This window comes from Lepidochelys kempii, chromosome 11 (genome assembly GCF_965140265.1).
Source record: "Lepidochelys kempii isolate rLepKem1 chromosome 11, rLepKem1.hap2, whole genome shotgun sequence".
Classification (NCBI taxonomy): domain Eukaryota; kingdom Metazoa; phylum Chordata; order Testudines; family Cheloniidae; genus Lepidochelys; species Lepidochelys kempii.
In genome coordinates, this window is record NC_133266.1 from 31,076,821 (window position 1) to 31,200,920 (window position 124,100).

Here is a 124,100-nt window from a genome sequence, read left to right on the forward strand (position 1 = left end):
AATAATCTAATTAGGTAAACGGGTTCAGTAACCGATTACGTTTTGCTAATTTCAACCATCTGCTTCAACATTTGCTCTTATGTGTACTAGATTTCAGAGCGCCTTTGCTCTAACAGTAATTAATGAAACTGTTAATAAGCTACATATATCATATTATGCTACAATAATTTATCAAAGGATAATGTTACAAGACAAATTATATTTAACAATTACAGAAAATGACTTACATCACTAAATGTTGCACACTGCTAACTAGTTTCTTTACTCTCTTCTTAATGAATTCCCTAATTAATTTAATGCACACTTTATGCATAATTTGAAATTTAAAAACATTGCTGGGTCAGGTTTTACCATCCTCTTTTACATGCTGTCTGCTTCTACAAGATATATATTAGCAAAACATGACCTCTATGCAAATTACAGAGACCTGCTGTTATTTTCATTCTGAGTCCTCATGAACACATTCTAAATTGCGCTCTCTCGCACGCACGCACGCTCGCTCTCTCACACACATGCACAACTTAGATAATGCTCTTTGGTATTCCTAAGTTGTTTCTGTTGCTGACAGGAAGAAGCTAGCATTACATAATATTGGTCCATGCTTACAAACACCACTTTAGAATTAGATAATTATTTATACTAAAAAACCTAGATGGCTATTTTAATCCTTTATTATACAATCATTTCCATTTTGGACAAGGATATTTTCAGTCTTATGTTGTACAGCCAGCTACCTACGAATGCAGCATTGCCAACCTCCAGAGTTCAAAAATCATGAGTCAGGCCCCAAATCATCATGAGATTAGCTTTAAAATTATGACGTTTTGAAAAAAAAATCATTTTGTATTCTGTTTCTTTGCCTTCTCTTGTATGAGCCTTTAGGATACACTCTAGGTCACATTTTAAAGCTTTTTTCTACAACCATGAGAGCTAGAATTTTTATTTTATTTTTAATGAAAGCCAATGTTCTCACCTAATCACATGGCTTCAAGAGCTGGGGCTTTAACTAGACCACCAAATATTTTGTGATTCAAGAGAAAATCAGAGGCAACCTTAATTTTGGCATTTCCTAACTTTTGAATGTTTGACTTTGCAACCTTCATGTTAACAGAATTAGAGTTGCCCATTCAACTAATCCCTTCCATAAACTATTTGACAATTGCATACTAGGTTTAGCTAGATCCATCAATATAAATAAAGCACTTCTTTCTAATAGGCATCTTATATGTATATAAAATGTAGCATACTTATGACAAGTCTTGAGTTCTATCCCATCATTTGTAAACATGCTCTAGGATTTATCTGTGTTTATATATTGATTTGTGTCTGTTCTTTATTAAACAACCTGTGTTATAGAAATTATTTAATACAAATCTGTATTTTTTTTATTTTGGAAGACAACTTTGATACATTTTCACAGTGTTTTCAAGTAGCAGCCAGATGTTTGTTCCTGTAACAAAAAATCTCAGATTCCTAAACATTTGTCAAGGAACAGAATTATCAGCTTTGCTCCTGATTTCCTGGCTAACATTTAGCAGTCTTTGCTACTTAGAAGTACAGAAGTTTCTGGAACAATATATGAATGCTGCTTACCACAGAACATGCACAGTACAGTTTTCTGCTATGCTTAAAATTACTTTGTTCCTGATAAAGACTGTGAAGGCTGAGCCACTGAAGGAAACAGTTATATAATGCTGTGCTTAAATAAAACCTTGACTTGATGTTAAATGACAAAACTATTTCATTCCACTAAAAATAAGTATTTTGTTATGTTGAAATAAGGTTTTATTTTGAAGGAAATAGTATGAACCTTGGAGTTATCATTGCATCCAGAAGCCAGAAACTGAAGAAAATTTATTGAAGTCTCTTTTCAGTTTATAAATATCCATCCTAACTCACCCAGTGACATAGTTCAAACACTTAGAATGTATTCCTGGAGCGTATACATAAAAGGTCTAAGTTGCTGAATGCTACAGCTATTTTCTGTTTCTTTTCTTACAGCGTTGACCCCAGAACTGACTACCAGGGCCCATTTTGGAACTTTGACATCTCAGATAGGTTGCCCAATTTCTGATTTCACTTTAATAAATAATAATAATTCATGCTTATCTAATGCCTTTCACCCATACATCTCAATACACTTTAGACAGGTGAGTAGAAATCCTTATTACTGATTGGGAAGCTGAGGAGCAGACTGAATTGGAAACGGTCACACATAGCACATTAGTGGCGGAGCTGGAAAGATTAAGGCCTCGCTTAAAAAACATCCCCCTGAGCGATATAAGTTTCACCAGCATAAGTGGTAGTGTGCTTTGTCAGTGGGAGAGCTTTTCCCACCAACATAGCTACTGTAGCTCGTTGGAGGTGATTTGATTATGTCAATGGGAGAGCTCTCTCCTGTCAGCATAGAGCAGCTACAGGAGAGGTCTTACAGAGGCACAGCTGCATCGGTACAGTCGTGCTGCTGTAAGGTCTGTAGTGTAGACATAGCTTTATATGCCTACACCATGATGGTTGGGGGAATGAACAGCAGAAATGAATGACTTACAGCCTACTGGGTGAGTGCTGAGTTCAGACAATGCTGCCAAATTTGTAGCCAAAGGAAACCCTAGGTCATATGGCCCCATCCCACTCAGGACTGCTTAAAATGCTAGCATGACATTGTTTCTCATGCTTCAATGCAACTTTGTGTGAATTATGAGCCGTTTTGTGCTGAATGAGAGCCGTAGAGTGATAACTTGTGTATCTAATTGGTCTGTCTTTCTCCTCTATCATGACATTACAAAGTCTCCTTTTCTTCTGTTTAACTGGAAACCACCATCTACTATTTCCCTATCTTCCTCCACAAATGCATAACAAGTCTGGACACATTCCCTGTTCTCACCTCCCACCATGGGATGGAATCCCTCCCCTCCCCCTGCCCCACCTCCACCTCATCTCCAGCCAGCTGACATGGCAGAGCAGTTTGCTGGTAGGAAAAGAGAGCTGCACACTGAATTTTGAGCTTTCTGCCAGGAACCTAAATTGAGTGGCTTTTCAATGGGCCACAGATTTGTCTGAATTGGCCCTGCATTAAGCTATCTTCAAGTCACTAGCCCAGCCTTCTAATCATATTTATGGACAAAATACTTTCCACTCTTCATAGCCATTGTCTCTCATTTACAGTACACTGATTGATTTTAATAAAGAATAAACTATGCCAGTACTTTGATCCTTCTAGTTAATATGCCTCATTACAAAGGCAGGTGATAGGAATTTTCATTCTATTAGTCACTCTTTGGAACCTTGTGCAGGTCTCCTGCCAAAATCAGCTCAGCATCTGGCAAAAAAAAACCCCATATATATAATTATTCTGGCAGATTGAATTCAGCCTTTTGATGGGCAAGTAATTCACAAGTAAAGCTCCTTTGCAACTTACTGCTCCCAACACTCACTCACATTAATATGAAAGATATGGGCATATCTCAGATATAAAACTACAAAGTTTTCTTAGGAGAAATTCTCTGAATCTACAGATGATCAGAACAAGGTGGAAAAGAACTAGGAACCTCAAACCCCTTAATGTTTTAGGTGCCTAGAGGTCCCTGAATGGATTAAGGGGGAGAATTTCTGACCTCCTGCCATATGTGCCACTACTGGAAAGAAGATACTGCTCTGGTAACACTGACCAGGATCCAATCCTGCAAGGTGCAGAGCCCCTCCTGAAAAGGTCTAAATACCCTCAACACCCATTAATGTCCACCTTGCCTTAATTTGCCTTCACAAATTAACTGTCATTGTTCTAAGTAGGGTCTCATCTTTTGAAGGTGGCGCTCCTGGCGATAACATCAGAGCACAGCTGTTCAGGTAGGCAAGGGTACCTGCAGAAAAAACTGGAATGTTTGAATCTATTCCAAATCACTCTTCATACAGTGTCTTATAGCCACACTGCTTTAAAAAAAAAATCTATCTTCTCTTTCTGTGTGTCCTCTCTTCTCTTTCTCGCTTGCCTTTCCCTCAAGACTTCCCAGTTTTAAAATCTGTTGTTTTTAATAGTTCATTAAGGATCACTTGCCAGATATTTCTGAATAGCACAACAGGCTGCGGAAAGCTTGGGTGTTCCGTGCTTCTAATGAAAACATAATAAAGTCAGTGAGAATTAAAACAGAGATTTAAGTTATTGAGATGTAATTAAAAAATATGTGTCGGTATTATGAGCAACTTGAAAAAATTTTAGGGTACAATAGTACCCCAGCTCTAGAGCAGTCCATCGAGTTTGGGATTCCTAGAATAGCCTGAGTCATTTCTGAAAGGAGAATTAGTGACACAGAAACCCAGGATTTTCCTTCTACTCTATTTGTACAGAATTCCTGTTCACCTTGAGCAAAGAGGGCAAAGGCACAGCTATGTCCCAACTCTTTAGCCCTCAATAGCTACACTCAGACCCTTTCTCAAGCACACAGTGCCAATTCCAGTTTGTCCTCTGTGTGTTATCCCACTACAAACACTAAGGGCATGATACATTTCCAACTGAAGTCATTCTGAGTCTTTCCTTCGTTCCTCAATGTGAGTTAAAGGTGCAACTCAGGGTTGCTCTTCAACCAGATGACCAGATGTCCACCCAAAACTCATACTGAGCTGGAGGCACCCTGTCTGGTATTGTCGTTGTATACAAAAGAGAATGCCCACAATCAACCAACATGTACGAAAAGAACACCATCAGGCTGCAGAGTGAAGCCAGTACTTGGATAGATGGCTGGGCAGGATGTGACTGCAGTAGCTAGCCCATTCTTGTGCTTTGTCACATTAGTATTGAAATGAAACATCAGCTTCATTTCATTATCATCTTTGTTATAACAATAGATTTAAATCATATATATGCATATAACATTTGCTTTAATAACACCATCAAGTACAGAGTGTTACCTTTCAAATATATTCCTATTCCCTTCTATAGATGAGGCCACTTTCCTTAAACGCATTTGGCTTTTCAATATAAATTGGAACAGATTAAAGACCTTGATTAACATCAACTTCCATTCCTTGGCTCATGTAGTTGTACCATGGAATATTGTAATCCTCTGTGAGAGAGAATTCAAGCCAACAGGTGATCTTGTTTACCCTGTAGAATAATGGGATTAGGCAATGTATGTCAGTCATTCCTGTAGGCCAGGATGCTGCCTCCACCAATGGTTGAGACCTGGTACTTCAGAGAAAAAGATAATTAATCAAGCCAGTTGCATTACAGTAGGGTAATTTCTTCTTGACCTATAGGCAATCACCTTGACCCTGAATTATGGGACTTGATTTTGCCTTACCTTACTGAGATGCAATACCTTAGATACCATGGGAGTTGCTGTAAGGTCACCTCCCCTCGTGAGGTCCTTCTGACAGAAAAATCACTGTGTCTTTAACTCCAAATTTCCTTGCCTGCATGGGTTTAAATCTGATCCTTAACACTATTTTAATGTACCACTAATGTACCTGGACTGAATTACTCTATTTGTCCCTAGAATGGCAGCTGACTCACATCAAGGAATGCTGTTCAAATACCTGGAACATTTGTATTCCCAAGCAGGAAAACGAGACACAAAGATGGACTACAAGCCATCAGGAAGAGTATCCCCGATAATGTCACGGCAAACCTGGTGGCTGAACTTTGTGACTTTGTCCTCACCCATAACTATTTTACATTTGGGGACAATGTATACCTTCAAATCAGCGGCACTGCTATGGGTACCCGCATGGCCCCACAGTATGCCAACATTTTTATGGCTGACTTAGAACAATGCTTCCTCAGCTCTCGTCCCCTAATGCCCCTGCTCTACATTGATGACATCTTCATCATCTGGACCCATGGAAAAGAAGCCCTTGAGGAATTCCACCATGATTTCAACAATTTCCATGCCAACATCAACCTCAGCCTGGATCAGTCCACACAAGAGATCCACTTCCTGGACACTACGGTGCTAATAAGCAATGGTCACATTAACACCACCCTATACCGGAAACCTACTGAACACTATTCCTACCTACATGCCTCCAGCTTTCACCCAGACCACACCACACGATCCATCGTCTACAGCCAAGCTCTACGATACAACCGCATTTGCTCCAACCCCTTAGACAGAGACAAACACCTACAAGATCTCTATTAAGCCTTCTTACAACTACAATACCCACCTGCTGAAGTGAAGAAACAAATTGACAGAGCCAGAAGAGTACTCAGAAGTCACCTACTACAGGACAGGCCTAACAAAGATAATAACAGAACGCCACTAGCCATCACCTTCAGCCCCCAACTAAAACCTCTCCAATGCATCATCAAGGATCTACAACCTATCTTGAAGGACGACCCATCACTCTCACAAATCTTGGGAGGCAGGCCAGTCCTTGCCTACAGACAGCCCCCCAACCTGAAGCAAATACTCACCAGTAACCACACAGCACACAACAGAACCACTAACCCAGAAACCTATCCTTGCAACAAAGCCCGTTGCCACCTGTGTCCACATATCTATTCAGGGGACACCATCACAGGGCCTAATCACATCAGCCACACTATCAGAGGCTCGTTCACCTGCACATCTACCAATGTGATATATGCCATCATGTGCCAGCAATGCCCCTCTGCCATGTACATTGGCCAAACTGGACAGTCTCTATGTAAAAGAATAAATGGACACAATCAGATGTCAAGAATTATAACATTCATAAATCAGTCGGAGAACACTTCAATCTCTCTGGTCATTCGATTTCTGACCTAAAGGTCGCAATATTACAACAAAAAGACTTCAAAAACAGACTCCAACGAGAGACTGCTGAATTGGAATTAATTTGCAAACTGGATACAATTAACTTAGGCTTGAATAGAGACTGGGAGTGGATGTGTGATTACACAAAGTAAAACTATTTCCCCATGTTTATTTCCCCCCCCCCACCCCCCACTGCTCCTCGGACGTTCCTGTTAACTGCTGGAAATGGCCCACCTTGATTATCTCTACAAAAGGTTTTCTCCCACTCCCCCTCCATCCTGTTGTAATAGCTCATCTTAAGTGATCACTCTGGTTACAGTGTGTATGATAACACCCATTTTTTCATGTTGTGTGTGTATATAAATCTCCTCACTGTATTTTCCACTGAATGCATCCGATGAAGTGAGCTGTAGCTCACAAAAGCTTATGCTCAAATAAATTGGTTAATCTCTAAGGTGCCACAAGTCCTCCTTTTCTTTTTGCGAATACAGACTAACACGGCTGCTCCTCTGAAACCAGTTTAGAGTGGGAACGTTTGACCACACCAACACCAGCAGTGCATTTGTCATGATACATAATGTGAAGGCAAAGTTTAAAAAAATGCAGAGGGTATACCACCATTCGCAGTGAATGAGTCACTCATTGCTGTACTGGAATGGGCAGGTGAAGTGCCAGATTATTGGAAAACACACTTACTGTTCTAGATTACAATGGTAAGCATTTCCTCTTAAATTATAGGTAATTAAGGGCCTAGTCTTGCCAGGTGCTGAATGCCCCAAGAGGTGCTGGGAACTGAGGGTCTCCAGCACTTCAGACAATTCTGTCGCAAAACAGTAGCAAAATCATAGCTACCATCTAAGGCCCCAACTGTGCAATCAGATCCACTAGCATCCCTCCAGCTTTGTGGAGCTTGGCAGAGATGCATGGGTCCCCTGTAGTGGAGCTGATGACAGAAGCAGGACCTAGATCTGCAGTTTGCACTGTAATTCTGAGGTAATTTGTTTTTTATATCTTTATGTTGTGTATCACTTTTCAAATGTCTCAGTTATTGTCCCAAATTTTAACTGTGGCAGAGCCACAGTACCTATGACTTTGGAATATTAATGTAAAGCTCATGCAGTGCCCAAGTCAGAAAGGTGCTGAGCACCTGCAACTCCCATTAATTTTAGTGGGATCATTTAGCACTTATCAGAGTAAGTCTCAAAAGGGAAGTGGATGGACGGTCCTGAAAGATAAGATTGTCTATATTATTTATCTGCAAAACAAGATGCAAAGAGGCCAATCTCACATTTTCCCGCCAGCGTTTCTCACACTCCCTGTGCCCAAGGGCCCTCCCTTCACTTGCTGGATTTTTCTATTTATAACAGCAACACTGAAGGGAAATGTCCTTTTTCTTTTTATTTCCATGTCCCTGAGAGAAGGCAAATAAACAGCAGTGTACAGAGCTGCAGCTGTTAATGCCAGTTTCACTGCTTAAATGTGATTTTTCTTGCCAATGTTTTCTCTTTTTACTTTACTTCCAAGGAATAACATGCCCGTGTGAGCCGTCTCCCTCTCCAAATTTCACACTTTGAGTCCGAATGCTGCTGATCATGTGGATATGACTCACCCAACAAAAATGTGACCTTGTAAACAGACTTCACCCCCTGACCTTTGCAATATCTGCACCCCACAGTGACGTCCAACTTCTGTAAGTAGGAAGACAGCTTTTTCACAGAGGAAATGGCGAATATTAGCCCTTTGAGCAAAATCATGAATTTTCACAAATTTGACTCAGAACAATTTTTTTGGAGGGGGGAAAAGAGGGGAAAAGACCAGGTTTGGAATGAAATCAAATTTGCATGTGTGCTCATGTGTGGGAAGAGTGGGATGGGGCGCATATGGAAGTTTATCCACGTGTGAAAAACCTGTTTGTTCATCTGTGTCTGTGATACATGTTTTTATATTCCAGCTGCGAGCTCTACCCAAGCATAGTGCCTTCTCCGAATTGCACAATAAATTTCTAAAAACATTCTTATGAAAAAATGTTGATGAAAGGAAAACAGAAAAGTGGCAGTATGGTCACTCAATGTATGCAGCGGATATTCCATATTTAAGATGTGCACAGCCATAATCTATGCACTTCTGAAATCTTTTTGAAGTCCTATTCCAAAAATAATACAAACTAGGTGTGAAAGAAACAAAAAATGGAAGATGAGCACCAGTGCCACTATAAGGACTGAGTTAAGCCTGTTTGGTTGATCTGAACTGTGCATTTCCATGTGGAAAATATTTGTATATTACTTCCTGTTTCTAAAGGTTGTTTTTTGCTAACTACAATGATCTTTGATGGGTTTTTTATACCTTTTAATAACTGATACATACTCTTAACCTTGCTTCCATTTTAACTATAGGGTCCAGTCCTGAAAACACTTAAGAATGTGCACAGCTTTACCCATATGAGGTAGTCCCATTGAAATCAAGCTAGGCCAGGCAAATCTGAGAAGTTTTCCCTTTAAAAGGAAAGGGTTGGAAAAATATCAGAACTGCAGCATCTTGGAAGCTCATTCTAGTCTTCGAAAGGTAAACACAGACATTTGGGATTATTAACCCTCAAAAAGAAATTGATTTGATTCCATCTTGGTTTTTCTGGTTTCTGTTACTTTCCACATGCATTTTTACTGTTTTTGGCTGGCCCCACAGTGGTGTGTTTCTTTTTCATTTCCTTCTCTGTTGCTACTGAATCTTGTTGGGTTTCCAGAAATGTATTGCTTTTAAATTATTTGTTCATACCAGTATTCGAAAAATCTACAAAGATTAGCCACTGCAAGATGTTCACTCTTTCACTTTAATAACTGTATCCTTAACTTCCTAAATGTTAAGTAGCTTTTTTGTGTTGGCTGGTAAATTTTCATGAGAATTTTGCAAGGTGGTATGATTAGCTTTTTACAGAGGAACTTTAGAGGGGACTAGAAAGCCATTCTGTTGCTCCATTGCTTGTTGTCAAGGGGCCATATTCTACATGCCCTCCCCCCCAAAGTCTGAGTAATCAGGCTTTGTTCAGGATCAAATCAAGATTGCACACAAGGATTACACCACTCCAAATCCAGAAGCTGCACCACTCCTCTGCTGCCACTAGTATAACAAGTGTACTGTAATAGGTAGCAGCTGAAGCCTCTGTAGGTCCTTATTGGGAGGACAGGGTTAAGTCTGGAAAAGCAAGTAGCAGTGAGTAGATCCATTGGTAGATCCATTTTTAAAAAAAAAAAAATCGGTACATCATGACCAAAGATAGGAGCAACTTGGTCATCCACCGCCTTTTAATATACGATGGCCGATAGCAACTATTACACAAAAATATTGGGACCAAATATTAATGATTCAATTTACTGCAACATTGACTTGCACCTTAAAGCAAATGGGAAAAAGAAAAAAAGTGTATCCCTTTCTGCTAATTCCTGGCAACCCCTTCCTTGCATTTAGCTCCTGCATGTTAATGAATGTAAAAACAGTATAATTTATTTTATATTGGTGACTAACCGAATCATACCAAGAAGGAAATCAGAGATGATTCCTGCAATCAATGGTTGGGCTGATAAGATTTTCAGATTGGCATTGACAGAACTAATAACAATCTGAAAATGGAAACAAGTACAAGGAATACAGTGGCACATTGTCACCACACAGTAAAGCCATAATTACAGGATTTCCTTCTCCCTCCTGTCAGATTATTGGTGCACCTGCCTGCACTTGGCAGAAGTTAGTTTGCAGTTTCTGGGAGTCAGGCCTCCTGTTAAGAGTTTTTAGCTTGACTGGTTAGAGTCATTAGTAGGGTTATCATGATTGAAATCATAGGTGCCGACTCCTTGGGTGCTCCGGAAAAAATGGTGGGTGCTGAGCACCCACCAGCAGCCTCCCTATGAGCTTCCCCAGAGCCTCCTGCCACTGGCTGGCCCCATGGATCAGTGCCTCCCACTCCCTACCCGTGCCTACCGCCCGCCACAATCAGCTGTTTCGCGGCATGCAGGAGGCTGGAAGGGAGGGGGAGGAGCAAGGAACCAGCGTGCTCGGGGAAGGGAGTGGAACTGGGTGGGAAGAGATGGGGTGGGGTGGAGCAGGTGTGGGAAGAGGCAGGGTGGGGGTGGGGCCTTGGGGGAAGGGAGGTTGTGGGGGTGGGGCCTGGGACAGAGCCAGGGGTCGAGCACCCCCCAGCACTTTGGAAAGTCGGTGCCTGTGATTGAAATACAAAAAAAAAAGGCACCCTCTGAAAGCAAGCCTGCCATAACCCCAACCACAAGGCAACTCTGTAACCCTCCTGCAACAGCCACTTATAGTATCTAGAGAGATAACACAGATAGATAAGATTGATAACATCACCCATCTCCTCACTCTCACATGACTCAACCCCTCTCACACGCGGTGTGCTTGTGTGTTGGTGGGCAGACAGCTGCTGTATTTTCAACAGTTTTGATCTGTTATCACTTAAACTGCAGAAGTGGGAACACTTCAGCATCTTTAGCTGCATACAGAAAGTTTGAACAGTAGATATCCCAGTGTATTGTGATAATAATGCAAATCTTTAGACCCACGTAAAAAAGATTAAATTATTTTCCTCGCAACTGGCAAGTCCATAAAAAAACCCAGCCAGGCCAGTCAAATACCAGCCAGGTAGTAACCCTAGTCACTAGTGAATGTCTATCATAAGTGCCAACACCTCAGAGGCCAAAGGGGACATTTCCCTCTCTCCCCAGCTGTCAGACAGAAGGAATCAACAATATATTTTGTTTGCCCCAAGTTTGAACCATTGCTGGCTGGGAGACATTGCCATTCCGGCCCCAAAAGTGTTGCTGTGCATAGCAGCAGCTAAGCAAGCTCCCTCTCTTCCTCCCCGGGCCCCCTAAAAGATGATGAACAGAGATTAGAGCTCCTCCTACCACCTGAAAGGTAACGTAGTGCCACATCCAGACAGCACAGGGAACCAGAGGTGCGGGACCAGCCTCCTTGTTTCTTGCAGCAGAAGCAGGAACCCGGAACAGGCGCATCCCCTCCTCACAGGCCTGGAGCACATGGAAGGAGGCGGAGGGCAAATATTAGCAGGTATGGCAGGGTAGGGAGAAAGTTACTAGTGGGCGAGGGTCAGACATACCCTACTGGGGAGACTGGATGCGAAGTGGAGCGGGGAAGACGTAGCAGGGTGAGACAGAGCTAGAGGACACAGAATGCTGTGGAGGAGACCGGGGTTCCAGACCATGTGAGTGGGGGAGGGGGTGACACAGCACATGGGGGAACAGGACATAGAGCACTAGGGGACACAGCACATGGAGAGTGACACAGAGCTGAGGGTGGGGGCGCAGCGCCGGGCACACACACGCGCAGGCCAAGTCCTGCTCACACACATACTTTATGGTATCAGTGGAGGATGTGAGAATTCACAAGTAGAAGTGAGTGCAACCGTGAAGCCAGCTCCCTCCCCTCCCCCAGCGTTTCGATCCATTGGTCCCTCCTGCCTTTTTTTTTTTGGCAGTTGCACCAATGGGATCTGCGTTCTAGTATGTGGATATGTTTGTGCTCAGGTGCTTTTGCTCAGCTTTTTTCCTTCACGTGCTGTATTAAAGGGCCCTACCAAATTCGCGGCCATGAAAAACACGTCACGGACTGTGGAATCTGGTCTTTTGTGTGCTTTTACCCGATACAATACAGATTTCACAGGGGAGACCAGTGTTTCTCAGACTGGGGGTTCTGACCCAAAAGGGAGTTGCAGAGGGGTCGCAAGATTATTTTAGGGGTGGGTCACAGTATTGCCACCCTTATTTCTGCACTGCTGCTGGGGGGCCACTGCCTTCAGAGCTGGGCGCCTGGGCAACAGCTGCCACTCTCTGGTTGCCCAGTTCTGAAGGCAGTGCAGAAGTAAGGGTGACAATACCAGACCAGGCCACCCTTACTTCTATGCGGCTGCTGGTGGCAGCTCTGCCTTCAGAGCTGGACTCCTGTCCAGCAGCCACCGCTCTCCAGCTGCCCAGCTCTGAAAGCAGCACCGCCACCAGCAGCAGCGCAGCAGTAAGGGTAGGAGTAAGTGCAACTCTCCCCCCACAATAACCCTGTGGAACACCACCCCCCGCAGCTCCTTTGTGGGTCAGGAGCCCTACAATTACAACACGCTGACATTTCAGATTTAAATAACTGAAATCATGGAATTTACCATTATTTAAATCATATGACCGTGAAATAGACCAAAATGGACCATGAATTTGGTAGGGCTTGTTTATTTAGGATTCCTTGTTTATGCAAAAGTTTCAAAAAGCCATTTTTAAATCATATGTTCCCATGTCTACAGTTAAAGAACTTTAAATGCTCCTCCGCTATACCGTACCAAATCAAGACCCTGTCATGGCGCAGACTCCAAGGGACAAATTCTGCTTTCAGTCCACCTCATTAAGCCCTATTGAGTTCAGTGAGGTTGCCTCACTGTAACTGATGTTGGTATTGTGAAATAGGAACAAACAGCCAAATGCACTCCTCTAATATGTACTGCAAAGAAGAGCAAATGTGTGCTAAATATGTGAAATCTAGCCAAATCTAGCAACAAAAGGTGAACAGTTGCCTCTCCCGGTGTTGTCATCTCCTCCTTTGTTCTCTTTTTAGTTTAGATTCTGATTCAGCATGTGCAGCAGTGTTTTTCCTCATCTACACGGATACTTTCCTGAATTGAGCCTTTGATCATAGGCTCTTTGGGGCAGTGAATTCATCTTCTGCACCGTAAAGTGTAATGTACATTTATGGTGCTATACGGGTGTTAATGGACAGCGCTGTGGAGTGGGGAGTTCCTGGGATATTACGGGATAGTCTCCAGGGTGAGTAGACCTACAGAGCAGCTTCTTTGCATGACTTGCTTCCTTGGGAACGTGGCAGTGAATTCACCAATATTTATGCTGTTCAGAACGGAAAGTTAATGCTGGTGTAAACCACAGCACTGCGCCTCCTACTTTACCCTCACCCCTAGTCTGGCTGAAGGGCCTGGGAGAGTACAGTCCTAGGGTGGAAGCTACTGGCAGCCTGGCTGTGGTGTGAGCTATGCTACGGTACAGTGACAGCATTGGACACAGCATGGAGAGGAAGGCACAATGCACAGATGTCCTGAGATCTATGGATCCTTGACCAGTCTGAAGTTAGTGGACACATGCCCAGCCCCCTCAGCGACCACTAGCTTTTCCCCCACAATGTGATGGGTTTTCAGTGGTATGAAAGCTGTAGAGCCTTTGTCTTTGTTTTCCCCGTTTGCATCTTTGTGCAGGGACAGGGAAAATTTGGCTCATTCTTCTGAAAGTGTATGTCCATTTTTTTTGCCCTTCACTTCCTTTGACCCTATATAGAGCAGCTTTCTTCACCCTGCAGCTTGCTACACCCCACAATTCAAGTATATGAACAGTAGTTTCCAAGTTTTAAGCTAATCCATTTACTTCAAGTATATCTGCCTTCTGTAGTGAAGCAGGAGAAATACAAATACTCACTAACACACTGCAGCTGTACTTCTAATTATTATCCTTTTGTTATCTATTCCTAATGAAGATAGACAGTGGTCAGATGCTGAATTTTTGCTACATTATCTAAATGAGACACTGAGCTATATTTATCCATTGATTTAGAGTTACACTGGAGATAAAATGTCCTTTTAATTTATTATTTACTGAAGGTCAGCCAGTGCGGTATTAACATTACCTTAGACAAGAAGAGTTAATGAAGGGTTAACTTTTAATACTCTAAGAAAGTGTTACGAAACTGGAACTAAAGTATTGCCTCTGGATAGGTTGCTGTATAAATGGTTAATATACAGAAGAACTCGGAAGGTAAGAGCTGCACAAAAAGTTTTCTGGGTAATGGACTGAAGTAGTTTCCTTATGTGAGGAGGTGTTGAGTTACAGCAGGAGGAATGAGAGCTGGGTGGAGAGAAAAAACATCTGATCTGCAACCTTTCCCTTCTCTTGGGGCAACATGTATAATAGTTAAACAAGAAAAGCAATGGGAATATAACGTGGAACTTGTATTTGTCGTTTCTTCAGTGACCTAACGCCTGTGTTTACTGTAGATTAAATGAAATGCTGCTGGATTAATCATGAAAAGCTGAGGAGACGCAGATGCTCTGCTGTAAAATGCCACGCAGGCAAAGACTGACAGGCAGCAGGATCTGAGGTTTCCCCTGGATCACTAGTCAGACGTGTTCCAGGGAGCGGGGACTGCCGGCTCGCTAAGGTAAGAGGCCCAGGGGGGCAAGCGCAATAAAGAAGACAAACAAACTTTTAAAGATGAACAAGATCCGGAAGCTTTTCCGAGGTAGTGGGAGAGCTCTCGCGTTTATATTTGTTGCTTCTGTCATTTGGTTGATCTTTGACATGGCAGCTCTCAAGCTTTCATTCAGTGAGATCAACACCAAGGTTCTGAAAGATGAGATGATCAGGAGGGAAAGGGAAAGGTTCAAAGTTTGGCGAAACCTAGAGAAGACCCCTGAAGGCTCCAGAAGGGAACCAAAACCTCCCCCGAAAGGCTTTGAAAGGGGGAGATTTAGTAAGGAGAAATATAGAAATATAGAAGAGAAAATGGTAGAGGCTGAAAATGAAATAGACAAACAGAATGAAAAGAGAACACCAAAACCAACAGAAAAAAGAAGTATGGCCTATAAGAAAATTATTGTTCCATTTGGGACATTCTCACTGAAACTGCTGAGCCCCTATCCCTCTGTTCCCATGGAAAAGAAAGAGAGAAAAAAGCATGTAAAAGCTGTAAACTCCACAGACTTGCTGAGAACAAAGCAAACTGTTCCCAAAAGGCTTCAGCAGACCCCATTAGCTACAGCAACAGGGAGATCAGTAGTCAAATTAACACACAGCACAGCTACTGTAAGAAACAAAGTTGCAGCGAAAAAGAACCAACCTGTAACTAAGGCATCAAAGGGTATTGAGGGCAATTTAAAAATTGGGATTACAGAGAAAATCCCTTTGGCTCGATTAAAACAGGAATTGCAAACGGAGGCAAATCCCAAGGCACCTCAGAACAAACCGCCAGTACCAGATTTGCCAATTCCTGGGCAAATCATTCCTATAAAGCAAAACAGGATTGGGGTGAAAGCAATAGATGGCACCGAACACAAAGCAAACAGGAGTTTGGATGTACCTGTCAGCAAACTGGCTGCTGCAAACAGTGCTGAGAAAAAGGGATTGTCCACAAAGCTAACAGGACTGGGAAAGCTGCCAAAAGAAGACAAAACAAAAGCTGCTCATGAAAAGAAACTAACTTTCTCTGAAAATCAGTTTGTCTTTATTAGTAAAGAGGGGTTAAAAATCAACATCCCAACAACCCAGAATCTTGTAGCTGATTCTAAAAGAAATTTTACAGTGAGATTGAAAACGAGAAAAGAACAGCAAGTTATTAGCAACAAAAGTGAGGATGCCCCTAACGTGAACTCTGTAACCAAGACTGCTGAGCTTAATGGTCTAACTAAGAAAGCAATTTTGACTGAAGGTCCAAAGCTAACAAAAGTTTATGTCAGGTTAGCTGATAAGGAGCAATTAAGGAAAATAAATCGAAGCAGCTATACAGTCCATTTTACAAGGGACACTGGGATGCACAAAGTCTTAACAATTGATGTAACACTTTCCCCAAGAGATCCCAAAGCTCCCGGTCAATTTGGGCATCCTGCTGCAGTCCCTGATGATAAGCAAGAAGAAGCAAAAAGTAGATGGAAGGAAGGAAACTTCAATGTCTATCTGAGTGATTTGATCCCTGTAGACCGAGCCATTGAGGATACAAGGCCTGCTGGGTAAGATCTGTTTCCCCCTGCATAAATTATCTTAGACAAGTTTGAACTATGTATTGATCAAAAGGATTTGATCATGATGTGCTTTCTGGAATGCTTTTAACTTTTATATAAACGTCCCATAACTTCAAATAGTCAAGTGCTCTTTCAAAACTGCAGTGCACTATTAGTCCCATGAAAAGTATCAATAAAATATCTCTATATTTTCAGCTAATAGACCAATCACACTGTAGATAAAATTTTCAGAGGCATCTAAGGGAGTTAGGAGCCTCTACCTATTTTTAAAAGAGACTTAGGCACATAGAAACATAAATCCTGTTGACTTTCACTGTGCTTAAGTCACTTTTAAAAATAGGACTTGAGCACATTGGAACATTTTACCCAGTTTATCTAGTGTAATATCCAGCATTTAAGGGCATCATAAGCAAAATCAAATACATCTGTCATATGGATGTTTGATTCCCAAGTGAATTCTGTCACATAATTGGTCTAAGCACAGGACTGATAACTGGTAGCTCATGAGGGCTCATCCTTGTTCTGATATTGCCTCCCTGTCTGATCTTTTTATTTTCCTCAGTTTCCCAACATATATGATGGAGGTAATATTTTATACTCAGCTGTTACAAGTGCCTTGTAAGGATTAGTTGGCTGATATGTCTACTATGCTTTGAAGATGAAAACTAATATGTAAGTGCTAAACTAGTAGGATTATTAAATAGCAGTGTGCATACTCTACTTGACATATTGTTTGAGATATCCACTAGGTAATGCACCCTTGCCTAGGATTAATCTAAATGACCACTGAGTGGCACTCTTAGTCTAGTGAAGGACCCCTTGGCGCTCACTTTCTTGGTTATAGCCAAGGGCAGTTCTGAAAGACAGAAGTTTGTGCATTTCAGGTTTAAATGCCTGCACAGGGCGAAAATGTAGATTTTTGTTTTTAAAATTGTTGGCAGTGAAACCGAACATTTCCTTGAAATTTGCAGATGCTCCTGTAAATTTCATTTTTGTGCTCCAGATGCAAAAGTCCATGGTCCAAATACAGAGGTGATGTGTAAGTTACTTTGCTGGTCAGTAGGTTTGATAGAGTCTAATTGATTCTAAGGGACTCTGACTTAGTGAATTGTAATGTACACATAGAGGACCTGGAAGAAGGTGCAAGTTAAAGTTGGGGACTGAATTTAATCTGCTGCATACTTTTTTACATCTCCCTATTAGCTGCTTTTCTCACTGCAACCTTCTCTCCTAATCTCTTGGTTATTGTACATTACATTTTATTCTCCTGGGGGAATTCTGTGCCACTGCACAAGTGGAGAATTAACATTCTTTGCAGATTTTTCCCCCCTGCGGAATAATTGATTCTGACGGTGAGGCGAAGGGAAGCTGCAATTATACCTTCTGCCCACTGGGGCTGATGGGCACCAGAAGAGAGGACTGCTGGCTCATAGGCTGGAGCAGCCCGCTGTAGAGAGGGAGGGGGCAAAGGCTGCTTTCCTCACAATTCCCTGCCCACAGGGCTGCTGGAGGGGTCACACATACTGGGGTTCAGAAGGGCTAGCAGGGGGACGGACTGGGGCAGGGGCACAGGAGCTAGTGGGGTGACAATATTGAGCCTGGGGATGAATGTGTGTGGGGATACAAGGCCACATGGGGACAGGGACAGCTATGCTTGGCTGAGTGAGGGTACAGGGATACATAGGGACAGAGGGAAGTGGGGTACACGGCCACAGGGGAAATGTGCATATATGCCTGGCTGAATGGGGGTGCAGGGATACATGGGGACAGGACAGATGTGCCTGACTGACTGGGAGAGGGTAGGGGTCAGACAGGGTCTACATGAGGGAGGCTCCCCAACTCCCTAACAATCCCTCCCGCCCCCCCAAAAAACCCCCAAAAAACCTGTGCTATACTTCTCTGCCCCACTCCCAAGATTCCCAAGACCCCAGGTTCACTCCCAGGCTCCTTCCCAGCAATTACTTCCCTCTCCCTCAGCTCCTTCATTACCCCAACTCCCCTAAACCTTTGCACTGCTTCTGAGGGGTGCAGGAAATATGTTTCTGAGTAATAATTCATTTAAACTACAATACAAAGTCCCGTATTAATATGCCTAGTAATAAATCTATTTGTCAAAAAGCATTTCCTGAATCTTTTTTGTTTTCTGTATTGTTACAGATATACTTGCTAAAAGGTATTCTGAAATAAATTACCAAAATAATTGAAACTGGCATGATTATATTGTGTTATTTTGACAAATAAAATATGAAGAATTTTGCAGAATTTTAAAATATTGTGCACAGAATTTTTAACTTTTTGGTGTAAAATTTTAGGTGCAGAATTCCCCCAGAAGTAAAACTGCATTACATTTAGACTCCCTGAGCTCTAGCCTGCTGCAACTTCATGTACTCACTGATTTCAGTAGCAGTTGCATGCATTTATAGCGGGATTCACTACTCCTCCCGAGTGCTACTTACAGCACTTTACACATCACTTCTGAAGTTGGCTCCATGATCAAAGGTAAATTGCTGCAAAGTGTAACGTACCTTTGAAGTGATGAGACATTGGAAAAAACTATGATTGTTTTTCACTCTGTATTCTATGAAGCACAGCAAGGCAGGGAAACTACAAGTGATATGAGGCAAACATAAAGAGCAAAGAGGCAACACTCATGTTTCATAGAACAAAGTTTTGTCTTGAAATAATTGTGAAGTGTCACCTGAAGGAAACAAAAGTCCCACAGAGACCAAAATCAGGATATTCTCCTTCCAATAGTATCAGTGCATGTAACAGGTATTTTATAGAACTGTAAGATACTTAGGTGATGAGTCAGAGCTCCCGGTAAGGCTAGAAAATGGGCATCTACCTTGTTATCACAGAAAACACCATGGCCAAACATGGGAGTGTTGTAGGCAACATAGCACCTAGGCAAACTGCCCATCTGATATTACAGCTTAGTATGGTATCTGAAAAGATAACAAAAACCATACTTGGCTATATGGAAAGTTGGCTGGAATATTTTGCTGGTAGCTTTTTCCATTTCTAGAGAGCAAAGATTTCCTCTTTGTTTAACTCATGGAGTATGTGGTTCCTAAGTTAAAATTTCCCATCAACATACTCTGCAATGCTTTTTAACCAGTGGTGTCTGATGTTGGGATAATAATCTGGGTGGAAAAAGAAGATGCAACCAAGCCCAAAAGTGTGTACCAACTGGGATAGGCCAGTTGCTAATTACAAATCCATAACCACTTAAATGGATGCCTTTTTTTCAATCCACATCAGCCAGAACCAATCCAAATTCTTTGCTCACTGTCCATTGACAAGGAAGCAATACTGCATGCCCAGTTTTCAACCAGCTCCCAGTGCAATGAATGTATTAGAGAACCTGTTTGATAAAATTTTTTCTCTGAGATCTCCTAATCTTTCCCATTTACACCTCAGCTTCCCTTTTAAGCCATTCCTCAGTACTAAGCTAATGAACTGAACCCCAGTAACCAGGTAGGCTTTAGGAACTTGTTCCGTCAGTGACTTTTGTTTTTCTAGCCCTTAACACAATAAAAATAAAAACTCACTGAGGACCAAATCCACCCAGGTGCAGAAGTACACTGGAGGCCCCAAGTATAGAGGGACCAGCACAGGAATGAGAAAGATCCCAAGAATCCATGGAAAGAGAGATCTGGAATACACACAGTGGGATGGCCAGTGGATTTGCAAATGAAGTACTGGACAAAACCCATTTGTGGGAGTTGGCTAGCAGACAATGGATGCTACTGTACACAGAGGTCATGGAAACACTGCATAACTGGTCTCCATCTTCTCTGAACTTGGTGGGTAGGATTCCAATCCCCTTCCCCTAACTACCATTGTAGTCCCTCTGTGCACAGCTATTTACGTGGGCTTTGTCATTAACCTGGATTTGATCCTGAGCATGCCCAACCCAAAACAACCTCGCTTGGTAGAAGAGCATCATTTCCTACATTCCACTCTGCATCTTGGCAACCAGGTATACATGTTAGCAAAGCCATGCATCTCAGCCACCATTCTAGCAGCAAAAGACGACATTTTAGGGTACCAACAGTCTTTAATCATCTGGAGGTGTCACTAGACACACTTTTTGTCAGTGTGGATTGCATGCTCTGACTCCATTGTACTCTCAAACTCATGAATCAAGAGAACTGAGGTAACATTTTCAGAAGTGCCCAAGTGACTTAGGCTGCTAGAGCCTACTGACTTTCAGGGCATCTTAGGGTATGTCTACACTACAAAATTAGGTCAATTTTATAGAAGTCGATTTTTAGAAACCGATTTTATACAGTCGATTGCGTATGTCCACGCTAAGTGCATTAAGTTGGTGGAGTGTGTCCTCACTACCGTGGCTAGCATCGACTTACAGAGCAGTGCACTGTGGGTAGCTATCCCACAGTTCCTACAGTCTCTGCTGCCCATTGGAATACTGGGTTAAGCTCCCAATGCCTGATGGGGCAAAAACATTGTCACGGGTGGTTTTGGGTACATGTTATCAGGCCCCCCCTCCCTCCCTCCCTCCCTCCCTTCCTCCATGAAAACAACGGCAGACAATCGTTTCGCGCCTTTTTTCCTGGGTTACCCGTGCAGACACCATACCATGGCAAGCATGGAACCCGCTCAGCTCACCGTCACCGTACAGCTCCTGGGCGCTGCTGGCAGACGCAGTACTGCATTGCTACACAGCAGCAGCTCCTTGCCTTCGCAGCAAATGGTGCAGTAGGACCGATAGCCATCATACGTCTCCTGGGTGCTCCTGGCAGACCTCAGTGAGGTCAATCAGGGGTGCCTTGACAGACATGGCTATTCTCCTCTTAGAGCACTGAAGGGGAGCCAGAGACTCCAGGTCATTCTCTTCTTTAAGTTTCATCTCATGGAGATTCAGTCCTGCCTGGAATATCATGCGAGCTGGAGGCTTCTGCCTCAGGCTGCTCTCCCAGCCGGCAGCACTGCACGGTCGCATCTACCCCAGCCTACCCTTGTTCCCATGGCTCATGAAGCCTGGACAGTAGTAATGAGCATTTCAACTATAGGCTGAGCAAGTGCAGAATGGTGGTAGAATGTGCCTTTGGACGTTTAAAAACTCACTGGCGCTGTTTGCTGACTAGGTCAGACCTCAGCACAACCAACATTCCCATTGTTATTGCTGCTTGCTGTGTGCTCAAAAAGATCTGTGAGAGTAAGGGGAAGACATTTATGGCGGGGTGGAAGGTTAAGGCAAATTGCCTAGCGTCCGATTTTGAGCAGCCAGACACGAGGGCGATTAGAAGAGCACAGCAAGGCACGCTGCACATCAGAGAGGCTTTGAAAAGCAGTTTCATGATTGACCAGGCTTCGGTGTGACAGTTGTGTGTGCTTCTCCTTGATGCAAACCCACCCCCTTTGTTGATTTTAATTCCCTGTAAGCCAACCACCCTGCCCCCTTCGAAATAAAGTAACTATTGTTTTGAAACCATGCATCCTTTCTTTATTAATTAAAAAAATGAGATAACAGACAAGGTAGCCCGGGTGGGGTGGGGGAGGAGGGAAGGACAAGGCTGCATTGCTTATTGTAGCCACACTAAAAATCAAACTGTTTGAACGACAGCCTTCTGTTGCTTGGGCCATCCTCTGGAGTGGAGTGGCCTCTCCCTCCGCGTTCTTGGGTGTCTGGGTGAGGAGGCTATGGAACATGAGGAGAAGGGTAGGCGGTTATACAGTGGATGCAGCGGGGGGTCTGTGCTCTTGTTGGCTTTCCTGCAGCTCCAATAGATGCTTCATCATGTCCATTTGCTCCCACAACAGACACTTCATCATGTCTGTTTGCTCCCCCATTAGCCTCAGCATCGTGTCCTGCCCCCACTCATTGCGCTCACTTAATTCGTTTCCGGCCTCTGCCATTGAATGCCTCCATGCATTAAGCTGTGCCCTATCAGTGCGGGAGGACTGCATGAGCTTGGAAAACATGTCATTGCGAGTGCTTTTTTTTCTCGCCTTCTAATCTGCGATAACCTCAGGGACAGAGATGATAGGGGGAGCGTAGAAACATTCTACGCTCTATGATTCGGGGGGACTGTATCGTCACCTGTGCTGTTGAGTGCTGCTGAGTTCGCCACACTGACCAAACAGGAAATTAAATTCAAAAGTTCCCAGGGCTTTTCCTGTGTACCTGGCTAGTGCATCGGAGTTGAAAGTGCTGTCCAGAGCAGTCACAATGGAGCACTCTGGGATAGCTCCTGGAGGCCAATACCGTCGATTTGCATCTGCACTACCCCAAATTCGATCCAGCAAGGTCAATTTTAGCGCTATATCCTCATTGGGGAGGAGTATAGCAGTTGATTTTAGGAGCCCTTTAGGTTTATGGAACGGGCTTGGTTGTGTGGATGCAGTCATTTTTAAATTGACCTAACACGGCTAAATTCGACCTAATCCCGTAGTGTAGACCAGGCCTTAGGCTTCTAACTCACTTAGACACTTTAGAAAATGTTACCCCGAGCTAGGGGGCAGATGCAGGTCACCCTCATGGAAATGCAGAGACTTATTACTAGGGTGTCAGACCTTGGAGCCATGTTGATTTACAATGTCATTTAAGGTTAGTTGTTCAAAAGTGTTCACAGTTGGCTTCTCTCTGTTGCTATCTAAGTCAATAGTGAGCTGACTTCAAGGAAAGCAGAGTCAGGCCAACGCTGAGCACTTTTGAAAGTCCCACCTTTAAGCAACATCATTTGGCTCCTTTCATTTAGTTGTCATGTATGCATACAGTAGCTGACGGAAATTTTGAAATTAAGCTTCTTTAAATGTGTATCAATAGAAGGAACAATGGACCCAGCGGTCCCTGCGCAGGGAACTTATCCCTTTTCCTTGAGGCAAGAAAAGAGACACTGGTGCCATTCCTTAATTTAAGATTGCGCCTAAGGGCTACTTTAAGTCCTTAGGAGCTGTTGCATCATCCACAGATTCATCTTTGCTAGAGGAATCCCCCACTACTTTCTAGATGCTTTGTGCTCCCTCAGAGGTTAGAAGAAGGCCCAGAGATCTGGACTAGAGATAATAAAATTGAGTAGTTTAAACATGGATTTAATATTCCTTTTTATATGTTACTCTCCTATTACCACCATCCTCAGTCCATTGAGTCTTGCTTGTGTCTTCATTGTAGGGCTACTTTTTTGCCCCTTAAATCCCTCTCTTTATAGTGAAAGCTTTCACTCTCAGCGTCTACCTTCTGCCTCCGCTGAGGTCACCAACAAAATCATACATGTCACAAAGTTTTTTAAGAGCAGGGAAGGATTGAAAATTCTCTCTTCTCGCCCTGTGATAAATGCCTCTCCTGTAGTACATTCAGTAAGTGTTTTCCAGTTTGAGAGTCCTGAACTCACTTCCAATCCAAAACCTCCTACACTGCAGCAAGCTGCGTCACTGCCATGGGCCAATGTGTTGATGGTTTCCAACTAAAACATAGCAAATATCAATATTTCCTTCTGGCTGATCCAGTGATGACTGGTGTCCTAAGATGAAGCCCCTGTAAATCTATTACAAAATCATTCTCGTGCTATAAAATGGGGAGGAAAGATATACTTAAAGGAATGCTAGAGGGGCTGATCTGGATTTTTTGTAAAGCCAGTGCTAGAAAAGAAATCAAAACTGCACTTGCAATTAGCGAGATACAGATAGGCTCTGCAAATACTTCTTTTTTATGGTCCACACTTCACTTTCTCTCTGAGATATGCAGATATGTGAGCCATATCTGAGCCAATAAAAGTATAATGTGATGGCTTATATTTCCAAATATAAGAAAAAAATATGACTTTTCAAAATTATTTTGGCATACAGTGCTCTGGTGCCTGCTTGTTTTTAAAGGGAAAGTATAAAAACAAATGGTGCTCTTTGTTTTATGTTCCCCAAGAAGAGCATTATTCCTGTAGTATTCTCAATTAGCAGGTGGGTTAGTTGCTCATCCTACATGTAAGAGGCCTACCCTGGAGGAAAACAGATCAAACCTTTGTCAGGCTACACTTTATCAATAGAGAGCAAGCAAGCCCCAATAATGCTAAGGTATTCTAGGCAAAAAATAATATAATTCTGGGAAGAGGAGTTTGTCAGTAAAATGCTCTGTACTCCTCAAGATCCACTTGAAGATACCAGAGCTTGGGGAGTGAATGTCCCCTTAAGGCACATATCAAAGCAGTAGTTGAATTGCAAATGGAAGATGAGAAAAGCTGCTCATCGACCTTTTGTTCAAGCACTGAAGACCCAGACTTGACCCAGCCATCACATTTTGACTGTAATGGAATAAGATGACAAATTCATAGAAATCGGAGAAATTTTATCACTCCCTCAAATCTGCTGATTTTCATCTTTCCCTGTTTGCTAGGCGAGTAGGCTACATTCAGACCCTCTGGATGGAGTCTGTTGATGAGCATTCAGCATTCACAGGCTGAGCTGGCGGGGGAGGAAGTTCAGGTGAAAAGGAAAGGCCTACATATTTTGACAAAAGACAGCAAATGCTTGATGGTTTTAGATTCTGAGATTGTTTGAGAAATGGAACCTCAAAGATAGTTTTGTGTGTGTTATGTGTGTACAGATTTAATTGCATTGATGTGAGGTTATGTATATTGTAATATCATCCCACCCCCTTGCGCCCTCAAGATTAATTCATTTTGGTCCACTCGAAACAGTTACGTTGGGTAAGTTTTCTTCTGCATCTGCATGTTTTGTGTATTGTTACTGTACTATGAACAGTCCTTTTTGGAAGTGATTATTTCCCTGTACCATTACATGTACCATTGGATTTTTTTTCCCTATACAGCTGATTTACATGCAGTTTGGAATATTAAGGAATTCAGAAAAAAAGAAAAGGAGTACTTGTGGCACCTTAGAGACTAACAAATTTATTTGAGCATAAGCTTTCGTGAGCTACAGCTCACTTCATCAGATGCATTCAGTGGAAAATACAGTGGGGAGATTTATATACATAGAGAACATGACACAATGGGTGTTATCATACACACTGTAACGAGAGTGATCACTTAAGGTGAGCTATTACCAGCAGGAGAGCGGGGGAGAGAGGGGAGAACCTTTTGTAGTGAACTACCCCCACCGTTCCTCAGACGTTCTTGTCAATTGCTGGAAATAGCCCACCTTGATTATCACTACTCAATGCTCAAATAAATTGGTTAGTCCCCAAGGTGCCACTAGTACTCCTTTTCTTTTTGCAAATACAGACTAATACGGCTGCTACTCTGAAACAAGGAATTCAGAGGCTCTGTGAATCCTCAGAATTTCTCTCAGTCTTTCTCTGCTTCCAGTTCAGTACAGCATTGTGCAAGTGCCAAGAAACTGACGCTCTGGAGAAACAGCAAGAACACTGCGCCCACCCTGCTTGTTCTGACCAGGCAGCAGTTCCTTAAACAGAAAAGTGGTGATACCAGTTCAGGCTGTAGACTGCATTTCTTTATGAGCAGCTGGGGACTGTGCTCTGAGGAGAGACACAGCAAGAGAGAAATGAAGGCATGCCAGCAATAAGGCAGCTTGAGCTATAAGATGAAAACATGCCAGAAACAGGGCAGCATGAGCTACACAATATCATGAGCAATAGAGAAAACATTAGGAACAAACACTGTAATAATGAGTACATTATTCTTGTTCTTAGGCCCTGATCCTGCAAAACCCGTAAGCACATATGAAACTTTGCTCACAAGAGAAGTCAATTGCAGTCAATAGGAACAGTCCCGTGAACAAAACTATGTATCTGCTTATTTGGGGGATCAGGGCCTTCGAGGATGTTTGTTAGTGAAAATGAGATAATTGAACAGTGGCTACTTTGCAGTAGATGCAGCCTCTGTGAGGTTTCAGAGTAACAGCCGTGTTAGTCTGTATTTGCAAAAAGAAAAGGAGTACTTGTGGCACCTTAGAGACTAACCAATTTATTTGAGCATGAGCTTTCGTGAGCTACAGCTCACTTCATCCGATGAAGTGAGCTGTAGCTCACGAAAGCTTATGCTCAAATAAATTGGTTAGTCTCTAAGGTGCCACAAGTCCTCCTTCCTTCTGTGAGGTGTTACTACAGGCATAACACTCTGTAGGTGGGTACGAAGTAGGGCTGTGAGTGTGTGTGCATGCATGTCAGTGAGAGAGAGGATATCCTTGGCCTCTCTGCTGAGACTGCCCCCACTACAAGTAGCTGTATATATCTTATAAAAATCATTCAATGCACCTGAACACTCATCTTTGTATCACTGGAATTTCCTTATTGGTGTTATATCTTTATTATTCAGAATACTTCAATCCACCCCACCGACCCACCTTATAAATCTCCAAGCTAAACACAAAACAAGCAGCCTTTCAAAGTTTTACCGAAACTTACAGAAGTTTAAATCCTCTGGCCTCGTGTACATTAAAAACATCACCTGCTGGATGCTGTTCATTTGTATTGTTGACATTTTAGGTGTTCAGAACAACTGGTGCACGATGACCTTCCGACTACCACGGTTATCATGTGTTTTGTGGATGAAGTGTGGTCCACTCTTCTACGCTCCGTTCACAGTGTCCTCAATCGATCTCCTCCTCACCTGATTAAAGAGATTATTCTGGTGGATGACTTCAGCACAAAAGGTAGGTGAAGCTTCCTTTAAATTCAGGAAATGAATGTGTCCCAGGGCTAAAGAGCAAAATGCTTCTCTGTATTTAAATTCTGTATAGGAGAAGAAATATAATTTTCTTCATTAATTTCAACTTGCCCCCGTGTTTTAATCACCAAGCTATGCCACCTTGTGCTGTAATCATAGTTTGAATGGATTCCCCCAGCCAGGATGAGGCCAATGTACTGCTTGGATAGAGACTTCCAAGAAGTAGAGTGGATTATATGACAAATCAGGAGATGGCATGCTTCCTTCTGAATGAATATGAAACCAGTGCCCCATAGTGTTGCAAATACTGTGTTGCTTGAGGCTCCATCTTTCACAGGAGATGTAAAATAAGCGCCCCGACCCAAGATACTAAAACACTTTCATGACAGTTGGAGTGATAATCAGAGTGTCCTGGCCAAATTCAATTACATTTGGCCTACTTCAGTGGCCCTGGAATCTCAGCTAGATACAGTACTGTTCTTCATCTCTTAAGCTATTGTGCAGTATGAAAGCATCTAAATCAGGGGTGGGCAAACTTTTTGGCCCGAGGGCCACATCGGGGTTGCAAAACTGTATGGAGGGCTGGGTAGGGAAGGCTGTGCCTCCCCAAACAGCCTGGCCCCTGCCCCCATCCGTCCCCTCCCTGCCCCCTTCAAAACCCCTGATGCATCCAATGTCCCCTGACCACCCCCCTCCTGAGGTCCCCCGCCCCTAACCACCGCCCCCCATTTCCTATCAAACCCCCCTGCTCCCTGTCCCGTGACTGCCCCGACCCCTATCCATGCTGCCACCCCTTGACAGGCCCCCCCGGGACTCCTGCACCTATCCAACCGCCCCCTGCTCCCTGTCCCCTGATCACCCCCCCCCCCAGAACCTCCACCGCCTGCTCCCTGTCCCCTGACTGTACCCCAGGACCCCCTGCCCCTTATCCAATCCCCCCCTCCCCCCCGTCCCCTTACCATGCTGCTCAAAGCAGCAGGAGCTCGCAGCCCCGCAGCCCGGCCAGAGCCAGCCACACAGCCACACTACCCGGCAGGAGCAGCGGCCAGAGCACTGGTGGCAAGGCAAGCTGAGGCTGCAGGGCAGGGGAGACAGCAGGGGAGGGGCTGGGGGCTAGCCTTCCCGGCTGGTGACCATAGTTTGCCCACCTCTGATCTAAATAGGCACTTATGTACAGTCAAGTTACATGCACAATCATAGTAATTGCAATGCCACTGAGTCTCTGCTTTTTAATACTTTGGTTCTCAGTGCTCCACAACAGAGTTCAGCCTTGAATAATTGAACAATGGGAAAGTCTTAGATTGTTAGCTCCCCATGGCAAGCCTTGTACCAAATCCAGATCAGGGCCCAATTGTGCTAGGTGCTGTACAAACAAAGACAGGATCCCCGTCCCAAAGAGTTTAAAACCTAAAAAGAGAAATGACATAAGGAGGATGAGACGGAAAGGACTTAATTCAGTAGATAAATGTTATAGACGTGCATTTTTTCGGCAAATAAATAGATTTGTACACTATTTTCTAGCAAACTTCCCTTAACTTTTGCACTTTCCTTTGTGTGGACTAACCAGTCAGTGGCATAATGAAAATACTGAGCATCTTGCAATAGAAATGTCACGGGCAGCGGTAAAGTAATGAGAACTGTTTTATGTGGTATTGTATTTCTAGGAGTGGCAGAAAAAGCAGAACTTCTAGTGTGTCCACAAAGTTTAAAAAACTCAAGCCAAGATTTTGAGTTGGCTTTTGAAATGTAAACAATTGTTTCCTTTGGAAAAGCAAAAAAGGGCATGTAAAATTCAGGAACCAAATCCTAAGGCTCTTTCTCAGGCAAACTTATATAAACAGGAATTGCCACAGTGAATTAGTTCAGTGGTCAACCTAGTGCAATACCTAGTCTGCAACAGTGGCCAGCTCTAGATGCTTCAGAGGAAGGTGTCAAACTCCACTGTAGAAACTCTCACTGAAGCTCTCTCTCAGATTTCACTCTGTCTTTACTCAGGCAAAGATCTGGCCCAATATATTTAACCCACACATGCCTGGGATTGCTACTAACTCATACATCTTTCTTTCTCACATTTTATTCTGAGCATTTTGTACAATAAAACCCACTCCCACAACAAAGTCAAACAAATATAAAGTGCCACATGAGAAATAATGACAAGCAATGCTGCATTCCTCACTCAATTTAAGACCAGATGGATTGTTAAACTGTAGCAATTAATATTAGCTGTTGGAATTTAACAGAAAATTTGCAAAGCACAGCAAAAAAACAGTCACTCTATGAAAACCAACTTGAGAGCCAGTTTTTTAATGGGAATTATGGTGTTTTAAAGGAGAAAATTCTGGTTTTATAAGTTCTAAAGGAAATGTTAAGTATAAGCTTCAATGGGAAATGCCAGAGGTTGGCAGGGGACCAATGTCACACAGGCTGGGATTTTCAAACTGAGTAGCAATAGCCTAATTCTGCTGTCATTGACATTAATGAGAGTTTTACCTGCATTCACCTGCACAGGAGCAGAGTTTGGCTAATGCTGAGAGCTTTCGAAAATCCCATCCATAGCATACATATTTTTGCCCTGTCTCTTCCAATTAGCAGTGTTCCAAACCTCCACAGAGCACAAACACATGATTCATACAGAGAGGCTTCCAAATAGTTTGGGGAGGGAGGAACCAGTGCTGCTAAAGGGCCTAATCCAATGCTCATTTAAGTCAAAGGGAATGTCTCCAAGTGGAAAAAAACTAGTGTGTTTCATAGATGGTTTAAAACTTAGTGAGAGGGAACTTTTTTCACTGCTTTGTTATGGCTTTAAAAAGACACGCCAATCATTTAAGAATTTGCTAATTTCTCTCCTGTTTAGAATACCTCAAGGACAGCTTGGACAAATACATGTCACAGTTTCCAAAGGTTCAGCTCCTTCACCTCAAAGAAAGACATGGTTTAATACGAGCCAGACTAGCAGGGGCAGAGATTGCTAAAGGTAAGAGGAGAGTTATTCTTATTTGCCATTTTGGGCTTGTCTGAATAGGAGATTTATACTACAAAAATGTTACCCTTTATTACTCTGCTGTATATCATAGCACCTTGAACTAATATTAGAGAAAGCTCAATATTATTTGGCAAGTTTTGTCATTGTTTGGCAAAGAATTTTGCCAGTATTTGAGCAGCTTGCTTTATTGTACTACTCAGCCCATCACATATTTGGAAAATAAAGGCAACATTTGCAGCATAAATTTATTTGACTTTTCTCTCCACCAGCTCTAAGTAACCAGATGATTTGAAATTAGACAGTAATAAGATAAAGGATTTGAGAAGGATTTGTGATGTAAAACAATTTTACTGAGCAGCTGAGAAGCTGGCTCCTTTCAGCTATAGTGAGTTACGGTGAGGCTCTGTATTTTAGAAATTCTAACATCCTTTTTGCAGAATATCTGTCTTTCCCTTGCCTCAGTTCTTGATGCTCATAGACCCATATTATTTTGTCATTAAAATGTTTGCATTGCCCTGCACCAATGATGTCATATATTGAATTTTCTACTAACAGCCAATTTTGTCTGGTATGTCTTAAGTTTGCTTTCATTGTTTTGTTGGCTGGGAACTTGTTTGGATGGTAAGCAGAAAGGGGTGTACATTTTTCTGAGGCTGTTTGAAGGGAAGGTGTGTTCGGGGTCATGGGTCCTACCTTTTCTTCCACTTTGCCCAGGAAGCATTTTCCCCCTTACATTGTGCATTGAGTTAGGGAAGATTGCTCCTTTCCAGACTTATATTCTAGTTTTGCCTTCTCCACTAGGAGGTGCACTTTGAGTTCAAGATTCTGTCCCAGTGCTCATACCCACTCTGGAGGAAGCATGGAGGGGACATGTTGCAGTTAGAACCCACAGGAGAAATGACACCTCACTTAGCAAGAATTCCTCCTAGAGGCTTCTGGGAAGCACTCACTAAAGAAGCAGGGGGAGTTTGCTCCACTTTCTGCACCTGACCAGTTCTGTCTGCCAGTTAAGAGATGGAGCATATTCCAGCCACCTCTTTGTCCCTTATCACTCATCTCAGATGATTGGCATCTACAAGGGTTTTAGGCGAGAGTAGGGACCAAGTCCTTCCCTTGGATTCTGGCTACCTCCCTGGCACACATTCCCCACCTGCTTATGCACCTGTACAGGGCTGGCCAGAATGTGGCATTTTGTGAGCAGGCAAACACTCTTTGCAAAACTTGTCTGGAAATCATAATTGAGGTCAAAATGTGTTCAGATTGGGGCCCCTACTTGGGCTCTTCCTAGGTGGGTTCATAGGAGTAGAGTATTATTGTTAGGGGCAGTAGTTGCTGGATGTGGACTTTACTGAATGTATTTCATTCTCAGAAATGAAATAATCCCCTCTTGGTTCTGCCTCTAGGTGATGTATTGACATTCTTAGATTCTCATGTGGAATGTAATGTAGGATGGTTGGAACCACTTCTGGAAAGAGTCCGTTTAAATAGAAAGAAAGTAGCGTGCCCAGTTATTGAAGTAATCAGTGACAAGGACATGAGGTAATTTCATTGTATGCCATATTGTATAATACAAACAGCTTTCACAAAAAACACTTACAAATCACAAGTATCAAAAATATTAATTATGGGAAGACAAGCGACTTAACCTGCTAATTACTTTTCACAAATTATTTCACTCAAAGAATAAAGAAAAATGTACATGAACAAATATTAAAATACATACAGCTACCTCAGTTACTACAGTTTGCATTTACTGTTTGGTAGGTCATGAATGTTTAGTGCTCAAAGAAAATACATGAAGAAATCTTTGAGATTTTTGCTTTAATTATATAGACAATTTCATTTTCACTTATTCCTTTTGATTATGAGTCTGCTTAAGAACTTGATATTATAGCTTTCTTTTTCTGTATTTAGTTACATGACAGTGGATAACTTTCAGCGTGGGATTTTTACCTGGCCAATGAATTTTGGCTGGAGGCAGATTCCTCCAGAGGTCATTGAGAAAGATAAAATCAAGGAAACAGATATAATAAGGTAAGAGTATAAAATTAACACTTTGTGAGCAGAAATGCTCTTTCATCAGAGCTTCAAACAACTAGTCTTTTTGGGGCCAAAAGTTCCCCTTTTACATAAATGGGCACAGAAAGGCCAACACCCAGAAAAATCTGTGCAATTAAGTTGTGTAGGAAGTTGCGCCACCTGATGTGTGCCAATCTGAGTCACAGAGAGCACATCAGGCATTGCTCAAAATCCCAGGAGTCGTAAATATTTTGCTGGACGCTGCATGGCCTCAAGAGCTTCAACATAACAGGCAAGGGATTCCAGCACTGGCATAGCCAGAGATAAAGGTCATGTACTAGAACAATCACACTGCAACAGCAAATGGTCCCTTTATGTCAGAAGCCACACAAGCTTTTGCAATTAGGTGCACTTAAGATCAAAAGAACTGGACTGACTTTGCACCTATCCACCATAAATCATGTTGCGTTTGTTGTCAGCACTTGAAGTTAGGGGGTGGGATTCCTCAGCCAGCAAAGTCCACTTTGTGCCACTCACTTTTCCTTTTGTGTAGGAAGAGGGAGGCGATGAATCAGGGTTGCAGCAGAGTGGACTAATTGGTGATGAGGGGCATGGTGGAATGGACCTCCACTCTACCCAATCCCCCACTAGCATAAGGACACAGAGGGACCTCACACCAGCAAATAGACTAGATCAGCTCCCAGCAGCTCTGACTTGTGAGCTGGACAGTGCAGGATCAGAGAGTCATAACTGGTTGCTACACCTCATCCCCCTTCACTATGTTCAGAACTAAATGGGTGATGTGGAGTATCCAGCCCAGACTGTTTTAGGAGGTACCATACGGAGTAAGTGGTCTTTGTCTCTGATTCCTTCCATCTTTCTAGTGACTGTCTCTTCTATACAATGTTGTTTACACAGGATGAGAATCTGTATGGTGGCCTTTTCGGTTTATCTCCATTCTTTTTGTATTACCTTGCTACTTATCTCATGACTCTACTTTGCACCACTGATTAAAGCAGTTGGCCTCTAGACTCTAATAGGAAAAACACCCTCTAGAAATTTAATCTATAATTTGAACCCAAGATGATATTTCAGTTCCTCTGGCACCAACCTGGACAGACAGACAGACATACAAAACTGATATCAGAAAATTACCTTAGTGGTTCATTAAAATTTTCAGCTTCTGTTCAGCCACTTTGCCAAAGCGTACTGTACTTTCTTCTAATCAAAGCTTTGCCTCATGTTTACTTTCCATCACATGCTTTTTAAACATTAGTATCCATTTTGTTAGCGTGCTTGCCCGTCTGCAGCAAGTTAACACACATGATGCTCTCACTGCCACCTGGTTAACTTCAGATTTTAAGCAGTGTACTTTAGCTTATTTTCATATCCAATGGGTCTCTCCATTTCTTCAAACTGATCTGTTTGCTCTCTATTCATTAACTATCTAGTGTCTTTTAGTTTCCATTTCTGTAAGTGAAAATTAACATAGGGTGTTACACTTAGCACCTGTCACAGGACAGCTGTGAGTCCATGATTTCCAGGCTATTCCTGTGTAGAGGTGCTGTGGCAGGTACATTTTTATTGTCCCACAGAGTACCAATGTAAGGTCTGTGGTTCATTCGTAGGTGTCCCGTAATGGCAGGTGGATTATTTTCTATTGATAAGAAGTATTTTTTTGAACTTGGAACATATGATCCTGGACTGGATGTTTGGGGAGGTGAAAATATGGAGATTTCATTCAAGGTATGCTGCTTTCCTAAGTAGTAATAATGTTACTGAATGTTTCTATCAATTTGAATCCTCGTAGCCTTTAAATGCTATTATCTCTGAATCTCATTTAGACCCCAATTCATATTCTTCAGTGCTTTGCTGAATCAGGGCCTCTACTAGTGGTTAAAGATGAACTTTGAACCCTCTTGATTTAAACAGTAACTCTTGCATTCACCTGTGTCAAAAGTAGAGTGTGTTGCAAAAGGGAACAACTTTGAAACCCGAGGCTCTCCTCCCCTTTCCAAAGATTATTGGGGAAATTACTTCCTTTTTGGCCTGGAACATAAACCACAAGCTATGCTCGTCATTTATTTATGATTTTTTGCTAATATAAGCCAGCTGTAGAATTATTGTTCAACTCAGCAATGCTTGGAGGATTGTTTATCAGTATTTTCAAGTTAGTCTGTGTGAATAATACATTTGACTTGATTTTTAACAAGACTTCTCCCTGACCTCCATTTTTGTGGCCACAGTTTTTTCCCTGAAAATAATTCCATCTATAACTCATGGTGAGCGTGTTACAGATCCCCTTATATGCTGACCCCCAAAGGAAAGAAGTTGTTACAGTCAGCCAGCTCTTCAGCTCAAGCTGTAGCAGTTCACAATTTTATCTTGGGAGGTCCCTGGTTCAATTCCTGGTTTATCAGCCCAAGAAGCGTTTATCATATACCACCAATTAATTGCTCATGCAAACACTATCATTAAGGCATGTAAGTATTTGAATTGTAGAGATACTCAGATGTTATACAGAGACAAAGCAGGCCCAAGACACCTTCATTTTCATCCCAGAACAGGGACCAGATACACCAACTACAGTCTCTGCTAGGCAAACCTCTCTAAATGGGTCAGGAAGAGGCAGGGCTTTGGCTGTGTGCCTCCTCCACACCAGCCTAGAAGTTGGTGAGATAGGCATACGCTGGTCCTCTCCCTAATGGATGGTGGAGTGGGTGTGGCCTGCCCGTGTCCTGGGGAGCTCTGAAGGGATTGTACCTGATTGAGAGGATTCCCCCTAGGGTAATACTGCTCCACAGTGCACCCAGCACAGACCATTTCCCATTGGGCTCTCTTCATTTGTACCGACACACAAGTGCAGGTTACACCCACAAAATTGTGCCTACAAAAATTGAAGCCACTTCTCAAAAATCAGATCTATTGTATACCAGAAGGTACCATTTACCAATATTTTTATCTAATCAAACTCTGACAGGTCTGGATGTGTGGAGGAGAAATTGAGATCATCCCATGCTCCAGAGTTGGACATATTTTCAGGAATGACAACCCGTACTCCTTCCCTAAAGACCGGATAAAAACAGTGGAGCGGAATTTGGCGCGTGTTGCAGAGGTCTGGTTAGATGAGTACAAAGAATTGTTCTATGGACATGGTTACCACTTAATCCAGAAAAACCTGGATGTTGGAGACTTGACTCAACAAATAGAACTGCGGAAGAAGCTTAAGTGTAAAAACTTCAAGTGGTATCTGGAGAATATCTACCCAGACCTGGAAGCTCCTCTTGTTAAAGCCAGTGGGCTGGTATGTGAACTTTACAAGGGCAAATTACACCACAAATGCATGTTTACATATCTGTGTTAACCAGCCACTCTTCATTTAAACTTACTTTCTATGATTGGGCTGTGACACACAAGCTCAGTGATTCCTAGAGGTACAGAGGGCCTCATATGGTGTCCCTCAGCCATGGTGAATTTCACCTTTACTGGAGATCATGGTTTAGGACAAAGTGATTTCGTTATGTTGTAGTAATTCTCTTTGCTCTATGACAGGCGACAAATCTAAAGATATGGCCCCTTGGTTGGTATTTCTGTGCTTCTCTTTGCATTTTCTATTGGGTGACATTTCTGATAATGAAGTTTCCATCTTTTTTGCACTTAGAATCATAGAATATCAGGGTTGGAAGGGACCCCAGAAGGTCATCTAGTCCAACCCCCTGCTCGACAGGACCAATTCCCAGTTAAATCATCCCAGCCAGGGCTTTGTCAAGCCTGACCTTAAAAATCTCTAAGGAAGGAGATTCTACCACCTCCCTAGGTAACGCATTCCAGTGTTTCACCACCCTCTTAGTGAAAAAGTTTTTCCTAATATCCAATCTAAACCTCCCCCACTGCAACTTGAGACCATTACTCCTCGTTCTGTCATCTGCTACCATTGAGAACAGTCTAGAGCCATCCTCTTTGGAACCCCCTTTCAGGTAGTTGAAAGCAGCTATCAAATCCCCCCTCATTCTTCTCTTCTGCAGGCTAAACAATCCCAGCTCCCTCAGCCTCTCCTCATAACTCATGTGTTCCAGTCCCCTAATCATTTTTGTTGCCCTTCGCTGGACTCTCTCCAATTTATCCACATCCTTCTTGAAGTGTGAGGCCCAAAACTGGACACAGTACTCCAGATGAGGCCTCACCAATGTCGAATAGAGAGGAACGATCACGTCCCTCGATCTGCTCGCTATGCCCCTACTTATACATCCCAAAATGCCATTGGCCTTCTTGGCAACAAGGGCACACTGCTGACTCATATCCAGCTTCTCGTCCACTGTCATCCCTAGGTCCTTTTCCGCAGAACTGCTGCCTAGCCATTCGGTCCCTAGTCTGTAGCTGTGCATTGGGTTCTTCCGTCCTAAGTGCAGGACCCTGCACTTATCCTTATTGAACCTCATCAGATTTCTTTTGGCCCAATCCTCCAATTTGTCTAGGTCCTTCTGTATCCTAGCCCTCCCCTCCAGTGTATCTACCACTCCTCCCAGTTTAGTATCATCCGCAAATTTGCTGAGAGTGCAATCCACACCATCCTCCAGATCATTTATGAAGATATTGAACAAAACCGGCCCCAGGACCGACCCTTGGGGCACTCCACTTGATACCGGCTGCCAACTAGACATGGAGCCATTGATCACTACCCGTTGAGCCCGACAATCTAGCCAGCTTTCTACCCACCTTATAGTGCATTCATCCAGCCCATACTTCCTTAACTTGCTGACAAGAATACTGTGGGAACAAGAATACTTCTCTTTTTCCCCCGCCAAAGACAAAATTTTACATTAACAAGCTTCTTCAGTGATAACTGACATGATAAATTACCCCATAGCAGTCAAGATAATAGTGAAACATCTGAGCAATTTACCTCATTTTTGGAGTTTATATTTCAGAAATCTTGTGGCTACAGACAGATATGGTAGACGCAGAGATATATTATCTATAATCTCCAGGATTTTTAGGGCTTCAATAATTTATTCATGGAATCGATATAGTACATGAACAATTATTGTTTTGTACTGAGAGCCTGACACCACTAGAGTGCACTAGAAATCTATTTTTTCCTCTTCTACAATAAAAAACAGACTCATTTCTATTTTCAAACAAAAAGAACAGAAGTATCCTCCCAAGCAGTCATATCATATATTAAAGTGCAGCTAAAACCCAGTCTCCAGTACTTCTACAAATGCAACAAAGGTATAGTGGACAGAATACTTTCAGAAATATTTTGGGTTCAGTCCTGCGTTCCCTACCTACCCCAAATTCCCATTGATTTTAGTGGAAGTTGTGGTTGTGTAAGGAATGTAGCTGGATCAGGTTGCGTGTATTCTCTGAATTTACTTCCCTTTAACTTCCACTGGTGTTATATTCACACCATTCTGTGAACAATGCCATATGAGTCTCATTTTTACAATGTGCTAATTCACATATTCAGCATCTCTTTATGTTTACGTGTGTGTGTGTGTGTATAACAAAATGTAGATTTTGATCTTGGTCCATATTTCCTCACCAAAGTTCAGGGCTGTTGGAAACATTTCTAAAAATACAGGCGCATAAAATAGTCCCTCCTGAGGCATCATGGACATGCTACTTCATTAAAAAAATCTGAATGTTAAGAACAAGTGACAGTGATCCCAGGTCACAAAAGTAAGGCACTTTGTTACCATATGTAGTTCTGTCAGCTTCTGAAAGTCTTTCTAGTTTTAACAAGAGCAGTACTCCTGAAAGTAATGGGTCAGATCCTCAGCTGTGCTTGTACGGTGCCTGCTAAGGGCAGGAGCATAAGTAGTGTTACGCCTGTTGGCACTAATGCTGGCTGTGGGGCAGTTCAGCCCCTCCCCCAGTACAGCTTTGATTTACCTTCTAGGCTATTCCAGCAGCCAGGAGCAGACATGGCCATACTCTGCACACCTCAGACATGCCTCCCAGACCACGGGCAGTGCCGGGGTGGTAAAGAGCTGCTCTGCTGGCTATAAACTCCCAGATATTTTTCTACCCCAGGGAGTCAGTGAAGCTGGGCTGAGATTGCTTTACTTTAGCTGCGATGTGAACCATATTTTCCAATACAGTGATCAAATAGTAAAAATATTGGGGAATAGTTTTGTGAATTAAAAGGGCCAAATTTGTATTACTGTGATTTGTGAAGTCATGTGATTTATGAATGATCACTGAGCATTGTGTTCATAAATTCCAAAAGTTTCATATATTTTAAGACAAATAACTATTCACCTGAAAACTACAAAAGTTGGTTATTTGTTATTTTCCTGTTTAAAAACATCCAGTCATCGGACAGAAACAATACCTTGTTGCTTAGATGAGCAGCTGCACAACACAAACAACAAGTACTGATTTCTGAAATAATCATTCAGAAGCTACCAATATGATGAAGAATATTCATCAAAGCTACTTGGAAAATATTTTATGAAGAGCAGATTTACTTACAGAAATCAGGATTAGTTCATAAAAGGTTCAGTAATCTAAAAAGGGAGGAAAGCGGCTACATTTTTAGCTCAACCAGCTATAATTTTCAAATATTGCCATGATTATCTTAATGTACAATAAATATATCTCAATTAGGCCAACTCCTCATCTGTTATAAATCAGTATTGTTCCATTGACTTCCTGATATGTGAACTGAGGGCATTTGGTACCTGGCAGAATTCAGTCCAGTGTAAGCAGTGTTCTAATATAAACTTCAGAACGCATAAATGCCCTTAGAATGCACTCGTCTGGTCATTCAAACAACAGTACAAAAAAGCTTAGTGCAAGCCATAACTTCTCCAGAAGGTCATGCTAACAAGGTATCATGATGATGACTCCCTGGTGTAATGACAATTGTAGAGAAAACAGAGCAAAAAAGAGGCAGAATGAAGAGATACAAGACACCTGAGAGACGTGAGGCCACCTGTACCACAACAAAAACAAAGGAACATCTGGAAAGAGAAAATATTTAGACACTTAAAAAAAATTCTCATTTGCATCTGCACTTTCTAACTAGCTATTCTCTGATAGACAATGTTTTGTCACTCATTCTTTTTCCCCCCCAATCTGATGCAAAAGTTTAAAAAGATAATCGTAAACCTTTTGGCTAAGTTACAATTGAAATTCCTTCTTTCCAAAGTGTCGATATGTACACAACTGCTGCTGACTCCTGTATTACCATAAGTACCAATATACCCTTTCACTGATTGGATCAAGGGCAGCCAACCCTATCTGCGAGGGTTGAAGAGTTATCTTAGTGACATGACACAGATCACATTATATATAATAAAATTAAATATATATAAAAATCTACAAACAGTTTTCCCCTTGGGGAAAGAGAACAAAAGAAGAGAATTCATGACAGATATTAGTCATGTAATTTAATCCCCTGCGGGGAGATGCTCAGATGCAGCAGTGAAGGGTGCAGTATAATAGCCTGAATAGAATAGAAATGTATCCCGCCACTTGTGTCCTAAATCCATCACCAGTCAGAGGTCTGATGACAGCAGGTAGGCTTTTGCCAGCTATTATGTTTTTAGGGGGGGGTAGGGAGGAGCGTTTTGGACCTTCTAGTTAAAGTGTAGCTGCATGACTAGCTCAGAGCAGCTTTTAACTCTGAGTTATCTTTGGGTGGCCAAGATATCTCCAGTTATCTGATCTCCGATTTGATTGGCCAGGCAATCAAATTGTATGCATAAAGTCCATTTAAGAGGATTTTTCTCCTAACCTGCTGCTCATTTGGGTTGGTTAGACTGTGCTGCAGGAATGTGAGGGGATTTATAAATCGCTTTTCAATAACAGTTACAGCATATGAATCAGCAATAGGAAAGTTAGCTGTGCCTAACAAAAACCTTACTCTTGCTGCCTCCCGTGTTCCAGAAAAAGGCTAATGTAAAGCATCTCTTGGCAGACAAAAGAGTTTGAGCAGATATTATGGGCACCACTGACACCAGCAGAGAATATGGCCCATTATCTTTAGTTTGCCTAGATTACTCTATGTTTCTCTTATAGGGAGCATCCAGTAAAAGAGATAATGCTAACCACTTATTTCTGGAATAACTCCCTGTGTAGATAAGCCCTAAAAGATTCCTGAATAGCTATTCCTGGCTAAATCCATGTGTGGATGCTCTTGTCCACACATTGAGTTAATCAGTAACAGTTAATCTGCTTTAAATTCACACCCTATCTTATTCCAGATTAACTTTCATGTAGAGACAGACTCTTATGCTAATCACAACTCCTTGTTATTTTTATGCAATTCAGAATGTAATACTCTTAAATATTAATATATTGGGTGACCTTGGGCAAGTCATTTCCCCGCTCTGTGCCTCAGTTACCCCAACTGTAAAATGGGAAGAATGATACTGACCTCTTTTGCAAAGGTCTTTGAGATCTGCTAATGAAAAGCACTACATAAGAGCTAGGTATTATTATAATTGTTCTGTTTTTGGTGTTCTGTCTCTTGCATTTTTGTGCCTCACTTGATGTTATTCCCTTTTCTGAATTTCCATTTTTAATTTTGTTCCCAGATTGTTAACATAGCCATGGCTAGATGCATTACTGTGGAAAACTCCACTCTGGCCTTTGAGACTTGTAACATTAGCAACAAGGTAAGATGCATTTGGGTTTGTATACTGGATGTCAAATAGTGTCAGTTTTATTGCTTATGCTAAAGAATCTCCCTACCTGCCACCTCAATGACGTGAACTCCATCTTGGAGGTTCATGTAATCCTTACTGCCAGGACACATTGCCAAAAGATGCCATCTGGTAAAACAAGAAATGAGTACTGGGCTATATTTGTAGAGGCAATAGCTAAGCAATGGAGCTTGCACCATTTCATGAAAGCTCCGAGACGCCCAAAACCAAAAAGTCTGCAATTGGCTGAAATGCAACTCAAATGCAAAATTCCATACATGCCCATAGTGGAGAGAAAACTTTAAATACAATAGGCCACTAGTGTACTCTACCACAACAACAAAGCCAGCATGGGAGGGAGGGTGCATGGCAGTTGCTGCAGGAACGGGGGGCTACTTTCCTCTGCTGTCTTTTATAGGAAATGCCTCCTGATGGGTAATACCCCACTGTTTACTAGCCAATATAGACACCAAGGCATCTGCTAGGACTGATCAAGAGTAACTGTCCTAAGGGGGGCAGGGTTGGCCTTTTGTCACTGAGCGCTGTTATGCCATCGAAGAAGTCCAGTCCTGAATCCCCACCATTGCAAGCTGGTGTCGGCTGTAGCAGACAAATCCCCTTTTCAGAATTTGTTTTGGTGTTGTCCCCAATTCTTCATTTCTACAGTCCAGTTTATAAAAGAGATCCTCTCCTCTCCCACCCTCACAACTACCCTGTACTCAGTTTTCCTCTCTGTGGGCCACCAGGAAATGCTTTGCTGAACATAGTTTGAGAATCCCTGTACTAGTACATTGTTAATGCAAACGTTAGAAAGCTTTGAGTTATTGGGCTATGTTCTGATTTCAGCTGATTTGAGACAGACTGTTCTCTAATCAAAGTCAGAAGTAGTCTGGTTACTGAGGTCACTGAGAGCACGATCAGGCCTTAGACCGGAACTTTATTCTGTGAATTTGCTCCGGATTCATACTAATAAAACAGAGTCTGGCATATCTGGAACAATTATACAAAGCCTAGATTTATGTGGTTGGATTAGATGCATAAGATTCAGAAATAAAGGGAAATAGCTCACAAAACCCAAACCGAAATCAGTCTGCTATTGTTTGTCCTCCACAGAACCAGAAGTTCAACTACACTTGGCTGAGACTAATAAAACATGGGGACTTCTGTGTAGCACCAGTAGATGCAAAGAGAACACTGGGCCTGTACCCTTGCGATAACAGAAACAATAGCCTGAAATGGTTGCATAAATCATTGGTGGCCTTTCAACCAGAACTGGTAAGTAGAGCATTTGTAATGATTTCCCCTCCACCACCACCATAGTTACACCTGAAATAAAACTAAACAAAAGGAAAACAATACTTATTGCCAGTGTTGTATGATTTTCATGTGTTTGGCACTGAGAGACTATACCAAATTCATAAAGATAAAAGAGAAACACAAAGACACACATTTAGTTTGTCTCTTTGTGAATTTCTCAATACATATGAGGAAAAAAGAGGTTGACAAAAATCACCTTTTTCCTAAGGCATGCATTACTTCAAATTATTTCAGGCACTCTGATCATTACTCTGCTCATGCCGTTTTCAATCCTCAGGATTATTTTCCTCCAGGTTACACTGAAAGCTAACCAGCTGCCAGTGTGATTTCACTCCCATGGCCCCATTTACCTTTCAGGGTGGTGTATAGCAATGTGCTGCCTTAGCATTGCACCAAGCAAAATGTAACATAGTGAAACTAGCCTGGCACAAACACACAAAATCATTCAAATGACATTTTGTTCTCTTTTTTCCTACCCCTGTGTCCAGCAAAGTCAAAGATTCAGGCTTGTAGATAACTCTAAGCATTAAAGAATTCCATGAATTATTAGAAATGATTTTTCCCCCTCTGAAATGACATGCTTTTAGAGGAGCCTTCCATTTAGGAAACAAAAGTGTAGCTGTTGTGTTACCCGATCGATACTCAATAAGATATTCCATTATTGACTCTCCTTCCATTCATTTCTTTTTAGCCAAACAACAAAAAACCCTCCTCAAACCAAAAAAAAAAAAAAAATCACTCCTTACAAAAGCAAGGATATATTGTAAAAATAAAAGAAAATTGTCAGCCATTTATGAGACCGGATTGCACAGTAGGTACAGTGACAATTTTTGATGGTCAGAAACTGTTCCAGGCTGAACTTCAAGCCTTAAGCTAGATACATTTGGTGCTAGGATACAGAAATCATGTTTCATTTTACAAAGCCACAATACCCAATTCAACACAATTGGGCACAGATGATTGTACCGGCATAGGACTGAACTAGTGACAAGCCTGAAATATACCCTTTAGTTCACTGAAGTAGATCAGATTAGTTTTTAGGAAAGCCCTGGACACTGGAAACATATAGTACCAGCCCTGTGAGGAGAAAGACAGTTGAAAGTTATCACTGTCAGTCCCCCTCCTTCGAAAACAGCCATAGAAACTCACAAGCCAAAAAGACTTGAATGCCTTTTTCCCCCCTCTTCTCAACTCCCCCCAGTGAAATATTATCCTTTCTGGGCCCACTGAAGAACACAAGAACGCCCATACTGGGTCAGACCAAAGGTCCATCTAGCCTAGTATCCTGTCTTCCGACAGTGGCCAATGCCAGGTGCCCCAGAGGGAATGAACAGAACAGGTAAATCACCAAATGATCCATCCCCTGTTGTCCATTCCCAGCTTCTGACAAACAGAGGCTAGGGACTTGTAACTGTATGAAGAAAAACAAAACATCACCCAACATGTTACAATTAATATCTCCCGAATGTGGATGTTTTATTTTATTTTATTTATTTTGTTTTGAATATTAGTGAGGGTGACTATTATTCATTATTTGTACTACTGTGGAATGTAGGGCTCCCAGACATGATGAAGGCTATTTACATTAGGCACTATACATACACAAGAGCCAGCCTATGTCCTGAAGAGCTTTTAATTTAAATAGACAAGAGAGGGTGGAAGAGAAGAAGTATTATTAGTATCTCTATTTACAGGTGGGAAATTGAGGCACAGTGAGATGAAGTTACTTGCTCAATTTTAAGGTTTATTGTATCTATTATTTTTAAAAGTCTTGGAGGAAAAAAAGTTTATATATTGACTACAGTAATTGGATTTGTAACACAGGTTTAAAACGGATATATTTTTGTGTTAGCATAAAATATAAACCCAGAAATTGAGAAGGAGACAGGCTGAGTGATTCTTATTTTGCTGAGCAGTGTGGAAATTGCTTTATTGTTAAGGTTGCAATTGAGTTTCCATTTTAATCCAAATTTGGCCACCACCTAAAATCCACAAAATGTTAATCTCAGAATTAGAAAGGTTAGTTCTGAGGCAAGGTAGAAATTTTCCACAAAAACTGAAATTAATTGAACAAGGAACTCCTGATTTATGACATCCTAACAACAGATAGTCAAAGTTCAAAATGTCTAACTCTTCAACCACTTTGCAGCAAAAGCCAGACACAAAACACACACACACAAAAACAGAAAGATGGAGAGAAATAAGACTTAGTTTTTGACACCAAAACTTTCTAGATTAGATTAAAGTTCAATTTCAAAAGTTGTTACTTTTTACATCTGAAACATCACTGGGGACCTTCTGCACCATTGAGCTTAAAAAGCAAGTGAAAGGACTCTAGAGACATTTAAATAAAAAATAAGTCAGTAGCACATTTCCTTGCAGAAACAGAATTTATACAGTAAATTATACACTGGGGATGTGGGGTAATGGAGGGAAACATCTTCCACCAAAAGCCTTGTAAATGAAGCTAATGAGCACCCTTAGTTCTCCCCTCCTGCAGGTCTGAAGAAGTCCACACAAAAGGGGATTTAATCTTAATCTTCTCCTCTCAAGCCCAGTGTTCAAATCTGGGGCTGTGGTTAGGGTCCATCTCTAAGTAAAAACAAACATGGCTTTTTTTGGTTTACTTCTGTGTGTGTGCGCAATGGAGTCAGCACTGCTCTGGGAATGGGGGACTGTCATAGTGTTTACTCACTGTTGGTGGCACTCCTCCAGGCCCATCCTGGGGATTAGCTCCAGCCAGGTGTTGCACCCTCTTCTGGAAGTGTCTCTCCTATTGTCCTCTCATTCTACAGACCCCTTTCACTCTACGAATCACAGATTCCTCTTTGTGACTTAGCCCTCCAGCCAGATAACTCCATGGTTCCCCCTTCCAAGGTAAATGTAACCAGGTTTTTCCAGGATGCCCAGGCAGTCTGCTGTCCTCTGCTTGGCCTGTGCCATGTCCCCAGTGGTTGGTAGGAGAACCCAGGCCTACCCATTATTCTGGGTTTAGGGTGACCAGACAGCAAGTGTGAAAAATCGGGATGGGGTGGGAGGTAATAGGAGCCTATATAAGAAAAAGCCCCAAATACTGGGACTGTTCCTATGAAATCAGAACATCTGGTCACCCTATCTGGGTTCCATACCAGGGACCCTATACCTGTCACTATGGCCTGCTTTCCCACAGCATTTGTTCCCACTCATCAGGTGTCATAATCCGCATCAGAACAATGGCACGTTCAATGAATTTGTCATACACATACAAAGCCCCATTATTTGTTCAAATAAAATAGTCTGTTGGTGATTTCGCTAATATTTCACCAAGATATATGACTTAAATTATACTATCAAATGTTATACAGAGAAAAGCAATAATGTAAAAATGTCCCTACCGCTGAGGATACTTGTAGTATTGCCATATTGGCAATATGTATAAGTAGATTAAAAAAATGCACACATAAGTGCAGAAGGATCAGAATAAGGCCCCTAATCATTCAAACTCCTCACGATTTCATAATCCAATTTAGCATTCCAGCTCTTGGACTTAATTAACAAATTACCTAACACACTTTTCATCATAGTAAGTGTGCTTTTACTTCATCAGTTGCGAAATACCACAGTATGAAAACCAAAGTCTCCTGCCATATGTTATCCTATATTGCAAATGCCATCTGGAGTTATTTCCTTTGCATGATAATTACTATTCAGACAGCAAGCGAACTAATCCGTTAATTTCCAAAGAATTAAAATCCCATGAAGCACAGAAGATATAATATAGTTGTAGTTCAACAACAGGTGTAAACTTTGGATCCCACCCAAAATTCCCTTGAAGCCTATGAATGAATCATTACATAATGCAGAAATGCAAAAATGGGTGCATCCTAGGGGATCAGAAATCTCCACTGGGGAAAACTGAGTATAATTTCTGAAGCTTTTTTTTTCCAGTTTTTTTCCCTAACTCTAATAACAATTGCTGTACGAGTCATGTTACCTATTGTCATGTGCTGTTTCTCTTTAGATTGATCACATGGTTTTAGAACACCTTCAGCAGCCAACATGTTTGGAAGTGGATCAGTCTCACAAAACCCTGAGGGTTAATGCCTGTGACGCCTCAAATCCTTATCAGAAATGGCAGTTTGGAAATTATTATGCTGACTGAAGAGAACACGATCAAAACAGAAACAGAAAATTCAAATCGTGTGAATTCAAGAATGACGTCTGTGAGATTTGTGACAGCACTTACAAAATTGGACGTTCATTTCTGAATGGTAATTTAAATCCATCATTTTAAATCACCATATTGAGAGATCAAAATATCAAGCAACAGCACATCTGGTTTGATATGGTTTAAAACACACAGGCATGTTTTCCACACGCTGTGGGGCACTAGGGAAAGGTTGAGTGAAAGTTTTTTCAGTAAATGGAAATACTTTCTAAAGTTCCTCATTCCCACCTTAAGCTTCAGAGAGATTAATGCAAGTTACCAGAAATAGTTCCAGGGTTCAACCCCTGTGACTGCAGGAAGCATGTTGTGCTGCTCTTTGGAAGATCCACATTTACTCATTTATTCCTCCACACGCCAACAAAATGAAAGTACCCTAGACCCAGTACCTAAAAATCCAGCCAGGATCACAGGAACCTGCTCCTACCAAATTGGATTCACTGATTCTGAAAGGTAGGTGCCTGGAGCCACTTTTGAAGCTTGGTTTCCCATGACAAAAGCCCGTCTTTAATCACAAAAAGTATAACTCTTTAAGCACTTCTAACCTGGCAGCAGGCAAGGCCCTATAAGTGCTGTATTTGACACAGGCACCTTGAATTTGCTACCTTGGTTTGACCTCCTGCTTCCTGGATGGGCAAGGAGTGGTTAGGCTGCAAAGCAGTGTTCAGTGGGTAGGTGGGATGTGCCTTATCTATCTCTACAGCTAACTCTCTGGGCCAATGCAAGAACAGTATGAATGCAGTAGACTCTAAAGAGACTCTCCATTCAGCCCTTCTCTGCCAGAAAGAAGTGCCTGAGCACAGCACAGAGCCATGAAAAGGGAAAATAAACCAGAGGGTGTGGGAACAGGTGTGGTGATGGGGTGAAGATCCTCAGAAAGGGCCTGCTTAACCTGAAAAAAACAGACCTTGCTTCTCACTACTAGTGAATCCAAGATGGCAGCCACACACTGTTGGGCATGATTTCATGGCTCCTGCATTACAGGTTCCTGGGTTGGCCACATGTTATGCAATAGTACTGTATATGCATTCCACGCAAAGCAAACCAGAAAAGCTTAAATAATGTTAAACTTTTAACACAAGGGGGGCAAAAGCTGAGGAACTCTGATTCTACGTTAATTGCCTGTTCCTTTTTCATGCCACTGTGGAAAAAATGGAATCTTTATTTTTCTTAGAATAGAAAATAATCTGTCATGGAAGCGTTGAATGTTTTTGTACCTAAGACATCTCATTCTGCTCTTCCAGATGAATGAAAATGTGGGCAGTTGTTAAAAGTATGTAATAGCAGATGAGGCTTTTGCTGAATACATTCCTGTTTGTTGAGTATAGACACCGATATATTTTTTGAAATCCATTTTATTGGCTGAACTGTAGCTGATCTGTGATGCTAAGATAGGGCAATTTAGCATCCCATTAGATAGGGTACGCCCTGCGCTTCACTGGAGGAGCCATGCATTGGTGGGAGCAGAGTGGTGGTGACAGCTGTGTACCAGGTGGAAGCACAGGAAAAGGATGTCTCAGGATGGGCAGAATGCAGCATGTGCACTCGCTGACTGCAGGAGGAAGACGTCTCCTAACTGACTTTGCCCACTTGAAGGCCCAGCATTTCAGATGGCATAATAGCTGGTGCTATCTCCTTCTGCTCCCCTCAGCACTAAATAGTTTCTACCTTGCTGCTAGTAGGGAGAGGGGATGGAAGTGACTCCTTGTGTCTGCTCATGCCCTAGTGCAACCATATAGTGGAGGGCAGGAGCTAGCCTTGGTATTATATCGATTAATGATAAAGAGCATGTGATGTTACACTTTGACGGGCAAAGCAGTTGTATAAGAATTGGCTAAAAGTTTGCTTTCTACAAACCAAGCTTGAACCTTTTGGAAAGCGTGGGATTGGTTTACTAATAGAGCACCCCCAGCAGGGCTCTGGAGTTCCTCTCATAGCCTTCCCATCCAACTCCTTCCTGCTGGATCTCTTTGCCTGGCCTACACTAGTACCTATCCGCAGTCCTTCAACTCCCCTTATCGTCTTATAACTACATATTACCTCCTTCAGACAACCACCGGCTATGCTAACCAGTTCAATAGGCATGGCAGGGTTATGAGCCTTTGGACTGGCTAATATCACTAGCAGCAGTAGCTCCTTGCAGACCCTGTGCCCAGCTGAACACGTGGACTCGTGCCCTCCTGAATCCCTTGGACACTTCCCCAAAGCCAGAGCACAGTTGAGCCTTATATTTTGTTATTTTGCTTTGCATTCTCTTCACTGGAAAGCAACCAACGGAACACTCTGATAAAAGTTTCTGTCAGAGAAAGGGTATAATGGTGGCTCTTTGCGTTGATCTGCCCTTTTTGTGTGTATAGAACTCTCCAGATTTGATTTAGAATATTCATAGGAAGGGGAGACAGCGTGTAGGAGCTCCACACGTCCAGGGATAGGAGTTCTGTGCATGAAGAGAGGGTAGAAGATCTGAGTGAAGATCCACCCCTCAGAATTGAAGGCAGAATTGTCCCCTAAGACTACATATCCCATAGTTCCATTTCAGAATTTCCAGATAAGTTTTAAGCCTATGAACCTAGAAGCTGAGACACGTAAGTGCTGACTCTTCTCTCATGAAGAGTTGATTTGGAAGATGGGTTTGCATGTTTACTCTCTTAGATCAAAGTGCTACAGTTGTTGAGTCAGTGGGACATATAGGGCTAGATTCTCCCTTGCGTCTGAACTCCTCCCAACACAGAGGAATTGGGGGAGCTGTTAGGGAGCAAGTTAGAGCCCCTGAATCTGGCCTGATCCTGGCCAGTCTGCAATGATTCAGCTTACATCTCTGACCTAGGATCCCTAAGGGAACCTACACCAGTGGAGGATTTGTTTAGTGCAGCAGAGCTCTGCTCGCCTCCTTATCCACCTCAATACTCCCTCTGTGCTATGGGTGGGAGCCTGACAAAGGAGCCAGCTCTGCCAGCTTTATTGCAGCAGAGAGTTTCCTTAAACCAGGGGAATTCTTCACTGGCTGTTTGCAGCCAGAATCTAGCCCATAATATTAAAAAAAGAGTTTTGACTGAAAAGGGACTGCAGAATTTAGTGCTTCCTGTTCTTGACTTATTCATGTACCTCACATGGAAGATAGGATTAGATGGAGTGCAGTAAAAATGAGAACTCACCTTCACTCTTACAGCTATTTGGAATCAATACACGCAGTTGACAAAACTCAACATACTGAATATCCTTATGAATTAATCCTCATACATTTTTCATACTGTGAAACTTTTTTAAAGATCTTTTATGTCTGTTGTATGGGAAGGGGGGAATCGTACTGGAATAACTGTCATCAGTTAGTGAAAGAACATTTAGTTACTTTTTTGATAGGGTCAAATTCAGCTGCAACATGATATCTACATCCAGGGTATTGTAATGTTTTGCACATGGGACTTTCTTCTCGAGCTTTTTATTATGCCTTTTTCATGTTTTTGTTATGTTTTGTGACAAACTGAAGACTCGTGTAAGTGTGAATGGTCCGTAATAGAAATGTAGTTCTTACACTCTTTGGCCATTGCTTTGTATGTTGAAAAATTGGCTTATCCAAATATGAGCACATTTCTCTACATATATAGGACTGAACTGTCAACTCAGTTCGTATCTTGTTGTTCATGACAGCCAAGCCTTCGCCATCTCCAATATTTACAGGCGGTTACAAAATAACTCGTCTTTTCTCTTTGATTTTTCAAAAGGGCCTCTGTATAATTTTACTTTTCACATCAAGGTGCAACACTGACAGTATCTGACAGGCTAAGCCTGCCAAAATATTGATTTACCTAACAGACTATCACAGTTGGCTTCTATCCTAACTGTCTTCCTGATTTTTTTCCCCTTTCGTAATACAACTAGCCTGCAGTCACTATCAGAAAAATTACACAGATGTTGTTTGTGCCGTCATGTTTTATCAGGAGCATGAATTTCATTAAACTCTGCTTGCTGACATTCAATCATTTGTCACTTAACATGCACCAAATGGTCATATGTCATGGTCACTTCACATTTCCAGTCTTGTCACTGGTACTGTTATTCCTGATTTGTGTAAATGTTCACTTCAGTGTTGGTATCTCTTACTTAACGTCTCTAGCATGTCCCTAGGGACTACTGGTAATAGTACTGTTGCTGTTCTGTTACACAATATTAAGAACCACTCAGATTATACCAATCAGCCTTGTCTGAGAACATTTTTCTGGCATACTCAGTAAATATTCAAAGAAGCCTGCATATGTTTTTCTTGGTTTCATGGAACCACTCACAATTATATTTGTCCAAGAGGGCCTTCTAGAGCCCACGAGACAATGAAGAACACCTTTATCCCTGCTAATCCATTGACATTCCCATGTAAGAGACCAGATTACCATTACCACTTCCAGCATCCTTAGTTCACAGATGCAAATAAAAATCACTTCTAATTAGAAAAATGTGAGACCATTTACTAGAATGAGCCTTACTCCCTTTGGCAAGTCTTCTACAAGCGTCCATATGTTACCAGCTCTTCTGTAGCCATGAGTGGCTCTGACTTGCTTGGCTGGGATATGGACAGATGATTATCATGCTCATCTTTTCAAAAATAAAATAAACAATTTTAACACTTTCCAGTGATGTCATTCACAACCTCACAATACTCTTAAATCAACTTTAGGCCGGCTTTGGGCATGTGAGCTCTGCAAATCAGCCATCCACCAGTGGCCAGAATCTGACCCTTGGTCATTGTCCACTTGCAGCTGAACTGTTTAATTTGTATTACAAATGATGCTCAGTACTTTTTATGTTTTAAGCGATGAATTGTCCTATGTAGGTATCATTCCACATATAACAGCTCTTCCTGAACATAACCCTTTTGTTTTAGTTTCCATTTGTACCTATTCAAAACATTGAGACTATTTCTGACTAAAAGCATTTTTTGTGAATTTTAAATATGTACCCAAGGACACTATGCAGTGTAAATATCTCAATTTTAAAAGAAATTTTAAGAATGGTAGCTTCGTTCATTACTATGTTGATGAGAAAGGGGTAAATGTTTTTAAAATGTGAACAAATGTCTTTTATAAAATGTGATTTATGGGGAGTTTTAACAGTCCATATATGCTGTAAGATAACAGGCCTTTACCACGTCAATTTATCTAAGTAGTCTGGATCCAAAAGGCTGAAGTTGAAAACCTGGTTTGATTTGTATACAAAAAAAGTTAGAAAACATGGAAATAAAGGACTGTACATGAATATCCTGTTCTGGAGTTTCTCTATAATTACTGTGTCACTAGCTCTCCTAAATTCCATGAAATGTTTCCTTCCCGGGGTTACTGTTGGGTAACACTATAGATCAGTGGTGGTCAACCTGCTGGGACCATCAGGGTAATCCGCTGGCAGGCCACAAGACAGTTTGTTTACATTGACCGTCCGCAGGCATGGCTGCCCGCAGCTCCCAGTGGCTGCAGTTCCCTACAGCCCGTGCCACTTCCCACAGCTCCCATTGGCTGGGAATGGCGAACCACAACCACTGGAAGCTGCGGGCAGCTGTGCCTGCGGACGGTCAATGTAAATACTGTCTCGCAGCCAGCCAGCAGATTACCCTGATGGGCCACATGTGGCCCGTGGGCCGCAGGTTGCCCATCACTGCTGTAGATTATTAAAATGTAAAGCACTTTTAAGTCTCCAATTCACTTTGTACCAATTATGCTGTTTATTTGCATTTTGCATTTCACTGAGTTTAGCGTATGCAAATAGACCTTCCTCTATTGAATCTAGTAGTTGTTCCTGGTAATTGTTGCTGACACAGCAGGGAGATGTTGAAATCCAAATTAAAATGTTGCCATTGAAATAGTTAAATTTTAAAAAACATATCCCTCAGTATCAGCTTTTCTAAAACCCTTGAAAAAATCCTCAAGTGTGCTCCAGCATCACATGACAGGGTTCCTCCACTGTGGAAAGGAACCAAGTCTTTGAGATATGTCTGAGCTATGCCAATTAGTTATCTATCATGGGGCCTGATCCTGCACCATTTAAGTGAATGGGAGTTTTGTCATTGGCTTCAATGGGAATAGGATCAGGTCCATAGATCCTTCCATCCTAATAAGTATTCCCTTCCCTTTGTTCTACTCCTGAGATGGTGGATTTCACACACCATCACCTGCTGAAGACTGCCTAAAGTCACAGCTTAGCCTCTAGATGTGCTCACTCCTCCCAAAACTAAGCTTATTTGACCTACAAGTAATAAAAACTAACCCCACCCCATTCCACTCCATTCCACCCAGAAACATGTGTGCCTGTGTATTTACATACACACACTTGCAGAAAATTGCCTGCTTCTCTGAGGTGAATTTGTCCATTTTTTTCTGTGCAGAATATTTTTAGCCATATTGGCCTTTGACAGAAAGAGAATAAATTCCATGACTTTTATTCAAAGGCAAGTGTCAAGGAGATTGAATGGCAAGGTGGGGAATTGTTAAGCTCAAGGGGCTGGATTTCAAAGGCACTTAGGCCTCTAAAGATGTAGGTAGTTGTCTAGTGGGATTTTCAAAACCATCTCAGCAGGTAAGGCACCTAAATCCCATTGACTTCAGTAGGTAGGTACCTAACCTCATTGGATGCTTTTGAAAATCCTATTGTGTGCCTATCTGCATCTTTAGCCTCCTAAATGCCTTTGAAAAGCTGGCCCTTAAGTGATTGGTTTCAAATAAGGCTCAAGCAATTAGAGTACTGATCATCAAAATCACAATGCAGCCAGTGTTTTCCACCCTCCACGCTCATCCTCATCCCAAAATGACTATTTTGATGGTTGTTTGGTGGTCACATTAAATGAATTGGTGATCTTGTTCCAGCTTCTGGTCCAGAAGTATCTAGGTCATAAAATCACCAGCACAATTGGCTCTAATTGTCACCTTTACGATTGTTTCAACAGCAATTTCTAGTTTGAATGGACCTGAAGATGGCATTACCTTCCTAGCAGTAGAGACAGTCCCTCCAGGACAGGACTGAGACACATTGGTGGGGCAATGTGGGGAAACTCACGTTGCTTATGTCCATGCTGTACCTGTTCAGTGGATAATCAGCTTCATTCTCCAGGGGTGCTTATCTAGCATCTTTCATAAGCCAGTTAATTGCAGATGGTGAACTTGATGGGATCTGATTCTTCAGAAATGCTTTTCAACCACAACTTCAGAAGTCAATTAAAGTTACAGGTGCTCAGCACCACTGAAAGTCAGGCCCAGCAATGAAATACTTTAAAAAAAAATAAGTAATTCTCACTTGAATGTCCAGGAATGTAGTCTGGTTCATTTTATTTTTTTAATAAAACAGCAATACAACTTAATAAGAGCTAACCACTGGGTTTTCACAAAACAAAGAGCAAATAAACAAGGCTGAATAGTACAATGAGGACTATGTTTTGTTTGTACAATGAAGAATTGTCTTTTTTTGTTGTTGTTGTTACATATAGCCAATACATAATTGTCTTTTATGTAGGAGAAAAATTCAAAACAATATTTGGTGCTGCTGAAAATGTAAAACTAGTTATTAAAAGAGCCTATTATTCTAGGAGGTATGGTAGATTCCCCTGTCTTTAACACTGAGTTCCAGCTTCCTTTCTAACCTCCTCCCTCACTCTTGTTCCGTTGCTGACCACTTTCCCAAACAAATTCCTTCTAAGATGAAATTTGCCAAGCTTGTCTCAGCCCAAGGTGAATTTTTCTTTAAAACATTAGAACAATGTCAGCTCATGCATACTGTAGTTATTCAAGAGTTTACACATATAGTGAAATGTGCTCAGGAGACTTAAAACAGCTGATGCTTCAAATGTGCCTGGTTTTGAAAATCTCACTACGATCTGAGATTTAAGCTGCGTTTTAAGAATATTGAGTATTTTTAAAACGGATAAGAAATGTTGTGAGAAAAACTTGGATCAAAATGGCAGCATTTGAAGAGTACTGATTTTCAGTGTTGTGGGTTTTTATCAGGTAGACAGAGAGACACAAACACGTGATATATGCCATATATATATATATATGTGTGTGTGTGTGTGTGTGTATAAAATGCTGACCTCCAATTTGTATGGTACAGTATCTATGCAATTACCTAATTTACCAGTAACTGATGGAAGATTCACAAAAGATACATATGGGCTGTATGGATATTAGTTGGCACAGCTGCTATTGGATAAATTAACCATTCACATCATGTTTAGCCAGCATGCTTTCTTTTTTCTCTTTTTTTTTTTTTTTTGAAAGAGAGAGAGAGAGATAATATTCATGTAAACTCTGAATTGAAAACAATTAAATCTCCTCCCACAGTAGCTGGTGACACTCTGACTACAGCTGACACAGGCTACTGAGGAAGGAATTTTATTACAAAGTGATGCTTTGGGAAAGGGGAAAAGATACTTACCAAAAAGGGGCTGCTTTTAGTTACTAGAGATATTCTCATATAGCTTAACATTATGTTAACTTTTTTTGTATTCATTTTACATTTAACTTAATCATATTAACTAAAATATATGGACTGAAACAAAAATATCTATTACGGTAATGAAACCATTTAGTGCAGATCTGAAGTAATATAGTATTCTCTATTTCCTAAAGATTCAGAATATATCAACCCAAGAATGAGTTTAATTGAAACATGAACATTTTAATAGCAAATGCCAACATTTACAAAATGAATTATATATGGTGCCAGCCATTCAGACCCAAAAATTAAGAGGTGCCCTCAGATGATACTAATGGTATTAGATGCTGAATGTAACTGTTTGTAATTACACCAGTGCATTCCAGATTAAAGATCTATATTAAGGAGCACTACAAGGGTGTGGGTCAGAAGAGGAAACTTTGTGGATTTATTGCTTTGTTAAATGAAACGTTATGTGCTTATCTTCTGTTAATCTATATTTACATGCTTATGCAATTAGCCCTCTATTCCATCAGCACAAAGTGGAAACAGACTGGTGATAGCGCAAGGCGGCTTTAGTGCACCATAAGACATCAACATAAACAGATTTCAAAACAGAGAGCATTGCTGTTGCAAACAGTTCTCTCTTTTATTATCGTTACTGCACTCTCTAGTTTTACTGGAAGTGTTCTGCTGCCAACTAATTACCAGAATGGCAAATGGCGTGGATCATTTTCTGCTGCATGCAGCTACAGAATTTCCAATTAGCTCAAAAATTTCTAGTGCCTGAATCTTGTTACAAAAAAAGGATAGGGGAGACGGGGATGGATAAACTTTAAATCAGGTTGTATTATATTTAGCAAACTGTTGATTTTATTTCTCTCCTATGGATGCTTCTGTATGATTTCAAAATGAAATACGGAGGTTAAATTTGCACCGTGTATTATGAAATTACATACAAAAAGGAAAAATGATGACTTGATATGACATGAAGCGATACGTCTTGGAAAACAAAATGAACTCTCTGAGGCAAATTCCCCACCTCAGTTTATAAATGCATCATGGACTCAAATTCATCAATTCTTTGTTTAGTGTTTCCTTTTCTGATCTTGCGGTAGGAGATTGTATTGTATCTAGAATAACTATGTCTGGAGATATCATTTTTTTTCCCTGAGCCTGGCTGCTCCTCAGGTTTCTCAGGCTGGAAGTTAAAACTGGGGCTGGTAGGAGGGCATTCCTCCCTGTTACTTTCTTGGTTCTTTAAAGGAGACTCCCCACCATTTTCTTTCTTGCTTTCTATCAACTGCACTTCCTCCTCCTCCTCCTCTTCCACATTCTCTCTTTCTTCTAATTGTGTATCAGCTTTATTTTGCTCCTTGGATTCAAGCATCCTCGCTTCTTCCTGGGCTCCTGCTGTCTGGAACTCCTCGGCCTCATTAGCATGAGTAGCTGTTTCTTCCTGAGGTTGCTCTGTGTTCCTTTCTTCCTGTCTAGTTATTTCACATTCTTTGGTGCTTACAGGAATAATCTCCTCACAGGGCCCTGTAGCAAAAACCAATTAGTTTCGGATAAAGTATGGGACAGGGATTTCTTATCCTGCAATATGTTAAAGTTGCATTTGAATTTTAGTCTGGATTTCCATAGCTTACATATGCAGATCCCCACCACCATGAAAGTGCAGGATAAACTGAGCAACCATTTTCCAGAACAGGACTATGCGTCAGGAGCTAACTACATCTTGAGGCTGGATTTTCTATCACCATGAACACTCAGATATGCCACCACACCTTCTTTGTTTATAACAACCTGCCCATTGGTGGGTTTTGTACCTAGAATAACTATTTGTACCAATTTGTGGTTTTTACCAGTGTCCTCCTCTATACCATAGAATCATAGAATATCAGGGTTGGAAGGGACCTCAGGAGGTCATCTAGTCCAACCCCCTGCTCAAAGCAGGACCGATCCCCAATTAAATCATCCCAGCCAGGGCTTTGTCAAGCCTGACCTTAAAAACTTCTAAGGAAGGAGATTCTACCACCTCCCTAGGTAACGCATTCCAGTGTTTCACCAACCTCCTAGTGAAAAAGTTTTTCCTAATATCCAACCTAAATCTCCCCCACTGCAACTTGAGACCATTACTCCTTGTTCTGTCATCTGCTACCACTGAGAACAGTCTAGAGCCATCCTCTTTGGAACCCCCTTTCAGGTAGTTGAAAGCAGCTATCAAATCCCCCCTCATTCTTCTCTTCCATAGACTAAACATCCCCAGTTCCCTCAGCTTCTCCTCATAAGTCATGTGTTCCAGTCCCCTAATCATTTTTGTTGCCCTCCGCTGGACTCTTTCCAATTTTTCCACATCCTTCTTGTATTGTACTGTGATGCAAATCATAACAACTTCCTTCTTCAAGGAGTGGTGTTTGTATGTACACACCTGCATACGACTATCTAGTTAAAATAAATGAACCACATGGTTCAAACCCCCCAACTGCATGCAGTACTCTCCCAAGTAACCTTGTGTTCATATTGTCTTCAATCACTTCAAACCCCAGCCCCTCCCTGTCCTATTGTCTCCTTCTAGTCTCAGTTTAGAGCGAGATTCTGCAAATTCTTATTACTAGGTATTAGTGCTCGCAGGCATCACTAATTGACATGAATGGGACCACAGCCAGAATTGGGCCCTTCAATTGTAAATTCTTTAGGGCACAGATCACGAACTTACTTGTTTTGCAAAGGGCTATGCACATCTATACCATTATAGATGTGATAAATAATATCAATTTGTGCGCCTTCATGATGTTGGAAAGTAATGGCTTGTGACATGATGTGACAGCATATCTAAATATAGTGAATGATTTGCCAAGGTTTGTTATGGCTAATGTAAATAATCAGTCTTAATGCAATATAAAGGTCCTGAAATCAAGATCTCAAAAGTCAGGAAATGTCAAAAAGTTAGAAAATTGAAAAGGGTGTCATGGGCCATAGTTTCTCTTTTAATGTCAACACGGTCACAATGTTAGGGTCAAATGGTGGGTCGGCTCCTGCATGGGAGTGCTGGGTGAGAAAGGGCACAGGGAGCCTTTCTACCCTCTCTCTAGGATGGGCATGCTGGCCTGCCATATTCTTCCAACAGTGCAAGGAACTAATGCAGCCCATGCTCTTATGAGGCAATCTTGTGCCATTAATATTGCATTAACATAACATGTATGGGGCAGAGGGAAGATTGCTGGATTTGTTTAGACTGGAGGTATGGGGTGGGGAGTTGTTTTGCTTTTTTGCATGTTTATTGTTACAGAAAAGATAATTCCAGAGCTATTTGGTTTGTGGCTTGAGCTGCCAAGCTCTACAGGCTTCATCAGCTAAGCTAGCACCAAAGTCAACCTCAATTATCTTGAGCATAGTTAACCAAAACTCTTGGGGCTAGATTCACAAAAAGACTTGGGTGCCTAACTGTCAGTTCAGACTCCTAAATCCCAGATTTCGGGGCTACTGATATTCACAAAAACCCAGCTCAGCTGCTACCTAACCCTGTAAGCACCTATACTCACTCAGCACCTACATTTCAACTGTACAAATTCCCTACGTGCCTAAATTTCTGTCTCTGGGCATGTGCACTGCTGTCTAGGTCTAGACATCTGAACGCCTAAGCTCCAGTGTGATTCACAAACTGAGGGAAGATACGTGCTCTACCGCCTAGCTCATCTGTAGGTCCCGATCCAGTAGGCATGCTCAGACGCTGCCTAACTCCACACAAAATGGCTGAAGTAGGACCACCTCTCTCATAACTTTTAGCCCAGAGGTAAGGTTACTCACCTGGCTTGTGGGAGAACTCTGATTCAAGTCCCCCCTCTGCCTGATGAGGAGAACAGGATTTGAACAGGAATTTGTCACCTCTCACATGAGCTCCTCAGTCACTGGGCTATGGGATATTCTGATGGGGGCAGCTTCAGTCTCCCCAGTTGAGGCTAGCTCACTTTGGCTAAATACTTTATGAGTAGGTGGCCAAAGAACGCAGGTGAGAATGACTTGATGGCCTGGTGTGTAGAGCACTCACCTAGGAGGTGGGAAACTTAGTATCTAGTCCCCTCACTCCAAATTATTTAGCCAAAGAGGAACAGCTTCACTACACAGCTAACGCCTGCTTGCTGTGTTCCCATCCTCCATTGTTCAGATAACAACCCCCTTAGTCTGTTCCACTGGACATTATATGCAGCAATCCGGACAGGGTTTCCAAGATAGTTGAACATGGAACCAGTGTGACATCACTTCCTTGCACAGTTGTTTGCCTCCACTGAGAGAAGGTTCTACCATCTTCTCCTGCAAAGTGTGTCACTCCACTCCTGGATCAAGAGTTACAAATGTGCTACAAATTCCCTCACCCACAACAAAGTGGCTGGCGGTACTTACAAGCTCAACAACATCGTGCTCAAACATTATTAAGCCTATTGCATTTGCAATCTCTTCCTGCTTCAACAAATGAGCTTGTAACCAAACAACTTTGCTGTGAGTGTTTTTTTAAAACCACAATATTTTTATAAGTGCACAGCTAACAGCTCGCCAGACTTTTCTGCTGCACATGCTCAGTCCTGTATATTCAAACCTATAGGATTTTGTTTTAAAACCATTTCTCCCTCAATACAGGCCATATTGTGATATCCTTACTTGTGTTGAGTACACTATATAGCGAGTATCCCCAAAAATGAGACTCACTGAAGAGAAAGATTTTAGGCAATGTGAGTAAGAGAGAACAATCCAGCCCTAAGGGCCAGATTCTCCTCTGCATTCCTGTTCTGCTCAGTTTAGGGAAGTGGGGGAGGAGAAAGTTTTAGGAAAAGAGTTATGACTCTAATCCTGTGGGTTGGTCTACAATGACACAGTCATGAGTTAGAGTCACCTCATGGTTTATACCTTTTAAATCTTTGGTATGGGACCTTCAGCCAATAAAGAATCAGAAAGTAATGTTCTTGATCATTCTCACCATTCTCAAGGAGGCACAGCAAAGATTTTATTCCATGAGTCATAACAAACCATTGTTCAGTAGATGCACGATATGTTATCTCTTCAGTTATGGACGTGTTACTGACAGACCAGACAGCATTGCATTCTAATCCTTGATTCTGTCAGACAATGCAGCTTAAAAGGAGCGAACACCGTTTCCCTTGTGGCCAGCTGTGGTGATTTAAGGCTGGATGTGGATCCCCAATTTGAAAGGGGGCTTTGCCATCTGGAGGAGACAACATCCTACATCTTCAGGCGTCGGCTCACACTGCAGATCCCTAGGCTGCATCGACTGGTTTTTATTTCATTCCCTCATCTAAGGCAAGCACAGCAAGCTGCACACTAATCAGCACAAAGACTTAGCAGCATTTTGCAGCAAGTAGGCTTTCTCTTACCCTATGAGAGGCTATAGGAAAGCACAGTGAGACCCCAGAAGTATGGAATCAAGCAGGAGTCCATCCTAGGGTTCTAGGAAATTTTGGTAGCTCTGGCCCCATTAACACATACTCTACTACTGGTTATCAGCACTTTAGCCTTCATCCATTCATAAGAGTAAGACCCTTCCAGGATAATGTTCTAAAAACAACTTAGACAATGTTTTCTTCATGGTATCAATGAGAGCAGACAGGCATTTTTCCAAATGTAATTTGCTTAAAAAAAGAAATTTAAAAAACAGAAGAAAAAAAAGACTAAAAAGACAAGAAAAGTGGGAGTTCCGGGAATAGCTTTTGGAATTAATATGAATTTTAAATGAATTGGATTAATATAAGTGAATATACAATTTGCTAATTTCTCCTTAGGAAATGGTGAGTTGTCATATGTTCACTGGTTTAGTGCAGACAATTGGTTCATCTACTCTGGTTTCTAACAGCAATTGTAACGTTGCCTACACTTGTTTCAAGGGAATAAAATCTTCAAGAAACACTATTTTTATACTTTGCCATTTGGGGAACCCCCACGTTGATCCCCACTCTAAATCAGTGTATGCCCTGAAATATGAGGCATTTTCTCTCAAAGAATCAGCAGAAATCAGAAGGTGGAGACATATTAGGTCATCTAGACCATATAATTCTGCCAGAGAAGGAGTAGTCCCTAGAACTAAGATAATGGAACTGTCTGTAGAAAAATATTCCTCAGTCTAATAGATTTCATCTTTGGGACATTTGCCTGATATTTAAAGTCATCTTATTTAGCTCCAAATATATGGTATTTTTATGTTTTTGTTATTTTTCCCATGCAAAACAGATATTACTAAAATCTGTGATCCTTACACCTATAAGGGAGAAATAAAAGATTTTCAAGAGAAAGGAAAATGAGTCCCAAGTTTCAGTGGGCTGTTCACTTAAGATTCAGCCTACCCTTCATTCATTCATTAAATGTGAGACATAAAGCTAAAACGAAATCTCAGTTAAGCACTGGTTTCTGTGTGCTGAAAGCCTCAATAACCTGGCTTTGAGGAGCATTCAGCAAAGAAATAAGTTTTAATTAACATTGCCTTTTTCCCCCCCCTGTGAAATCTTCTTGCTCCAATGGCCACAGTTAAAAAGTGGGCACTTGCTACTAATTACCACAGGGTGGTATCTGAGACACAGTTTCACACTTTCCCTTTATAATTAGAATAAGAAGCTACGTGGTAACTGTGTGGTGTCTATTACCCAATGCTGATATTTGAATAGTATCCACTGTTCTTCCTCTTTATGGTTCGGAAAGGATGTAACAGTATCTGGCATCATAAATACCAGGAATCTCATTAAAATTTGTGCAAGCCGTAGTATAGTGAGGTCACAGAATGATACATTCTGAGATATCATCAGTGAACCAGGAATTTCTGAAAGAATTTCAGAGGAGGGAAGGTAGAATAAAACAGAGGCTAGTTTAAAGTTATTTCTGTGTTGAATACCCCTCCCCCCCCCCCCAGCATGGTGAAGGGGGACAATCAGCTCAGAAAGGAGTTATGGGGACTGATGATTTGCCCATCGTCATTGCCCTTTAAAGGTGAATTGTGTTGACAAAGAGTTGGGAGCTACTGGAAAATGTATCATTCATGCACTGTCTTTGCCATTAGGTCTTTCAGTGGGATGGTAGTAGATGTACCCACTGAGAATCTGAAATAAAGGGGAACTGCAAAGTGAATATCATCATTGTGTTTGTGCCATTTAGTGTTGAAAGATGGCCTCACCTCATGATCTCATACTATTAAAGCCCCTCCTCCCCCACTTCCCTTGTTTTGCCAGAGACTTTGGCAAGATTTTTGGAGGACCTAGATTGGTGATATCAAAGGAAGCTAACACCTCAGCAGATGGTCTCACAGCTAATTAGGAATGGCTTGTTGAAGCTTGCACGTTCCCTTCTACCTCAATGTCCCTGCCCCCTCACTTGAGATGAGAGAACTGCAACTCAGTTTCAGCCTCATGGAAGGTAACCCTCATTGGAGGCAGTGTAACTGGACTGGAAGTTAGGAGATCTACTTTCGATTCTACTTTTGATTTCCAGCTCCATTGCTGACCTGATGTGTGAATTTGTGCAAGTCACTTCATATTTCTGTACCTCTTTTTCTCTTCCCACCCTTTGTCTGTCTTGTCTACCTAGACTGCAGACTCTTCAGGGCAGGCTGTCACTCACCATGCATTTATACAGTATCTAGCTTAAGGGAAGCCTTATCACAGATGGGACCTTTAGGTACTACTGTAATACAAAAAATAATTAATACCACCACCACCCAGGTCCTCCAGAGATCTTACTCAAAATTGTCCCTCTAGCCAAAAAAGGAGGAAGTCAAGATCTGATATTTCTAAAGTAATAAAACAAACAGGAAAATAAACTTTCCATTATAAAAATAATCAGAGTTGGATTTTCTGCTTTGCAGAGATCATGGAAGTAGAGAATACTGACCCACCAGAAGAATGAAGAAAGACCTAAAGGAGGTCTCCATGACTGACAGGAAAATAGCTAGGGATCTTGGGGGAATGACTAAGAAGGACACTGGAAACTGAAATGAAGTAAGAGGATTGTTATGGGTGGATGGGGGAAGAAGAGGAATTTAACAGTATGGTCAAAGTATCCTTGCCTTGAGAAAGAGCTGTTAAAAGAGCCAATGCAACTGGGGTAGGTATTCTACAAGTAGCTCATATGGGGCCCAATCCTGTTCTTGTTAAAATCTACTGGTGTTTTGCCAATGAGGTCAATGGGAGAAGGATCAGGCCCTTATCAGGAACCAGGATTCTAATAAGCCTTGGGAATAAACTATATAGTGAGGGAGGCAAAACAGGCCCATTAGACCAGTTTTCCAACTATCTCACCCTCTTCCTACGCTGTATTTTTACAGTGCAACAGTGACATCCAGTCGCCAGCTGGATTAATCACAGGTAGTTTGTATATTCCCTTAAGACATATTCTATACTTGCTTCTCCCATTCAAAGGTGGCAGACTACATTTAGATGGGTATCTCCTATTTGTCCTATTTGGCACATCTCTATTTTAAATGACGCTCTGATGTTGCAACAAATGATCTATTCAACATTTTGCCTGTGGGGTCCTAAGTATTAATTAGGCTAAATTGGTTAGGTACTAAAAAGCTGCCTGCAATTTAGAGATAAAGTGCTTGTGGGTAGGCGTTGGGGAGAGGGGAGTCTGTGAAAAATTACTTACTAGGTTTTATTGTACACTTGTAAGGCAACACAGTTGGAATATAGATGTCACCTTAAGAAGGAAAAGCTTCCATCATGATTTCCTTTCTCAAAACCTATGGAGCTTCTATGAAATATAATGTAGACACTGATAAATGTTTATATATTGTTCCTTTCCTTAATCAAAGCCAGTGTAATTATCCTCAGATTCTGAGGCTACCATATTTGGTAGTATTTATTTATACAGCTTTTCTGCACCTATCCCTGAAAGTTCCATATAGTAATTCTCTCACTTGACTTTAACATTGATAAAACTGTGAAAAATATTTCAGAGTTATATTTCTATATTTTTCTAAATAGATCTATACTGCATTTGAGGAGGTGGTTACTATTCACATGCAAGCTGGTATGGAAAGAGCTGGAGATACTACATGAATGATATTACAGTTAGATGGGCTTATAAATGAAAAAGAAAGGTAACTATAGCAATCCCTTCTCTAAACATTATAATCAGATACGCTAATCCAGGCACGTTGTACCTTGCAGTACCAGTGGTGTTTTCTAAGGTTCAGCAGTGCTATAAATCATGAGTGACTTACTTCCCATTGCAGAATTAGGATTCGGATAAGTTTCCTAGCTTGTTATTTGGAAAAATAAATACCCATGCAATTGTTCTCTTCAAAAGCCATCCCTATGTTCATATGATCAGCAAAATACCACACATCAGACAGCATTTCTCATTACCTTCTCTTGATTTCTCTTCATCAGGTCTAGTGTTCTCGGAAGGGATGTCAGCTGATCCTTCCTCTAGAGTTGCATTGTTTTCCTCTTGTTTTTCTTTAGAAGACACAAAACAGTGAGAAAGTGACTAATGACGGGAGTAAGTAATAATGATGATGACTAGTTTTCATAGTTACATACTGTCACCTGTATATGATAAGTGGGAACTAAAAACTGCTTATCTCTTGAGCTCTTACTTCATCCTGCCATGCTTGTAGCAATACTGTAGACAGCTAATAATTTCTCTCTCTCATTGTTTCCATTCCTTGTTAGTTCAAATTTATATCTGATTGTGAATCACCTCTTATCATGGTTTATGTCTATACATGTGTGTGGAGTTTCTGATAACATGTAAATTACATTCCATTATTCATTATGCTGTATGTAAAATAAAGGATTGGGTTTTCTTCCCAAACAAATTGAAAAGAAGCAGTATTGTACTTTACCTTCGCATTGCTTCTCCCCATCGAGAGCACCACATATTGTGTTGTCCTCTACTGAATTCTTGTTATCCTCTTGATTTTCCTTTTTAAGTGGAGCTTCAGGACTGGTTTCTGCATTTTCACATGGAACTGTCCCAACAGATTTTGCTATTTCATCAATAATATCAATGACCTGCAGCTGAGTTTTTTCAGGTGGTACATTCCCATTGTACTCAAGTATGCTAGATGTAATTGGGACTTCTTCTGTCATGATTACTGTAGTGTCCAATTAATTCCTTTGGGTCGTACACTTCCACTGAAGTACCAGTATCCTACAACCACTGTAGAAAAAATAAGCTATACACCTTATTACCTTTCTCACTGTTCTCCCTCCCCCGCTTGAATAGTCAACAAGTTTCTCTTCTTCTGAAGGCGTTATAGCAAAGCAGAAAACAGAGTAACAATGTCAGGATTTGTCTAGGATTTGCCAGCAGTCCCCTTCTACAAAACTATCCAATCAGCACCTTGCTTGTTGCTTAGAGTCTTCCAGTTGCATAATTAAATGAACCATTTTAATTTACATAAACAAACAATCTGAAGCAACAAAGCTTTTGTGCTGGCATGCAGAGCGGGTCTTTCAGCATGTCAGCCCCATGGTAATAAACAGAGATTTTGTACTCTTATCACAATGGCTCTTTGTGCGTTTGCCTTGTAACAGGAGCAACAATTGTTCTAAATCTTTAAGCCATAGTGAGTGACCACCTTTATTCATATTAGTTATGTGTAACCAGCTTAACATTCCCAACCAGGTTTATGTTCCGGTAAACCTTGAAATGCTGTTGGTCAGACAATGGCTTCATTTTCTATTTGGTAAGAAATAAACTAGCTTGTTTTAAAAGTGCACATATTTTGCATACAATACAGTATAATGCCACTTTCTTTAGTACAGCATCACTCAGGCCAACTGTGTCCAAAAATGCTTTACAGAGATAGGGCTAAACCATGAGAGGTCTGGGCATTTAATTCAGTGGAAGCTTCAAGCACTCAGCATCTTTCAAGATTTTGCACTTCCAAATAAGACCAGAGAATTAAAATGAAAAACAACAGCAGCAGGACAGGCAAGAGGGACAGAAACATTTTGAGATGAGATTTGAAATGAGAAGGTGAGTCAATGAGGCAGAGAGCTCCAGATGACAGGATATTTCTAAGTGCTACCATGTGCAGTGGAAAAATGTCCAGTAGAACGAAGATAAAGTCTCCACAAACAGCGTGGCTCGTAGTATAACATATCAACAATGTTTCCCCATTTTACCAATCCAAGTTTTAGTCCCAGCAACAATAATATTCCTTATGTTAAAGGAATATAATAGGGGCAGTGGCATGAGACTAATACGTACATCACTGATTATCAACCTGACCTACAAGCTAACTGAGTCTGAGAAATTTTTTCTAAGGTACAGTACTCACAAAGAATGAGTGAACTCATTGTTGTAGTTCACTGGGAAGCAATTGGCCAGTCCTGGGTGACAGAGGCATTTTTGCCCATAGCTGAACTTGTCCTCACAGTCTCTTCCACAAACCTAGCATCTGAAGCCAAGTTTACATAAGAATGAAATCTTCTACTTTAAATGTCTTTTCATAGCAGTACTGTTACACCCTGACACCCCAATATTCACCACTGTCGTGTAATTAGGATATGTCTTATACAAAGTATGCCTTGTGAGGTGTCATTCTAAATGTTTTGCTCTGCTAGACAGTAATAGCTCACTGGATTGTATGTGCTATCATCGTATGTGAAGTTATGAAGTTTGGCTACATATGTGTTGCTGAAACATGTCCTGAGGTTGAAAACAACCACAAGCAGCATTTCAGGTATGACAGTAAAAAGGTCAAACAATGTTAAGGGCTTACTGAGGAAATGCACACAAGCACAAGGATTACCCGAGGAACTGTGTACAATAGAAATCTCTCAGAGATAGCACTACACAATGGGAACTGTTTGACCCAGGTCACAGCAAAAGAGCTTTCCAGCAAGTGGGGAGAAGATAAAAAAGGGAGGAAATGACATGATGGAGGGTACCTCACTCTCCCTACAACAACACACCTGGAAACACCTGAGGAACAAAGACTGAATTGTGGGAAGTGATGGTCCCAGGCTAGAAGGATTTTAAGCCTGTGTATGGAAACCTGGGAAAGCCAAGGCAACTTGTGTCTTAAGAATCTGTCAGCCTGTTTATCACTCATGGTGAGAATTTGCTAATTTATATCTTACCTATGTAGTGTGTTAAGCTCATTTTGCGGTTTTTGTTTATTTACTAAAGTAATCTGCTTTGATCTATTTGCTATCCCTTATAATCACTTGAAATTTACTTTTTGTAGTTAATAAACGTATTTCTTGTTTATAACATAACCCAGTTTGTGCAATTCATATCTGTAGGGGGTAGGGGGCAAGGAGCTCTGCACCTCTCTCCACATTGAGGGAGAGGCTGAATTTTTATGAGCTTGCGCTGTGCAGATCTTTCTCTACAGTGCAAGACAGTAGTATCTTGGGTTTATCTCCCAAAAGGGGTGTGCACGTGAGTGCTGGGTGAGTCCTCTCACACAGAGCTGACTTCAGTCTGTGTCTGCAGCTGGATGTGGCCCTTCCGGTGTGTGTGTGCTGCAAGAGGCCAGAGAGCCTAATTTGGCAAAACAGGAAGAGGGAATCAAGGCTGGTGGAGCAGGAGAGGCTCAGTGAAATCCCAGTAGATCAGGTGGTATCATAAAAATGAGTTTGGTGTAAATGATTTGTAATTGTTTTAACTTTTCATGAGAGATGGCTACAGTATAAAATCTTGAATGTGGGCATAGGTAGCTGTAAGGAAAGAAATTAGATACTTTGAAAATGGGTTGAGAGTGCAATAGGTCATTTAAAATCATACTCTGCTGTACCCCTGGAATTAAAAAGAACCTTCATGTTTGTTCAAATGGCCTCCTTAAACCAGTGCTCTAATTTATGGCAATGAAATGTGACATGTTCTTATTTGGCAGTCAATCTTGTTCCCAGTGCTTCTCTTAATGGGGCAACTCCACTGAACTGGAGGCAGAAATGGAGCTTACCTGAGCATCTCCAGTGTCTTGGTTTTCAAAGTATGCTGTCAGGAGAGCAGTACTTCTCTGTACTAATGGACGAAACTACAGGCATGTCTTCTTCTGCCCACCTTTTAACATTTGTTCATTGTGATTGGAAAGGAACTATAGAGGTGGCCTTCCTCTTTCTCTGTTCTCTTACAGGACATGCTACAAGAAAAAAAATATATCTTCAAAGCTCTACACCTATCATTTCTTGCAGCTGGGTCACACTGGTATCACTGTATTGGTATGGATGATGCCTGAGCTATGATAGGAAACACAGTGGCCTTGTCACTAGAATCCAGCCTTTTGCACCTCAAGATAACTGGGCACCTTGTTCAATTTGCTGGGAATAGTTGGCAGCAAAGAGGATCCTGGTGGAAGTGAGAAAAATATTTGATAGGGCTGTAAAAGTTGCAAGCTTTATAAAAGGGAAGCTCAGTGCATAACCTCTTCCCTATTTTATTTGAAGAAATGGGAACTTGACATCATAACCTCCTTTTCCACACCAAAGTTCAGTGGCTTCCACATGGCAAAATTTTGAATCATGTGCTTGAGCTCAGAGAAGAGGGAAGAGTTTTCCTGGCTCACTGTGGCTCTCCCCTGCCCCCCCGGCAGAATGCTTGCTTGACCAGTATTGGCTTGCTCCAGATGCTTCTAACCAGAACTGTGTTATAACATGGGTTTTCACCCTGGGGTCACAAACAGGAGTTAGAAGTTTACAATCACCTTTCCCATATTGCTAAATGGGAGGGAGTATTGGGGAGGGAGGTCCTGATATGGAAAAGGTTAAAAACCACTAATCTAATCTATCTCTAGGATGCCAGTCACCATGGTATTTAGCAACACTTCCGTTGCCAAGGGCTCCAGGGTATCTATAATAACCACAACTGGTCAGAGGACTACAGGTTTGTGTCTGATAGAAATAATGGCCAGCCCAGCAGCACAGTGTGCCATTTCATTAGAAACACGACTGGCATCTTTGTAGTATCCTACATTTTTTATTAGAGCAACAGGTTTGATATTAGGAATGAGCACCCATATCTGATTCAACAAGAATTGACCCAAACTTTTGTCCCAGTTTTCAACCAAAAACAAAAACCTTTTTCTAGGTTTCTAAAAGTTCTAGGAAGCCCTTTTACTCCTTCTCTAACTGACTGCAAAACTCCTATCCTTACTGAAATCCAACCTCGTGGCTTAGTATTTCCTGTATATTTTTATTATTAATTATTTTTATTATTATTATTTTCAGCAGTGCTGGTAGTGACCTCTGTAGTTAAGGTTGCCTAACACTTGCCATTTTACAGCCATTTTTCACTTGCTCAGATCTTTGCAAACTTTAGCTGTTTGGGCTGAAATTTTCCCGCGCTGGCTGTCTGCCCCAGGCTGATTTTGTAAGTTTCAACAAAAATAGGTCAGCCTTTTCCAAGAATGAAGTTTGGGGAAAATATGTTGTTTTGCCCATGTTAAACAAAGCTTATAACCATTTCATGGAGACGCTTTAGCAACTCCATGATTTGGAACAGGGACGTGAAATTTGACATGGGAATTGCCCTATTGTCTGGAATGTGTCTTTTTCTGTCCCAAATTTAACCAAATTATAAGTCTCTAAAAAAAAAAAAACAGTTTTCCCATGCTCAGAAAAGATTTATTAGAAGCTGGCAGTTCAATTCTCCAAAAATTCCACTCGCATTGAGCATACCTCCTCGCCACACATCTCCCATGTGCCAACCATGTGTATATGCACATCCCCATAGAACGAATGAGCCTGCACCACTTAAGACATTGAGGGGCCTAGCAAGATCTCCCCTGCAATTGCCTCTCATGGATGCCAGAGGCTGCTGTGTCACTGGACACCAGAACTGAAAGCACAGAAATCGTCTCCTCAGTGCATTGAGTGTCAGAATCCTGGCAGCCTGACTCAAATGTAGAGAGGTTGGAGGTAAGGGAGCCAAGGATAGGCAGGGGGGTGTCAGAGGCACAGTGGGAAAGGAACAGGAGTTGTGGAGGGGGAATAGGAGCCAATGGCAGAACAGAGGCAGGCGATGGGTGAGAGGGAAAATATGAACAGGAAGGTCTCCATAACTTCTCTCCATAACTTGGAATTGAACCCAGGAGTCCTGAATCTCAACATTCTTCTGCTGTCAGAAAATAACTGTGAACTCACTGGAAAAATGTGCGTTTCTTCCCCTCTACTTTCTGTTTTGTTCAGTTAGCTTTTTTATAAAATAGGGAATTATATTTTACAACTACTTTAAAAGAACGTTAAGTTGCAAAGTTGAGCACTCAAAACTTAGGAAGTGCTAGAATTAAAGTTGTCCATGCAACCTTAATTTGGCCCCCTTGTATGCATGCATACAGTGTTTAATTACATGATCACATATTGTTGTTTCCTCTGGACGCTTGCCTCAATCAGTGCACACTGCCTCATGGGTGGAGCTCACGAAATGACTCAGGGTTGTGTAGTGAAATAGGGTGGTGTCTGTAGGACCCCTGCTTCGTTTGTTACAGAAATTGGAAGGTGTGCAAGGAATGAGACAGAGAAAGGATGATCTTGTGATTAAGACATTTGAATGCCACTCTGGAGAATTGGATTCTGTCCCTGCCTCTACCACAGAGTTCCTATGTGATGCTTGGAAATTACCTTACACCAAAATTTTCACAAGTGGCCACCAACTGTGTTCCTCATTCTCTGGGTGCCTGTAGTGTATAGGAATTGGATAATATCCCTGCAAATAGTTTGGGAGCCCTCTAGTGGGCCTCCCTGTCTTTCACTGCAGAAGCCATCAGATCCTAACAGAGGGTACCATGACCATAGCTAGGCCTTGAATGTTGGACATAGTTAGTAAGCATGGTTATTTGGAATGCAACTTTACTTTCTTCATATTCTTAATGATGCATAGAGAGCTAAGAAATAGCAGTGCCCAACTTGAGACACTTGGGGTCTGATTTTCAGAAGTGCTGAGGAATGACTACTACTGCAAATGAAGTCAAAGGTGTGTACTTTAAACATAAAGTGCCTATAAAAATGCATGGTACTTTGAAAAATTAGGCCTTAGGTGTCTTCAGTTGGGCACCGAAGATTATGGATTACTTATGGCAATTTTCTCCTTAATCTCTCTGTTCCTGATCTCTAAAATACGGATAATATCACCATTTTACTGCACAGAGTTGTGACGAAGATATATGCTTTGATGTTTGTGAAGCACTCACATTCTACAGTGATAAGTGCCATACAAAACCCAGGAGGAAATTAATAATTCTGTCTTTGGCCCAGAGCCACGTTTACAGTATGCAATACTACATCATCACAGAGTCACTTTATAACTGTATCCTTGCTATGTGCTCAATGAAAAAGTGAGTATCTGAGTGTTCACTATGGACAATTCATACAGTGTATGCATTTCCTTAATTATAAAACCAGTTAGAAAGAAAGAAAGAAAGAAAGAAAGAAAGAAAGAAAGAAAGAAAGAAAGAAAGAAAGAAAGAAAGAAAGAAAGAAAGAAAGAAAGAAAGAAAGAAAGAAAGAAAGAAAGAAAGAAAGAAAGGAGTTTGGTGGGGCTTGTCTAGCTAAATTTCCAAAACCATTTGAAAGTTCACCCATCGCTACTTGTCACCAGTCTGACTAATAGCAAAAGGATACTATCCCACACTATTATCCTGGATTTGTGTCAGGAAGACACTGTTCTCATTCAAAGAACAAATTCTTCAGCTTCCTCTTTCATGTCCTCCCAGACAAAGCAATGACAAGATCATATTTTAACCTTCCCAGCTAAAGCATTTATTGCAGCACCTCTTAAATCTATTCAGCATTGCACTGTCGTTCTTTGTGAACCATTGAAAAGAGAAAAGGAGGACTTGTGGCACCTTAGAGACTAACAAATTTATTTGAGCATAAGCTTTCATGAGCTACAGCTCACTTCATCGGATGCATGCAGTGGAAAATACAGTGGGGAGATTTTATATACACAGAGAACATAAAACAATGGTGTTACCATACACACTGTAAGGAGAGTGATCAGGTAAGGTGAGCTATTACCAGCAGGAGAGCGGGGCCGTGGGGAGGGAAAGGGAAGGAACCTTTTGTAGTGATAATCAAGGTGGGTCATTTAATTGAAAAGAGAAACTCCAGTTCCAGCTGGAGTTAAAACATTCAGCATTAAGGGCCCATTCTGACAAGGTGCTCATCCCTCTCTGCTCCTATGGACGTCAGCCAAGACTGAGGGAACACAGCACAATTCAGGAAGCTCTCAGAACTTTAAAGGGATAGTTCCCAAGAGCTTGTCTACATCCCAAAGGTTTCCAGGATAGTTAAAGCCGCACAATGCCCCCCTTCTCTCTCTCTCTCACACACACACACACACATGAGGATAACCAGTCATACTGGTGCAAAGGTGCCTTATACTGGTATTGTTTATGCTTGTATGGAAAAGGGAATAAGTCACACTGGCATAAGGCACCTTTATACTGGTATAACCGTAGCCACTAAGGGTCGTACTAGTATAACTAGTTTGGTAAGAAATCACAGCTCAAACCGACATAGTTATACTGGTACAAAAGGTATGTGTACAAGGTGAACACCAAGGTAAGCTAAGAGCTCTTCACTTTCCTTTGCAGTGTTGTTGTAGCCATGTTGATCCCAGGATATGAGACACACAAGGTGGATGAGGGAATATCTTTTTTTGAACCAACTTGTGTTGATGGACAGTACAAGCTTTCAAAACTCTTGAAAGAGCTCTGTGTAGCTCAAAAGCTTGTACATCCACCAACAGAAGTCAGTCCAATAAAAGATATTACCTCACCTTACCTACTTTGTCTCTCTTCATTTTCCTTTCATCTATCGAGGTGAGCCTAAAGAAGCTGGCCTCTAGCTGACCTAGCAGGATCTGTGGTAAGCTTGCCTCAGTACTTAAACTGGCAATTTGACTTAATGGGAAAGCCATTCTCCACCTTGAAACCAATCTGCTTTCTTTGCTCGTAAATATTTCTTTTCCAGTCAATGACATTTGAAATAGAAAAGACTTTCCCATCTCCAGCTTATGCAGGATTGTTCCCTACAGTACATTCCCTAGTATTTAGTTCAGCCTGGATTTAAAGGTCCCATGCAATAGGGATGCCATTTTGTGTTTCTTGCAAAAGGCTATTGTAGCACATTTAGCTATTTACTAGTGCCACTTGTTGGTGGCAACATTAATTCTGCTTTATTCACATTTCCCCGAATTAGACTATTGTATGAAAACCCTGTTTGAATGATCTCTGTTTACATTTAAATCTTTTTACACCCATCATTTTCTACTGGGAGTTTTTACCATAGGTGTATTTTGAATCTATTTGTTTACTTCAGAAATAGTCCCCACACTATGTCAGGTACTAGGACACTATGGGAATCTGAAAGTGGTACTCTTTCAGCTACTAACATAAAGCCAATCCTTAGAGTGGTATTAATACAAACTCCTTTCAGGGATATTAAAACTAATCAGAAGGATATTTTGGCTAATTCTTTGATACCTGATTACGATTAATTCCCCCCGCCCCAGCCCAATTTCTGGTTTTTGTGATAGGTTCTTAAAAGCAGCTCTTCAGTGAATCTCTCTAGGTTTTAAAGATCTTGCATGTTACCGCACATGCCTCATCTGTGTTTGCTGAATATACCCTGGGAAAATGAGGAGAAGAGAAATAGCACCACTTTTTAAGTGAATCAGGGACATCTGTTGTATCATTCCTATCTGTACGTCCATAGGTTCAGTTTGTGTTCAGGGGATTTTCCTGTCTTGGTTCAGTGATCCCTGATCTTGGCTCCACAAAGCCCAAATATTAAGAAATAACAATGCACAGTGTACATCAGATAGTCATCCTTAGCTCTTCATCCATCCCTCAACAAGAGATCCACCAGTCTCCCAGTTTAATCCTTATTTTCTCTCAACCCCCAACCTGCCTACGGCCCATCCCTTGCCAATTCACTCACTAATCCAAAAGAGATCTACTTGTATCTGCCCACCTCCCATCAGAAGTGCCCAATCTACAGCCTCACCAGCTCCATCCCTGACCTTCCTTCCCCCACTTCCCACCATGACACTGGACTGCAACTTCTGGTCACAAGCTGAGGGTGTGGCTGGGAACTGGCAGTGGGAGTGAATGGCCAGAGAATTGGGAAGAGTTTCTAGCAGCGGGGAGACAGGGATTGCTGAAATGACACTAACACCAGACAAGAATCCTACCCCATCTCTCAGTTGCTAAAACTTACCATACCTGCGTTTACCCCAGTATCTAGATTGGTGCTCCCAGAAGACCTGTCTCCTAATGACCCAACTCAGAGGTGTCAATGGAAAGTTTTCTGTTAATTTTAATGGGGGTTGGATCAGGCCATACATTTGGAAAACAGCAACTTTCTGAATATCACGCCCCTGCAACCTACTCAGTTTTCCAAGTGTAAAGATATTTGTCTATGGAAACCCTGTGCTTGGAGTTTTCCCCTCTGAGAGACTGTGATGTCGATGTAAAAATATAAGAACTGCCATACTGGGTCAGGCCAATGGTCCATCTAGCCCAATAGCCTGTCTCCAACAGCGGCTAGTAACAGAGCTTCAGGGAGATGAGAGTACAGAATAAGGCAGTAGAAGTGATCCACCCCCTCTTCCCATCCTAGCTTCTGACAGTCAGAAGTTGCATCCCTGACCCTCTTGGCTAATAGTCACTGATGGACCTATCCTCCATGAACTTCTCAAATTCTTTTTTGAATGTAGTTATACTTTTGGCCATCACAACATCACCTGGCAATGAGTTCCACAGATTACTGAGCATTATGTGAAAAAAGTCTTCCTCTTATTTGTATTAAACCTGGTGTCTATTAATTTCATTGGGTGACCCCTGGCTTTTGTATGGTGAGAAACAGATGTAGCTTCTTTTAGCCTATCTTTAAGAATTTAACTAAGATGCAATTCATCAAAGTGTAACGGAGGAAAATTCACTCAAACTCAATGGTCATAATAAATCTCCAGCCATATTAGAGCAGAAAAGATTACATTTAGATTGCTGGTCCACATTCACCTTCATCCAGCCTGTCTCTACATGAAATCACAGATTGCCTTTGAGGTCTGTGGATTCAGCTGCTTTATTTAATTACTCCAAACTGTGTGTTCTGGAGAGTATCACAATAATAAAAGTAGAGGAGAATCAATATTTCATTGCAACTCCTCTAAGTGGGACATCTCACTCTGTGTCACTAATGTGCTGTCACCATGGCACTGAGCAGTTAATAGATTCGGCTGTGAAAAGCTGATTGTTTCCTCTAAAATGGAAAAAGTTCCTGCATCTTAATTTACTCAACGGAAGTTATCCCAGCCTCTTCCTATTAACTTTTTTACAATTCCTACAGATATACAGTAGGCTTTTGAAATGAAATATTAGTGCATTTCTGCAGCCATCTATTGCAAAAGTAAGGGTGATTTGGGGTTCACACAGGTATGCACCCATGAAGGTTTACTGTGAGGTTCAGTTTGGGTGAACTCAGAAACTCAAAGCAAAGTTCCACTGCTGAGTTTCACTGCTATCAAGTAGCATGTCCCTGCTCTAGCATCAGCAGGGCAGAGAGAACTTAACCAGCCCTGTTCCCTTATGCTCAAAGAGTCCCAGGCGATGAAGACTGGGCTAAGTCTCTCCACTGGGTCACAATAGGCCCAGGCTTTCCCTTACCTCAAGGTGCCTTCTTCGGAATGATGGGCTGGAAATTCCATTGTCTCTCTCAGTTTCTGCAGGAGGCCATGGCCATTCAGGGGATATCTGGCCTGTGTTTAACATCCTCTCCTCAATCTTTCCATCCCCCCTCAGTTTTGAAAATCTTCCACTCCCTCTTCACTCTGTTTGCTCCATTTTGGTTATTCCTTTTCCTTCTTTCTTTGTTTCAGACTTTAAAGCTTTCCTTCTCCAGTGCCGCCTGGATCACCACACTACTTTTTCATCTGTTCAACATGCTTTAAAGTGTGGTTTTCCTCATGAAATGGTCTCAGCGCAGATCATTTTGCTGCATCACATATTTTCTCCATTCTCTCCCCCATTACTTCTCTTTTACACTTCGGAACCTATTTGCAGGATAGGAGGATTTTGGTTTTCTGATGGACCCAAGGGACAACTCCATTAGGTAGAGATTGCCATAGTGCACTGATGCCCTGCCCTTTTCTCTAGCTTTGCCCATCAGGCCAAAGGTCAAGAGAAAGGGTGGCACATTGCCACTGCATCAGCCCTGTGTCACCCAGGGATTCCTCCACATTGGTGTAATTCTTAGGATGCTGGTTAAGCTGGCTTTCCCCACCATAATGGCACAGAGTGACTTAGGAGCATGCTGATTAACTGTTCCTGGTACCCACTTAAAGGGCTTCATAAGCCTCCATTTGAGGCATAACTGATTGCTCTGAAACATAATTATTATGCATTAATAGCAATCAATGAGACATATTTATTGCCATAAGAATGGTCATACTGGGTCAGACCAAAGGTCCATCTAGCCCAGTATCCTGTCTTCCGACATTGGCCAATGCCAGCTGCCCTAGAGGGAATGAACAGAACAGGTACTCATCAAGTGATCCATCCCCTGTTGCCCATTCCCAGCTTCTAGCAAACAGAGGGTGGGGACCCCATTCCTGCCCATCCTGGCGAATAGCCATTGATGATTTATGATGCAGAGCTGAAGGACACTTTTCCTAATATGTGGATAGCTTTAAGGATTCAGCTCATGCTGCTGCTCAGGAGTTGCAACTGGTGAGCGCAGCTTTTCAAAGCTCAGATCCATTAAGACATAACTTCAGTGAACAATTGCCTATCAGAGAGTGATATCGCTTGCTATTTTATCGCTTGAAAATGCCAGTGGCCAGTCTTTGGATTTCTCTGATACTGTTTCAGTTTGCGAGGGCAAAGGCAAGAAAAGGCACCTTTGGAACTAAAGGACAGGGTTAACATTCTAAGGCTGTCACGTACTGTAATACTAATTAATACTGGGTCCACCCAATGTTGGTGAACAGTTCAATTGCTTGATGTTAGTTACATTTCAGTTAGTCTAAAAAGTTTCTATAAGCTTAAGAAAATGAATTTTTGTTTGCTTTTATAAGAAATGAATAAATACAGATTTTCAGATCCTAGCATTCAAATTTATCGTCTTATATGACAGTGATAAATCATGCATGCAAATCGCACATCAAAGTCATAAAATAGGCTTCAAATGCAATAAAAAAGAAGGTAGTCAAATCTTAACAAATGGGAGGGGAGCACCGAAGACACTCCTCGCCTGTGGCCCTCATTTGGTCTAGGGCTGGCTCTGAGCAAAGCCTTCTGGGGGTCATTAGTGCTATTTAAGCAAGGTAGCAATATGGACAACAAGTAGGCTCAGTGAGATCTGGTAAGATCAGGGACACTACAGCTGAACAGTAGGACAAGACATTTACCTGTGCTTGTTTAAACTTTTTACTCCAGCAACCAAACCCAAGTCTTGGGGGACAATTTTATCTACCCCCCTTTTGTCTCGTAAATGACACTCCTGAAGCAACGAGAGAAAAGAGAACCTGGGATTAGATTCACAAAGGGACTTAGGTACCTGAGTTCTCCGTTAGTGCCTAAGTCCAACCTTTAGGTGCCACTGACATTCACAAAACCACCATTCAGCAGCTACCTAACCTTGCAGGCACCTAAATTTCTATGGTGGGCATGTTCAAAGCCACCTAAGTCCTGACACCACCCCGCACTAACAAACTGCTCCAAGTCCTCGCTCAGGCCTAAGCCCTGTCAGGTTGCTCAAACTAGGTGTTCCTCTGCCTAGCTTACCTGTGAGACCTGATCTAGTAATTGTGCTCATAGCAAGCCTAACCCACACAAAAGGCAGCCAGAGGCAAGCAGGACAGAAAATTTGGGGGGTTGTCCAGGTGTCAACTGCCTATTCCTAGATTACTTAATAGCCTGGTGGTTAGGGCACTCGGGAGACCTAGGTTTGAATCCCCAGTCTGCCTTGTTTGGAGCAGGGGCATGAACTTGACTCTCCTAAATCACAGTGAGGGCCCTAATCAGAGGTGTAGGGAGAATGACCCTTCTTCTCTTTCTAGGGCCCAATGAACCTTTAATTATGTAATACAAAGTGAAGCAGCTTCATCAGGACAGTCTGTACCTGCAACATACTGAATAGCCTCGCAGTTACGGTAGTCAACTGGAATGTAGGTAGACCTTTGTTCAAGGCCCTGCTGCCCCAAACAGGCAGAGTGGGGATTTGAAAATAGGTGTCCCAAGTGAGTACCCTAACCACTGGGCTATAACAGGGAGGGGGGGTCTCACTCTTTTGCGAGAAAGTTTGACCTGGTGTAGGCACCTACTTTCAGGCGTGGGTTCACCATGGAGATCCTCGAATGAAGATTTTCACCTAATGCCCTGATCGCTGGGAGTTAGCCACCTAACACCTTTGTGGATCTGGCTCCTAAGCCGCTCCCCTGTCTTCCGCATTTCACTCCTGGATACTTTCAGTAGTTCCCTACTCAGCTTGCTAGCTTCTGAGAATCCCATTCTTAGGCACCTAACTCTGGGTGCCTAACTCAGGGTTGCCAATTGGTCTGGGTGGCTGGACACCTAGGAGTTCAGCATTGCATCAAGTCAGGGATACGTTAGGCCATAATGCCTAAATATGCCAGGTAGCTAAATCTTTGACAGCAAATGGAACCAGAGAAACACAACATTCCTCCTGGAAATCATTGGTTATATGTTGTATGTTTCCATGTGGTTGCTAATGTAAAAAGTACAGCAGTTGTTTGTTTTGAGCTATTTGTCTTTGCCATTTTTACTCTTCAGCCCTTCAAAGTAACTTTGCACAGGAACTGATTAACTGTCCACCAGCTGGGTTTTAGTTGTCATGGTGACAAGTGGTAGGAAAGTTATGTTAGCACCTAAATATTCATAGCGTTATTAAACTCACATGGAGAAGTAGATTTAAGGTCTTTCCACCAAAAGTATTGATTTATAAAGTTAAAGGCTATATATCAGATCTATTAATAGCATAGCACTGCCAGTAGTTAAATTAGAATTAATTTAGAATTAAACAGATGTGTAGGTGCCCAAAGATGCACATAGGCACCTGGTGGGAGTCACAAAAACACCTAAGCAGGCTAGGCACCTAAGACGCATTGAAAGTCAGTGGGAGCTAGACACCTAACCTGCTTAGGCACTTTTGTGAGCACCATGAGGTGCCTGTCTGCAGGGCTGGCCTTACCATGAGGCGAACTGAGGCAGCCGCCTCAGGTGCCAGACTGTGGGGTGGGGAGGGCGCCACCAGGACCCAGAGTTTCAAAGTTTTGGCCCAAGCGAGCAGGCATGGGGACATCATTTGAGCTCCCTGCCTCAGGTGCCAAAATATTGTGGGCCGGCCCTGCCTGTCTGCATCTTTAGACTCCTACACACCTTTGTAAGTCTGGCCCTATATATTTATCAGAACTGGGTTGACTGGTTTCACCTAGGGTAAGCCCCAGACGCAGTGCAGCCTGATGGTTTAAGGAGGACACCTGAGACTTTGTAGGTTTGGCATATCTCAGGCTTCTTTAAGCAGGGTCACTTAGGGCGAAGATTTACTGTTAAGGCTGGCAGTGTTGTTCTGATCTTTCAACCCACAATCAGTAGAAGTGGGCATACTGTGGTGACACACATGCTGGGCTGGAATGGGAGCCTTTGCTTATTGTCAATGCTTCGCAATCCATGTAGTCCATCCTGTGATGGGGGTGGGGAGTGGCTGAAAGTAATATACATGAAATTTTAGTGTATCCCAAATGCTTAGAATTCAGAGTTGGCAAATTAGGGGCCAATCATCAGCGACTATTTCTTCTGGAATGCCAACATGGGAAAGGATGTCCTTAACTTTTCTATCACTTGTTGACTAGTGGGAAAAACATTTTCTACAAATCTGGAAAACTAGTAATTTCTTATCAGATAGGTATATTCCTTTCCATAGCATAGGTCTCATGCTGTTCTTTGTCAAAAGACCTGCTGATTATCTCTGTGAATCTGAGAGGTTGTTTGAGTGGGATTCTGGTCATTTTGCTCAGGGCTAGAAGATACGGTGGTAAAAGTGTATGAGCCCATTCTACATTGGTATTTCACCACTGCCACTTCACTGATGGTGGACTATGGGTCTGAATTTTGCTAATGTGCCATTTGCACCTGGGGATTTCTTCAGCTCCATTTTGTAGACTTAGGTGGACCACACTTGCTGCTCCCTGCTATGCACACAGTGTGGCTGCAGAAAGACTAAAGCTCCTATCAGAAGTGAAAGGACATGTGCACATTAGAATGCTCACTTCTCCATGTGATTCATTACTGTGTCATTTTTGGGTGGTTTCTTGGGCCATTTCAAATTATACTTACCCTGTATTCTTTCCAAAGTGCACATCAGAATGCTTTCTGCATTCTCCTTGATGGTGGATGAACATTTTGTGTGCATGATTCATCGCACAACTGCACTGGAAACAATTTCTCTTCTTTTCTGGCTATTACTGTGAAGATACAATTCAAGCAGGTTGCTGGCCAGTGTGGTTGCAACATTTTATGTTGCAGCAACAATTGGTTTTATTCCTAGAAACTGCAGAATTAGAGTAAGTGTTGCAGGCATATTGAAGCACTGTAATCTGCTGATTTGTGCGAGGTGATTATGCTGAATTCCAAAATAATCTCTAAGTGAGTATTACTATATCTAATGCTTGTGAATTTTTATATCTATAGACCATTGAGTGAAGATATCTGCCTGCCAAGTGATAGATGACTGTGTGTGGTACTTGTAAAACATCAGTACGAGGAAGTAAGTGTCGGGTGTTAAAGCCAAAATTAAAAAAACAGAAGTGAAAGCAGTAAGGTAGGTTATAGATACAGCAATCCATGAGAGGCAGGCATTTAAATGGTCACTGTAAAATGACAGCAGCACAATCAGTGGAAAACTGATATGGAGTAGCAACAAAAAATCTAGAAAGAAGTATACTCAGGTCTTTCAGTACTTCGTAAGATTGGATCTTAATTGTGGGAAGAGAAATAAATTTTTTTAGAAGAACATGTACATGGAGCCAGACTCATTTTCTGTTTGCATCCTTAAATGTCCTCATCAGAAGCCTGAGTCCATTTAGAGAGCTTTGGACAAACTTCAGTAATAGAGACAATAGACTGAAAGAGCCCAACAGGATCCGAGGGGGCTATGAGGGTCATGAGGAACATCCAGGCTAGCTAGAGAGAAAGAAGCTATTGCTGAGTGAAGAAAACCTGGGGACCAGTCTTATAATGGATCATATGTGCTTGGGGAGCAACAGAAGGTGCTCTTACTATAGGCTTTGTCCTGTAAATTGATGGATGTCCATTACACAAAATGTAAAGACTCCTATTGACTTTAATGGGTTTTGGATGTCAGCAGAAGCTAACGTCCTGCTTCTCTTATCACTACAGAATGCACTTCAGCAAAGGCCTGCCTGATGTGATACCATACAAATGTTTGATTTTGTACCAAGAAGGAAACCTTGTAGGGTGCTGTTCCTAAAAAATAAACTTTGTCCTCTGTATCCTTTAAATTTAGGCACTGATACTATTCTAGTCTGAGAAAAAGCCAAAAACTAATGTTTTGTTCTACAATCTAGCCCAAAAGCTTTAAGAACTGTCTATTCCTGCCACCTCTGGTAAGTCAGCCTTCTTCAGCCTAGTTGCCACCAAGTAACTGAAATCAGAGGCTATACACTATGATTCTGTCTCCCTCTCAGTTTTACATCAGGTTTACAAAGTAAAGTAAACAATGCCTTAGCTGAGGGCCAACAGGCTATAGCAGTTAAGCAGATGAGAACTCTTATAGGGTCAGGCATAGTAGCAACGAGCAAATTAAACAAACAAGTTTTCTATTTTATAGGGAATTTCATACTTTCAGACCAGCAGCTCTTATTTCCTTCTTTAGTAAACTCGAGTTGCCCTCTTTATGCGCAGAGGATAAGCAGAGTATAAAGTAATCCCTTAACTCTTAGGAAATCAAGCGAGCCATTAAAACCTATAATCAATTAAAGCTTCTCCTTTTCTGAAGACACACGGTGTGCCTTTCATACAAATGACAGCATCCTGCTGACCCTCTGAACTGCCTGGTCCTAATTCTTACCCCAAAAGCCAAGTAAAGAATCACTCACGGCTATGCGTTCTACAGACCTATAGCCAACCCCCATGCCACAAAACATTAACCAATCAGCTTAAACCTCTGGCAGGGAATTATAGGTGCAGTTCATACAACCTGTTTCTTTGGCATGCTCAATGGTTTTCCCCTGTGATTCAAGAAGTTAAAACCTTCACCCTAGCCGTTAATGCTTAACATGAAGAAAGTTTTCAATTTGGAGGTTCATTTGCTGGATGAATATCCCCTTTTTACAGCATCAACCACTTCACCTGGGTATTCACATCCCTGACACACAGGCATGCGTGCCCCTTTTTTTGCATTTGCTATGGAGCACTTGACGGCAGTGCTGGGACAGAATGTAGAATCCATGGTGAGAAAGTCTTACTGGTGGGAGAAAACAATGGGACAGTGTACTTTTTGTTTGATGTCCCTTCTGCATTGTGTTTCTAAACTGGAAAACTGCTTTCAAGGTGTCATTATTATAAGCTGTTTTTGAGAACTTCAAAATAAGTTTTCATAAATCATAGGCTAAAGTTGGTTGATGGACTTCCCCTACCTAGCTCTCTACTTTGAAACTGCTACCACTATTTTTAGTTATGCTCTATGGCATTTTGTCTTTCATACCCCCTAATTCTTATATGGTATCTGCAAAGCTAGTTTGTCCAAACTATGGACATAGGTGAAAGCTGGTTTTGAACAGCTAGATAACCTCTGTTTTTTGTGTGTTCTGACAAATTCAAATGTGCTATTTCTCCACTATGTTTTCTAACAAGCTGCTCTTTTAAAACACTAGGGCAAATGATACTGAAAAGCTAAACAGGAATTGTCTAAAATGCATCACAAATAAACTCAGCACTAAATTACCCAAATTACAGCTTCCTAAACTAAAGTTAGTATGCTGTGATACTGTACACCATGTGAATGTGAGGCCATACAGTCTAGGACAGTGAATATGCCAGACCTCATATAACTGAGGTGGGTTATGCCTGCTTAGGACTTGAGCAGGAGATCTCCAAGGAACATCCAGCATGTTGCAAGTAGTAAAAGCACAGTGGTGTTCTGCTCTCCGAGTCCATATTAATGGTGGAGGGAGCACTGTGCTGCTGGAGGCATTTTTTTTTCAAATAAAACTTAAAACTAAGGGTTTCGCCACAGTGATCTCATGACACATTTGAGCCAGTGAGCTCTAGTGCCCCAAGCTAATACCAATTTGGGTGATTATTATACTTTCTACCTTTTTCTCCTCGGTTTAAATAGAATAAATCAGGCAGGTTTCGCTTCCTATCCTAAACTGATGTCTGATGTTGCTAGGCACTGTTGACAGTGTTTGTGTCCCACCCAGAGGTGACTGCACTTCAGTAGTGGCTGAAGATGTGGTTCCTATGTGGTGTATGGTACATTGATCATTTGTTAAATGCTTTAGGATCCTAGTGAATGAAAGTCACTACTGTGCATACTATACACGCAATGACTATACATCAGTCATTGTCATTACCAAGTAACAGAGTTGCAGATGTAGAAGTAGTAACGTTTCTTGCAGAACATTAATTAACCTTGAAAAATTCCCTGGACTGGACCTTACCCACACTGATGTGACACCACTAGAGTAGAGAACAGAATGCCATTTAATATAGATTCTTTCATATTCAAGATATGCCAGATCACTTAAACTCACTCTGGTAATACAGTTACCTTGTAGGTCAACAAAGCAACCATTATTTGCTCAGCAATCATTTATTTACAGATTAGTCAGACACATTAGGAAGAAGAGGAATGTCAGCAAATTTACTTGTGTTGTCCCCGCCTCTTTTAAAACACACACTACAGGATCTTTAACTTCTAACTTGGGAGTGACCTCAGCTTAAAGTATGGTTGCACCCTGAAAAGTGATGACACTGAGGGGCTCGATGCTTATTGTCTCTGAATGGCTCCTTATAAAACATGCTCAGTTTACAAATAAAAACATGTTTGTTTCTAATGGTCAGTGAGGAAAGGGCGGCACCATGGCGGGCTAGGTCAGGAAGGGAATTCCATGCATAGGGGTCAGCATGGAGAGGCTTGTAGGGGGAACAGACGATTTGGGGTGTTCAGGATAGCATCGCTAGTGGAGCAAAAAGAGTGGGGGGAGTCAAGGAGAAAGACCAGAGAGGTAGGAAGAACTATGCAAGCCCTTGAAGTGGAGGGTCAACAGGGATGGGGAGGGATCCCAAGGAGAGATTCAAAGTGTGGGGTGATGTGGCCACATCAATGGGATAGGAGAGCAATTTTAACAGCCACATTTTTAGAAGATGAGATGTGGGGATTGTACGGGGCACTGAGGCCAGACTGCACAAGGACAACTCTGCTAGCTGCTACAAAGGGGAACAGGCCATAGCTCTGCCCTGACCCCTCCCTGTCCAGTTTCATGGGGAAACTGGTGCTATGGGAGGTACAAGCGTGGAGTACCTCCAGATACATTGTACCCACTCTCCACAGAATGATGCCCAAACTAGCTCAGCGTGCTGGGGAATCCCAAGTGGCTCAATAGGAAGTTGCCTTTCCCTGTGTCCTGGGGAACAGTCCATTAGAGAAGTGTGTTATGCTTATAATAATTTCAGTAATGTATTCTACTGGCACATTACTTACATAATATAGGCTACAAACTCCTTCCAGATGCTATGAACATTTATGTTTGTGTGGGAATAAACAATAAATAGCAATACAGGGGACAGCCTCATGAAGAGCTCACAGCCTACGTAGAGAGGCTGCACTTGTGTGTGTTTGGAGCTGAATCCTGAGCAACAGCCAGTTGCTGTGTGGCAAGTACTGCAGACTACAAGGGCAGTAGTGATCATGGGCTGCTTCTCTCTTTGTTCATGAGTATGCGTACCACTGGCCATGTTCCCAGGTCATCATCTTCATGTACCTACCCCCTGTTATTCAGTGCAAAGAGCCATTTCTGTTTTGTAAGCATGTCAGTAGCTGCGTGAAGGTTCAAAACATGGGCTAAAATGCATTCTACACGGAGAAACGTAGTCTAGAAAACATCCTTGTTTTCTTTGTTTTAGATTACATATAGACTCTTTTTTCTTGTAATTGTCAGGCCATCTTTGATCTTCAGCAAATGCACGTAGGCAGCCTCACATGAATCTCTATCACCCACATCCTGTTTTTGATCAGCTGCACATCTTGTGGCCCTGAAGAGCTTGGTGTAAGTGGCAGATTGTGGTGAGAACCACCACCAAAGTTTGCTCACTATAGGCTTGGGTGTTTGTAACAGAATTTTCTCTTTCTTCAGCATGTTGGATTTCCTCCATAAGGCTTGGGTTGACTACATAAAAGGTAGACAATCATTAGACCTGCACAATGACATCTCCTCTGTTGCATCTAAAAGATGTACGATTAACCTTGCTTAGTTCACATTGAAATGCATATAAATACTATGGGCCATAGCAATATGCCAGTTTACAGCAGCTGAGGATCTGGACTTAAATATTTATGTCTATAGAATATTTTAAATAGACTTCTTTTTTTAATTATCATGCTGACATAATGCTTGAGCAAAACACCAAGCCTCTCCTTCTTCCCCCGCCTCTAGTCCAAATCATTCTGGACTCTGTAAATACAGTCAGAATGATATTTTCATTCAAAACATTGTTTATAAAAGAATTCTGGAAAAAGAGAAATAAAAATATATTTATTTTAAACAATTTCCATGGGTTTACTGTCTAGTCTATGTTCTTACAATACAAAGAGCTACAGTTTAGACTTTGAGGTTGCATTTGACTCAACACAAATAAAATGTCTGTTTATTGTCACAGGGCAGGGTTCCCTTATCTTGGATCCTTACTGCAAATAATCCTCATACACACCAGTAGCAAGTTCAACACCAAGTGCTTTGTAAACATTTGTTCCCCACAGCATAAGACTTTTCCCCAGGTCTTTACCTAATACCAAGGCAAAGTGCAGGAGGGAGAGACAGATCTCACCTCTCTGAGATAATGGGCTCCTTTGCCCTGCCTTCCTCTCTCCCTCCTGTCTCTCTTTTAAACATCCTCACCTGACCAGCTGAATTCCCTAGCTGGTTGGTTAATAACTTAGTACTTAATATCTCGTCACTTTGGCTTATGAGGGGGTGCTTACCAAGTGCACACAGTCAGCCTTTAGCTACCCACATTATTTACAGTGCAAGGGTACAAATTTTCACCTTTAGGTCCAACAGGAAAGTCCGAGAACATCTGTTGCTTGTGGAGATGGTCTCAGACCAAAACCCTGGCTCCAAACACCCTCAAACCTTGGGGAGAAGGAGCTCTGATGAAGGTTGGGTTGCTCCATGTGGAACAACCTCTGAAGGACTTGAAATCCACAGTTGGATCTGAAATTTGTGGTTCTGGCCTAACTCTAGTTCGTCACTGCTGCTAAAATGCGGCACAGATTTCAGATCCATATGTTCTGTTAAACTGATCAAGCCCAAATTAAAAGATTGACTCAAGCCATTTTCATTGCTCTGATATATAACCACCAAGGATGCAGGTAAATCCCCTAAAGCATTCAGAGATCCACTGGGGAGAAGGGATTTAACTGCACAGGGTCATTTGTTCAAAGGGCCCCGATCCACGTATGTGCAAATTATCTTATGCAAAACCCACCTTTGCACATATCAGTTGCATATTCACTACCTCCCAGTTTGCATGTACTTCAGCACAAATCAGAGGCCCTTTTCCTGCAACAATATTCTATGATTTTAATATAAAATGGTATTTATTACTTGAGAGTCAAATTTTAACACAGTTATGGAATTCCTGTTCCTAAATAGGGTGAGATCCTGGCCCTGTTGAAATCAATGTACTTCAGTAGAGCCAGGATTCCACCTACATGTACAGTAGACATGCTAAGAAAGAAAATATTTACTTCAATGCAGGATTTTCACTTAGGAACGTCCTATACTTAAAAGGTCTGATTTTCAGAGATGGCTTCTAACCTGGCAGGTGCAATTTTATATGCACAAACAACTCTGCCTGCATATTTGCACCTATACATTGGATTGTTAGATGTCTAGGTGCTACCATGTGCAACTGCAGTTATTTGCATGTGCAAGATGTGGGCCCAATTATTTGTATTTGCAAAATTGCACCTGAAAATTTGGGATCTAGGTTAAAGTGTCAGGTCCTATATGTTCTCAGAGTGGTATTATGGGCATGATTTTCAATCCAGCCTTCACTAGAGCATCACTGTGCCCACAGTCACACCTAAGCATCTAATTTTTCCCACAAGACCTCCTAGTGACATTGTGTCTAAAAATAACTGTGGGGAAAAACAAAACAAGAAAGCAATTTCTGAAAATACATGCGATGTATCTTAACTTTTTTCCTGTGATTTACTGTGTTGATTCAGAAATGGACTCCAGATGCAAAAATTAGATTGGATCAGGTGTGGGGTTATTTGAATCAAGGGGTTTGGTTTTGCTCAGGTTAAGGGCCAGTCAGGAAATTCAGAGCTCAGCTGGATCAAGGCTTGAACTCTGAACCACCAGAGACATGGGAGTGGGGTTGAATTTAAAACACATGTTCAATTTTTAACATAATAATAAACATATATGTTAAACTGAACAAACAAAAGAATGTGCTTCCTGTAATAAACAGAGCAATAAAGCTTCTCCCATGTTCATGTAATGTTTCCCTTCCCTCAACTTCACATGGAGAATTGCTGTACTACAATCTTTTTAATCCTCTTAGAAAAAAATATAAAAACTATCTGAAATGTTGGTTCACAGCTCTTGTTGGCCTAGCAAGAGTTGGGTGATGAAATCACCTTGGAAGGTGTGCCTTTGAAACAAAATTTATCAGCTAAAGGAATATTGGGTACAATGGAGCATATTTCTTTGACTTTTTGTTTGTTTGTGGTGGTGAAAGTTGCTGGTTTGACTTTGATGTTTTAAACACAACTGAAATCTTGTTAGAGTAGAGTAATGTCTGAAGTATAAACTACCTCTTAATGCTCTTTTTTGGTCAGTTAAAACCAAGTCATGTAAAACAAAAGATATTCTTAAAGATAATTACATTAACACGTCTTCCATCTATGCTATGTTTTGAAAAGTTTTGCCCACAGTTTAGAGGACTTAATTTGTGCTTGATCTATTATAAGTGTTTTGCACATATAATACCTGATATACACAAAGTGTCTCCTTTCCTTCCCATTCTATATCCAAACTTATTAAATAATTTCCTATAATCAATCTTGGGTAAACTATCCCTTCCATCTTCACTCCATATGCTATAGAAATCTTTAATCATAAAAAACCTAGATAATTGCTGACCCTTTTGTTCCAGCAGCAGTACACCAAAATACTATATAGAGAGTTGTATACAGGGTTCCATGAAGTCCTTAAGAGTGCAAGCTTGTTTATGGGGTTTGAATCCCAAAAAAGGCACTTCCCTGACACTGATTTGTAAAGAGTTTTCAAAGGTGAGACTGAAATCTTGCATTCCATTCAGAAACAAAACAAAATCCTATTGGTAACTGCAGGACATCCCATGAGAATGGCATAGGAAGGGATGTACTTATTTCTATGGGGCCTTGAAGAAGGAGAATTCATCTGATGTACTATATTTAGATCTTGTTCGCTGATCAATATTTTCTCAAGACTGCTGAAATTCTGATATGCTTCTTTGACTGCAATAATCTCAACTGGTGACAGTGAAGAAGCATAACCTTTACATTACTTGTTACTGAGCCTGACATATGCACAGTACAGGGAAATATGTTTTCAATAAGCCTGATTAGAATTTCAGAAACAAGTGACAGGAGTTAGAGACATGTCACTATAAGCAGGGATCACAGGCCCACCTGAGCTGTCATAGCAGGGTCTTGAAGTGGAAGATACACAAAAGCAGTCAGACTATATCACTAGTTTCCCAGAACCTTGTGCTGCCATTCCATTTTTTCTTTCCTTTCCATTTTCAATCAGTTCACCCTGGAAGACTCCTTCTCATTCCAAACCACTGAAATCTATTTCAAACCTTTTGTTGCCAAACTACTGCAGTGGATGTTACTTTGCTCTGTACACACCTGTCCAGTATTTCTTTGGTGTTCACCATTTCAATTATCTTTGTCATCACTGCTGCTAAGTACAAGGCCAATTCATGTTACCGAAGGTAATGTCAATCCGATACCAGCAGCACCAAAAAACCCTTCCTCTCTCTTTCTAGACTACCATGCAGGTGCAGATCAAATAACATACCTCAGCTGAATACCTCCCCCAAACATACTCAATCACAGTCCAATGAGTGTGGCTCTGCAATCTCTCATATTTCAGATACCCCCTCCTTTTTTTAAGCCAATAATCCTTTATGCTTTTCTCTGCCTTTTTTTTCTTTTTTCTTTTCTTTTTTAATAAAGAAAACTGAAATGTTTTGACTCCCAAGTTCATTTATGTTCAATGGCCCCAGTTTGTCCCCCACCCAGATGAATGAAACACACACACCCACGTTTTAAAAACTCAGTAACTCAGCTATTGTGGCCAGTCTAGTATAAAAACAACAGACAATGGTACTGAATGAGCTGCCATAGTAGAAAAGCTTTGGTTTGTTAGCTGAGGAATCATGTAAGTTTGTGGGTGAACCTTAGAGTTCAAATTCCCTGTGATGGTAAAGACTTAGCATGACATATCAGTGATTTCAGCCATGAGGAGCAGACAGGTCTGATAAAGTGTGGGCCATAGGTCATGATGTGTGTTAAAATATAAATAGTATGAAGAGATAAGAAAAATTCCAACGATATCCTAGGAGTTACTGCTACGGTCCCTGCAGTGTCTGCATGTTGTCCTATGGGCTTGACTGACTGGAGAAACGTGGTCTCTAGCTTACTGACTGGAAATACAATTGCATTTAAATAAAAATCCCTAGTCTCTGCTACAGAAACTCAAGTATACCCTAGTCTGAGCCACAGCACAGGCAAAATATAAGGTTAACAAACATACAAATAAATCCTTCAGACTTCTAGTTACTGCACTTCTTTTCACAGTTTTGTTCTTCTGTGGTGCGCACATTTGTATATGTGGGGCCTGATCCTGCTCACAATGGGACTTTTGCCAATGATTTCAGCAGCAGCAGGCCCTTTATTAAAGTTCTTTGAAGAATATAATATTTGGCTGGCTAACATAGGAAATAAATAGCTGTAACTCTCACACAGAGAGGACTACATTGGTAACGCAAGGGTCGATGAGGAGACACTGCAAAGCTTTTTCACATGCCAAAGTTAGTCCCTGAAAATCTGCTCTATACTAACAAAGCTGGGTCCACAGTGTGCTAGCTGCATTCAAGAAGAATGAAAAAAAAGCCAGCACTTTAACGAACGGCAATCCCATCGTAATGTTATGTTGGGGGGAAATGTGTGGCTGGGTGAGTCAGTATGAATTCCAGGCACCATGTGGTTTTACTGCTGAAGTTTCTGTCTATGGATACTAACACAGTCCTTGCTGAAGAAGATACTTAAGATGTCAGACCCGACTTTCTTCCTCTTCCACTGCTCGGTGAAGACCTGGAATGAATTTCAAAAGCTGCTTTCGGACACTTCCTCTCCTATTTTTCCGTGGGAGTGTTCCAAAAATATTTGAAAAACTGCCTCCCTCCCATGAGGGCGACATTGATCCACTGCTAGCCACACTAATGCTTCTGTTCCTCCTCAGTGAATATTTCCCTACTGCAGTATCATTGTCCCTTGAAAAGAAGCAATCGTCATCTGTACTTGACTGCCTGCTCAAAGTCTCATGAGCAGAATCCTCAAAAACACCACTCTGGTAGAAGCTATCCTCACTGTCCACCGTCATTGAGCTCAGACGGCTTTTACAGCTGCTTTCGCTGGAGAATCGGGGTTTAATTGGGAAGGCAGGCCTTGGTGAAGCACAACTACCGAATAAATTGGACTCCAATTCCTGGATGTCAAACAGAGAGTTGTCATTCACCTCCCCTAGAAAAGAGATATAAAAGCAGCAGAATTATACAATGTAAATCACGTAAAGACTAGAGCACAGGAAATCTGTGTATCAAAGATAATCTACAACATCGCAATCTGAATTTCCCGAAGTGTCATTAGAGAGAGATGTTACTGGTAATTCACGCCTACATGTTTGGCTGATTGAAGAGATCTACACAAGGCACGTCAACGGTTTTATTTGGTCTCCCCTAGATTTCTCAGCCCTTCTCTGTTCTTCCTTACTGACCTGTCATCAGCTTTTTTCCAGCCAGGAAGATGGGGAAGACCCCCATGGATTTAGCATGCCAGTTTAGAACATTGATCTATCAAGTCCAGTGTCCTGTCTCAGGCAGTGGCCAATAACTGATACTTTAGAGGAAGGTGTATTAGCTATGTACCTATCACTTCCCCCTCAATAAACAGAATGAAGGCCTTTCCCTGGGTCAGTCAGTAAAGGAAGGGAGGAGAAAAGGGTGTAACCAATGCCAACTTCTGTTTTCTAGAATTCATGCAGATTACCTTTTGTTCTGCGCCAGCCAAGGAGACAGACATCCCCATTCATTAATCCCTGAAACAGTTTTTCCACCCAGTACCCTCATTAACAGGGAAAAAGAAGCCAAATGAAAACCAGACCCAAGCAAACACCTGCTTTCGACTGAGCACACAGAATTTCTGCAGAAGCAGCTGTGATGGTCATGAAACGTACTGTGGTTTCCTAACAGGAAATCAAAACTTACCATGCAGCAAGCGTTGTTCCTGTAATTGCAGAGATCGGTACTCCACCCATTTTTCCTGCATAGTTTGCTGTGAAGGGTAAATTATGAATGATGATTAGCACTAACTTTCACAATGTAAAGCTGGTTTAGAGAAATGGTGTATTCAGAAAAACTGCAGCTTAGTTCTAGGAAGCAGGTACTTTCAATAAAGCGTACATTCTCTTACCAGTCGTATTAACAGAGCTTGCTTGAAAATTAGTAAGTTTCTCCCAGAAACAAATTATTCTGTTAATTTTTGTTTGACTTTTGCTGATGCACCTAACACATGCTACTATGGAGTATTATCTGGGTTCTCTTATTACCCATAGATATGATAACTCTAGTTATTGGAAGCCAGGCTTATCTCTAACAAGAAGAGTATGCAAAAGTTCAGAGGCATGATACTATAATTACCTGTACCAACAACATTTGAATACTATCTGCACATCCCATAATAGAAGCAGATAGCATCTTTGAAGCAAAAGCCATAACTGTAGTGCAGTAACTATGTAATAATCACTGGCAAGGACAGTATCTAGTGAAACTCATTTGCCAAAAGAAAGGCTGGGAGAGAGATTATCTAGTTATTTGGAATAAGAAGATCTTCAGAATTTCCAGCATTGGTTGCTGTATTCAAACTGCCAGTCATGTCACTGTGAGGCCAGGGTCATGGGCTGTTGGGCCCTGTGGTCTGGATATTAAAAAATGCTCAGCTACCATTTAGTCACCGAGTTGAAGAACCAGATTTTTCAAAAAAGCTCAGCAAACCAGGAGCCTAACGCTTTTCAAAATGTTGCCCTGTTAAGCGTCCAAGTGGGAACTGATCTCTTCTAGAAATCTGTCCCCAGTCGTGGGTGCTGAGCTCTTGAAAACAAGGCACATGTGCTTCTGTTGCTTGTTCTGCCATGAGCAATGTCCTGATGTCATGGTTAGCAACAACACTTTCAGTCTGATGCCTACAAAGGCTGGTCTATCCTGAAGTTGCTCAACATGCTGGCTTCCTCCCTGCTGCATGCTTATCTCGACACATCTCAAATGCAGTTACATATTCTAATTAAAACAATAAAACCTGTACCATTTTGCTTTAAGGTGGATGCAATACGGCCATCTGCAATGATATAAATGAACCCAGTGCATCTATAAATAGGTAGCTAGGCACGCCACTTCCTGGTTCACATATGCAGAAGCTTGATAGTGAATACAAATGCAAATTTTTGCTAATACCACATGTGTGGAGACATTTGTGTGGACTGTTGTTTCAAGGGCAGTCACATTAGACTACCTCCTCCCTTCTTCATTACTGGAGCTGAGTGGATAACTGATTTTTAGTTTGGTGGCTGAACCCAAAAAAACCCAAATAAAATTAGTTTCAGGTCAACACAAACAAACTGAAAAATTTCTTTCTTGCTGCAGTGAAAAACCATGAGGAAAAAAAAAAGTTTAGAAGCTTGCTGCTAACATTTCCAACTAGCACTATTGAACTTTTGCAAATGGCAATTTTCAGAGGCCTATAATTTGGCTAAATTTGGGTGAATTCTCAAGAGGGCAGCAAAAGACACCTTTGATTGATTGTTCAGAATATCCAAGATTTTCCTTATTCTCACTATCGCTACATCAGAGTCCCAGCCATCCCCTAATTATTGTTTCTGGCACCTAACTGAAATTTGGGAGCACTTGGACTCTCAAAAAATTGTTATGCATCCATCTGTTGCTGCCAAAATGTTAGCTAGACTTCTCTTCAGTTTGTTGGCCCAAAGGTTTAGAACACCTCTCAATGACAATGTGCTTACGTGTTCGGTCCCTGGTTCTGTAAAAAGGTTATTTGTATCAATCTGGCAGGTTATGTCAAAAACCCAAACAATTCTTAAACTCTAAATGTGCTTATTCTGTTTGCAGTATAGTTGTAGCCATGTTGGTCCCAAGATATGAGAGAGACAAGATGGGTGAGATAAAAGAGAATATCTTTTATTCCCTCACCCACTTTGTCTCTCTAATTCTGTTTATAATGACTCTTTATACTTGTAGTTACTTATCACATACGTGAGTAGAGTCTCATTTATAGAAGGCTTTTTGGGGACTGATCTTTTATAAACAAAAGTAGGTTTCTTACCATTGTAACCACACTAATAGGAAACCGGTGGGCCCAGGCCCACACTCTCACAATACTTTGATATATGACAACTATTTTGTGAGGTAGTGGTTTTGCACTTCTGAGAAACTAGTTGGTAAATTAACCCCCTTTTTGAAAACAGGGCATATGATTAGAGATGCAGCAATTTTGCTTTACCAGTGACTTAAGCTTAGAAATGCTGTGGTCTCTGCTGTGTGGCTCACAGGATGTTCAGAATGACCAGCCCTATTAGCACCATCATGGAGCATTACAATGTGGTCTGCACTGCAGCAAGGGGACTAGCCATTTTGGAAGCAGATAACTGCTTTAATTAAATTCTGAACGAGGGCTGAAAGATGGGGAATGGGGTTAGATTCTGAATCTGGAAGGGGAAAGGAGAGAAATGAATTTCATATTTTACAAAGCCACTTAGCAGGGCTAGAGTTTGGCTGCTAAAACAGGTTGGGGATATTTTAAATCCATCACTGTAAAGTAGCTCTGTTCCACCTGCCGTTTGTCGAATCAAAATGTACATGGGTATATCACAAAGCAGAGTAACTTTATGATGTTTTTCTTAGGCTCAGATGCTTTTCAAAGCTTTTATCTGGGGGGGGGAGGGAAGAGATCAATTGTCAGGCAGCTTATTCCAGCCTGTACAACTAACAGTAATGGAATCTGTAGCGGTACTAGTTACTGCCAACATAATAATCAACTACTGCAGTCTCATTAATCACAGCAATGAAATGTCTGGCTCCATGATTTGACTTAGTTCTAGTTCTTTCTGGACTAAGTGGTGGTGACTGCTTGCATACTTAGCTGATATAATCAAAGTTGGGGTTGCCATTCCAATATTAGGGTCATTTGGAGGTCAAACTCAGGTGGTGGCCCCATGTGATGTAAGCAGCATGCTGGGCATGTATAGTTCCCCCACCTCCCTCTACCTTTCTAAATCTCCTAACACTGAGGAACAGGGCAGAACATGGTAGATTGCATAAAGGCAGCACTGTATATGAAGGAGCTTTGCCTCAGAGTCAGCCTTGCAAAGAACCACCTGGTAAATATTATTATTAGACTAGCTGCATTACATAACACCCAGAGGTCCCAAAGGAGAGTGAGAGAGAGTCCCTGCCTTTATATTCTAAATGAAGACAAAGGAGAAACAGAAGCACAGAGATGTGCCCAAGGACACACAGCAGGCCAGTGGCAGAACAGGAAACAAAGCCAAGGTCTTCTGACTTTTAGTCCAGTACTCTATCCACTAGACCATCCTGCTCTGAGAATCCCAAAGAAAACCCAACTTTGCTGTAATTCATTGGGAGGTTAGGTGTATTTTTAATAGTTTTAAACAGGCGTTTTCTACTTACCACTTCTGGGACACTTTAAAAATTTAAATTCTTCACTAAAATTAATCTGTTTAAATTACAAAACACTTTAAAGGCCGAGTACTTTCCTTTTCCTTTCAGTGTCTCCACTGAAATCATTAGTTTCACTAGTGTAAGTGAGAGGTGAATCAGGCCCAGAATTGTTTAAAAGAAAAGAAAAACAGTAAAGAGGATGGGTCAGATTCTGCTCTCAACTACACGAACATCAACTCCAGTTATGCGGACACTAGTAAATAGTTTGACTACACCAGACAGGTATGTTAATTGGATCAACTTGATGTCTTAACGTGTACGCATAGGGTATGTCTACATTGCAATTAAAAACCTGCAGCTGGCCCGTGTCAGCTGACTCAGGCTTTCGGGGTGTGGGCTGTGGGGCTGTTTAATTGTGGTGTAGATGTTCGGACTCAAGCTGCAGCCTGAGCTCTGGGACCCTTCCACCTCACAGAGTTTTAGAGCCCAGGCTGCAGCCTGAACAAGAATGTCTACACTGCAGTTAAACAGCTGGAGGCCGACAAGTCCGCGTCAGCTGGCATGGGCCACTGCTCAGATCTGCCACGGCTCACTCAGTTGGAGTCAGATGTACGTACACACACACACGCTTAAGTTCAGCATGTGGTTTTGTTTTGTTTTTTGTGGGGGTTTTTTTAAACTTTTTATGAATTCCATGGCATGGTACAAAACTGCTGGTGGTATTTGCTAAATACAAATCAAATTAAAAATCATACCAACTCTGTTAATAAAGAATGAATCAAGGTCTGTGTCATAATACCTCGTACTTGCCCATTACTGACACTCACATGGCAGAGATTATTATAGGTTTACAGAAGTAGAAGTAATTCTATCATCTAGATATTTTAGGTGCTTATATGGCTCTTATCACCATAGTATTTGAACACCTTACAAAAGCCTGTGATGTAAGGAAGTGCTACTATCCCCATTTTTAGGTAGGCACCTGAGACAGAGAGACTAAGTGACTTGCCCAAGGTACACAGGATGTCTGTGGCAAAGCAGAGTATTGAACCCCAATTCCCAAAGTGGCAGGCTAGTGCCCTAACCACAATACAATCCTTCCTCTCAATCAGTCTTGAAATCATCATCCAGCAGCTTTGGGCTATCCTGAGTCAGCCAACGTTCCTTAATTCTACTCCTCGCACATACTATGTATGAACAATGTCCCAAGCTGGATAACCTTACGCAGATGATGAAATGAGGGCCTAGGGTATTTTGGGGTTCCCCTTGTGGAGAAGCATCCTCTTCACAAAGACGGCCAACACACCTGGTATCCTCGCTGGCAGTAGAATTTGCAAGGTCAAAGACATAGAAAATGAACTAGCCTCTCAGCACTTGAGGCAGGAGGGGCTGATGCATATTGGCAAGGCAATGCGAGATGTTGCATTTCCATTGCCTGTTTCTTCTTTGTCTGCAGATAAATAGATGACTTTGGTCTTCAGGAAATCAATCTGGCACTTTTTACGTGCAACATATTTACAAGAGACATACTGCACTTAAAAAACACATATTAAATTACCTTCAATAACTGCAGCTTGGTTTCAAGTTCCATTCTCCTAACAATCCTGGCTCCATTAACAGTCTCTAATCTGTAAAGAACAATTGTTTTCATGACTGAAATGTACAAGGACCATTTAAGCATGTATAGGTATTACATTACTACTATTAGGTAATGTTTATACTGCAGTAGCACACAGAGGAGTAGGCACAGTAAATACCCTAAAGAGTTCACAATCTAAAAGGCAAGTGGAATATGGAGGTCTGGGGAAAGGGATGCAGTTAGGATGTATTATCTCTCTTGAATCAGCTATTTTAAGGAGTGATGTATTTCCTGTGTTACAGAGGAATCAAGCCACTTGGAAATTTCCAAACACATGAGTATGGAGAAGCAGGAGAGGGTGAAGAGAGAGTATTGGGCCAACTTCCAAAGAATGGTAAATATAAAAAAGGGGATCCTAGGGCCAATGGGGACAAGGAGGTAGGTGTCTGTCTTGACCAATTAGTGTTCCTAAATGTTTTATGTCAACAAGCACTGAGAGAACTAATACTACTTACCATAAAGATCAAAAAGTGTGAGAGTGTGAGATGAGAAGGTCTTGTAATGGCCTGGGAATTCTTCCAATGTATCATTCTATAAGTGCCTGTGATAAACAGCTTTTTGCTGATCCACTGCAAAAACCTACTTACCTCATGCTCAATAGTGCTTGCAAGAGTAGGGTGACAAGATGTCTCCTTCTTAAAGGAACTGTCCCGTATTTAAGCCCTCCTGCAGGTGTCCTGACTTTTTCTTAAAAACAAATTGTCCCGTATTTTCTGCCTTCCCTCATCAGTACTGGCAGGTCCTGCTGCTGGCCTGATCCCTGCTTGCCAGTCACCCTCCCACCAGTGGTGAGTGGAGGGGTCCTGTGGCCAACAATAGGGGTGGGTGTGCAAGGCTGATGCGGGGGGTGAAGATTCAGTGTGTGGGACCAGCTACGCCCCTGGTGGTCTGTCAGTGCAGCCCACACTGCATGCTGGCTCTTGGCCAGCAGGGCCCTGCCCCATTTCTGGCCAGCACTGCAGTGGCCGGCGAATGCGGGCAGGCACCAGGCAGCGCCTGGTTACATGTCACCTGTGCTGCCCACCCATCGGCCCTTTACATGCTCCCCCTCTCACTGTTCTCTCCCAGTTTTGCCCCTTCTCCCAACCCTGCTGCTACTCCATATCCTCCCAAGTGTCTCACTCCCAGCAATGTGCAGAGAACCAGCCACTGGTTGGAGCGCTCAGCTCACCAGCAGCCTGGCTGGCAATACAGTGACCAGATTTCCCAATTTTATAAGGACAGTCCTGATATTTGAGGCTTTGTCTTATATAGGTGCCTATTACCCCTTACCCCCTCCCGATTTTTCACACTTGCTGTCTGGTCACCCTAGCTGGCAGGCTCCTTCCTTCCCCCACTGCCTCTGGTTGGGCCAGCACCCCAGGAAAGTCCAAGACCCTCCTGCCCTGGGTCCTGCCCCCCAGTGGGCATGAGGCTGCTCTGGCACCTAGGCACCCTTCCCTGCTGACCCACATCTCTGGCTGCTGAAGCCCCTGCAGTCAGGTTGGGCCCTGGTGCACAATGCATCCTTAGAGCTTAACCCCTTCCTGCCCACACGGGGGACAGGAGGTGGCTGGGTTATGTCAGTGGCCAGCAGCAGCCTGGAGGTGTGAGCTGCCTTTTGACACTGTGTGGGCAGGAAGGGACAAGCTACTTCCAGCCACTGGGGATGGAGGAGAGAAGAAGAGATGAACTCTGCAAAGACACAGGCCAGGTCGTCTCTTCCCCATCCACTCCTCCTCCCCTGCTGCTGGAAGCAACTCCCGTCCCTTCCCTCCAGCACAGTGCCAAAAGGCTGCTGCTGGCCACATTCTGGTATGAATCCTGGCAGAAATCTGGGGAGGAGGGGCATGGGACCCTGAGTGTTCCCCCCCCCCCCAACGTGTTGCCTCAGGAAGATGTGGTGCCAGGTACCAGGAGAGGCGGGTGTGTCACGAGGGCCCAGCCAGGCAGGGAGGGCGGAGAGTGCCAGGCAAGGAGGGGAGAGTCAGTCGGTCACCTGTCTCCCACCGTATATGAGAGGTGTATGGGAGTATGTGCACGTCACCTCTCCCAGTGTGTGTGTGGGAGGGTAGGGATTTGTGTGTCACCCCTCCCTGTATCAAACCTAAAGTCTTAAAGATAAGAAGATAAATAAAAAGACTCCAACTGCTTAGTATTTCTTTTTTAACAGGAGCTCAGTCAACTTAATGTTAATTTGAACATTTTTACTGCATCATTCTGATTGACTGCCGCTGAACTCCCTTGAATACGAGTAATTTTACAAGGTGTCCAATATTCAGCATAGGGAAATATGGTCACCCTATGCTAGAGCAGGGTTCAGTTCTAATTTGGGCAATTACATTCTGCATATTTGATGTGCTATGGTAACTTTGCATGTCTTGTCCTAAACTGTCGTGTAGCGTGGCTCTACGATTTTGAACTTGCTATTGTGTTCCTGCCTACAGGCAGAACTGTGAATCTTATTTCATCAGCAGAATTTGATTTAATCCTTTTTGCCTTTGCATCAGAAACAGCAAACTGAGCATCAGGAAACAAGTGAACATTTCTTCTTAGGCTCATAGTGTGAGAAGGGATTAAACTAAAATGTTTGAAAAAACACTTAATTACCTTAAATAATTCCCTGAAGATTTTATCAAGTCCACCATTTGCTTGTGACTAAAACCTTCAGTGTTTACTCCATTGATATTGGCTAGAATATCACCTGTTAAATTTAAATAAAAGTAAAATGAACATCTCAGGTACACACCATTCTTTCCACAGTCTCTAAAAACAAAAACTAAATGACACAGAAATAAATGGGAAAACAAACAGACAGAGCCACAAACCATAGAAAAACATGATAGTTACCTGTTTGCAGGCCAGAAAGATGGGCAGGACTTTCTTCTTCTATTTTGCAGACATAAGTGCATATTTGCAGGGAACAAGCATTTTGGTGTTGTAATCTACGTGTCTATAAATATCAAATTGACAATGTTACCAATATTAAAACCTCAAAATCAATGTAAAAAGTTAAATATTGCCTTACAGCCCAATCAGTGTACAGTCAGCGTTCATCTTATTTTCAAAAGGAAAAGGAGGACTTGTGGCACCTTAGAGACTAACGAATTTATTTGAGCATAAGCTTTCGTGAGCTACAGCTCACTTGCATCCGATGAAGTAAATAAATGCTCAAATAAATTCGTTAGTCTCTAAGGTGCCACAAGTACTCCTTTTCTTTTTGTGAATACAGACTAACATGGCTGCTACTCTGAAACCTTTTTTTTGTATTGCATATGTTTTATTACTTTTGTTATTATCATAAATGAGAAGTCAAGAAGCCTGAGACAATGGGAATAGGATATTTCCTTCTTAGGAGAGAAATGAGTGGAAACAGAAAAACAATAAATAAATTATCCTTGTTCATTTTATTTACAATATGTACCGTTCCTACACAACATAGTTTTAAACCAAGATGGCTCTTAAACAGCAACAAGAAGAGTTTAGGCCTATTTACACATTAACTGTAGACAAGAACAACTTTCTGGTTCTAGCCTACCTGGACATAGATTATTCTCTTGTTTACACTACAACAATCTACCATCTTGTAGGATCCAGTTATAACACGGTAGAGTCTGACATAGCCTGGGAACACGGTTTTAAAAATTTTGGGCCCATCTATGCTACCGTATTTCAAATGTCATTTTAACCATCTGGTAATATTAGATGGGACAAGAGACTATTATGAGATGACTGAGAAGTAAGGAAAATTGAACCTGCTCTTGTCCTAAGTCATCTTTTAAGCTGTAAAAGCTCTGAGTCCCAAGGCATAACATTGTGTCCACACCTCCTCCAAGAAAAAAATAGCTGCCTCTTTTTTATTTTGAAATGAATATTCATTAAATAATGAGGAAAAAATCCAGCAAAATCCATCATCTGTGTCACATGTACTTCGAAAAATAGCCAGACAGATCATGCAACTGTAAATACCTAATCAAAATCTCTGTTATCTCGCAAAGACATAAGAAATAACCAATCCTGTTGGTTGCCTGGCAATATCAATATTTAACCGCATCTTCCTACCACAAGTCAGGACTGGGGCTGTGCGAAACGTTAATAGTGAAACAACAACGACACTACCACTCACAATTACCATGTCCACTTCAGGGAAAAAATTGACTGTGAAATCCTTAACAAACCTCGCATCTACCATGATTTCTCCACCACCAAGAGGACAGCTAATCTAATCGCCAGAGAGTGATCAAACAGTAGACAAAAGGGGACACCGTTGACGTGGGTGGTGGATATAATAAGGCCAGGGGAGGCTCTGTCATGGTTGCTGGATGCCCAGTTGTGGTGCTTTGGGGGGAAGTTTTTGCTTTATTATGCCCCATGCTGGTTCCAGGGCAGCTGAGGAGGTGGTATGTGCTAGTCAGCTTCCTGGGTTCATCAGTAACCTCCCTGGACTGATGAACCCAGGAAGTTGAGTAGCAAATACCACCTCCTCAACCAGCCCAGAACCTGCATGGGGCATATGTAAAGCTTCTTCGGATGAAAGTGAGAGACTTTTCCCTGCAGCTGGGCCGGGTCTGCTCTGTGCAGGTGGAGGGGGCTCGGGGCACCTCCAGGCAGGTGGAAAGGGAGGAAGGCTCAGGTCTTCGACTGGCCCAAGATGCCTGAAGCCGAATGGGGTGAGTGCTCCGGCTTCTGGCCTGTGCGGGGATCCTTTAGCCAAGGGAGAGGGGGGAGAGGAGTGCTCGGGACTCCTCTGGGGGTGGTCTCATGGCCCCGGCCATAGAGGAGGGGCAGGGTACAGGCAAATGTTATTGAGGCCAACTGACAACTCTCTGACATCACCTACTATAAAGAACTCAAAGAAGACCCCCACACCACAATTTACCCAGGATATCATAAAATCCTTCCCCAAACAATTCCAAGCGTAACTCTACAAACTCATTTCCCACAAACTAATCCCAAGGACCTCCTACATGCTTCCCAAGATACACAAACAAGGGAACACAGGCAGACTCGTCCTCTCTGGCCACAGCACTCTTACTGAAGGAATATCGGGACTCATAGGAAACCATCTTCTAACCACTCACCACAAAGGGCACAACTGACTTCCTTCACAAACTCTGCAACATTAACAACCTCCCTCAGAACACCATCCTTGCCAACACGGATGTCACTTCCCTATACATCAACATGCCTCACAATGTCAGCATCATTGCCTGCCTCAAAATATTTACAAGATAATGGACTACCCTCAGCTATCCACCCCAAAGTCATCAGCAAACTCATCCATTTCATACCCACCCATAACAATTTTACATTCAACAACACACACTGTGTCCAAACCATGGGAACAGCCATGGGTACTAGAATGGTCCCCAGTATGCCAACCTCTTCATGGGCCACCTTGAAAAAGAATTTTTGGACAAACAAAGCACAAAACCAGTGATATACCTGATATTTTCATCTTTTGGACAGACTGTTTCAACTCCCTCATAGATTTCCACCACCCACCCTCTAAACTCTCTCTAGAACACTCCCATACTATCATCAACTTTCTGGACCACAACCAGCTTCAACAATGGAATCCTACAGACAACCATATACAAGAAACCCACAGACCACCACACCTACCTTCGTAGATCCAGTAACCACCTCAAACACACCAAGAAATCTTATCTACAGCCAGGCACTCAGATACAACAAAGTATGCTCTGAGGAAACAGCCCAGGATATATACACCTTAACACACTTAAAACCATCTTCACCAAACAAGGACACTCCACCAGAGAAGTAGATCAATCACGGAACAGGCCACCCAAATGTCCCAAGAGAATCTGCTTCAATACAGAAATAAAACCCTCTCTGACTGAATACCCCTAGTTGTCACCTGTCACCCTACTCTGGAACCCAACCGGGGTATCAAACAATTACAACCCATACACAATCGGGATCCCATCCTGAAAAATACCCCATTAAACAGCCCCTCAACCTCTCCAAGCTCATCATCAGAAGCAATTTCCCCACAGACCGAGATACACCAACTCAAAGCGGCACCAGACCCCACCAGAACAGATGCAAAACCTGTAGACATATCTCCACAGCTGTGATGATCAACAGTCCCGACAACACAACTTTCAAGATCCATGGGTCCTACACATGCCTATCACAACAGGTGTTGTACCTCATTCAGTGCACTAAATGCACGAACAATAATGTGGGTTAAACCAGATAATCAATACACTCTCAAATGAGCTCACCCAGGAAAATGCTAAAACACCCCATCACCTGTGGGTTAACACTTTTCACAAAAGCGGCAAAGAGTCCTGTGGCATGCATGCATCCGACGAAGTGGGTATTCACCCACGAAAGCTCATGCTCCAATATGTCTGTTAGTCTATAAGGTGCCACAGGACACTCTGCTGCTTTTACAGATCCAGACTAACACGGCTACCCCCATTTTTGTCAGAATTGTTAATGCGCCACTTTGTCTTGACTGGTCCCTTACAATATGTGCTAACTCCTTTTGCTAAACAATGTGTTCCACCTTGCATTTAGCTGTCACACTCAGACAGTGCTTAATTTGTAATGAAAGAGATACTGGGGCTCAAGCAATTAGGTACCAAGGCTTAAGCAATTTTTTACATTCACAACTGATGCAGCAAGCCCAGAGGTGCTGGGACTATGAACTGCCAAGTCTAGAGGTGCCCGGGCTCAGTCCTGGCAAGCCCTGGCACAAATTAAGCACTGCACTCTGTCTCAGAGTACCTTTCTCAGACCTGAAGAAGAGCTCTGTGTGGCTTGAAAGCGGTCTCTCTCGTCAATAGAAGTTGGTCAAATAAAATATATTACCTCACCCACCTTGTTTCTCTAATAGTGAAACTAAGACAGCCAAAACCCACTCAATTTTGAGTTTCGTTACAACCCTAAAATCCTCGGCAGATTCACAAATCTTTCTAATCACAACATGGATCAAATGATGAGCAAATCTGGCATGAGTTTCTAGCAAACCTGGGCTGATTTACTTATTCATGAAGAAACTATGCAACTCAGTGATTTCAACATTAGGCACAACTTAATGCTTTCAGCTAAACCCAATATTCCAGAATCACACCAGTATATGCCATTTAACATTTTCCTACCAGACTGAAAGTTTATACCAGCCTGAGTAGTAATATCTAGCTATTTAGGCCTCAAACTTGCACATACATGTACGTACATTAGTAACTTTTTAGGCACATGCATGGTCCCATTACAACAGTAGTGATTGCTGTCATCTGATTACAACAGACTGAGGCCATAAATGGGAAGTACTGGTAGAATCAGTCAAATGGGCAGAAACTTTCAAATGCACCCACTGTAATTCTCATAAACCACCTGCAAATGGTAGCATAGAGAGATTCATATAGTCCTATTCAGGGATGTCTAAACTCATACTATAATAATGAAATAATCACATCTACACAGTGTAAACCCTTCAGGCCAGATTGCTTTTTAAAAAGATGCTTAGGTGTTGCTCCAGTCAGCGTTGCAAAGCCTTAGGGTATGTCCACACTGTAGCTAGAGATGCAATTTCCAGTTCAGGCAGAAAAAACACATGCTATCTCTAATCAAGCTACCGCACTAAAAGCGTAGCGGCGGTGGCAAGACAGACAAGCCACCCTGAGCACAATCCCATCTGAAACCCTAGGTATGTACTCGAGGCGGCTAGTCTATCCTGTGGCTCATGCTTCTACAGCTACATGTTTATTTTTAGCATGCTAGTTTAATCAGAGCTAGTTCTAGCATGGGTGTGTCTACCTGAGCTGGAAGTTACTCCTCCAGCTCAGACATGGCCTAGCTGGCATAGAAGCAGGAGTGCTGGGACAGTGGGGCCAGGGGGTCATGGCCCCATCACTTTTAAAAAGCCCTCCCTCTTTTTACTGGCTGTAAAGGAGAGCCAAAGGGGGAGGGGGCGGAGACGAGTGAGCATGGGGTGAGGCCTCAGGGGAAAGGGGCAGCATGGGAGAAGTCCATGCTGAGGAGCCTAAGTCTCATGTGCAGAAGCAATTCGGGCTTTTAGGAGCCTACGTCTTATTGAAAGTCAATGGGATTTAGGCTTCCTAAGAGCCTAAAATCAGTTCTGAAAATGGGACTTAGGTAGTGCAATGGCAAGTGGAGTTAACACCTAAATACTGTCAAAATCTGGAGCTAAGTCAACCTATTTCAATACCAAACAGATACTGGCTTTTTATAGACCAGGCTATCAAGTGAGAGGCTCACAGACAATGTACACTCAGAAGGAAGATATGCCAAGAATAATTATTTTTAATCTGAATGCCACAAATAATGAAAATCTGCCCTCTCAATTCATACAAAAGCACAGTAATTGACTCAATTATCTTCCCTTCTAAAAGCTCTCCACTATTCCTGACCCAAATACTTACACACTCATTAGTCACAGAACTAAATCAGAAAAAGTTATGCGTCTCCTAATACACTAATTTGGCTGAAAATGTTATTTATTCTCTGTGCATAAATTTGAGAAATGTTTCAAAGATGCACAACAACAGCACTGTAAATAAATGTGTGGTTTCATTCCTATGTATTGCAAGTGGGGAATCAGATCCTTATGTCCTCAAATAAGCCTAAAAACCTGATGTTTCCTTGAGAACATTTCTAAATGTATTATTTATATACTCTGCTAAATATCTATCTTATTTATCTCACATTGTTAACATCAGTGATTTATTTTAAAGCTACAACCAAGCCACCCAGAGTAATTATGCAAAATAATAAATGGACACAGATAAAGACTACCAGTATATAAACAAATAAATACTGTACAAATGTGTGTCTGTACAGATTAGAAATACAGTATGAGGAGGTGTTCTATAATACTTGTATTAGACAACTGTCCTGAAAATTGCATCAGTTTTGTTTTTCTAGTGATCAAGGTCAAAGTATTAAAGTAGTCAGCTGAAAGAGGAATAGCAAAGATTTATATCTCCCAAAATATATAAGAAATCTGCAAAGGCCTGCCCCTGTAATCCTAGAGTAAAGGTTACAGGATCAAGCTCTTGACTTATTATGAACCATAAGTAATTTTATTTTTATTATTTGATGTGTTAATATTAACTCTTGTATGTGTCTCTCTCTCCCTCTATACATAAAAACAGAGAGAAAGATAGATACACACATGCATACATTGCAAATCTATATATACACACAGTTACTTTTCATGCGATTTACTTAAAAATAAAATAGTTGAACTTAGTAAGTTCATTATTATTTAAAAATTTCTTAATGTATTTCCTCTGTACACTTACTTCCAAAAATATATCTACTTAAAGTTTAAAAAGATTTTAAAAAGATAGTACAGTGTTTTCAGAAGAGAGCATGTGTGTGTTATTTTCCCATAATGGACTCAAATATTTATATTCTATACTTGTTCTTTTATCCCTTCCAAGTTTGCATTGGGCTCTGTATAAAGGACTTTTTGCTTTTCCCCCTCAATGTCCATGAGGAAATCCCATACAAGTTAGATACACTACACACATTGAAGCGATCCCTGAGTTGGGTAACATAAGTGTCAAGAATACTTGTATAGCAGCGTTAATCTAAAGCACTTTAAAACCATTAATTCTCACAACATCTCTATGAGGCAGGTAAATGCCATAGTTACCCATTTTTCAGATGGGTAAACTTAGGCCAGCATAAATTATATGACTTGTCTAAAGTTACTCAAGAAGTTAATCACAGGGGTGTGAATTGATATCAGGAGTCCTCTTGCTTTCTAGCCCTCTATTCTAATCAGCTGACAACACCCCCTGCTTTTGGCAACAAGAAGCTTATTGTGGATTCAGAAGGAGGATTAAAACAACTATGTCATGGAATAGGAAGAGCCATGGAAGTTGAGGGTGTCTGGAACTAGAGTTTTGTTTTGGCCCATAATAAAGATAGGGCCACCTGCAAATTTTGGATCTGGATTCAGATCTGAATCTCTCCAAAGTTCAGGTGTAGTGGCGGGTGATCATAGGGTTTGGTCTGTGTCCTTCTATATTTGTAAACCCTTTGAAGTCCATCACATTCCAGGTCCATCACTTCAATTCATCATGAACACAGACCTATCATAGGCAGTGAATTAGATAATCTATATTCACAGTGCTGAAGTCTCACCTCAATTTCAAATCCAAATGTTTCATTATCTTCTTTGACAATAGCAAGAAGGCGTCTGTAAGAAAAATACATAAATCTGCACATAAAGAACACAGCACCCTATTTTGGGGGGGGGGGGTTATTTATTACTAAGAAATGCAAAATGCCGCTATTTATCCAACTGTGACATATCAACCCCATCAACAGTCTGGATTCATGGCATGCACATTTACAGACAGTCATACAACTTAGGAGCCCTTCCTCTCAAAATTAAAATTACTTTTTAAACCCACCTGCTCTACACTGCTCACTAGCTACTGTGTACGAACGAACCACCATTCTCTGCCTGGTATCTGTGCTGTACCTACTCTTGCTGTTAGATTGTAAGCTCTTCAGGGAATGGCTTTTATTTCATTTTCTGTTTTATCTTTTTACTATCCATACATCTACAGCACAATATAAAATCAGAGCAAGTATCACAGTAAAAAGCAAATCTCTTTACCTTTGTGGCCCAGAAGAGTCACCTAAGGAACTTGATCTGGTTAAAGCAAGCTGGAAACAGAAATAAAGTTTGCCATTGTTAATAGGTCCATACATTTAACTTTACGTATAAAATGAATAAAATCAACAAGTTAATAGAAAAGTACACCACAGAGAAAATTCCTTGAACCTTTGTGTGTTAGTGAATGTCTATTCCCAAGAGAATATTATTATTTTGGCAAAGTTGCTATCACATGAGCATTGTGTGAAAAACCTGGTGTGTGGTGAGGGGGGACAGGGACAGAAGAAAGTGACACCTGGTAGAGTGTTTGCGCCACTTTTCAAGAGTATATAACTGCTGAAGATACTCTCTCGCTGACTCAGCAAGGTGCAAATTATACCTCCACTCATACCAGCCTGGCACTCTGTACCCTCCGGGAGAACAGAAGGTGTTACTGCTGTCTAACCTCCCTTGGTGTTCCCCCTGGTGTAGGAGCAGGTGCAGAGTGCTTAGGGGATGTGCTGAATCAGGGCATCTCACATCCACTCTCTCCAGCCATTCCTGGCCACTTGGGGATAGCATTGACTGCATGCAGGTTCCTCAGTAGAGGAGAGAGTTTGTAGCCACTTTGCACTACTGCAACCTCTCCCCAGCAGTCTTCATTTTGCGGGTGCTGTACCTTAGGTAATGCCTAAAAGAAACAATATAAGCCTCAGATGAATCTAGTCCTAAAACTATATTGGGTAAGGGAAGACCAGAAAGGGGTATGATAGAGAGGTCCCGTTCAAGGCCTTGGTACCACCATCCTATGGTTGGCACTTGGGTGGTCTGTTCGGCATGCATGAATTCAACAGCAAGGTTCCGTATTCTCCATAAAACTGTTATAAACAAAATCCCTCTGATCTTCCATACCATTCCCAGTCTCTGTGTCATTTCCAAATGGAATGATGAGGGAAGAGACATGTCTCTGGGATGTTTGGTAGACTGCATAGTGTTGTATCAGTCAATAACAAAGGCACTTTTGATGCCACAGTAATAAATACACAGTGGCAAGTGGGAGCGGGTTAGACAGAAGAGATTTCATTTTGTTAAGCCGCCTCCAGGTCCATAGTGATGGAGTTGAATGACAGAAAGGTAAACTAAACAAACTGGGTTTAATTTGAAATAAAAGTTTTAATTAAACAGTAAATCTGGTCAACCTGATGAAAATGACAACTGTAGAACATCAGTTTTAGAAGCTAAATATAAGATTGTAAACCAATTTGCATTCCTCTTCAAATCCATCTTTTTAAAGCTGGCTGGCTAATTCTAATTAACAACTGTCAAATTAACAACTGTCAGTATATAAACCTGTCTGCTTTCTAGGGCTGACTTACCATTTCATGTGCAACACTCAGTGGTTTTACAGGTCAATCATCATACATTGTTTCAGTATTGTTATGATACAGAAAGTCACCGGTAGGAGCAACATTTCCAAATGGGTGTGAAAGTCACTTAATATGATCTTTCCAGACCCTCTGATATAAAGTGGAAATACTGCACACTTTCTGAATCTACCATGTGAAAACATTTTGCACCTGATATACCATTATGTGACTCCAGTGTTATGCCACTGTAAAATCTGCAATAGTCCTCCACTGGAAAACTGCAGTGAATCAAGCCTTATTTTAAAAAAAACTCTCCAATATCTGTATGGCCAAATGTCAGGCATGATCCTGCTGCTAATAGGATAAAGATTAAACCCATTGATACATTGCATTACCACTGGCCAATACAAGAATGAGGTAACTCACAGCACACTTTTGTACTGGGAATGGCACCTAGGACCTTTGTGATCCACTTTCAAAAGCTCGGGAACAGGTGCTCTAAAAACCAAAGCCCTGGAGGGGTATGTAACTTGGTTAAGCAATGACTGTGATACCTGCTGAAGAGTTTGAAGGCTGTAAACATAATGGAAGGGGTTGTTTAGGGTAATGCAAGTGGTTGTAATTAAAAGTAATGGGGTGAGACTATGAAGAGTGAAAATTGAAGCTGAATAATAAGAAAATCTTTTTGAGAGCGAGACTGGTTGACTGTGGATTCCACCCCGTAATTGAAATGCTGCGAATTTAATTTCTTGGAGCATTTTAAACTGGAAAGGACAATAGACTATACTCTGTAGGGGGAAACCCTGCACTGGTCGAATAGCTGAAGTGTTTCCTATGGTTCTAGAAACCTAAGAAAGAATGCCTTGTGACGGTATTTTGTGGAACTTTCAGATAGAAGACACTTAATGTTCACTGATATTGTGGAAGCTTTACTGCTGTGCACTATGGAAAATGTACAGCCTGATCGAAGTCTGAGCTGTGCAGGTCTGAACCCTGCTCTTTGTAATCAGGCACAGCCTAAGCCTACGCATGGCCGGAATCTATGGGCCCCAGACATGCTACCTTACCTCTAGGGGGCTGTAGGTGTATCACAAATGAATAATTTGGAGTGATGTTGGGAGGGAGGTAGTTCTAATTAGAGTTAATATTTTTATCGTGCCAACAGTGTATGTTAACAACACAAATACTTTTTACACCTCTCTGGCACCTTCCAGTAGAGAACTTGAACGCATTTTACAAACATTAATACTTAACTGCCCATGAAAAGAAGAAAAGCTCAACAGTGTCTCTCTCTCACCAATACAAGTTGGTCCAGTAAAAGTTATTACCTCACCCACCATATCTCGCTCCGTGAGAAATTCAAGTAGAATGATCCCTATTTTACAAACCGGGAAACTGAGGCAAAGAATTAATTGACCAAGATCACACAAGAACCAGCTGAACCTGCAGTAGGACTCAAATCTTTTTGACTCCCACTCTTGTGCCTTTACCGCAAAGCCACTCTTATCTCTGCCAGCATTCATCCACGAGTAGCCAAATGGGCCCGTTACTTTCTCCACTGACACCAACGAGAAATAAGATACAGCTAGAGAACAGACCACCTGGGTTGGGATTCAGAAGCCCTCAGGTTTGGTCTAACTCTGCTCCGATTGAAGTCAAATTTCCATCGTCTTCAACTGGAGGAGAGTTAGGCCAATGCAGAGCACTTTTGAAAACCCCACATTAGGAGTATTGCATCCACACAGCGGTACTTCCGGGAGTGCTGTGATACCAAAGGAAATGCTGATTTGCTAATGCTAATTCCAGCATTTCTAAAAGCAGATCTAAGTTTCACCGGGCGTTATTGGAGTGATTATTCCTGTAACGATGAGCGGTGTCACACAGACCCTCCATACCTGCTCACGCATGAGGATTACTCTTATCTCTATGCATGGTGGAATCCAACAACATACACACATTCACGATGCCAGAAAACCATAACTTGATATTTCAGGCAAATAGAAAAGTATTTAAGAAATCAGGAAGGATTCTGAAAAGGGCTAACATTAATTTTAAGCAAAGATTCTTGCCAAATGTAGATTAAAAATGAGGAACTACTGGCCTGTATCACAAAAATGTCTATGGACTGCAAGTTAATGTAATAAAACATATGATACACACTTCAGAGGGATAAAACTGTGCCCCATTGTAAAACAACCATCTCTGTACCACTCTTATTTCAGAAACATGTATTTGTTTTTGGGGAAGAGCATTAGATGTACTTATAGCAAACTGTAGGCTGTTTGTGAGAGTTAAATATGCACATAACTTTAAACTGATCTACTTCTCTAAAGTGTCCATCAGATATGTAATTCTTTGCAGAGGGTGGTTCTCAGAGCAAATACATGTGTTGTAATTTATTTTTAACAAACATGGTCATGTCACAACCATTACTGTAGATTCTCTCTCTAAATCAGGCATGATTGCCATAGAAAACCGTGCCTATCACAAGCACTTGTAACTGAACAAAGAATCAGCAACAGTATTCCACAGAAATACATTAATCTGTCTAATTCTGGCTCTGCTTTATCTTCTCCAGGATTGTACAAAGAGAAGGATTAAGTGCACTTATATTGTTATACAAAGTGAATGCGTAAGTGCACAATCAGTATGTACAAATTCTTTGATAATTTGTGTTAATATGTCTTATGTACTTTCAATTTAGACTGCTTTACATTAGATTGTTAGATAGATCCTATAAGTGCTTATTTGCCAATTCACAGCATTAGCAAGAACAGAAACGGGCTTTCTTAAAAGCCAATTGCAAACAGAAATCTGTCATGCTCTGAAAGAAAAAGAAAGAAAAACAAAGAATATTGTATTGAGAAACAATTCAAATCAGAATCGCTTCTAGCAAAATACTTCAAACCAGATGGACACAACTAATGAGAGGTGCTTTCAGTCATAAATGGGGAAGGCAGTTCATGAGGGAACCAAAAGTCCTAAACAAGCCATTATACCAGAGCAGAGTGAATTAAATGATCAGAAACACCCAGAAATCAAGAGAGTCTTCTCAACACAGCTGTAAACAGAACAAACCCTAATGCAGCACAGCTAGTGACTTAGAAGTTAGTGACTTCATGCATCCGATGAAGTGAGCTGTAGCTCACGAAAGCTTGTGCTCAGATAAATTGGTTAGCCTCTAAGGTGCCACAAGTACTTCCTTTTCTTTAGCTGAAAAAGAACTTTATGTTCCGAGTTGCCCTAAAAACTTGCCATATTGGTGTTTTGTTTTAAAGGTTTTATAATCACAATCCAAGAAAACATGCCGGGCCAAATTCCCCCTGGTGTAATTCCACTGACTGTATTAAAGTTAAATCAAGGTTGAATGTGGCCTGCTACATTCTACAACAACCATTAAAAATCACATGTTGATAACCTTGTAGCATACATTTAGAAATAAAAAAAAACCACACAGAAAAACAATTATCTGTCCTGCAAAAATCAGACCTTCCACAATGTCAAAAACTGAAAACGTACCTGTTTGCGTCCCCTGGGTAATGTCCCCACTGTGTTTGCCAGACTCTGAACTCTTCTATTATCCATCTGGGGACTGCACATTGGATCCAAGTAAGGTGTGTAACTTGGACTAACACAGTAGCCCACAAAATTGGCATTGCGGTTTTGCTGAATGAGCTTTCTTAAGGACATGTTGGATGAAGGGCACTTAGACTGGCATTGCTAAAGAACATTGCTTGTAGAGGAGGTTATAGTTTGTTTCCTCAGCCAAGCAATCAAAAGTAGCAAACAGAAAGAGCCCATGTGACTTGTGGTTTAGGTGCATGTTACATAAATCACTTCTTGCAGATCGCAACATTACTCAATGTTTTTTTTAAGCTTATGGGAGAGCTAGGAGATGCATTTTGCAATTAAAGAAAACAGCTTGTTTTTCCACTCCTGGATACAAGCAGAACTCACATCATGCAGTTTTTATGTTCTGTGATGGTTTGTGTTTAAAAGACCATCTTGCTTTAAAAATGTCCCTGAATTTGACATTCATTCTTACATTTGCTCTGTGTCCCTTCATATTCCTCAGATTATCATTGACAAAAAAAATCGTGCTTTTGCAAATAATGACTTCAGTGAAGAGTTAGGGACATCAGAAAGAATTAAAAGGACTTGTCAGAAAGTATTCACTGCAAGAAAGCACTATTCCAGCTCAGTGATGCTCTTAAAAGAGAAATTGCATTTTGCTTTTAATTAATTATCAATTCTGTTCCAAAAAGAAAAATTAACGTAATTCCAGGCAAGCAGAAAGGTGATACCGGGTAGCCCATAGACAGAGCCATGAGGGGAGGAGGAGCATGCCAGTCAGTTCGCAGTCAGAGAGGGCCATGGCATGAGAATGAAGTGAGGTATTTCACAGGTGACGGTCAATTTGCCAGTAGGTGGGGCTTCAGAAAGATGGTGACACCAGGCAAGCCAGACAGACAGACAGACAAGGAAGTCAGAAAACTGTTCCAAATTGGTCCCCCAGCAAGTGGGCTCAAATGGACAGGCAGCACGGTAGCTGATAAAGGCACTCCAGAGGTCCCAGAGGCAGGGGGGGATGGAACAATTTGTATAGTGAGGGTGCTGAAAGCCATTGAACCAATCTATAAAACCTGTATGTGATGGAAACCACTTCAAGCCATGGGGTGTAACAGCAACGCCAACACCCCTAGTTTCAGCACCTCTGAGGAGGTTCTACCACACATATCAACCATCAGTCTGTCACTACACACACTGCATACTCACAAGATATTGAGCACCATATTGCAAACAATGGGTCAGACTCTCTCCCCTGATCTGACTCCTTTATGCCTCTCTCGTGATACAAAAGGGCACGATACTGGTTGTATGTGGCCAGATGAGAATTCACCTGATAGAGAGGATGTCTCCGCTAGTGTAAAGTCAGAGCAGGACTGGGACCACCATCCATTCTTACGTAGGCCACCACACAGATGGTTGATTTTTATAAATATCCATAGCTCGAAGATGGAATTCTATGACTGGTTCCTTTTCCTTGCACATTTTCCCTGGTATTGTTTCCACTTGCTGCTGGGACATGTGAATGGGTCACAGCTGTTTGGGGGTTTTTTGTTCTCTTTGTTGTTGTTTTTTTTAAAGGTCTTAGTGCAGCTTCTTCACTGCTTGGTTCTCCAAATATTTTATTCTATGGGCAAACAAAGAAGTCCATAGACCACAATTTCAGAAGTATGCCACAAATAGAAAAGGGGCAAATAATAACGTGCCATAAATCCAAATTTGAGAGAGAGACCAGCTACCATTTGGCTACAGTTAAACAGTTCAAGAAGAGAAAGGAGATAGAATACAGGAACTTTCCAAACACGCAGCTCTTTGTGTTTCTTATAGCTCCTGTATAAAAGTTGACATTACCACTTTCAGACATCAGCAAAGCAGAAAGATGGAGTGTGAAGATGCCAATACAAGTATAACACAAGCCTGAAATGCTTGCCAGATCCACCAGCCTCACCTCCTTTGACCCTAACAGCCTAAAATGAGTGTGAGAGAAAACAAGGAGTTACCTATGCTTCAGAGTTCTGAAGCTGATTAACACAAGAAATCCTATCTAGCCTGCCAGCACAGAACTGCTGCTGCTCTGCCAAGAATGCCATTTTCTGATGGCCAAAACCAGCCTCTGGGGGAGTCTGAATGGTCTGATGGAAGTTCTCTGAAATTCACTTTCATTTTCATTCAGTATATGAAGATGAACATTTGAGACTCATGAATGAGTGTCAAACGAACATTAAAGTCATCAGGATTTGTCATCTATAGTGGTTAGTACAGGCATGCTCTTGAGATCTTGAACAGAAGATTTAGGGCTTCAGACTATCACAGAATCTCAGAAGTTATATATATTTATTTCTCAACATGTCCTTCCTATGTACCTTTAAAAAGCTATATATATCTTGAATTCCCAGCCATCAAAAGGAAATTCCAGCACATAAAATCACAGGAGTCATGGATCACACAGAATATGGATAGTGGTGGATATGGATAATTAAAGTGCAAGAAAGTTTAGAGGACCTCTGCCAAAACTTCAAAATAGGGCAGAAATTATAGATTCTAATTCCTCTCATCTTCTGCTAGCCAGATGGATTTTCAGTGCGTTCTTTTTAGTGTCCATATTATGCAGGGGGGATATGATACAGATCTGTTTTGTACTTCCCTTTTACTTGTTCAGTTTTAGTAAAACACCCTGGGGGTGGGAGTGGAGCGAGAGTGGAATCTCTCAAAAAGATAACTGACTCTAAATGATGCACTGTGGAGTACACAGCAGCCATATATTCATTTTTAAGCAGAGACCTGCTCCCTTTATCATCCTGAAAACTAGGACGACAAAACAGAAGCTTATAATCAATAACAATGTATTTGGGAAGTGGTGAAAGGGGCCCCCCTTTCAAAAATATAAAGCAAGTAGAATGTAATTGCTAGCACAATTCATTTTCTTAGCTGTTAATCTCTTTTCAGATGTAGAAGTCCATTTTCCCCCTGATACTGAACTCAGCTGTTTCCGGTGTCTAGCTCAAAAGGAGATTTGCCTTAGCTCTGGTTTCCTGTACAACTGTGAATCAACTGACAACTGGCCACAAGCACCAGAGCATGAAGAGCAGTAAGGCCGCCTTCAAGATGTTCTTTGCACGGCAGCATGTATGTGAATTCTTCAAGCTACTCTAACACAGTGGTTCCCAACCTGTGGTCTGCAGACCCCCAAGGAGACCACAGACTATGTCTAAGGGGTCTGTGAAAGATAGACTGAAAACTGACCGAACAGAACTCAGCTCCACAGACAATAGATTTTCAAAGGGGTCCACACCTCCATTTGAAATTTTGTAGGGGTCTGCAAATGAAAAAAGGTGGAGAACCATGCTCTAATGGATAGCCAGGGAAACATCTACTTCACATAATCACCATTAGGGTTGCTAGGGAATACACTTATTCTAATTTTTAAAAAATAATATAGGGCCTGATCTTGCATTCCTTCTCAAGCAAAATTCCCAGTGACTTCAGGACAACCCCACAGTGTTCTGCAATAGTAGTACAAAACATGGCAGGTTACAAGTGTGTCATTATATGCTTTTGGACAATTACTGTATTGTTTTTAAAATTTGCAGCAATGTAGAGCACACAATCTTTTGTGCTAGGCAGGAAACATTGAATGGCTTGAAGTATGACCTGAACTACCTAGCATTCATTTTACGTACTGAAGAGGTTTGAAGCCTCACCCAGCCACTTCCCAGACATTATTCTAAAGTCCTTCACATTGACAAATCCTTTCCTGTGGTGCTTGTATACTGGTGCTGTTCAAAATGAACACCAGCAAAGGCAAGTTTCAGTAGCACAAAGTTTTTGAAAGGCAGGTGGTCAAATCACCAAAATAGGTCACAAAACCGTGAAATCAGATTTCAGACCCATAGGAATTGCCAGACTGGTAAAATTACCAGTGGGCTACAAGCGGCCTGTTCCTGATGCTTTGGAAAAAGGTGCCAGAATCCTCACAAATTGACTTTTTTATTTAAATCAATGTAAAATTTCTAAAAGGGCGAGATTTCCCCAAGTACTAATAGCCTACACAAGACCATCTACACCCTTTAAAGTCCCATGCAGGGTCTGCACAGCAGCTGCAAAAGGTGCAAAGCAGATCCCTATGTGCCATGGAAGAGGTCTTTATGCTGGCTCCAAACCCGACCCCAAATTTGTTTTTAAATGGTGGCATTATCATGACATTTGCTGCCATATTATTATTCACTCTGCTTGTGTGTTATACCCCTTCCCCCGTTCTGTGTCTGTCTGCTACTCTGTGTTTATATGGTGCCTAGTACAGTGAGGTCTGGATCTTGGTTAGTCCCTAACACTGCCAAAATAAACAAAAATAATGATAATGAATCTGCTCTTGACCCAGATTCTCCACACAGGTCCTGCTGTTCCAACCCCTAGGTTGAAACAGAGACCATGGAATAACTGTACTACAGTACCATGCCCTGCCCATGAGTTGGGGGTTGAACTCCATCATCCCAGTCCAATGTGAATTTTTCCACAGACTTTCCCTGGCATTGGATCAGGCCTTAAGTTTCCTGCACAAGCCCAGATGCTGGATCTGCACAGTGGTGAAATCCACCAATTACTTGTGGGGTTTTGTTTTTTAACCAGTTTCACAAAATTATGCCCAAGTTTGCAGTTTTAATTCAGAAAAATGTGTGAAGCAAATCAGATATTCCCCAGGTGCACGATACAGCTCATCTGTTTCAGCCACTTCATAGTCCCTGTCTTCTACAAGTTCCCGCTCTCCCAGCATTACCAAAGGGTGACTGTGTCACAGAAACCCTTCCTGCAGATTTAAGTTTCTTCATGGTGTTCTAACCTTGGCATTGTTGTACTTGGCGCAGATGGAGTCTTTTCCCTTTATGTATAATGTGGATAGAGATGGGCCCAAATCATTGCCCAGAGCAGAACACAGAACTTTGGTGGGGTTACAAGCTGGATCCAGATTGGATTGAGTTTTGCAGTGAACCCTTATCTCCATATTGGGCTATACAAGAACCGGACCCAGATAATAACCACTCCATTCTCCCATCCATTGTCTGGTTCATATATTTAGACTGACAGCTCTTTAGGGCATGGACTTTTTCTTACTTGCACAGTGCCTAGAACAATGGTACCCTAATTTTGGTTAGAGCTGTAAGGCTCTACCATAATACCTACTACTCAGTAGCATAGTGGTAAAAGCAGCAGCAAGTAAATTAACCTAACCTAACCACCACATTCACCAAATGAGAAGTGGGTAAACTCCATGTACTCCAAACTCCAGAATTTAAGTGGTCCCAAGTAATAAACATACAGAACAAAGTAAGTTACCAAGCAAAATAAAACAAACACACAAATCTAAGCCTAATACATTAAGAAACTGATTACAGATACATCTCACCCTCACAGATGTTCCAATAAGCTTCTTTCACAGACTGTACTCCTTCCTACTCTGGGCCCAATCCTTTCCCCTGGTACAGTTCTCGTTAGCTCCAGCTCAGGTGATAACTAAGGGAGTTCTCATGACTGGAAACTTCTTTGTTGTATTCTACCCCTTTTGGCACAAGGTGGGAATCTTGTGTCTTTCTCCTTCTAAATGGAAAAGCACCAGGTTTAAGATGGATTCCAGTACCAGGTGACATAGCCACATGTCCTGTGAGACCGCAAGCCTTCATTCTTCCTCGTCTGACTAACAGGAAGGTTTGCAAGTAAACAGAGCCATTTTCAACCAATTGTCCTAGTTGATGGGAGCCAACAAGATTCCAAACCACCATTAATGGCCCACACTTTGCATAATTACAATAGGACCTCAGAGTTGTATTTCATATTTCTAGTTTCAGATACAAGAATGATACATTTATACAAATAGGATGACCACACTCACTAGATTATAAGCTTTGTAATGATACCTTACAAGAGACCTTTTGCATAAGCATATTCCAGTTACATTATATTCACACTCATTATAATTTCATAAAATCATATGGAGTGCAATGTCACAATCTCTTTCACGGGTTTTATTTTTCATGGGTGCTTTGGTGACTCGAGTCCACTCCTTGAGCCACAGGCAGATATTGCAGGTGGTGTTGGAAGACAGGGTTGGGCCACGATTGCTGCATGAGAGTAGTTGGTCCTTGCTTTTCTAGTGTTTTTCTGCAACCAGGGCAAGGTGATTTTCCCCAAAAGTGGATGTTCCCTCTCTGTCTTTGCCAGTTATCCCTATCCTCGGCTGCTGTCTCCCAGTGTGTGGTGTCGATGACATTGGTTAGTCTCTAAGGTGCCACAAGTACTCCTTTTCTTTTTACATCTCTTGATGTTTATCTTGAGGATGTTTTTAAAGCATTTCTTTTGGCCTCCCTATTTCCTTTCTCCTTTGGTGAGGTGGGCGCACAGCAGTTGTTTTAGTAAGCGTACATCAGGCATGCGGACATGGTTCCCACTCCACCTCATTCGACGCAGGATAATCAGGGCCTCAACACCAAAGATGTTGGCCTCTGTGCGGATACTGACATTAGTGCGGCGATCCTCCCATTTTATGTTGAGGATCTTCTGAAGAAAGTGCTGGTGCTGGCATTCCAGGTTTTTCCACGTGTTTTCTATAGGTCTTAGCATAGTATTAATAGTTCAGATTAGAGAGATTTCTAGCAGTCTAAAAAAACCAGTCCTTTTAGTGTTCAGTCCTTGCCAGTGGACCAACAAAAATCAATGATAGGATGGATCTGAATGAATGCTGTTCTCTCAGTAGTGCTGGATTCTACAATTATCTAGACTGTAACATCTTTAGGGCAGGGACTCTTTTTGTTCTGTGTTTGTACAGCCCCTAACACAATAGGGTCCTGATCCATGACAGGGCTCCTATATGTTATCTTAATACAAACAGTAAATAGAAATAAATGAAACACTGAAAAATAACCAGTCAAAAACTAGTGGAAATATAGGTCCATTAATGGCAGCAAACTGAACTAACAAATCCTGATTAGATCTTAATTTATCCCAGAGTACAAACATTTCATTCAGTTTAAAACCCATTAGATAATTAGCCTGCTAATATTCTAATACAGAAGTGGCCTTTCCCTGACTATACTCTGAAAACAAGATGGAGACAAAGGATACATCTGTGATTAAGATACAGCACTAGAATGCAGAAGGAGTGGAGGTCTGTTCCTGGCTCTGCCACAGTTTTCCTATGCAACCTAGTCAGATTTCACAAGTGATGCAAGGTTAGAACAACTCATTACTTGGAAAACTTCTAATGGTCCTGTCTAACCTGTATTTTTGTGTTAATGTCTAACTCATAGGAACATACAAATTCCCTTACTGACTCAGATCTGAGATCCAGCTAGTATCAGTTCAGTATCTTGACACTAACAGCGGCCAGCATCAAATGCTTTAAAGGAAAGTGCAAGATAACATGCTATAGACAGATTTTAAATAATCTGTCCTCCAGGAGAGTCTCCACTTAACCCTTAATAGTTAGAGATTGATTTAAAACCTGAAGCATACAGGGTTTTATTCCTGGATATTCTTATTATCCATATAAATGTCCAATATCACTTTGAATCGTGCTAAGCGCAGGCTTCAGCAACATCCTATGGCAATGAGTTCCAGAGTCTAATCGTTTAGTGTGCATAAAATCATTTCTATTTATTGGTTTTGAATTTGCTGTCTTTCAATCTTATTGAATTTACTAATTTGATTCTAAATGCAAATGTAACACTCCACAAAGGTTTGTTCCTAGTTGAGAATCATCCTCATGCTTAGCTAGGGCCACATGAACCACAGACCCACAACAAATCTGCGTGTCATAGAACTAATGTTTGTAGACTGTCTACAATAGTGCTAGTTAACTGGAAATCAGTTAACTAGAGATAAAACATGACCAAAATTCTAGTCATGACAGGGCCTAAGGAAAACCCAAGTTATAAAGAAAACCGTGTTGGTGATTCACTAGATGGAAACAGAACTCTTCCCTCTAAGTCATTGCCAAAATAACATTCCAGATTGGTGTATGGAGGCTGTGTGCTGAAGGAAGTGCATCTCTCAAATGAAAAATAAAATTGAAGTCCTTCCTGTGTTCATTAATCATCCTATACATTCTTTTCCCAATACCAGGGAGTTAGCCTTAGTCTCCTGATCAAGTCCTAGTTTAGATAATTTTGCTTATCTAAATCTCCCTGAAGCTCCTATTGGATATCATTTTCTTCATGTCTTTTCTTAAAGGTTTATATAGTATTATTCTACATTAATAAGTTGAGGTGGCCAGAAATATGGTTGGTTTCCAATGGGAAATTTTTACAGAAATTCAAACATCAAACAATTTCAACTGAAAACCTAAATATTTTGTCCAAAACCCAAAATATTTCAATTTGGAAGTGCTATTGCAAGACCTAGTGGGAGTTATAGTTCAGATCCTTAATTCCTGTTCTTCTCTATACACCAGGGTTCCTCGTCAAACTACATCTCCCAAGAAGCACTATGGGCTCCCTTTTGGAGAGGGGAAATGAAATACCTTGGAGACCCTGGTCATGGTGGAAGATGCAGCCCAGCCCATAGAGGAGAAGGGGGAACATGAGGCATCCAAAGTAAAACTCCCCTGAGCCTCTGCAGCTGCATTTCCAAATTGAAATATTGTTTTTCAGGTATTCAATTTTTCAACCAAAATACCTAATGTTTCCATGGAAAGCAGACACTTTTCCACACACACAAAAATAAATTAATTTAGTCTAAATCCATTTCCTGTCCCAAAACAGTTCCAATGGAACATTTTCAATCAGATTTACAATTCGGTGGTGGCTGTGTTCAACCCTAGAGGTTGCTGCATTTCATTGTATATCAATAGGCTATAAAGTGTTTGAGATCATTCCAAATGAAAAGCACTGTATAAATGCATCTGGATGGCTGATCAATGGCTGCTGTGTAATGACTCACTGTGGTCTCTGTCCTTTTTCTAGCGGACAAGCGTGCACGTTATACAACAAAACAAAACAAAACAAAACATCAGATTCAGGCCCTTCACCCCAGAAAAGGGAGGTGACAGGTATTAGGAGTAAGCATAAAAGCTGAAATTACTTCCCATCTCTGAAGTTGTCTCTCTAGATCAAGATTGGGGTTGAAGGGGTGAAACAACTTTCATCGTCACTGTCCATGCTGGCCCTATTCTGTGGTTAATAGAGTTCTTCATCCTAGTTCCTTTCACCAGCACTCATTCCACTTACATTTATTAAGAGCAGTTTACACATCTTCCAGTCTTCCTCCTCCACACCACTTGATTAGATGAATGCAGCTAGAGTAAAAGGAAACAAATTATGATAGACCAGAAAGAGCCTGTTTCTCTTAATACAAACTAGATAGTTATCTCAGCAATGACATCTCTTTACTTATCTTGCTTTTAGCATGTAATGTACAGTTCCTCTGTGACTCAAACCTCTTGTATTTTTCCTCTTTGTCATTATTTTGCTGATTATCTCTGCAAACAAACTGCATTTCAGTTCCTTAAGTGATTTTATTTTACCTTTTTAAAACCAAGTGACTCATCTCCTGACACACTGGAGAAAAAAAATTAAGATCTGCCACCAGAAAAACACACACATAAGTTAGGTCAACTTGCAACTCTGGCAACTCAGTATTAACGGGAGACAACAAAATGCCCAGTAACTAAGCAACACAAATATACAGACATTAAGATTTTCAGAATCATTTAGTTTCATTGCTGTGTGTGTGTGTGTGTTTGCGCACACACATGGTGGATCCTGAAAGAATTCTCTTTTCTAGAAGTTTTAGAAGCAAATTTCAGAGTAGCAGCCGTGTTAGTCTGTATTCGCAAAAAGAAAAGGAGTACTTGTGGCACCTTAGAGACTAACCAATTTATTTGAGCATAAGCTGTAGCTCACGAAAGCTTATGCTCAAATAAATTGGTTAGTCTCTAAGGTGCCACAAGTACTCCTTTTCTTTTTACGAGAAGCAAATTTGACATCTTAGCCCTGGTCTGGCTCCACAATTAGTTTGTGTGTGTTGTTGCAGATTCCAACTACAGAGAAAAATCAAAATCAGTCACAGACGTTTGTTTCCCCAAGCCTCACCCATTAACTACTTCTCTCTTTCACAGAGATCTGATTCTCCAGCTACACTTGCCTGGATGCTCCGAGGTTGTGTGCGCTCTCCCCCTCGCCCTCCAACTTCTCTCTTCTCTCCACAGCCCTGGCTGTTTCACACGGTTTCTGCACTACCCTACTTCTTCATAATGATCCCTGACACACTGTGACCTTCCCATCAGTTCAGGCTTCTCTGAGTGTGTCTTCTGTGTTCAAAAGGCTACTTGTGATTTCTGTCATCTCCTGCTGTCCCATCTAGTCCTGTTTGTGGCAACTCCAATTCCTACAATCACCTGCAAGTGTTGCTAGCTCCTCAGGGCTCCTTAGATGCACTTTAAAGCAATTTCTTGCATCTGGCGCTTCCTGGGCGCTCCAGATAGTCTGAAGCTTTAAATCCTACAGACTCTGCAGTGCCAGAGGTCAGAGTCCAGTCAGTTGCAGGACCAGCTCTGATTTCTGTAGCCAGCCCTATTTTGGAGGGTTGGGGGCCAAATATAATCCTGGTAAACTATGGAATCTGAAACCTTTGAAATAATCTGATATTGACCAGTAGCCAGCTGCAACCAGCTGCTGCTCTATCACAAGTATATCAAAAGAACTATCATTTTCTTTCTCTGTACCATTACTTCTAGATCAGCTGCCTGTATTGTCCCATCCATATTCTATTTCTCGCTCATCCTTTTCTTTCTCCAGTGTCCTTGGTCTTCTTTACTGAGCCTTATTTCTAGTTGTTCCTCAACAAAGCTGAGAAATATTGGGACATTAGAGGCCAGATTCTGCATTAAACTTCTTAGGTGCAACTCCCATTGACTTCAGTTTGAGTTGAACCCTGTAACTGAAAGAACAATTCAGCTCCTAAGTGATCTTATTGGAAAGGTAAAATAAAAATGTGCCAGTTAGTTGGTCTAGTCTGAAAAATTCTATCCATTGTGAAACAAACAGTCTAGTTTTGCTGCAGTGGATATATGCTGAAAACTGCTGTGTAACATCAGAAAGATATCTATTTTCCATGTATCATGTTCTAAATGTAGAAAAAAAAAACCAACAGAAGTGTCCTATAAGGTTTTGTCTATGTATAAAATCTAAACTCAAACTGTCACATTTCAGCTTCAGAAGCACATTTTACAAAAAGTGGTATCTCGTCTCTTGGACCACAAAATTTTCCATCTCATAAGTAACATATGAGCTATGCAATGACTCAGAATAACGGTTTAAGTACCTAAATGAGTAAGTCAAGTGGCACGCAGTTCAGGCCAGAGCATGCCAACTAATTCTACAACAGATATTTAACATCTGCAGCCATATCTTCTTTCCCAATCAAGTTTAGAACTTTTCAACAACAGATATGAGTCAAATAGCCAGATTTTCAAGAGGCACAGAACACCCTCAATCTTATTAACTTAAATAAGAATTGCAGGTGCTCTGAAAATCAGGTCACTAGTCTCCACACAACTCTGGTTTATGTTTACATCTCAGATTTTCAAATATCTATAAAAGTACAAGCAGATGTTTTTGTCAGGTCTTTTATGGTAAGTGAATTTTAAACAGAGCTTTACATTTAAAAAGAAAGAACCAAGTCATTTCAAAATAAATCTAAGACGGGGTTTTACCAAGGGCTTCAGCAGCAATTCACACAACCCGTGTAATTCAGTTTTAAACTAATACAAACCAACTCAAGTGCACAACTTGGAGAAATAATTAAACTTCTGGATGATTTATACCCACAGGCAACAGCTGCATCAAAACGCAACCCCCCAAATCCCCTGCTGGTATAAATTGGTGTCACACCATTGAAATCAATCGAGAATCTAGATCAATGCTGCAGAGTGAAAGCTTGATCAGTGTATCATGATTTCACAATTCATAAATG

General features: G+C 41.6%; 3 protein-coding genes across 5 annotated transcripts; 1 reads left to right on the plus strand and 2 right to left on the minus strand.

Annotated features, from left to right (window-relative positions):
• The first annotated feature begins 13,491 nt into the window (after positions 1-13,491).
• GALNT5 (polypeptide N-acetylgalactosaminyltransferase 5) lies at positions 13,492-63,756 on the plus strand. 2 transcript variants are annotated; one of them, XM_073305521.1, is made up of 11 exons: positions 13,492-13,564; positions 14,797-16,524; positions 26,963-27,129; positions 29,998-30,117; positions 31,530-31,665; positions 32,041-32,160; positions 33,774-33,891; positions 35,126-35,449; positions 40,692-40,772; positions 41,913-42,074; positions 46,117-51,567. In XM_073305521.1, the coding sequence occupies exons 2-11, from the start codon at positions 15,014-15,016 to the stop codon at positions 46,255-46,257; spliced, it is 2,880 nt and encodes a 959-aa protein (XP_073161622.1). In that variant the 5' UTR covers positions 13,492-13,564; positions 14,797-15,013; the 3' UTR covers positions 46,258-51,567. The 2 variants fall into 2 exon arrangements, 1 of the variants encoding a protein (XP_073161622.1); XR_012154260.1 differs by lacking the exon at positions 13,492-13,564 and adding an exon at positions 63,708-63,756 and having other exon boundaries at positions 14,681-16,524; positions 46,117-46,366.
• On the minus strand, positions 53,655-64,981 carry ERMN (ermin). The gene is made up of 3 exons (XM_073305522.1): positions 64,574-64,981; positions 64,092-64,184; positions 53,655-56,268 (listed from the first exon to the last, which is right to left on the minus strand). Exons 1-3 carry the CDS (start codon positions 64,818-64,820, stop codon positions 55,775-55,777), a joined length of 834 nt encoding a protein of 277 aa, XP_073161623.1. The 5' UTR covers positions 64,821-64,981; the 3' UTR covers positions 53,655-55,774.
• A 20,848-nt stretch (positions 64,982-85,829) lies between these two features.
• Positions 85,830-121,393, minus strand: CYTIP (cytohesin 1 interacting protein). Of its 2 annotated transcripts, none has more exons than XM_073305524.1 (8): positions 121,355-121,393; positions 107,227-107,276; positions 106,746-106,800; positions 99,447-99,549; positions 99,207-99,300; positions 96,537-96,606; positions 91,496-91,562; positions 85,830-90,752 (listed from the first exon to the last, which is right to left on the minus strand). In XM_073305524.1, exons 1-8 carry the CDS (start codon positions 121,376-121,378, stop codon positions 90,283-90,285), a joined length of 933 nt encoding a protein of 310 aa, XP_073161625.1. In that variant the 5' UTR covers positions 121,379-121,393; the 3' UTR covers positions 85,830-90,282. The 2 variants fall into 2 exon arrangements, with proteins under 2 accessions (XP_073161625.1, XP_073161624.1); XM_073305523.1 differs by lacking the exon at positions 121,355-121,393 and adding an exon at positions 112,092-112,305.
• Positions 121,394-124,100: the final 2,707 nt, after the last annotated feature.

Coding starts and splice junctions, on each gene's coding strand:
- GALNT5 (XM_073305521.1), top strand. CDS start 15,014: ATGAACAAGATCCGGAAGCTTTTCCGAGGTAGTGGGAGAGCTCTCGCG. Junction 27,130..29,997: donor GGATGACTTCAGCACAAAAG/GTAGGTGAAGCT, acceptor TCTCCTGTTTAG/AATACCTCAAGGACAGCTTG. Junction 33,892..35,125: donor ATATGGAGATTTCATTCAAG/GTATGCTGCTTT, acceptor AAACTCTGACAG/GTCTGGATGTGTGGAGGAGA.
- ERMN (XM_073305522.1), bottom strand. CDS start 64,820: ATGACAGAAGAAGTCCCAATTACATCTAGCATACTTGAGTACAATGGG. Junction 64,185..64,573: donor TGGGGAGAAGCAATGCGAAG/GTAAAGTACAAT, acceptor TGTCTTCTAAAG/AAAAACAAGAGGAAAACAAT. Junction 56,269..64,091: donor TGAAGAGAAATCAAGAGAAG/GTAATGAGAAAT, acceptor TTTTTGCTACAG/GGCCCTGTGAGGAGATTATT.
- CYTIP (XM_073305523.1), bottom strand. CDS start 112,262: ATGTCCTTAAGAAAGCTCATTCAGCAAAACCGCAATGCCAATTTTGTG. Junction 106,801..107,226: donor GACTCTTCTGGGCCACAAAG/GTAAAGAGATTT, acceptor TTTTTCTTACAG/ACGCCTTCTTGCTATTGTCA. Junction 99,550..106,745: donor CATTTGGATTTGAAATTGAG/GTGAGACTTCAG, acceptor TGATATTTATAG/ACACGTAGATTACAACACCA.